Raw genomic sequence first — 144,179 nt, forward strand, 5'->3', positions numbered from 1 at the left:
TGAAATTGGAAATGTTGTGATCATATTAATAACCATGTGTATGTCATGGTTCGGGAATCAAAGCCCGTGAAAAATACGCATAGAATGTCCCATGGAGGTCAATTGATTAAATGAGGCTTATTCGACCAACTTGAATTGGCCCAATTTGTGGAACATGTGAAGAAGCCCATCTACTTGAAGCCTTGATGGCCTAGTGAAGCACTTAAGAGAAATTAGGGTTATTTTGGTAAATATGGAAGCTAATCTTATAATATTTGATTTTTTATTCTTAGAGGATTGTGTAAATCCCTTAAGAATCTCAATTGTAGATTGGCTTCGATCTCGACCGTTGGTGTAAATTATATTGTATCATTGGATCTTAGGGAGCTCAACTATAAATGGAGGCATTTCCCCTCATTTGTAATCACCTTATTCTATAGTAATTGAATAATATTGAGAGCATTTACTCAAACATCTTGTGAGCATTGTTTTCTTGTGGTTTTTTTATGTCCACTCATTGCTTTTTTGTCTTTGAGTTGTTTCCGCTTTATTTTTGGTATCTTAGAGAAATTCTATCAAGAATTCTCACTTTGCAAGAGAAGGTTAACTTAGGTGGATTTTAAACATAAAAATCATCTGAGGTCGCATGGATTGCGAGACTAAAGTTCTAGCCCCGTGACAAATGAATGTGTTTAAATATGCTTGAATAATGTTTAGAACAAGTTTTTAATGCCCCATGATGTTTAGAAATGAAATGGTAATGTTTCAAGCCAAACTAGGTGACTTTAGGGGTTATTTTTTGGTCTCGACAAATTGTTTCAATATAAGGGGTCAAATATATTGATACAAGTAAGTTAGTAGCCAAAAATGAACGATACTAGCCAAATGTATAGATACAATCGACATTAAGTATCCACTTGGTCCTTACCACCCCTGAACACTCAGAACTCCTTTTAAAATGTTTCTAAATTGTTTTAAATGACATAAAATTCTCTTAATCAATGTGAAGGTGTTAATATGAATTGTTAATGCTTGGTTGTTCTTAATGAAATTAAATTGGAAGTTAGTTCAAGTTGCTCTGGCAACGAATGTAGTGTCTCATTCTCAGACTCGATGATCGGATCATGTATGGGGTGTCATAATGCGACACATGTAGAATCTATTAAAGAATCCACTCTTAAGTTGTTCCCAATTGTGAATTACCTTAATCTCAAAATTGATTTACCAATCAAAGTAATGCTTTTTTAGTGATCGAATAAAACTAATTTACCATGGATCTGAATTTGTACAAATAATGTTATAGGTTCCTATGAATTACACAAACATGCTGATTTAGATTTCCCTTCACATCGAATTGTTATAATTTTGGGTTGTTAATTTTCAAATATCTTTAAACAATCAATCCTTTAAAAGTATGAGTTGACATATATAAAAGAATTAATTTTTGATAACTTTCTTGATAAGCTCCTTAAATTGGTCATAATAAACTTTACGTAAGAAGAAAGTTACAATATCCTTGTAACTCTCCAGCGTAATCATTCGTTTATCATTTCAACCAATATTTTTTATAGGGATTACAAACTCTATCAAGTTAGTTTTTAAAATTAGGTCAAAATATGTTATAAGTCATTATACTATTCAAAAATTTAGAATTCAACTGCTATACTTTTATTTTTAAGAATCTAGTTTTTAGGAAAACCTTACAGATTCATTTATCAAAACTTTGGTGGCTAGGAGTTTTTAGAAACATGTAGAGGGTATAGGTGTACAAAATATGACTCATATACTTCACTAGAAAAATAAGAGGTCGTTGAGATCTAGTGCCTTTAATGTAGTTTTCTATCATACATGTAAATTTTCAAACAATTTGGTTTAATAAAATTCCATCATACACATTAATATCATTTGCATTTTTCCTCAACGATTTTTGCACGTAAAGCAAAATGAACAAGAAAATATTGGCTTACTAATTACCTACTTTTTAACTAATATTGGCTCATCTATGATTTTTGCACGTAATACGAGAAGACAACTTATATTAGTAGGTAATTTAAATGGTCCATAATTTAATTGGAATTGGGAAAATCAGTTAAAGGACTAATATGTCGTTGATCAAGTTTAATTAAGGAGATACCTTGTCTTGGGTATTGGAGCAGGTGACTCTCAAAAGATAAAGACAGATTTGATTGTATGGACTGATAATATATCGAAAATGACCCAAGTAGAATAAATCATAGATCTGTTTATGGATTTATTCGCTTGACGTTCATAGTGTGACTTACTTTGATCCTAATTAAGTGAAAGACTACGTGTGCATGACTCGTACACTTTGATGTATTGAAAGTCAGAGCTCAATTGGTAATAAAGTTGGAAGTTGGGTATACAACTTCTGCATGACATAGTTTTACTTATAATAATGGAATTCATAGCCCTATAAAGGGTAAATGATATCCTCTCTTTGGTATTACATGATAGATGGAAAAGTAACGTAGCCATGAGCTATTTGCATGGGACAAATAATTTAATTACTATGTATTAGTAATCGCCATTTTCATGAAGAAAGATGTAATAGTTTCCATGAGATAAAATAGGGTCATGTTGGGTGAACTGATTTAACCCAAAAAGATTCATAATATCCTATGAGGGTAACACCTTTATGGTAATGTCATTGGACGAACACTTGATAAATAGCTTTCTTAATGGTATATAATAGGGAGAGTTTAATTATGGTACTTTAGTGAAATGATTCCATGACTAAATAATGTTGTAATTAATAGACGAAACGTCGGATCTTAATTAAAAATTATTTGAAATCTAATTATATATGTTTAATCGGTTTCTCTGCTAGCTTAATACAACCTTGATGGTTTGCATTTGAATCGATGAAGTAAATACATGAAAACAATGAATTAGAGAAATAGATCGCATGCATCATTATTCGCAATGAAAACGTTTTCTAGTTATGAGAAAGAGATGACTTAGAGATTAAATTAATTTCTTTGGGTTATTATTTAATTGATTGTAATTAAATAATTGAATTTTGAATTAGAAATTAAATTAATTATTCATTTTGTAGTTTTATTGAACAAGATAATTTTTTCGAACAATTTGGTTAATAAAAGTATTCATGAATTACATTAATATCATTTGTATAATGTCCTCATGAGGTTTTTGCATGTAAAGCAAAGTAGAAGCAAATATTAGCTCACTAGTTGTCTAATGTTTAACTAATACTAAGCGGTATTACGGCGGATCGTAATATGAAAAGACAACTTATATTAGTAGACAAACCTAAACATGTCCTTAGTCTAATTAGAAATGAACAAATTGATTGAAAGATTAATACACCGTCTATGAAGTCCAATTGGGGAGATGTTTTGCCTTGGGCATCGGAACGAATGACTTCCAGAAGATAAAGACATAAATGTGACTGATTAGACTAACAGTACATCGACTAGACCTAAGCAAAATAAATCCTGAATCCGTTTATGAATTTATTCACTTGTGACATTTATAGTGTCATATACCTTAATCCAGAGTGGATGGTGAACTATATGTGTGTGACTTATATACTTTGATGTAAGTAAAAGCCTCAATTCAAATAGATAAGGAACCAAAAGTTAGTACGTTGAGTATACGACTTCTGCAGTATCTAACACCGTTCAAAATATTGTAATTCATAGCTCAAGACATGGATAAATGATATCCTCTCACTAGCATTACATGATAGAGGGGGAGAATTTGTAACATCTCAAAAATCAGGTTAGGAGAATCAAGTTATCAAGCTAATAGTTTGAGTCAAATTTAGAAGTTAAGGTCGTAAATAATTAATTAAATTATTAAAATAATAATGGTTTGGATTTTTTAAATATAAATTAAGTAGGGAAATTAAAATTTAAGGTTTGGTTTTTAATTAATTTAAAACGAAATTTAAATACGAGGTGAAATTTGAAAATAATGGGTTTTAAATTGAATTAAGGTTGATTTGGAAAAAGGAAGAAATAAGAATGGGTCAAAGGGACAATAGCCCAATTTTTAAAATGTGGTTGGCTATTTAAACCCCTAATAGTCCCCTTCCCTCTCATCCTAACTTCACATTCAAAAACTTCCCAAACCCAAATATGATAAATACTCTCAAAATTAACTCATCCTTCTACATCTATTAACCTCTTAAACACCAAAATAAACTCCAATTTCAAAGAAAGAATATGATTTCTTTATCAAATTCGTCAAATACCTTCTCACGTTCATCTTTGAACTGGCTTCAAAACTTGTTGTTTTCTTCAAATTGAGGTAATATCTTAACTTATTATGGCTAGAGTAAGGTTGTTGTTTTTCTAATTCAAAAGTTAATCGAGTGTGTTGAAAGCTTTTAAGCTTTTTAATCAAATTTTGGTTCCAATGTTGAAATCTGAAATAATGAGTAATCTATTATTTTTATTGGTTTCCAACCTATTTTGAACCAAATAGAAGGTATTTGAACCCAATTTGATAGATCGCTATCCAATTTTAATGAATTTTGAGTTTCCCATTTTTTGTCTTCATACAAGCTTAATTTTTCAAAAATTTTAAATTCGTGAGATTAGGTAAAATTAAAGGCTTATATTTGTAATAATAGGTTAAATAGGATGTTTAGAAACTTAATTAAGGTTTAGGAGCAAAAATCGAGTGTGAAAACCTTATCTTTTGGCAAAACGAGTTGATTTTTAGTATGAGAAAAGTGAGCTTAGAGTGGTGATTTTGTTGATGTTTGTCTGACTTTAAAGCTGTTAATAAATGTTACATTTTATTTAATGTGTATGCAAAGTTCCAGACTCGTCGGGAGCTTCTACGAGCAAAACAAAAAGGAAAAAAAGGCTCATTTGAAATCGTTGTACGAAATGCATCGACTAGGTGAATGGTTGGAATTGTAGCTCTTAAGCATGATTCCTAAGGTTGAATGGGGATTAGGTTGGTCTAAACACCTAACCTAAGTCTGAGAGTAAGTAATTATAACTATATCCTATTACATATGATGCTTGTATGTGAGGTTGTGAAAAATCATGTGAAATGTTTAAGTGAGTGATATGTGAATATAACAGTGTTTTTTAAGTGAACTACTAAATCTATGCACATTATGTTTTAGAGTGATTATGGCTCTTTTAAACAAGCGTGTTAGCACTTGAGAGTGCATATAATGAGTTGTAAAAGTGTTTTTAACAAGTGAATATTTGCATAAAACAATATGTAAATGTGTGTTTAAGTGGATATGTTGGCATTGTGAATGGTTGGAATCATTGAATATCATTGGAATACCATAGGATAGTGAGTACTCAACTTTATTGTTTATGATGGGGCGTTTTGGATCGAAGATAGCGATGGAGGGATAAGGGAATGTAAAGCATAACTCCATTCATTGAAAATAGCGTGGAGTGTTTGGAAAGTGTTATCATTCATGCTACACTTATATGAAGATAGCGCAGGACTCTTTGAGTCATTTGAAGTGTTTGAAGATCCGCTTATCCAATGCATTGTTGATTATGTTTATGTTTCCATGTCACATTATACCAATAAATCATTGTGTTTGCCTTGTGATATGTTTGATGTTATGCCATGGTTGCATGATTTAGTATGTTTTCTTTCAACTATGAATTTTATGTTTAATTGTGGCAATTCCTTGTGCACCTACTGAGCTTGAAAAAGCTAACACTCTTTTATGTTTATTTTGGAAAAAAATAGCTTGTAAAGAGGGGAATGTGTGCAAGTGGTGATCCAATGCAAAGCAATCTTTTGAGTAGGTGACTTGGTTTGATTTTGCAAACAATAGAGGCAATGTGGGACTCATCCATAGAGGGAATTAGACTTTGTTTTGTTTGAATTGTAATTGGACATTATGGATTGTTTAATTAGTTTTTGGGACTTTGGGTTGTTTTAGAATGTCGCTTAAAATGCTTGAACGGGTATGCACGTTAGTGGATGGTATGCTAGGTAAAATGGTTGTGGACTTGTAAATGCATGCTAGTATAGATAATTGAATGAAGTGTTGAATCGTGTTGTTGTATATTTTAATGATTGTAAGCATGTTTTGTGTGTTATATGTATTTTATATAATATGTTGGATTAAGGAAATTTGGCATGATTTATGGTCATGCCGACTTAATCCTGACTTTTATACTATGTAATTAAAGCCTTAAAAATCATAAAATGTTTTGAAAATTTGCATGGCCAAGTTTTATAAGGTTAATTTCATAATTTTACTGTCAATTTTATAAAAAGATATTTTTCAGATATTTTTCTAAAATTATGATTTAGTCCTTAACCTTCTTTTTTAAAATTAAATGAGTTTTACTTATCGGTTCTAGTATTTTCTTCCAATTAATGTTTTAAATAGTATGTCATAGCATGTATGCATGTTTAAATTTATCTTTTTAATGTTTCGAGTATCGTATGTAAAATGACATTTTTACCCTTGAATGTTATTTTGATGATTTTGCTAGAAGAGCATGATTCTAGGGCTTGATTGTTTAATTTCAATTGTTGGTTGATGATTAAGCATGCACCTATATGGCATGAATTGTGGATTTTGTGCTGTGTTTTGATGGTCGGTAAGTGGCTAATGTGACGTTTTAGATTCGGGTCGGACCATCTTAGTCAGGTTTGGGAGCACCACATTTGGGTTACATTCGAAAATGAATGTTATTTTTCTCACTAAGTATAAAAATGACTTGAGAATTAATTTATGGTTTTTTAAATTATTAATTAATTAATTAATTGAAGTTTGAAAATTAATTTAAATTAATTGGTCATTTTGAATCATTAAATGTAGAAAAATTAAATATATTTTCTCATAAATTCTTTTACGGTAAAGGTTTCATGATTTTAATAGAACTAGAATTGGGCTGAGAAAATTATTTAATTGCAAAAATAATATTTATTTAAGGAAATAGAAAAGCCATGTACTCGGGTTGGATTAAATTATAAAGTGTTGGGTTAAAAGTTCAATAAACACATATAATTGGACCTAGTAAGGGAGAGGCTCAATTCCCTCTTGATGAAAATAAGGGGATGACAAACCCTAGTATTTTTACCTAGAGTTGCTGCCCCTCTCTCCTAAATATTAGGGAGTTAGAGTTTTTTCTATTAAATAAATATTATTTGGGTTCTACGAGTTTAATTAGGATTCTCCCAACAACTCTCACTATAAATAGATGACACAGATAGATTTCAAAACACATCTCAAAAAAGAGAGAACACAATTCTACCTGTTTCTATTTTAAAGAAAGTTTTACTTTCCCACTAAAAGTAAAATAATAATAATAATAATAATAATTTATGATTTTGTGTTTGATTTGAAAGTGTTCGAGTCCACGCTTGAAACAATTCGTGGTACGAGAATAGAGGAGAAGGTAGTTCAGTTGAAAGTCGGGAATGTCTAGGATTTGTCTAGCCCAAAATGCAAGTGCGATTTCAGGAATAAAATTATTACTATAAATATCACAAACCAACTCGATTTTTAAAATTTTAATTTTTCGCTATATAAGAAAACCATTTTCAAATTAGTTTTTTTTCTCCAACAATTGGTATCGGAGTCAAGTTGTGTTATGTTTTATAGTATAGCTGTACCCAATACATGAGACAGACTTGAGAATCCCTGGCAACTATAGCTCGTAGATAAAGGGTGTCGTTGCCCATACATATTTCCAATAGGGAATTATGTGTATTTTTTCTATAAAAATATTATTTTTGACTTTTTCTTGTTCAATCAAGATTCTTGTGATTTTTTCTATAAATAGAGACCATAGGCTAGGTCAAATACAGACAACACTGAGCGTTGACACTATGTCAAAATTTGGTGAAATTTATTCTTCAAATAAATTCTAACTTTTGAAAGATTTCTTTTCGGTTTCTAGCAAAGAAAGATATTAATTTTCCCCAATGGAATATCAATCAAGTTTTCATTGATTTCTAAATTAGAACTCACACTCTAAGCGAGCTGAGGTTCAAGAATAGCAAAGAAGATCATGTTGGTAAAAAGTCAAGAAATGAGTTAGACTGCCCATTCCAAAACACAGGTACAAATTTTGTAAAAAGTTTATTCTTATAAATATCACAATCATTTGTTTGTTTGTTTTAATGTTTTGACTTTCCATTATGCAACAAAACTATTTTCTAAACTAAAATTTTCCAACACATGTCCCAATAAAGAACAAAGGCCTTCCTTACGAGTTATCTTTTAAGGAACAAATGACTAAATGTGGTGGACGTGTAACGCCCCGAATCCGAGACCGTCGCCAGATTCGAGCACGAGGTGTTAACGGACTTAATTCATTAATTAAACAGCTCAAACAATTTATTTTAGAACTTCCAGACAAGCTGGCTAACTGTGTCATAGTCGCTTAAAAATTCATATCTCGAGTTACAAAACTCGAAATCCAATTCTATAAATTTTCCCTGAAACTAGACTCATATATCTATCAACTAAATTTTTTTATAGAATTTTTGGTCAGGCCAACTAGTACATTTTATTAGTTAAAGTCTCCCCTGTTTCAGGGTTCGACTACTCTGACCCCTGTGTATTACGAATTAAATATCTCCCTGTACAGAGTTTCAATTATTATGCCGTTTATTTATCATAAAACTAGACTCAATAAGGAATCTTTACATGTAAAGCCTGACTTCTAATTATCTTTGTACAATTTTTGGTGAATTTCCAAAGTCAGAACAGGGGATCCAGAAATCGCTCTGGCCCTATTTCACAAAAATTTAAATATCTCATAAAATATAACTCATATACCTGTTTTGTTCCATCCATATGAAAATAGACTCATCAAGATTTAATTCTATATCTTATTCACTATATAAATCCATTTCTACTATTTTTAGTGATTTTCCAAATTCACGTCATTATTGCCATCCTATACTGTTTTAAAGCTAATTTCACCTTTTTCATGATTTCCATGGAATAACTAGCATTTAGGCATACATAACACCAAATATGTCCTTGATTAGCCATTCCAACAGCTAATCATTATCAAGCATTTACATACCATTCATCAGCCATATCATAAGATCATACACACAAAATGGCTACGATGCTATACATGCCATACTCAAAATGAAACGTCTAGCTATACCAAAATAATCCTTGTGATAGTGTGCCCGGACCTCCGACGTACTTTACGATCCCCGAGTTAGCTTGACAAAACTATAAAAAGAAGGAAAATAAAGGGGGTAAGCATTAAGCTTAGTAAGTTTGCATGCAAATAAATAACAACATTCATAAGAATTATCTTACTACTTGGCATGATACTACTTAATGCAACTTCATTAATTATCATAACATATTTTAAACTTCTTCACTTACTCACTTACTTAAATACTTACTTAATCAAATTTATTAATACATTTTACTTACCTTTTTCCTTATCAAGCATACATGAACATTATGTACTTACCTTTGCTCTTCTAGCATGAACTTGTCTTACCTTTTTAGTATAACTCGTCTTACCTTACCTTACCTTGATATTCTCTTTAAATTTTTCCGTTGAACCACTTGGAATACTAAGGATACACGGGTACCTTACCATTGCCATGACTTGTCATGGTCTTACGTGGTATCCTTTTGAAACTTACCATTGCCATGTCTTGACATGGTCTTACATGGTATCCTTACCTTATGAACTCACCAATTCCATGCCTTGGCATGGTCTTACATGGGACCTTTGCCTTATAGTAACTTATCAATGCCATGTCTTGACATGGTCTTACATGATTTCCTTGCCTTAGAAACCTTACCAATTGCCATGCCTTGGCATGGTCTTACATGGTATCTTTAAACCCTAATGTCATGACATTTGTATCCTACACATGCCTAAGGTTCAATCGGGACTTTCTGAAATTACTTCTCCGTCAATTCATGCTTGAGTCTTCTTTGAATAATTTCATAAAATAAATATAAACATGCTGTAAATTAACAAAATTAACATAAAATAATAGAATATTGCATTTATTTACCGCAAACTTACCTCGAAACAAAATACGATCAACTATATCGATTTAGTCTACTATCTTTTTGTTTCCCCGGTCTAACTCCGGATTTTGTTCTTCTTGATCTATAATAAAAAAAAATTAACTTATTTAATACTCACATTTATTAAAACAGTCATTGACCCAAACTTTGGCAAAATTACATTTTTGCCCCTAAACTTTTACATATTTACACTTTTTCCCCAAGGCTCGGAAATTAAAATTCATCCTATTTTCTTGTGTTTTATGACATGCTGATCATTTTTCCCTTCTATGACAACATCAAATTCTCACTCTAACATGTACTTATGACTATTAGGTATTTTTACCGATTAAGCCCTTTTACTCGTTTTCACTTAAAACCGAGTAGCACAAGTTGTCTAACATAATTTAAAATCTCATATTCTATCATAAAACACCAAAATACACAAATTTCACCTATGGGTATTTTTCCAAATATAAACCCTAGGTTGAATTATTGCTAGAATAAGCTTAATCAAGTTACCGGGACTCCAAAAACGTAAATAACATTAAAAACGGGGCTTGGAATCACTTACTATGGATCTTGGAAGCTTGGAACAAACCCTAGCTATGGAGAAACCTTGAAATTTCGGCCTAATGAAGAAGATGGACAAAAATTGGCTTTTAATTTTGTTTTTAATTCATTTTAATAATTAAATGACCAAAATTCCCTTAATTAAAAACTATGGTGTTTTATTTTCCTTTAGGTATTTTTGTCCAAAGTAGTATAATGGTCTAATTACTATCCAAGGACCTTCACTTTAAAAACCCATTACTCACAAGTACTTAATACCTTTGTGAACTAGAACACACATTTTACAACTTTTTCAATATAGTCCTAAATATCAAATTGGACCCTCTATCGATAAAATTTCTAAATGAAATTTTCACACAATCATGCAATCATGCCATAGACCTTAAAATGATAATAAAATAAATTTTTCTATCTCGGATTTATGGTTTCGCAATCACTGTTCCGGTTAGGCCCTATTTCGGGATGTTACAGGACATGTACCTATTTTGTTCTAACTCCTAGAAAAAGATATTCAACATTTTTTTTTAGGAATGCTAATTCATGAAACATTTCTAGGGTAGTATGCACTTCATATCTTAGTGTATGTTATTGGGCTTTTATTAGTTAGGAAGAGTAGGTTTTCTCAAATCTCTCTTATAAACTTCAATCTAATAGTCCCAAACTACCTTGGTGTGTTTTTTTTATTTTACTTTATGAGAGACATGACTATGTCAAAACTCATTGATATTTGGTAAGGTTCGGCTAAAGGAGAAGTTTGTAAAAAGAGTTCTCTCAGCTACAAGAGAACTTGTTACTCTTTCCCCTTTGTAAAAGGGAGAACTCTTATTTCATTTGTCCCTGTAGCATGGAAACCAACCATGAGAGATTGGTTTAAGCTCAATATGGATGGATAGTCTATGGGTAATTCAAGGAAAGTGAGAGTAGGAGCTTTCATCCAAGGTCATATTGGAATTGGATAGTTGGAGCCTTCTAACACATTACGAGAGCAACTAGTATGGAAATTGAGGTATGGGCTCCTAGGGACAAATTTTTGGTGGCTAGAGATTTAAACATAGAGAACCTTGAGATTGAAGTACTTGGTGCTACCATTTTTATCCATGTTATGTTTAATGTTAATACTTCTAATTGATAGCAAAAATAAAGGTTTAAACGTTAATGTGCAATGAAAAAGATCAAACATAAATACCTTCGGTCATTGCCTAAACCAAATGTCAAAATCTTGACACTGTAACACCATTGACCGAGCATGTCGAAGAACTGATGAGGATGTCGTGTTTAGCTATACAAAAACACGAAAAACAAAAAACAAAAAAATCACCAAGTCTTCTAAGCACTCGAAAATCTCATTAGATCGAATTGTTTTCAGAATTTATTTTTGATGCTTAATTAAAGATCTTATACTTGGGGATATTTACAATGGTGGTTCCCCATGAAAAAAATCACCAATTCATGCACCACTATCACACAAACAACATGGAAGTGGTTGGCAACAAAAATATGAAACGTGAGAACAACCCTATGAACCATGCACGTCCAGCACTAATCACATTTTATCTCCTTTGATTGACAAGCGCATAAGTTTTTAGATCGTTGCAGCATATTTTTTAGGAAGGAAACAAATAGGCTGATGCTTTAGCATGATTAGGAGCAATTTTTAATCTCTTCCTCCCTCGGATGTTAGTAATTTTTAAGACTTATTTTTATATTTGTGCTACATCTTTCTAGTTGTTTAAAACCCCATGTTGTTGGATGATGCCTAGGAGAAATTTATGTATCGAACCATGCTTCAATTTCCTTTAAAGAAGTTAGTTCTCTTTTCGAGAAAAAAAAAAACTTCATTTGCAATGGTAATTTTTGTGTTAGACATTCAATCACACTATTTATTTCGTATTATTTTGATAAATAATTCTTAAGAACTAATTTATTTATAATTTAAATAAAAACCCATATAAATATTTATATAAAATAGAATTTTGATTTTTTTTCCTTAAATAATAAAATTTGAATTCATTCAAATCTTAAAACTAGCCGGATCCAATAGGTTCAACTCATGCGTAATCTCTAAAATGAAAGAGGAGGAAAAAAAAAAAAAAAGCTTCACGTGAGGCCTTAGATTAGCCAACCAACCCAAGAGCGAGAGGTGAGAACCAACCTAGCCTACGCCGCCAATGGCAATTTGTCTAAACCCAAAACCCACTTCCCCTTTCCGTCTTCCGCTTCGCTGTATCAATAACACCACCGCTTCCTTTACTTCTATTGCTGTCAACCACTTCTTAGATTGAAAGACACAGAGAGATTGAGAGAGAGAGAGAGGATTGGTAGTCTTGCGGTACAACAATCACCTTATGTATCCTCGATGACCCTTTGCATAAAAAGAGCTTCAAAATCTTTGGCCACTATCGCCCCTCTCTCTCTCACTTGCAAGGTACGCTTCCTCTTTCCTTTCTCTTTCTCTCTTCTCCACAGTTTACCTTCCCCTTCCTCTCCCCCTGAACCCGACTCTTCTTCTTCCTCCTCCTCCTCCTCCTCCGAAACCCATTACAAACAACTCATCTTTAACACCATTGATGAAAAGCCCTGGGCCTTTTGTAACACCAAGTGGGTTTCCAATAAATTCCATGCTATCATTGTTGATCCTCATTTGTTTATCAAAGTTCTTAATTTGATGAGAGAAAGACCCAGAATTGCTTTGAGGTTTTTTAGGTGGGTTGAGATGCAACCTGGTGTTAAAAGATCCGAGCTTGTGTTTTCCGTTATGCTCGATATTTTGGTTGAGAACAATTTGCTGAGATCAGCTTATTGGGTCATGGAAAGGGTCATTACGTTTCATATGCATGGTATTGTCGATGTGTTGATTTGTGGCTACCTGAAATTTGAGGTTTCAGTTAAGTTACTTGATCTTTTATTGTTGGTTTGTTCTAAGAAATTGATGGTTGATCATTGTTTGTGGATATTTGATAAAATGATCCGGACGGGGTTGTTGCCGGATGTGAAGAACTGTAATAGGATTCTTACTATGCTTAGGGATAAATCTCTTGTAGCTAAAGCAAGCCAAGTGTATAGGATGATGAAGGAATTTGGGATTAAGCCAACTATTGTTACCTATAATACCATGTTGGATTCCTTTTGCAAGGAAGGGGAAGTACAACAAGCTATTGAACTCTTATCGGAAATGCGCTGTTTTCCAAATGACGTGACCTATAATGTTTTAATTAATGGTTTAACAAAGAATTGCAAATTAGATCAAGCCGAGGGACTTATTAGGGAGATGTTGAAATTGGGGATTAAAGTTTCTGCATACACATATAATCCTTTGATTTGTGGGTATTTCAAGAAAGGGTTGCTTGTTGAGGCCTTAAACCTTGGGGAACAGATGGTAAATAATGGAGTTGTTCATACGGTGGCAACATATAATACATTCATGTATGGCCTTTGCAGGTGGGGGAGATTGGATGATGCCAGACAGCAGTTTAATGATATGCTGAAGAGGAATATGATACCAGATGTTGTTTCGTATAATACTCTAATATATTGGTATTGTAGGATAGGGAACATTTGGGAGGCTTTTCTCTTGTTTGATGAGTTAAGATGTCGACGCCTTGTTCCTACTGTTGTCACGTATAATACTCTCATTGATGGTCTATGCAGAGTGGGGGACCTGGACCTTGCTCGGTATCTTAAGGATACCATGATCACTCAGGGTATTTTCCCTGATGTTTATACCTATACGATTTTGGTAAATGGATCCTACAAGCTGGGCAATCTATCTGCAGCAAGGGATCTTTTCAATGAGATGTTGCATAATGGTTTGGAGCCTGATCGTTTTGCATATACAACTCAAGTAGTAGGTGAATTGAAGCATGGTGATCCTGCAAGAGCATTTAGTATGGAAGAACAAATGGTAGCAAAGGAATTACCTCCTGATTTGATCATCTATAATGTTTTTGTTCATTGGCATTCTAAATTGCGTGATTTCAAAGAAGCATGTAATTTGTTGCACAAGATGATTAGCATTGGTCTTATTCCAGATCATGTAACGTACACCACCATCATTCATGCTTACCTGGAAAATGGACATCTGAGGAAAGCTAGAGAAATGTTCCACGAGATGCTGAGCAAAGGCTTATCCCCATCAGTGGTAACTTACACTATATTAATTCATGGACATGCAGCTAAGGGGTTTCTATCATTGGCATTTATGTATTTCTCAGAGATGCAGGAGAAAGGTGTTCAGCCAAATGTTATTACCTACAATGCTATGATAAATGGTCTTTGCAAAGTGAGGAGAATATGTCAAGCTTACAAGTTTTTTGCTGAGATGGAAGCAAAAGGAATACTACCTAATAAGTATAGCTACACCATTTTAATAAATGAGAACAGCGACGTGGGGAATTGGGAAGAGTCCTTGAGATTGTACCAAGAAATGCTAGATAGAGAAATTCTGCCTGATTCTTGTACACACAATGCACTCTTGAAGCAACTTAACAAGGACTGTAATTTGAATGCAGTTCGTCAGCTAGAGACTTTAATTCTAGAATGTAAAGAATCTTGCGGTGCTGAGACTTGATATAGCCTTCAAGGGAGTTTTGGATTTCCCATGTAGATAGTGAGATTGACACATACTTGGTTTTGGAGAATCGTCACATTCAAATTAAAAGCGACTCCGATGATCATAATCTAAATACCATTGGACAGTAAGCTTCATTTGCTTCTCTCTCATTATTATAATTGTTGTGATTTTTTTGTTTGTTTGTTGTGGGGTTTGGTTGTCAGCATATGATATGCCATGGACATTTGCTGAGTTATTATTAATTTTACAATTTTACTTATGTTTATAGGTGGATTATGGAGCAGAGCTACGTCTTGTCAGTCAGCTGAGTATACAGATCTCCTTGCTATCCTCTTCTTGCGAATGCTTGGACCAGTCTTTGGATCTAATATTACACAGAGTCAACAACAGGTATACAGATGAAATTCGGTACTGTATCAAGTTGTTTCAAATAAAATCTCTGACTAAATGTATTTATTCATTCTTTCAACATTTTTGAGATAGGAGAAAAGTGTGATTGGAAATTTGGGGTGGGGGGCTCTTTTTTCTGTAATATTGTGATGGTTATTATATATGTTCGGGTCAAATTTTAGTTGTCACTTTTTTGCCCCAAATTTTCTACGGTTATGAATCATTAATAAGAAGTTTCTACATAGCTTTTATATTATACAACTTCCATTGTTTGATAGGTAAAAGCGGGATGAACAGGGTCGGGTTGAGGAACAGATACTAAAAATAATCAAAATTGTTGTAAAATAAATAACAAGAAAGTAATGATGACAGCAATATTTATGCAAACCTGTTTCCACTTTCCACCTGTGTAACCATCCATGTAGTGTGTCTCGCTTCTGTTTGCATTGATTGATTACCGAGAGTCCCTAGTGGAGCCCTTTTCATGTTCAATCTGGAGCATCTCCGCTGAGGCCACCAAGGTATACCATGTTCTGAATTCTGGCATCCAGTCATGATATGCTGAGTCTGACTAGCATTGCATTCCAATTTAAATGGAATGACAATTTACAATAGTATTCTAGGAAACCCTTACGAGTTTCTGTTAATAGGTTGCATGGAAATAAATTGGTTTGACTTTCATCTTTGTTAATTTAATGTGTTTTTATTCAACAGGAATCTTCGATACTAACTGTTAGTTTGTGTTGTTTTGTTTCAAATTTAGTTTATATTTCCTACCATATTTCTAGCCATCTATCACAAGATCCAGACCTAGAAGGGTAACGTATTAATTAGAAGTATTGTCAATGCATGTGCCTAGTGCAAGACATCAAAAGCGCTTCAGTTTTTTTCTTTCTTTCTTTGGGCTGAGTTGTATTTGATTAGGCACAGCTTTGGGTGCGTAAGTGTGTTATCCTTAAGGTGAAAGCTGCAAAACAAGGTTGTTTGATTGAAATTCAAGGAAAAGGTTTGCATGTTTAAATTGGATCGATCTTTAAGTTTATTATCATAGTTACATATCTTAAGCTTTCTTTTTCTTTTCTTTTCTTTTTTTTTTTTTATGTATAGACAGGCAAGATAAGGGTATACACGTTGCATCTTACTTTAGCATATAAGTGCACCTTCCGTCATTAACAGCATTAATAGTTAGAGCTGAAAGACTTAATCATGTTGATCTACAGTCTGATTCATCATACGAAACTCAGATTTATGGAATGGTGGAAGCTGGTCTCTCATTGTTAGGCCAATATCATATGTAAAAATAAATAAAGACATCCCTAGCTCTGATATCATAAAATTGATCATATGAGAAGCCTTGTAATGGAAACCTCCTAGCATTACAGTCAAACCATATTTTTAGAAGATGTTCTCAGCTCATATGCTTCGGTGGTGGCTCTAAAAGCAGCATTTTATTCGTTGACCTCGCCATTTCCTAATCTTTACAAGAGCAGAGCACAGTTACAGTAGCTTCAATTGTATGTATCTAATATACTAGCATTGTCAATAATGGGACCACCTTCTGAATGGTGACTGCAGCAGAAAATCTGTCCCCATTCACCAATGTTATGATAGTTTTGATATTTGGATTTGACGCAGATTCCATTCTTGCAGTAGAATGGACTGCCAAATCCATCTACTAGATTCATGCAGCGTTGAAGTTTGAGATTATGAAAGATATACATCTATACTAGGCTTTGTGGTGATGTTTATGCTGGTGAAGGGAGGAGTCATGGATATAGGATCCATATACAGATTAACTGGAAAAATGGCAGGATAGTTGCTAAGTTTCCCCCTTTATGCAGTTCTGTAAAAGCTGTTGCTATATGTGATTAGAGAAATTATTAATTCCAGAAAAAAGTCTACCTTTCTTTCTTTAAAGAACAACGTGGAGTCTTGGCATTGCCCTTTGCTTTTACAAGTTGCTTGTAGTGGAACTTAGAAGATCTACTAACCATCCCTTCTCTCCTCCCCTTCTTTTTAACTGAATCATTTTAGAACCTAGTTATCATTTTCCCTTATCAGCAAGTGGAGGCAGCAAAGCTAGGTCGCTGTCATCAGTTTCCGAGTTAGTGTAGGAGCACAAGCATTCATTGTCACCGTTGTTTATACAGGAAGCCAATCCATATCTGCTATCCCCTTTCACCCGCACCGTACAATTTGTGGATTGTTGCTGCCTTCAGTTCCAGTTTATCCTCTTTGAAGGACCGTAGCAAAGGGATTTGCCACTCCGTTAGAACAAACTTTTTTTCGTTGGAGCCACATGCACCATAAATTGCTTGCAAGGTTGCTCACGTTTCGCTCTTCCTCACCCAAGTGTATCATTGAGGGAGATCAGTAACTCTCAACGAAGCCTTTGTACAATGTAAATTGAATGTGTTTTGGATTTTCAATTTATCCTCGCTCAATTGTTCTATTTTTCCCCCATTAACCGGCCTTAGCTGTTATAAGAAAATCTTAAAGGATAAAAATATTTGGATTGATTGCCCAAAGTTCAGTTGTTTTCTTATGAGTAAATTAAGATATTTTTCTTAATTTTTTATAATTCAAATAAAGTATAATTATTTATCAAATTAGATATTCAAATGTCTAATATAAGTGAATATATATCATAATGTATAATTTTAATAATCTTATTTAAATATTAATTAAGTTTGATGTTACAAGTGAACAGGGATCAATCAGTTGAAAAGAGACTCAAAGAAGTTACATTTTAGAAAGAAAATTGAAAATAATTCTTTAAATAAAACTACCTATACCTTAACCACTTACCTTGTTAACCACTAGCTATAGCTTTTTCCTTTTCTAAGTGTTTTTAATAAATATATATATTTTTATTTTCACCTACTTATGGTATCAGTATTCCATTTCTAGTTATATATGGTGTAATTGAATTACTGATTGAAAAATATAATTAGGAATATTGAGGAATTCAATTAAATTTGTTATTTTAAACTGTATAACCAAATCAATGGATAATCAAAATATTCTCCGATTATATTCCTAGAATTGATAGAAATAATTTTGGAATACCCACCTATTAATGAAAGCCAAATAGTTATACCAATAAGTAACAAGTCCCTCACAAGTTGCATAGAAAATGTCAAACATTTGGTGCTGTTGATAATTGCTGAGAACGAGTATCATTGGTCTCATAGTCGAAAGTTCCCCTCATTTGTTGTTTATTGTCTACTTAGCAATAATGGCATCAGAGTGTTGCTTGGCATTATTTGCTCCCTCGTCACAAACCAGAACCACAATACTTGGCGTACTCGAAAACACCGGTACAGCCTCTTTTTTTTTTAATTAGTAGCATAAGAGCATAGAATGGCATGCCAAGTATAGTGTGTATCACTCCAAAAAACAACTCCAACATTTTCTCCTATCGAGCCATTCTAGGATGCATTGGTTATATAATTTTGTTGTACCTAAACCGCCCCATGTGATCAACAGAGAGAGACAAAGGTTGGTTTGTAATGAAAGTCACTATAACAAAGCTTCCTCGATATTGTCCACTGCAAGGAATTAACTGTCTTGGACAGGTCCGCCATGAAATCGCTATAAAAAATACCAATGATACTTACTCTGTTCCAAAATTTCCAGACCCACACTAGACTAGACTAGACTAGACTAGACTAGACTAGACTAGACTAGACCAGACTAGAGAGAGCAATGGCAGCTGCTTTCTCCTGTCCAGTCTTTTTTCCCTCTACATTTTCTTATAATGGAAATCGATATCATGGCAGAATCAAGATCAAAATCAATGCCACTAGTTCTACTAAGGTAAAGACGTTGAATGAAATTGCTGGAGCTGGAAAAGGTTCCTCTTCACTTGCTACTTCCACTGAAATCAACCACTTAAGCCAAGAGCAGATTCGTCAGAGGATCCCCACGAAAAAGCAGCTAGTTGATCCTTACCGTCAAGGTCTCATCATCGAAAGGGGAGTTGGCTATAGACAGACGGTTGTGGTCCGCTCCTATGAAGTTGGCCCTTATAAAACAGCAACCCTGGAAAGCCTCCTTAATCTTTTCCAGGTTATAAAGCTTAGCCTCTTTCAGTGTAATTCTTGGGAATAATTAGTTTGTCATATATATGCAGATAAGTTTGTAATGTTGAACTACTCATGACTATGTAGGAAACAGCATTAAATCATGTATGGATGTCAGGACTTTTAAGCAATGGATTTGGAGCCACACATGGAATGGTGAGGAACAATCTCATATGGGTCGTCTCAAGAATGCAAGTCCAAGTGGATCACTACCCCATATGGTCAGTCTCGATCTCTTCAAATATAAAGCCTATTAGTTTATCATCAGACAATTTTAACAATCAAATAGCCATCCGCTTCAACGTTTTTTCAATTGCATAGTATCTCTAAGCATCTTAATGATCTGATAAACATATTGGAGAATCCAAGTGTCATTACGTCTTAGGCCCTTAGCCTACACTCCTCAGTCTACAGTCTACACATACATGACATGAGTTGCAGCTGATTGCAGGGGCGAGGTACTGGAAATCGACACATGGGTTGGAGCATCAGGGAAGAATGGGATGAGACGAGACTGGCTAATCCGGAGCCAAGCCACAGGCATCACTTACGCGCGTGCAACTAGGTATGGTATTATGAATACCATCCCTTCTGTTTAAGCTTGTATCATATATTTCTCAGTTAATGAATCATGCATGAAACAGCACTTGGGTAATGATGAATGAAAAAACAAGGCGACTGTCAAAGATGCCGGAGGAAGTGAGAGATGAGATTTCTCCTTGGTTTATAGACAAACGAGCAATCAATGAAGATGTTCCCGAAAAGATCGTCAAGTTGGACGATAACGCAAGATATGTCAACTCTGACTTGAAGGTACTATTTTATAACAGCTAGATAATGGAATTAATGGCTGAAACAGCACAGACTAACTAATCTCCGATTTACCTTGTAGCCAAAGAGGAGTGATTTGGATATGAACCACCATGTGAACAATGTCAAGTATGTAAGATGGATGCTCGAGGTGATAGACAAAGCTCTGCCATCAATCTATATTAACTCTCTCAAATTCCATATCAACCTTAAAATCATCACCACTTCTTTTTTCCTGCAGACAATCCCTGACAAATTTTTGGAGTCTCATCAGCTATCTGGTATTGTACTAGAATATAGAAGGGAATGTGGGAGTTCAGATAGAGTTCAATCGCTTTGCCAACCAGATGAAGATGAAACTTTAACAAATGGAGTGGAACAAAGTCTACTTAAAAATATGGTTTTGACTCCTAGAATCATGGAAGGAAATGGATACCTAGGCCCCCTGGATGTGAAGTCATACGGATATACTCATCTCCTCCAAATCAAAGGGGATAGTAAAAATGAAGAGATAGTTCGAGGAAGGACCAGATGGAGGAAAACGCTTTCTACATTGCCATATTCCTCTTAGTAACATGTATTTGACAAGCACAACGGATTGAACAAGCAGATCCTCTTTGAACATAAGTGAAAACAACCAGAAAATAATACCTGCACATGCTGCCATTAAGGAAAATAATCAAGTAAAAAGGCATAACACTTGGATTTGCTATCCTATATCCTAGATGTTTGATTTTTGTGGCAATGTGATCATGGGATTTGGGAATTTGAACGTTTAACATGTCAGGAGCACTGACATGGTATATATTGAATACATGCAAAACTGAGAGACGACTGGAAGGCATCAAGCCCTGGGGAAGGTGTTGTATACAGTACCAGAGAATTTTTATAAGGGTTTTGAATGATATAGTTTGTATACAGTACAAAGGTTCGAAATCATATAGTTTGCATTTGTATTGAAAATGAAGTTGTGCGATGACAAATAAGCCTTGTGAAATCATAAACTGTATTTTATTACAATTTTGCCTAAAAGATCATAACACTTGAGGAAAGAATTTAAATCTATTGTAGGATAATTGTATTCACAAAAGCTCTTATTTGCTATTAAGCTCTTATTTTACAACAGCATGTACGCTTTTGAAAGTAGGCTAATATATAGTGGATTGTACTGTGTTCTCTCACTTCAGTGGCTTAAGTTCAGATCCTAAACATATAATAGATTAATAGTACCAAAAAAAAAAAAAAAAAAGGAAAAAGAAGAAGTGGTAATGTAGCAAGATAAAAAGACTCATTACTAGAGATGAGCATAACCTGCCTAAGGAAGCCATTGACCTTGAAAGAGTTGCATTACTGTCTTCCCCATGATCCATTCTACCTCAGAAGATGACAAAGATGCCTGACTGGCAATAAGACATGCGGCTTCTTTTGCTCCTTTATAACCGCTTTCGGGAACAACATATGGGAAATCGCTGCAATCATACATTCAAAATCTCCATTATCTATACCCCACTCCAATCAACAAACCATCCTCTGCCACTCTTTTAACCATTCTTGCAGAGTTACAAAACTCCACTTCTAGTGAGAATGTGTCAAAGATGAACCCTTTGAATGTTTAAATTTTAGGCTGAAACTTGGAAGTATGAAATAAAAACAGTGATAGATTGACAGTTACCTTCCCCACATGACACGATTTGCTCCAAAGTTTGAGACAACTTCAGCTAGAAGTGGAACTAAATCCAGGTACGGGGATGACATTCTTGAAACCCTGAACAATGCACTGAATTTGACATATACCTGTACATTTAAAATTACATCTGAATAAATCATAGTAAATCATACTTTAAATTGGGGTGGCTAACAACCTTGTGATCTATTGAAGAATGTAGGGCTTTTAGTTGTAGTGACCATTGTTCAATTCCTAGAAATCTCAAATACCAAAAGGAACAATCATCCACCATACAAGTGCAGATGATTAAAAAAACTTTTGAAACAAGGGTAAAGGAGCTGAAAAACAGCAAGGTCATATTTTTGGAAATTGAGGAAATCTGATGCTCTCTCCACCATTGTTTAGACTCAAAAATCTTTGCAATAGCCATTGCATCTTCATGATGCCAGAATTGCTAAAAAGGAAAAGGAATATCATTATGAATTGAGTAAAGATTGATGGTTATGTTATGCATAGCTCTTTATACCTGAGGGAATCTGGAAAGCTTTAAGAGCTCAGAGAAGGCAAGCTTTTCCTCATCATTTCTGCAAGTTAAATTGAAAATAATATTAAATAATAAACATGGTATTACCCAGCTAATGATTGAAATATTTCTCCCTAGAGAAGCTAGTCACAAAGGCTACAATGGTGGTTTGCAGAAAGCCAAATGATCAAGCAAAACTGCTGTTGAAGGAAATTCTGTGCATAGTTCCGTAATCTCTGAAATATGAAGATTGAGACCCTGAAAAAGTCCAATTTCATGAAGATGATGTCATCCTTATCAACCAAATATAGACTCAAAGACTTCAGAATAGCACTTCGCCACTGGAACAAAATAGATTATGGAAATTATCTAGTATAATTTTCAGTTCCAGAGAAGAACAATCCTTCCTTTAGAAAGAAAGACCATATACCCCTATTCAGATAAAATAAAAACTAAAAGAGCTTCTTCATTTCTGTTTGAGAGCCTAGGGGAACTGCAATACCTTCATGCACATGAAACCCACTGGTACTCCAAGCTCTCCTGCCCTAGAAAACATTGCCTTTCCAACTTCATTTGTCATCTGGGTATCATTAAGAATAATAGAAGTGTCAACATAAGAAGGGTAAATATTAGGAATATTTGATTCACATCAAAGAAAAAATGAAGTAAAAACCCACCGCTTTATAGGAATATATGATTCATGTCTGAAGTTTACATGTCTATTTATGATAAGATATTTAGTTCATATGGACAGTCCACCTAAGATAATTCCCCTTGAAGTGTCGCTACCATTTATGAACAAATACTTAAAGAATAATTAACGAGGCAAAAGAAGAGAGAGAATGAAATTCTATATATCATTCATCATCAAAGAATACATATATATATATATATACAAGTATGAGTCTACTCTCTAAGGAAAGTAAATAAAATCAAATCCCTAATAATCAACTATATTATTCTATTTACATATCTTAACAAACCTTTCCTAACATTTTCAATAAATACTTTAAGAAAGGTTTGATGTAAAGAATTTTCTCAGCTAATTCGGTGAAAGCTCTATTTCTTCAATCATTTGTTTACCTGGCTTTATTTTACGGACAGAACAGTTACTCCAATTTAAACCACATATATGGATTGAATTTGTAATGAACACAGCTTAGATTTTAATAATTCAAATAGAAGAGACATCATGTGGCCTAATAGCTGAAAAAGATTTTGAGATTGATACCTGTTGGCCAGAAGGCCATAGATAAGGATTAAAGCGAACAGCTCGATAACCATCCTAGCATGAAAAATCATATCGTAAGCATGGTTCTCACAATAAATAGAACAAAAATAGAGTTATCTAATAAAAGAAAATAAATCAAAAACCTTCAAAATGAGATCTTCAAGCTGCTTAACTCCAGTTCCATTTTCTGCAGGATTTGCAAGACAGCAACCAACAAATTTGGTGGGGTGTTTCTTTAGGACACTATCAATCATTCAAAACATTAGTATTCAGCATGCAATGCTTTCCTGATTTGTTCAAGAAATTAGGTAGTACAGAAACATTGCAAGTACATGAACCATCGATAGCAATTGGATCATCCATTCATTTCTACCATGATATGAGGGCCAGTTCTTAGAAGGAACTCAGCTAAAAAGTGTAATTAAATGCTAAAATTTCTCAATCATCGGCTTCAACCCTCTATCTGAGAGAATTTATAGTTTTATGTATATATAACCAAAATGGTAACTTCTTAACCATAATACTAGTCAACTCCCTGAATGATTTATCCATTTCACACCAATACTTTCATATGGCTTTATAGCTTAATTCACAAAATGATAGTTAAAGAAATGATAAGAAATTGGCAAATGTTTGTAATTTATCCTCAAACTCGAAGCAGACCTGGTCACCAATGAGTGATCAAACTTGTGATTGATGGGCTGGACAATGAGTGCACCTTCTACACTTGCTTCTTCCATACACTGCGGGGAGAAAAAAAAAATCAAGAATAGTTTATCAGAGAATAAATAAGCAAAAGCATAGTCTCTCTCCATCTCTCTCTGAGGCTACATCTTACCTGGAGCAAGAAATCCAAGTGTCCAGGCAAAGTAGGTTCTTGGCCAGGAAAGTAAGGATATTTATCAGCAGCCTGTACACCCAAACACAAAAAGGAAAAGGCGTGATTTGTGTTACCGTTTGTCCAATCCCATCCTCTAAACTTGGTTTTGCAAGAAACATTGGTGCAAGGAAGAGGGGATTTTACCTCTTGCGGGGATGCCCATATGTGCAAATGTGAATCGATAGTCTTGGGTCTGCCTTGGGCATTAGCTGACGCCATTTTTGTTGCAGTAGCTTTGTATTGTGTTCTCCTGTATAGGACAGAGGGGGCAGCGAAGGAGTATAGTCGAGCGTGGCAGCAATCACCTAAGAAGATGGAACCTGATATTACTGACCTCACTGGCAATGCCATCACTAAATTAAAAGATAATGGGTTGACTCCTCTAAATAACCAGAATAAAGCCCACCAAAAAATATGTGATATTTACTTGTAATCTTGGAATTTAATTTTTATATTTTATTTTTAGAAAGTTAGTTTTTATTTTTAAAATTTAAAATTTAGGTGTAATTATTAATATTATTCTTTTCTGAAATTTTGAAATAAAAGAAAATTTTACTTGTAGCTAAAAATAATGTTGTAATAAATCTAAATTTAATAATATATCTTTACATTGATAACAGTTAAATTTAAATATGAAAAGTAGACAAATTAAATTTTTAAAAATAAAAGTAGAATCACTAAATTTTAAATATATGAAAATTACAGCCCTTATGGCAGGTTTTAACTTTTTTAATTTTATATAAAATAAAAATAATTTAAAATTAAATTCCTTTAAATTCTAACTTTTATTATTTTGAGGTGTAATAATATTTATACTAATACTAAGATAGTCTCTTATAATAAAAAATTAAGATAATTATTTTTGTTAACTATAAAAATTAAATTTACAATAATTCTTTTCAATATAAATTACTTGCTACAAATGCATTTTAAATGTTATTTATATACATGCTTTAAAATATTTACATTTTATTGTGCTATAAAAATTTTAAAATTAAAAATAAAAGGTATCAAAATAGAATTGTGATTCATAATTTTTTCTCTTGTGTGATGGACTTTATCAGAGGATTATTGAATTTCAAGTCTGATGAGTGAAAAGGATATATATACTAACAATTACAGAATGGTACATATTATATAAAGTTATGAAGGTTAATTTATAATTTGTTATTTCCAAAAATAATTATAGTAAATACTATACCAAAATATACACCTATTGACATGATTTGATCTTTATTTTTCTAAAATAATTCTTAATAAAAATTGTAATCAAATTAAATTTGGAGACACTCATAATATAGGGCATTTTGTTAATTTATAATCAAAACTAAAATAAAATGTATAAAACGAAACATTCTTATTCTTATTTCACATTCTACCTAAAAGGAGAAGACAAGAAATAGGTAACTATAAACATAAAGCTATTTTGAACTTCAAAAGTAATTATTTAGTAAACCTATGGCTTAACTCGAATGCTTCTCACAGCTCTTCACACCCAAAATCCATCTCTTGATTACATTTGATTTCCATACAAACAGCAATGCTAATTCAGCCACCCTATTTGATACAATAAATATGCCTCGTAAAGATCCAAAATTGGTCAGCACTCTTGCATGGAAATAGCAACGTTAGAGTTGTAAAACCCTTACTGCTCTATATCAAGGTCACCCCACCGAACATTGTATCTCGCTGCAAGATAATGAGCACCGACAGGGCCACGGCTTCCATAAGGGTAGCTTTCGGGTATTATTTTTTTCTCTTCCAGCTCCTTCAATACTGGAGTGAAGAGTGCCCACGCCGCATCCAGCTCGTCACTTCGGATAAACAGTCTCCTCTCACCCTCGATCGCATCCAGCAGTAGCCTCTCATATGCATCTGGGATCTCTTTTGAATATCTACAACCAACATCCCATTAAGTTCAGTTTGGAACTAAATCTATTCATCACTAAATTTATTGATGTAAGGACAGTCTGGTTTTGCTAAAATTGTGTTGTCAAATTAAATAATAAGAAATGTACAAACATCTTTAAACAGTAAAGAGCAACTTCAGAAACAGTGAAAACATGGTTAATTTTAAAGTTTACCTAGCGGCATAATGAAGGTTTAGATTGCTGCGGTCCAACCTCATACCCAATCCAGGAACCTTGTTATTGATCTTCAAAAAAATAGCTTCATCTGGCTGCACTCGAATGACAAGCTCATTTGTAGCACGATCAAGATCAGTCCCAAAATTTCGGTTATATAAATTGCCAGGCACGTGCCTGAACTGCACCCTTATCTCTGCCCTGGAAAAGTGAAAGAGATTATAGCCAACGCTATATAAATCTGCTATATGAATTCAAATTTCTTTATGGATTTCATTTACCCCTTATTATGTAATGCTTTTCCTGCTTTCATTAGAAAAGGCACCCCATCCCATCTTGCATTGTCTATGAACAAAGCAGCAGCTGCAAAAGTTGGGGTCAAGCTATCTTTGGGCACAGTCTTGTCATCAGTGTAGGAGGGGTAAGTAACCCCTCCTTTACTGTGGCTCTTGTACTGTCCTATAACTACATCTTCAAGTCGCAATGGCCTCATTGACCGCAATACTTTAACCTGGCACACAGAAAGCAGTTTAATCTATACAAGCACATATACAAGATCATACTAAATCATCCTAAAATAGCCAACATCAGTTTACCACTTTACCTTCTCATTTCTTATATCCTCGGCATCCAAACTTACAGGTGTTTCCATAGCAAAGAGAGCAAGTATTTGAAGTAGATGATTCTGCATTATATCTCTAATTATTCCATAATTGTCAAAATACCTAGATAATCAAAAAACAGAAGCAAAAAGTTGTAAGTGTTTCACAGAGTTTTAGCTAAATAGTACAAACCATAAAAGAAGGAATATTACCCTCCACGTCCTTCAGTTCCAAAATCTTCAGAGAATATTATCTGTACATTTCTAATATACCGTCTTGACCACAAGGGTTCAAAAATAAGATTGGCAAACCGAAGAACAGAAAGATTTTCCACAAGTTCCTTTCCTAGATAGTGATCTATCCTGTAGAAAGAATATCATCTAATCAGATTGCAGTTCACAAACACAAGTACCAACATAAGCGGCAAAACTCCACCTGAATATTTGATCCTCAGTTAGGTACTGCTTCAGAGATTTTGTCAGCACAGCCGAAGATTCTGAATCTCGACCAAAAGGTTTCTCAACAATGACCCTGGTCCAGCCATTACCAGATGAAGCTGATGAGCTGGCACATTTGACAGCCTCAATAAAAATATTTGGAGGGATAGACAGATAAAAGAGGCGATTAGAAACCCTCCCACCCTGCATGAGCAATTTCATATCATCAAACACAAGTGAATTCTCAATTTATGAGAAAAGTTAAGGGAATTCTATCCACCATCAAACACAAATGAATTCTCAATTTATGAGAACAGTTAAGGGAATTCTATCCACCAAAAGTAAAAATACACTAAGGTACAAGAAGATCCTTCCACACTACAAGATCTTAAAGAAGACAAAAATAAATAAATGAAACATGTAAAAGGGTTTAAGTGACTCCATGCTTGGAGTGCGTTAACTAAATAGTCTCGGTGATAATCTCACAATGACACCATTTTCACAAGCCTAGATAAGATAATGATTCTCCGGTTATTGATTCCCAGATAAAGATTAGTGATAGGTCATGAATAGTTATTAATCAAATATGGATACCGACTTATGTAAACATACAATTCTTAAATCATTCAATTCACAAAATAAACTTAAATTTGAGAAAGTGTTGATTGCTTTGCCACAAATCCAACTCGTCTGTATAAATATGGAGAAATAGGTGAAGATTGTGTCCAATCTCCAATGCATAAAAAATTTTGGTCAAAACTTGCAATATCTCAGCAACACATTCAGCTGAGCAAAGATCATAAACAAGCAGCCACAAATCACTAACCAGCCCCACCCTAGCCACCCCAAAAAATGGTAGGAAATTCTAATACAATGGATCACAAATCACAAACTCATTACCTCATGCTTCTTAAGCTTCTTGTCTAGCTGAGCAAAATTTTCCTCGGAATCATACTGGCCAGAGTGGTAGAAACATCTTTTAAGAAATTGGTCCATTTTTTCACTGCAGTTCTCCCTGGATTTACATATCACACACCCTTAAGTTGAAGCAATTAAAAGCCACAATCCAATCCACTTGTGGTTGCATGCAAGCTTCAAATGACAAACAGAAGATAAAAAAAATAGTTCACCTTTTATCAATTCTGCAGGTAAGGGTCTTGCTTACCATATTCCTTAGTTCTGCATCAGTCATCTTACTCCTCGCATAACCATAGATAGAAAAGTGCTAAAACAAATATAAACGCACACTCAGACATTAATGATTAACCAAATTAGGGTTGCAAGCAGTTTAGAAGGCAATGGTAAAGTGAAACTTTCAAAGAAAAATCTAAACCTTAGGAAGACAATCTTCATAATAAAGTGCAAAAAGTGCAGGAAATATCTTCTTTTTGGCAAGGTCCCCAGAAGCTCCGACCACTGTGATACTGACAGTTGACTCATTTTCGCTGCTATCAAAGCCTGCTTTCTCATCCCATTCGTTTGTAGATGTAACTGATAACAACTCATCTTTCAATTTCTCGTTAGGTGTTTCTTTTTCCACAGGGGTCACTTTTGTGGCCACTACACCTATGCATCAAAAACCATTCATAAATTATAAATATGTTTATATATCAACTATGTATTTGTATTAAGCAAATTGATAGTCAAGGATTTTTCCCAATTCCAAACAGAATAAAGATTTCCCAGACTGAAAAATCTTTTCTCCAATATCTTTGCTTGTATTCCCTTGCAACAAGAAAAAAACAACAAACTGAAAATGTACTGAAACTAAAAGAACTGAGAAATTAGAAATAATAAATAAACAAATAAAAACTAACCATCTTGCATGAGAACAACAGTTTGATGGGAATTTCTTATAGCTTTAGCTGGAACAGACAATCTCGAAAAAGAAGAGAAAGAAAAGCGTTGATTTTGTCCTCCATTTATCGATGAAGAATGAGAGTATGAATATGAACGGCAATGCGTTGCGGAAAAGGCTGCCATCTCTCTATTAAAAAGTTAAAAGCTCTTTCCTCTGTTGAATCAAGGAAAACCAAAACGACAGCGAAAGAATGAGAATTTATGTAAAAGGAGAAAGGGGAGGAGTAGGGTGCTTGAGGAAGAAAAGAAACAGAGACGTTAAGACAGCTTCGGAAACATCGAAGGGTCAGACCCTTGAGATCTCCGAAAGGGTACTTTCCATCTTGCCTAATACTTCTCCCCTGAGTGAATCTCACACCAAGACAAGTGAAGACAATTTCCCCGCTGTGACTAAATTTTGATTAAAATAATATTTAAATAAATAAATTTTTAAAAATATACTAAAAAGTAACAAATTAATCATCTGAATAAATTTTTGCTTATTAGGGTGCCACATTGGATATGATCGAATGTCCATATCATATCATTCTATCAATTTATAAAGATTATTGGCTAAATAGAAGAGCCCTAAAAAAAGAAAGAAGAAAAAAAGATAAAAAAATGGAGATACCCATTGTAATATCCTGATTTTGGGCCTAGTCAGAATAACGGTTTCGTGACCACAAAATTCGAGATAGAAATAATTATTTTATGATTATTTTGAGGTCTATGATATGATTGCATGATTGTGTGAAAATTTCATGAAGAAATTTTATGCATAAAGTGCTTAAATTGAAATTAGGGACTAAATCGAATAATTTGTAAAACTTGCATTCTAGAAGTTTCTAGTATGAAATTGTTTTGAAATATTAATTAGGAGGTCTTAAATAGCAATTTTACCAATTTCTAAGTCTAATAGACAAAAATTGAACATGGATGGAATTTTTGGAAAGTTTAGTAGTAAGGGCATTTTGGTCATTTAGGGGTAAAATGAATTAAAATACAAAATTAAAAGCCAATTTTGCTCATCTTCAACCCCATGGCCGAATATAGCAAGGAGAAACCATGGCTAGGGTTTTTTAAACTTCCAAGCTCGATTGTAAGTCCGTTCTAGCCTCGTTTTTAATGATTTTTACGTTTTTGGAGTCCCGGTAGCTCGATTAAGCTTATGCTAGCAATAATTTAACCTAGGGTTTATACTTGGAAAAATACCCATAGGTGAAATTTGTGTATTTTGGTGTTTTATGATAAAATATGAGGTTTTAAATTATGTTAGACAACTTGTGCTACTCGGTTTTAAGTGAAAACGAGCAAAAGGGCTTAATCGGTAAAAATACCTAATAGTCATAAGTACATGTTAGAGTGAGAATTTGATGTTGCCATAGAAGGGAAAAATGATCAGCATGTCATAAAACATAAGAAAATAGGCTGAAGTTTAATTTACGAGCTTTGGGGCAAAAGTGTAAATATGCAAAAGTTTAGGGGCAAAATTGTAATTTTTCCAAAATATGATTTTGGGTCAATTTGAATAATGTGAGTCCTAATTAGACTATATTTTAAATGATAGAGCAAGAAAAACTGAAATTGGGCTAAAATGGGGAAAATACCAAGTTGTGGACGAAATGGTAAAATAGCCATTTTCAGCATCGAGGTAAGTTCATATGTAAATGTTGGTAACATAGTTATTATTTTAAATGTTTTAATGTTATTTAAATGATATGATAATTATTATGAAATATTATACTTGTGATAATTGTTTGATAATATGTCAAATTATGTGATATACTTGGAAAATGTGAAATACTACAGAGTATCGGTATCGGCATTCCGTAGAAGATGGTTGAGACACATGATTGGGAAAAAGGTCCCGTTGAACCTTAGGAATGGATTAGGATACAAGTGACATGTCACTGGGATATTTGGGCATCCGAACTCGTTGAGTTGAGTCTGAGTTCACTTATGGATGCGAATGTCCGAACTCGTTGAGTTGAGTCCGAGTTCGTGAGATGTAACTAGGCATCCGAGCTCGTTGAGTTGAGTCCGAGTTCACTTATGGATGCGAACGCCCGAGCTCTTTGAGTTGAGTCCAAGTTCACTTATGGGCGGGTTACATGGTAGCTTGGCTACATATGTGGCACTTATGTGCAAACTTTCCATGTATCCGAATTATATTCCGATGTGTTCAACGGGTAAAGTTCTACTGAAATGGAGGAATACTCAAGATGAAAGGGACGTATTGGTAAGTGTTGTGAAATGGGTACTTTGAACAGGTATGTACTTAACCCTCGGGCTGAAAAATCGATATAACAACAATATAGTAAGATGATAAATGAAAATGTGATATGAATGTCTTGGTGATGATTATGCAAATGATGTTTTATGTTTGCTTATATGGTTATGTTACTTGCTATTTGCATGTGAACTTATTAAGCATTTATGCTTACTCCTCCTTTTCATTCCTTGTAGTTTTGACAAGCCAGCTCGGAAATCGGGAGCGGTTCGGAGGCTCGCTCACACTATCTCAGATACCATCTTGGCATAATGGCTTGTATATTTTGAGTATGGCATGTATAGCATTATAATAATTTTGTATATATGGTCTTATGATATGGTTATTGAGTGGTATGGAAATGCTTGGTAATGATTAGCCATTGGAATGGCTAATCATGATCATATTTGGTGTTATGTATGTCAAATTGCTAGCTAATCCATGGAAACCATGAAATAGGTAAAATTTACCATAAAATAGATTCAGACAGCAGTAGTGACGTGAATTTGAAAAATCACTAAAAATAGTATAAATGGAATTAAATAATGAATAAGTTATGGAATCGAAGCTTGATGAGTCTATTTTCATATGGAAGAAGAGAAATAGGTATATGAGCTATATTTTATGAGATGTTTAAATTTTTGTGAAACAGGGCCAGAGCGATTTCTGGATCCCCTGTTCTGACTTTGGAAATTCACCATAAATTTTACAAATATAATTAGAAGTCATGCTTTATATTTACAGATTCCTTATTGAGTCTAGTTTTATTAGAGACAAACAGCATAGTCATTGAAGCTATGTACAGGAAGATATCTGATTCGTAACACACAGAGGTCAGAGTAGTCGAACCCTGAAATAGGGGAGACTTTAACTAAAAAACTGTACTAATTGGCCCAACCAAAAAATTCTAGAAAAAAATTAGTAAATAGATATATGAGTCTAGTTTTAGGAAAAATTTACGGAATTGGATTTTGCATTTCAGAACTCGAGATATGAATTTTTAAGCGACTGTGACGCAGATTGCTAGCTTGACTGGAAATTTTAAAATGAATTGTATGAGCTGTTTAAGTAATGAATTAAGTCCGTTAACACCTCGTGTTCGAATCCGGCAACGGTCTCGGGTACGGGGCGTTACACCTATTGTGATTTCTTTGTGCTACTTTGGAACTCAGCTAATTTAAGGATTTTTTGGTCCAATGATAATCCAGTTAGGTGGTTTTTTAGTCTAAGAAGTTTGGGATTAGGTTTCAAAATGCATATTATATTTTCACCTGATTTGATCCACCATTGATGTTGTTGTGTCCAATGACAATCCCATTCACGAATAGTGCTGTTGGGTGCTTTGAAAGAAGTAAGGACAATGGAGGATCCAAGAAAGAGGGAGAGAAAAATATAGTTGATAGTACTGTTATTTGTAATTTTGTGGTGGTTGTTGAAATGAAAAACCAACTTATGGTTTTTTTTTTTTAATCAATGGTATGAGGGACATTGGTGGAGGCAATGTTAAATGTAAAAAGGGTTTAATTATGATATGAGTTAAAAGTATGTTATCTATAATTTGTTTTATGTAATAGATGTTAGAAAGTTTAATTTATGGAATCTTTAATTTTACTTTGTGGGATGGATTAAAAATAGCAAAGATACTTTATAAAGATGAAATATAAGCATAAAACACTGTAATTCATTTATTAATTAAGGTCAAACTGTTTACAAAAAACACTATCATCCTATATGACTTGTAGTATACGCTAAGAAGGTCAAGTTGTTTCCAAATATAAGCATAATCCAACTTGTTTTCCTCTCTTGAGTTTCTTCTCATGTTTTAATTGTGTTTTTTTTAGTACATTAAGTTATCTTTTTTTAGATCACACGGTCGAAATTGATTATCCATTAAACGGACGTTCGGTCATGTTGAATATGACACCCTAACAAGCCATGTCAGCTATCCGATAGGTCTGTTATAGAAAATGGGCTCGGATGACTGATTTATTACTTTTCATAAACGTTAGTGATCAATTTATCACTTTTCGTAAATTTAATAACTGAAATGTCATTTTAATCAAAATTTAGTAATTACTGGTGTAATTTTCCCTTTGCGCTTTAATTTATTATTTTTCTTTTAATTTCATTTAACTTTGATTGGGTAAAGCATTATTTTGATTACATAAACATTTTAATAACTTAGAGTGGATTATTTTTATATTTTAAAAAATCAATTTATTGCTAATGATATATAACCATATGATGTAATATCAATGAACTTAATAGAATTTGTTATTGTTTTAAACTAATTTGATAAATAATGTAAATCCAAAGATCAAAATATGTGAAAATTAAATGAAGGGATTGTTTTATTTTAGTTGGCCTAGGGGCAAATTTGACCATGAGTTGGACTGAGTCAGTGTAAAGTTTTAGGCCTGTTTTCCAAGTCCAGACTCATTTCGATCCTAAAATGGGCATAAAATTCTGCCCCAAGCTTAGCTCAGATTAAAAATACTAAATTCGGGCTTGAACCAACCTACTCACATTATTTTTTAGATTTTTTATATAAAAATTAATTTAAAAATATAATACCTCAAATACACTAAAAATTAAAATAAATGTTTCTCAATAAATTGAAAATAAATTAAAAAGTCTTTATACTTAAATAAAACTAAGATAATTATAACTTAGCAAGCAAATGTTTCTAAAATAGAAGCAAAATTAACAATAAAACAAGAGCTATATGATATCTAAATAATAATAACAAAATAATAATAATTTAATAGCAAAATGACAGCAAAACAACAGTAAAACAATTTATTCGGGCCAAGCTAGACCCTAGCAAAAAATCTATCGAGGCTCGGCCCATTTAGAAAAATGATCTATATTTTTATCCAAACTCTCTCACTTTTCAAATACACCTTTAAACTTAAACAAATAACTCAATTCATAATTAAGTTGATTTGAACTAGAAATAAACATAACCTACTTGTAATTACAAAGTAACTTATGAGAAGCCTAATGTGAACTTTCCCTAAAATTTTCCAACCAGTATATATCAATTTAACATGTAGTCGGGGATATATCGGTGCCAACAAGCATGATGCAAACGTATCACTAATATTTCCTTACCCACTAAAGTAACTCTTAGAAGTCAAATTCGACCAAAAATTTATTAGTAGCCAAAAACTCTGACCATATTTTGGTCTTTACAAATACAAAAGAGAATGACTACCGAGAAAGCTGGGTTTGCCCATGGCAGTACAAGTGGCTTAAATAATAAATAGTATAATCAATTTTGGAACTCCCACTACTCCACTCCCACGTACCTTCCTGGACTCACTTTTTATGAAACGGACGAGGCGTCTCCCCCTTGCCTTGGCCCCTTTTACGTTGAATTTTTTAGCACGCGGCTTATTGAGTTATGACCTATATAATCATAGGCTTTCGTCCATTACCATTTTATCTTTAAAATACAAGCTCAATTCGTCTTATCTTATCCACACAATTCTCTCGTACTAGAACAAGATATGAGAATAGAAGCTTCAGCAGCTTTCACAAGTTCAAGACCTCTGTTTCCACTATTCATCTTCCTCTTCTTTATTCCAGGTTTCCACTCAAGAAATCTGCAACAATGCTCTTCTTCATGCGGAGATTTGACAAATATCAGCTCCCCTTTTCGTCTCCAGGGAGATCCCGCTGGTTGTGGTGATGTTGATTTTCAACTATCTTGCCAGAACAACACCGCCATCCTGAATTTTCGAGGAGGAAAGTACTACGTTAAAGGAATCTCTTACGATAAGCATACCGTCCGTGTTGTTGATGTTAACTTAGCCCATGGAACCTGCGGTCTTCCTTACAAGTCTCTTTCAATGAGTGAAGCCACCGAAGATGGTCGATTCCCTTCATTAATTACATTCTGGCAAGCCAATTTTGTGAACTGTTCCAACACAATTCCTGAGCTGAGAGATAGCAAAGTACCTTGTTTGAGTGGAGATACTTCTCATGTTTATGTCAATTTCAGTAACAGGAACTTGTTTGGTTATGAGATTCCAAGGAGTTGCAAGGTCATTTCAAGGATTCCTACAAGCTGGGAAAACGAGTTGAATTACCCTTACAATGAAACCACCTTGAAGTTGCTTGCAACAGGGTTTGATCTTAGATGGTCAGTTGAGTGTAGGAATTGCCATACATCTGGTCTTTTCTGTGTCTACAAGTCTAACAACGATCCAAGAATCTTTCAGTGCGAAACGGTTTTTGAAGAAGGTTTGTAATTGTAATTGTATGCCTATCTCTCAATTGGCTTATTTATCTTTCGGATCCTAATATTGCCTTAAGTACTTTTTGCAGATTACAAAACCCTACTACCGGCTTTCATTGCATATCTTGTTTCACGCTCTCTGATTGGTATAAATTCCACTCGTTCCTTGCTGAAATCTCAATTGTTTTGGCATATGGTCTAAAATTCTGTTCAATATTCTGGCTTTGCAGATATGGCATTGCTCGTCAGACTCATCTTAGCTCCCTTGGTTGTGTTTGTTTTCCTTCTCCACAAATGCTTAACTACGCGAAAGACGGTTGGTAATGCAGAACATGTTGGTGACATACAAATGCTTCCTGAGCCTGTTCCATGTTCTCCACAAGGTCATACAAGTAACCTTCCATCGGATTCTCCAAAACAAGTGCTAATAGCTGCGTCAATAGAAAGAAGCGCGTAAGAATTCTTCCTTAGTTTAAGGAGTTTGATAGCCCTCATGCAAGACATTAGAATGTATTTATTTTGATACAATGTCAGTGAAAACATATATGGTATTAAAAGCGATTGCTCGTAAGACCGACTGGATAACGGCAGTCTTGGTTGGAATCGGAAGATGCCCTGTCTCTAAAAAACTTAAAATGTAAGAATTATGAGCGCAACCAAAGCTGAAAGCTCCATTGGTTTTTGCTGTATGTATAAACATGAAAACTTCCAATTTCAAACTGAAGGCAGTCAAATCAGTCATTACATTGATTCTTTGTCTCATCAGTCTCTATCTGTACAGTAGGAAATTCTAAGAATGACAAAAACCATTAGCTGTTTCGATTGCTCAGTTGGTCTTCCTATCCATAGCTATAATCCAAGCAAAAAAACCTTCAAAGCTCCAGCCTCCAAAGCTACGTTTTAACTACACAGTTTTCCATAGGACAATGAATCTTGCTTCTCTCAAATGGTTCAGCATTTTTGTGTGCATATGGTGATCTAGGTTGGGCAGGATGACCAATAACACTTAAATCTACAATTTGCTATATTATTTTTCTTGGTGATTCACCCATTTCTGGGCAATGCAAGAACCAAACTTTACATTCTCATTCTTTTGGTGGAGCTGAATACCGAGCCATGGCAACTACTGCTAGTGAGATCATATGGCACCTAAGGCTCTTACATGATCTTAAAGTAAGATGCACTTCTTTGGTTCCCTTCTTTTGTGACAATCAGATAGCCATTCAGATTGTGGCACATTGAAATAGATTATCATTTTATTTGGCAACACATTCAACTTATTACTTGCTCCATTTCCTCACAAAACCAATATGCAATCTTGGCATGATTGGTTTCATGAATTGTTAAAAAAGTTGGGCATTTCAGTGCGTCATACTCCCACTTGAACGGGGGTATAAGAGGATTCTTTTTGTATATACTTACGAGGATATTCTACTTAGTCCCAAGATCTGGTTTCAATTACACAAGATTTGTAAAATCAAATATTTAAATAGTTTTAAGAATTTTTAATTTTTTGTTTATTTATTAAATAGAGTTAGATTATAGATTAAATTGTTAATGTCACATTTTATATCATTTTATTAAGAATTTATATATATATTTTAAAAACATTATTATATAACAACCTATATAAAGGAAGCTTGACTAGTCATATTTTATAGGTTGAATAAAGTTGAAGTGTTATTTTCGCTTTGCGTGAAGTAAGTTTAATTTGAGGTGTTGAGTGATTCCTCTCTTATTTATTTTTAGAGTTTGTTACTTGTAAGTCTTTCAAGGAATTATAAGTCTTCAAGTTTAAAGCCCCATCATTGATGTTTTTAGAAATACTTCTAAGAGTTTCGAAAGGAGCTCATTCAAATGTTGATGTTTTTAATCACAAATTGATTAAGGATTCAATAAGACAAATCTATTTTTGTATGGGTTAAGGAAAATGTTAAGTTTGATAATCACTAAGAGGGGGTGAATCGGTATTTAAAAAACTTTTAAAAAAATATGGCAAGCAAAGGAGACTCAAGAGTTTATAATGGTTTGACCCTGATTGCTACCTTCACTACGTTAACTTAGCGTAACTAAGGATTTCCCAAATTCACTATATTTGAAACCTTTTAAGGACAATGTTTAACCTTTACAAAACGCTATCCTTCTAGGCGAGATAGAGTCACTTCCCTTAAGACTTTCTACCAAAAAACCTTAACCAATCCCTTACGAAAATGAGAAATAATAATAAGAATTAAAGACTCTTCTCAAAGGAAGATATTACAATGATTAAGCTCACTCAAGTGTGTGTATGAAGAACAAGGAGAACATCATTAAAAGGATTGGATTTTTGTGCAATTGACTTTACAAGCTTGTTTCTTAACTTCATATGAAGCTATTGACTTGTATTTATGCCTTCTAACAACCTTGGGTGTAACACCCCTAAGCCGTATCCGTCGCCGGAACAGGGTTACGGAGCATTACCAGAATAAACAAATCAAAAATAGACATTTCAAATTATTTAACATCCATGTTAGATATTATTTATAAAGTCCCTTATTTGAGCCCTCGAGACCCAAAACATACATTAGAAACAAGTCGGGACTAAATCGAGTACTCAGAGAATTTGTAGCGAAATATCAAAATTTTTCCTAGGTACAGGATACACACGCCCATGTGGTCAAGCCGTGTGGCTCACACGACCAAGAGACATGCCCATGTCTTAGGCCGTGTGGGCATTTGAAATGGGGCACACAACTGTGTCCTAGCCCGCGTTTGTACTCGTGTAACTCTCTGACTTGGGTTACACAGCCAAGTCACACGCCCGTGTGCTAGGCTGTCTGTAGGTGTAGGGGTCACACGTCCAAGCCACTCACCCGTATGCCAGGCCGTGTGAAAAATCCTGAGCATTCTATTTTAAATTTTAAAGATACAGTGGACACACGGCCAAACCACATGCCTATGTGCTAGGCCGTGTGTCACACACCGCTGAGACACACACCCGTGTCTCTGCCCGTGTGGACGAAAATAGACCATTTTCAAGGCCACTTTTCTCACCCAATTAGTTTTCCACCTACATAAACACTTTAACACATACACAAGCCAATCTAAGACATTTAAACCAAGCCAAAAAAAAAAATCTTTTAAACCAAGCCAAAAAAAAATCAAGTCTTAAGTATGACATATTACTTCATAAATCCATATATCCAAACTTACCTATTTGACCAAAAATACATTTAGACATACTTATGAAATTTACTATCAATTGTCCATATTTAACACTCATATCAAGCATGACATTATCTCATATATATATATATATATAGATCAAAACACATTCATTATAGGCCATAACAATGGCCAATTACAACTAAAACATTTATATGCCAACATTGGCTATTTAATCCTATGCATGCCATTGTAACCAAAAATTAATTTACTATTTATTCTGAAATGAGTCGATGGATAGTGTGATATGTCTCCGACCAGCTTCCAACCTTAATGAGCTTTCGAGCTACTATAAAACAGAGAAAATAAAACAAAATAAGCATTTAATGCTTAGTAAGTTCGTATAATAGGAAATAAACTTACCATTCATTTACATTTAAGGTAAACATACAAAATACATTCAAGCAATTTGGATAATAGCCTAAACACAAACTTCATCAACATGTTAGTCATGTATTTCATGTGAATATCAAGAATCAAGGATAAGCTCATCAAATATCAAATTTTCATGTGATTTTAGGTGTATACAGGTAATATCTCATTCAAAATTTACCTTAACTTATTTCAGAACTTTGTTCGTTAAACTATTTAAAATATCAATGAATACACAGTAATACACAAGAAGTGTATAAATCTATAATCCATCAATTCATATTCGAGAGTGCTCATTAAAACACATAATCAGGAAGCCCTCTCTCGAGCCATATAACAAGAAGCTCATGTGAGCCATATAACGGGAAGCTTATCCAGGCTATATAACAAGAAGCTCATACGAGTCATAATTGGGAAGCTCATACGAGCCAGTAACGGGTAGCTTCGAAGAGTCATTAAACATGAAGCTCCAGATAGCCATGTATCGGGAAGTTCAAGCGAGCCATATCGGGAAGCTCTGGAGAGCCATTAATCAAGAAGCTCACAAAAAGCCTTTAATCGAGAAGCTCACGAATAGTCTTTAATCGGGAAGCTCACGAAGAGCCATATAACGGGACGCTCATAATAGCTGCAACATGTCCATAACACATGCAGGATCACAACTGATCGGGATGCTCCGAAAAGTTATTAACGAGAAGCTCGTAAGAACCATATAACGGGAAGCTTAAGAGGGCTAATAATGGGACACTCTTTGGAGCTGTGGTGTGTTCACAACATATGTAGGACCACAACCAATACGAGAAATCTTGTATCCATCGAATTTCATTTATTTAATCAAGACTTGATATTTGTTAAGCATTTTGGGATATAATATTAATTTCATATTCATAGCAACAACACAATTACATACACAACATTGAATTCAAGCATATAAATATACACAATTTAGTTACACGAACTTACTTCAACAATGTTCGTAAACTTGTATCAAACTAATCCGCTATTTTTTATTTACCTCGATTTAGCTCCGCATTTGGTCTATCCGGATCTATACAAGTAAATTTAGCTCAATTTAATAAAATTCATATTCAATTCAATCCAATTCACATCTTAGGCAAAATCACTATTTTTCCTATATTTTTGATTAATTACAATTTCATCCTTAGGCTCGGAAAATAAAATTCATGCAATTTAATCATTATTCCAAGTCTAGCTGAATTTCATATGTCACAATAACAGGCCGTGTTTTTCATAAAATTTAGAATTTTTTCATGAATTTTGCATCTTTACAATTTAATCCCTAAATTATAATTTCATTAAAAGTCACTTTACAAAAGTTGTTTATCTATCAACAACCTTTCATTTTCTACCATCAAACTTCATAACTCATGCATACTCATCCATGGAAAAACCCTAGTACTTTGATAACTTTACAAATTAATCCCTGAGATAGCTAGATTAAGTTATTACGACATCGGAAACATAAAAATTACTAAAAAACGGGACTTGAATACTCACCTAATTGAGCCAAATAAGCTTGCTACCTTCAAGCTCTTCTGATTAGGGTTTCCATGTAAAAATATTTGATCCTCCTTTATTTAATCATTTATCATTTATTATTATTTTTACTTTCCAATTTAGTTATTTTCTTTATTTAATTTTCCATGGATGATTAAGCATACTTATCTACTAACTCCTCTTAATGGTCTATTTGCTATATAAAGGCCTCCAATTTTGACTTCCATGGCTATTTGATACTTATAGCTACTAGAACTCAACTTTTGCATTTCATGCAATTTGGTCCTTTTATCAAATTAGACATGTAATCGGTAAAATTATCTAAACAAAATTTTTATACAATATTCCTAACATAATGCAGACCATGCAATAATATTAAATTAATTTCCCTTACGAACTCGGATTTGTGGTCCTGAAACCACTATTCCGATTTCACTAAAAATGGGTTGTTACATTGGGGACGTTTGGAGACGTTGAGAGTCAATTAGAGCTATTGTTACAATTAATTCGAGCATTAATTACAGACTGTAGACCACTTGTATTGATACAAGTGGACTTGTATCGGTAGTAATCTTCAAAATTATGACTGTTGGAGCTTGATGTATCAGTAAAAGTCTGAGGGCTTCAACCGTTCAGACTTGCATCAATAGTTGTATTGGTAGAAGGTGTTAGGAAATCTAAAAATTGCTTACTGACTTATTTGTATCAGTAAAAGTCCTCCTAAGTATCAGTAGAAATCTAAGACTTTGCTTGGAATGCTCTATAACTTACTTCTACCGATAGAACTCCTCCCAAGTATCGATACAACTAGGGATTTATCAATAGAAGAGCTCCCAAGTATCGATAGAAGTCTAAATGATTTCTTGATGTGCTCTCTGTCTTGGTTCTACTGATACTTCTATACACTTCTATTGGTAGAAGTGTCCCAAAGTTGTAAATTTTGACTTGAATTAGTATTTTTCAAAAACATCTTATAAAATTTATCATTTGATGAATTTGTAAAAACTTAAAAATAATTTTACAAAAGCTTATTACAATTGATTGCAAATTTGATTAAGGAGAATTTATCATAACTTTATTATATCAAAACTTTTGAAAAACTACGGCTAACAATCCTCCATTTTTAAATATAACAAAATCATTGAAAAAATTTGCTAACTCCTCCTTACTCAAACATTATTTTCAAGTTAAGCTTCCTCAAAATATTTGATGAAGACATTTTACAAAAGTTATGAATTGATTTTTAACTCTAATAGTGAAAGCATTTTTAGAATTAGTTGAAAAACTATTATTTTATGTTTTAATCCATATAGCTTGTATAAAGATATTTTCACTTGTAAATTTTACTTTTTCTTCTCCCCATTTTGTAATACAAAAAAGAATTATACATTTGAAAAAGTAAGGGAGATTTAAAAGAGTAGATAGACCATGAGAAAAGGATATAAAATATAATAAAATAATACAAATAAGCACATGGAAATGAGAAAGAAATGAAGTAAAAACACATGATACAACCAAAGCATATTAGCAAATAAGAGGCACCCAAAAGATCATGCGTCAAACAATAAAAACATAGAAAATATCATCCAAAGTAGAAATAAAAGAAGACAAAAGCAAGTTAAGTAGCAAATATCCCAATCAAACAACTAGGAAAGTTTTAAGCCAATAAAATAAATTAGGCGTCCGGAGGCAAAGGGAATCAAGAGGCAAGATCGAGATGCGCTCATCCAAAATATTGTACCAATTACTAACATAGGTTGTTAATGCATCAAAATAAGCATTAACACACAATGACAACTCATGTACCGCATCAAGAAGAACGAGGATATGAGGGGATGAAAGAGGTGCCAAAGCAAGAATATTCATTTGTTGAGGAGCATCTTCTTCTTACATGTCTTTCCCCTGATGACCAGCGACTACTTGTTGAGCTTGATGAGTCCACTCAGGATTGCAAATTCATTCGTCATCACATTTGATCCAACCACAACTATGAGCTACTAACATATCGAGATAGGAAGAAATGGCTCGACTGAGGTTAACATTAATGTTTAACTTAAGGGCTCGAAAATATGAGAGAGGAGAGTTTTGTTGCTAAACACCGGAAGACAGACAATCTCGACAATGTTAAGAAAAATGATTGAGACAAAGTTAAGGTGATGGTTTGTACGAAATCAATGCCACATCCAATCATCTGAATTACGAAATCTGAAGTGCTTGTTGGTAGGAGACACTATCCAAGTAAAAATAAGGTGGAGGATCCTATCGTGCAAGTTGAGGTCACCTACATAGTTGTGAGGGGTAATAAGGTCGTGAGGGAATAAATCAAGATTGTTTTCATCGCCCTTGTTTGGGATGGGGAGATGTCTTCTAAGGGAAAAGATAAAGATCTCAACCTCTTCACCCATGACATAAGAAGTGACAAAAATGACAGTTCAACCATCGCCTCCATATGATAAAGTATAAGAATAGTCATCCAATTATTTAATTCATTCTATTTTGGTCACTCAATTATTATTATTATTATTATTATTTTGTTTTAGTCACGCAACTTTTCAAATTTAAATATTTTAGTCATTCTTCCATTAGTTATCTAACATAATTCCAACGTGAGCTTTGTTTTATTAGCCTAATAATAAATTTTTCCTCTAATATTTTCATATACAATCAATTTAATCTTAAATCTAAAAATTCAACAAATTTAGCTCTTAATGTTTACAAGATTTGTCACTTTATTCCTAATTATAAAATTATAAAAATTTAAAGAATCTTAAAATTTTTTAAAAAATAAATGTAATTTTAAAATTTTAAAAAGTAAATCTAAAAATATTTTTAAGATTTGTACCCAAAATGACTTTCCAGATTATCTTTCACTTTGTTCTTTCTTTCATTTAATTGAAGAAGTTTGAAATATCAAATGCTATAACCTTGACTTGCAATCTCTCTCCAATGTTTGAGCTAGAAATGATAAAGGCACGAGAGCACTAAAGTCTTAAACCGGTACTATATCTGTAGCAAAGAATAAGGCCATTAGTGTTGATGTCGTCAACCTAACCATTTTTTTGGGTTTATAAATTTGTTAATCTTAAGCATCTTTTTGGGTTTTAATTAGACATTTGAGACAAATAATACAACAAAGTAAAAAGGGGAGTAAATCAAAAGAGATTAAATAAAAAATAACTTTAATTTTAGGTTTTTCATATGTTTGGTTGATGAGAAAATAAGCATTGTTTATGAGAAAAGTAAATATAAGTTATAAAAAAAAGCAAATATAAATTTTAAAATTTTTAAAAGCAAATATAAAATTATTTTAATATATTTTATAAAATTTTGTAAGCATTGAAAGTTAAATTTGTTTGATTTTTAGATTTGGGATCAAATTGATAAATTGTGTAAATATTGAACAACTAAATTAACAATAAGAGTGACTAAAATATTAAATTTCAAAAATTAAGTAATTAAATAAAAAAATTATAGTTGAAGGTTCAAAATAGAACGAACCACTTAGGTAATGACTATTCTTGTACTTTATCCTTTAAAAAATGAAAAACACATTTGTTAAATATAAATAAAAAAGTTTTAAATAAACTAAATATCAAATTTAATATTTGAAAACAGTTTGAAAATTTTATTTTGCACTTATAAAAGTCTGATATAGTATCAATGTATTTAAAATACAAAACCAAGTAATTTAGTGAAAACAAATTTTCACATTTCTAAAATTTTCACATATTCTCATATTTCAAAAATTATTTTAAAATTTTCAACCAAATACATTTCTTTCGATATTTTTCATTTTGTAAAAAAATGAAAATGACTTTTATTTCTTAAAACCAAACGAAACTTAATTTTTCAAAATAAAATATTAATCTAACAACTTTTTTATAACCAAATATATTCTCATTCATTTTACATTTTGAAATCAATTTTATTTGAATAGAAGAAGATATTCAAATAAAACACTCTTAACAATAATCAGACTGCATTTCAATTATTTTCCTTTAAATTTTTTCAATCTCACAATAGTATCATTTAGAGCTGTTTGGATAGGCCCCTTCAGATAGGTGTTTACCTTTAGTGCGGTACGTTTAGTTTTTTTATTTTACATTACAGTATCACTAAAATATCTAATCTCACCGCCCGTTATTTTTACACTAACTGTAGATAGACGCTCATCCATCTAAAAATGCCCTAAAATTTGAATTTAATCTTATATTCATGGAAAAAAATCCGCTTCCATTTTCTACCGCAATTTGTTAAAGTTAATTTTACAACAGTTCTAATTTAGTGGTGAGCAAAATTCAATTTGATTAGAAAAAATAAAAAAAAATTTAAATTTTGAGTCAATCGAATATAGTTATTCGAATTATTCAAGTCAACTCGAATAAGAAATTTTAGATTTCAAGTTCGAGTCGAGTTGAATTTTTAGAAGTCGCATAACTCGAATAATTCAAATAACAAATTAATATAAATACCATTTTGGTCCCTACTAATTTTGAAAATGAGTAAATTGGTCTCTTTCTTAACAAAATTTAAAAAAAATTAAAGTAATTTTCAAATTTTAAAAATAAATTTTAAAATTCAAAATATTTATAAAAATTCTAAAATTTGTATTTAAAAAATCTAAAAATATATAAAATTTTATAAAATAATAATTTTAAAATTTAAATAAGTGATTAATGATTTAAGTTTATCATACTAAAATATCTTATTTTTTATTATTTCGCTTTAAATTTTTTTCAAATATATATTGTTTCAAATTTATATGTTCTAACATGGAAATAATTATATTGTACAAGATTTTAATTTAACATTATTAATTTATCTAATTTAACTCGAACAGTTTCACTCAAATCGATCGAACACTCACTCCTAATTCAAGTTATCCGAAAACCTAAATAAGAAAATGTAAAACTACATCGTTTTAATAAATGTTTACCTTTTTTAAAGTTAAAAGACAAAACTACGTTATTTTAATAAATATTTACACATTAGTCTTACTTTTTTTTTCAAATTGCCCCACTCTCATTTTTTCCTTTTCTCAAATTTAATTTAAAAACTTGTATTTTGTCTACTAATAAAATAATCGGTCCATGTAAACAGAACATTAAATATAAATAATAAAATTCGTTAATTTGACTCGACTCAACTCAAAATTTTTTGACTTTAATTCGAAAAATTTTAAATTAGTTCAATTACTAAAATAAAATTTATTAAACTCAACTAACTCAAAATTTTTTAACTCGATTCGAGTTTTAAAAACTCATCCTCAATACTAATTTATGTCCATTGATATTATTTAACTAACAAGCATCCTAGTTCTATGATCTATCCTATCGTCAAAGATATCACATACGGCATATCGCATATGGCATCAGTAGCTCTTTTTATTTATTTATGGAAAGCATCTATAGCGGTCGATTTCTTTGAGAACACAGTGACAAAATAATAAACACCCAATATTACATACCTTGCGATTGATGGAGACATCTCTGTCCAAGAATTAATACACCTCAAATAAATTACATATAAAAAAAGAGCAAAAATAAAAAGCTTTCAGCAAATAATATGGTTTATTTTTTGGGTAAATTTAACCCTTATTTTTTTAAAAAAATTTAACCATTAACCTTATAAAAGAATTAAATTATTATTTTATTTAATAAAAATATTAACTAAAATATTAAATTTCTAAACATGCATCTTAAATGACAATCCAACATGTAATTATTCTTGCTAATTTTTTGAATTTTTATAAACTCTTTTTTTATAATTTATAATTTATTATATTTTTAAGATTATTTGTTAATGTGTTATGTCAATATAAAAATATACATGAATTATTATGTAGTATCGTTATAAAAATTAATTAAATTAATTTTTAGTCAACAGTTTTATAAGAAAAACAATTTTTTTTGAAAATATTTTGGACAAATTTAGCTTAAAAGATAAAAATATATATATCAAAATAACTAAAGATGTAAATATTGAGAGTAAAAGGAAAAGCAAACCTGAAAAAGGGTAGGGAAGGGGAGCAACGGTTGGAAATGAAGGGTATGGGAGGTGTTGGGAAGAATTGTGCCTTGAAAAAACACAAACCTGCCCATACCCCCCATACCTATTACTCCCAACACCACTGTCTCCCTTTCCCTCTTCCTGCTTTTTATTCACTCAACCCCAAGTATTTATTGGATGAGAGACACAAGGGACAGAGAGAAGCAGCGCAAATGTTTGGAATGGGCGGAGCTGGCAAAATCAACTTCATTGCATATATTATTACAAATACAATATATGGGAAAGAGGAAGGGAGCGTTTTGCCAACCCACCCATCTCCAAAAACTTCCATCACACGTCTCTACCCCTCTCTCTCACATCGGATTGGTGAGCAAGGGCTTTGGCACTGAATATATAAAGGGAGAGACGAAAACGAGCGAGAAGAGGAGAAAAGCAAAGACATTGGTTGTCTTTCTTTTTGCGTAGAAACCGCGTTGGGTTGAAGTCACGTGGAAAAAGCAAATGAAAGTGAAAAAGAAGGGTACTGCAGGGTTGTTTGCAGCTTAAGTTTTGAATGCGAGAAAAGCTTTCAACGTAAAAGACCATTAACTCACCCACCACCCCACTTTGCTTTTCTTTTTCGCCTTTATTTAACAATATTAAATTAGAGTGAATCATTATCATTTAATTTTCACAGTTTTTTTTTATTTTTGACATTGAAAGTAACAAAAATTGCAAAAAGGGCACCACCGTTATAAATCATTTTCATTTTGGTTTTTCGTAGTTAATTTGGGGTTAGATAATACTATTATACACTTATTTTACTCACTCAATTTTAATAAATTTTAATTTTTTATTATTCATTTTATCTCTTTAATTTCCTTTAATAACCTCGCTTTTATAAAGAAAAACTTGAGTTTTATATAAAAAATTCATTTTATCTGTTTATTTTCCTTTCTTTTCTTTTTAAGAATTAATTTTAAGTTTTTAATTTTGGGGTTTAAAAGAAAATTGTCTGAGTTTTATACGAAAAACTTTTGATCCTTTAAAAAAACATTTTATCTTTTAATTTCCTATATTTTTCCAAAATAATTTAGTTTTTCAGTAAAAAACTTGTATTTTTATATGAGAAATTGATGTTTGTACAAGAAATTAAATTATATGGAAAAATTTGGATTTTATCTCTGCAATTGAATAACTCAATTTCATATAAAAGTTATGAAAACTTACTAAAATTGAGTGATTAAAATGAATATACAATAATACTGTTTAACCCCAAATTAATTGTAGGCGATCAAAATGAAAATGATTTATAATGGAAATGTTCTTTTACAATTTTTAAAATTTTGTGTCCAAATAAAATTTATGAAAATTGGATAATCAATTCTATAGTTTACCCAACAAATTAATGGCGTAAATGTTTTTAGAATAAAGATATTAATAAGATACGTAAATTACACAACTCCCGAGGTTTTAGAACAGACAAACTGGTCCGCCTTGCAATTAAAGTGATTCCTTTTCTCGTATTTCTAAATCGTTTGAAGGCAAACAAATAACAAAATTAAAAAAAAAAAAAGTAATCTTAAAAATAAAATATAATTATATAATCATTTTGTTTAAATCACAAATTATCTAATACTATAGATAAAAGAGAATATATATAGGTGAGTTTTAATTTTTGAGATGATATTATTAGAAACCACAATTATGAATTTAGAACATGGATTATAAAATGAACTTAATTATAAATTATTTGTGTCTTAATTATATATGTTCGGTTGGTCCCTTCACTAGCTCGTTGAAATCATAAATGAATTGCGTGAAGAATCAAATGAATGAAAATAATGAAGTTAGAGAAATAAGTCGTATTTAATAAAAGACTATGTTTTCTTCGTATTCAATAAAAGACTATGTTTTCTTACTTGGTGAAAATGACTTGAGAATTAATTTAAGATTTTTAAATTATTATTTAATTAATTATAATCACATAATTGGAATTCGAAAATTAAATTAAATTAATCAATCATTATGAATTCATTGAATATAAAAATCAAATATAATTTAGGAAGCATATATAATTGAATTTAATAAAAGAGAGGCCCAAATCCCCTCCAATTACATGCGAAGAGTGGCAACCCTAATGTTACTATCTAGAGTGTGCCACTCCCTCTCCTTAGTTGAACTAGGGTAGTGTTTTCTATTAAATGAATATTATTTGTGTTATTCTTATTTAACCAAGATTCTCTTATCTTTATCTCTAAATAGATACATTTGGTAAAGGAAAATATACTTCATTCATATATTGTTATTCTGTCGAAAAATATGAAGAATTTATTCCTAAACATAAATTCTACTTTTCAGAATAATAAACTTTTTCGTTTTATAGAGAAGTTGTTTTCTCACTTCTTGTTTTATGTTTGATTCATGTTGCTCAAGCCCAAAGTTGATCCAATTCAAGGTACGAGGACAATGGAAAAAGCTCTTTGATTGAAATCCAAGAACAATTCAAATCCATCTCTCATAAAGCACAAATACTTTTTAATAAAAATTTATTACTTTAAATATCACAAACCAACTCGATTTAAAAAAAAAAATAATAAACATTTTTTAACAAACACTTTGGAGATAGAAAATCATCATCATGGTTTTGCCTTTAAAAAACCACTTCTTTATGTCTCGAATTGACCCAACTCGCTAGGCCACATTAAAAAGACATATCCAATGGATGAGTTCCTCTTGATAACTACAAGTATTCTACTGGTCAAACCCATAGAAAAATGTATGCAAATGATTTCATCTATTTACTCAAATTACTAATTAACTAAGTTATTAATATAAATAAAAAGACAATAAAATAATAAAGATATCAACGCAAGTAAATATCCAAATAACAATTGAACAAAATACACCAAATCACTATGGTAGTGGTAAGGATGTCCTTTAATTTATGACCAACATAATCTTGGATTAATGACTCTGAATACATCTCTAGATTTAATAGTTCCAGTGACATTGTTATTACTTTCCCCAACGCCCTAAGTAGTTTAATAGTTTGTCCAACTTTTACTTAGTGCAATGTGATTCTTATTTGGTTGTTTTTCTCAAGACTAACTACATCATTAACGTAAAATTAGATTTCTCTTTTAAATAAGTTGTCATTTAAAATTAATTTATGAGCACGAATAAAATAAAGTAAACAGTAAATGATGAAATATTGAATAGAAGTAATGCTTGCATGCTTGCTCCAACACTTGGCTTTAGACATGGCTCATCTCAATCATCAAAATTCCATGATGGAAACTTGATAATCTCATTGTCTTGCTTGGCAGAGATGTGAGACCGATTTATGCTTATGCTCCTGGGGTTTCTTTTCTCTCAACCTTTCAGATATGTTTCTTCCATCTTGGTTTTTCAAGTTTTGAAAGGTTTTAAATCGATTGTTTGGTTTACTATATTATGTTTAAATTTAAAACTTAATCTCTAAATTTTAATTTTAACGTAATTTAATATTTTAAATTTTATGTAGGACCTTAAATATTTCATTCTGATTAAAATATTGACACACATTTAAATATATAGTTTTTACTCTCTTTTTATGAGATTATATACTAATGATCAATTTTCAATTTTAATCACTATATTGAAATTTATTCTCCATACTTTAAATTTGTCATAAACTAACATGATTAGTTAATTCATTATTCTATTCTAATAAAAGGTTGACATAAATTTTAAAATTACCAATATTAGTAAAATTCTTGTTAAATTCAAGTATTGACTTGTTATAAAGACTTTTAATGCACAATATTGAAATTAAATTTAAAATAAATTAAGAGTATAAAATATTTTAATATTTAATTTGAATAAAGATTTAGTCTACTACTTTCTCATTTATTAATATAAAGTATGTGTAGAATTCATTTTGAACTCATTTATTAGGGCCCAGTTTGGCAATATGTTTGGTAGTGGAAAAGTGATTTTTGAGGTTAAAAGTGCTAAAAAAAAAAACATTTCAACTAAACGCAAAAGTTAAGAGTTTAACACCTTTTCATTCAATGGTAAATTATTCTTTTATTTAATTAAATATAATACTTATTCAATAGAATTATCATTATTTCTCAATTATTTATCTTCTCATAATAGTTATTCTTTGATATCATTAAAGAATGACTATTTCATGTAACATTGAATAATAAAATAAAATTAATTTTCAAATTAATCCTATAAAACTTAGACTCAGAATATATAAAAATAAAATATATGAAATATTTTAATATAATCATTTTATATTAAATTATATTAAAATATGTTTAATAATAATTCTATTAAAATTTAATAACAATAATCATCTACTTTAAAAATATTTTATTAAGGGTACTTTGGTCATTTCAATTTTTTTCCTTATGCTATTACAACATCTATTCCATTCAACTAAATACAAGAATAATCTTTAATACTTCTATATCATTCCATTTAACCAAATAATTAAATTACTAATTATAATTCTATTTCATTACTATTCAATTCCAATGAACCAAAAGTGCCGTAAATATTTTTAGTTTTTGGGTTTGGAGTACAAATTATCAAAATATCTTTATTTGTATTAACTATTTAAATTATATTTAAAATTTTAGATTAAATTATATCTCATGTAATATTATATTAAATTATTTAAATATTATTTATTATTGTATTTAAATTTTAAAATATTTCATGTGCAATTAAACTTACAAGTTACTTATTAATTATTAAAAAAGTATTTAAAAATATATTTTACATATAATTATATTAGAATAATTAATTATTCTCTAAATTTATTTTAAAATCAACATTTTAACTTTTGACAGCTTTCTCAGTTTTTTGAACCCATCGGCAATAAGCATTCTCAACCCCGTCAGCAGTCTCAAGTAGCCCTAAATTGAAAAAAATATTGGAGTGGAGTAAAGAAACGAAGGTAGTGAAATATTTACACTACTAGAAACTGTGTTTTTCCCGATCAAAATTTAAAAAAAAAAAATCCATTGATTTAGAAGTAACCATCATCCATCTTATCCTAGTGCATCCAGTGACCCAATCAACAGCAACACTCGTTTTATCAGTGGACAAAAGAAGCATCAACACATAAAACAAAAGATAACCCTTTTAGCAGAGGTCGCCCAGAACAGAAAATCCTTGGCTAAGGCTTCAGCCACTACAATAGATTCAATTCTTACTAGTAACTTTCGTTATCAAGAACTATGGTTGCAACTCCTGCCATTTCTCGTTTGGGAACAAGGGAAAGCTGTTAATTTTGATTATAGCTTGTGGTATAGTTATATAAGAGCACACTCTGTCAAATAGTGAAACAAAGGAATACTGTGTAGCAACGACAGATCCAAAGCTTCCACCGTTCCCAGACAAATTTGTTACTATAATTAGCTTAAAATTTCAGATATCAAAAAGATTCTTAAACCATACTCAACTATCTTGACAAAATTTCGTCTTCTAACAAAAATCATGAATTAATCGATCTTCAAAAGGGGAGAGTGAATCTGAAATCAAGGATAAAATACATCTGCATATCATCTCCGTGTCACAATAACGATTTCTCAACTGTACTCACAGGAAATCCATGGAAGATGACTTATATTTACATTAAAGATCAGAGAAAGGAAAAAAAAACAAAATATAACAAGTGTGTGCTGAAAGAGCAACAAACAGATCTGTTTACATATAGAAACGAAGAACGAGAAGAATAGATAAGATTTTCCAATTGAACTTACCAAGCGAAGGTGCAGGCATGAAATGAAAGAAAGAAGAAAGAAAATGGAGAAGAAGAACTAGAAATCAGTGGAATGGGGGGCATAGGAAAGATCTGGTTTGATCTCTTTGTGTGTGTGTGTGTGTGTACATATAAAAAAGAGAAGAGAAATGATCTTTCCTCGCACCCCACTTCCAAAAATTTCCAGAAACTCTCTCTCCGTTTCCACCTTCACCGGCCTAAGCCTTTGTTTTCCCTTTCTTCAGGGAGCCTCCTAGGCATTTTAAGCTACCTTATAAATAGGTGCTCATACCAATCGCCTATGCTTTTCCTTTGTACGCTGACGAAAGCCCTAGTTCTTATGTATAACCCTCAAAACATAAAACTATCGAGTGCGGGACCGGCTGTAATTGGTAACAGATGAGCGTGGCAAAATTAGTGAAAAATGCTACTTTTTTAAAAACTTTAAAGATTTAGGAATCTTTTACATTATTTAAGAAAATAAACTGTTTTTAGAGTTAGAAGCTCACGTGATAAAAACCGTACATAAAAAATTTTAGGTTCGAATCTCCTCCCATATTTTTTTCTAATGACAATTTTTTAAAAATTTAATTAATGTTTTTAATTATTAAGCATGCTATTCTCAAATTATTAATTAATAAACATGTCTTTAATTTTTAAAACATAAAATATATTTAATATAATGTTATATAATTTATTTTCATTATTTACTTACGCATTTATTATTTTGTCTATATAAATAAAGAAGTTTTTAATTAAAACTTAAAAACATGTTTTTAATTAAAATTTAAAATAACATATTTATAAATTAAAACATTGATTAACATTAAGAACAAAAGCTTGAATCATTTATTTTAAAAAAAAAGAAGAAGAAAAAAACAAACATGGGAGGAGATTCAAACTTAGAACCCAAGAGTAAAAAGTGCAAGCATTTAACCAACAAATAAAAAAAGCTAAATTGTTAAAAACACCTTCACGAAACACACTTTTTGCCAAGTCAGCTTCTGACACTCAAAATCAATTCAATAATAAAAAAAAAGGGTCATGAGTTTTGTTTTTAAGTAATTTGGCTAAAGTTACAATCACGACTTGCTAACCACTTTCAATATTTTTAAATTTTAAAATTTGTAGTATTTGTTAGGGTTAAATTTCAAAATTATTTATGAATTTTGATTTAGTGTGTATTGTTATACATTAAATTTAATTTTGTATAATTTTTAAATGATATTTTAATTTTATTTAATTTTCATAAACTATTTATATCTTTTTGATATAATACTATTTTGTATTTACATATTACATATATAAATAATTGATATATTCATTTATTTAAACACGTATAATTGAATTAAAATCATAATTTAATTAAAATTTATATATTAAATTACATATTAGATCAAAATTTATGTATAATTTTAATATTTATTCCTATTTATTATTATATGTTTTGAGATAAATTATTTTTGTTTTTGGGTTAAAAGTTCTTCATTTCATCGAAAAAACAGAAACATTACATCCCTAGGCAAAATGTAAAACCAATCACATGGGCATAATCCCACATCTTTGTTTTTCTTGCAACCCAGTCGACTGTCCATTTACAAGCTCGCAGAACATATGAAAAAGACACCCAAAAATTCTCATTAAAAAAACGAAAGGGACTCTTTAGAAACAATAGCAAACTCCCCTCCTGCAATTTCCTTTCCCAGGAAACAATTGATAATGGTAGAGTACTTAACATATTCAGTGATAATGTCACTCCAACCTTGTTGCCAATCAAACTACCATTGCCTTTAAAGAGATAAAACGATAATTGCAAGAACAAGGGAGCAATGATATAAGCAGTGGCACAGCTAGTGAACGTCGAGAGTGTAACTACGATAAATAAAAATGAAATAGCTGACCCAATTTAAATTTTTTTATGCCTGTAAGGTCTTTCTTAAAGAGGTAGTTCATCTACTAAATTCATACAATAAGTAATTTATATCTTAACACACCTCGTTTTAGTAATTTTACCTTTATACTTAAAGATCTATAAGTTTTTCTCTTGAAAACTTAAGGCTAAAAAATAAGGATTACACTTGTTTTCACTCGTAATTAGTAGTTCTTTAATAAACAGATAAGTGTCGAAACTTATACAAATCTCTTCAAGATATAATGATTTCATCTTGCTAACATACTAGGTAAATTATAATTAATCTCCCCTATAAAAATGCAATTAAAATAACATATAAAATATAATAATAGAGTCCGGGATAATGTGGAGATGTAAGAGATAAGTGTTCAAAATATCTCGGTCCAATCTTCTTATTTACGGAGATTAGATTTCTTAATCTGATATGATCTAATCTTCAAAATATAGTGTTTTAAATGGAATGATGTTGAAAAATGAATTATCAAGATATCAACAGCCATTACAGCTCAACAATTTTGTTCCAAAAAAATTGCCAACCTGCAATGATTATTGTAGTGGCCATTGCTCATACCACCCTCAACAGCGCCTCCTCTAAAACTGGTGAGGCAACTTTCATTGCAGTCATGAGCCATAGCTACAAATCTTGCTATTTGGCTTTGTTTGTCACAAGCTGCATCCATATTTATCTTGATTGATCCAAGGAGTGGAGGATTCCATTTGGGGCCATTTCAAGTCAAATTCCCTGAAGTATCCATTGTTTTGCAGATTTCCAGAAACTTCGAATATATAATCGTTCCAAGCATCATTCTCTACCTAGATTGGAGAGACTTTTATTCCCCATATATTTTCCATAAAAAAATAGCGTATCCATGCTGCCAAATTAGAAGATGCAAAAGAGCGAACCTGGGAAAGGTGTTAATCTTGAGCCACCAAAAAAAAAAAAAAAAACTAGAAAGAACCAGCCATCGACGGGTTGTAGTTGAGGGATGGAAACTCTCCACAGAACTTTAGAAAAAGTACAATGGTTTAATTCATTTTAAATTATTTTACTATGGTTTGATTGATTTTTTAAATTATTTTAATAGTGCTTAATTAGTTTTGAGATATTATAAAAATTCTAAAAGAATTCTAAAAAAGGATAAAAAATACTAAAATGAATAATCATTTTAATAACTTATATAACTTTTATAATATTTTAATAATTTTAATAATTTTAAAAATTAATAAAAATATTATTCATTTTTGTTTCTCTCTCACACTACTTTGCATCATATCTCAATTCATCATTATCAACTTTTCTTGTACCATCTCTCGCTAATCAAAACCATTACTCATTAAACATTAAATTTATTGTCTATCAACCTCTTACTTAACACCCATACAAGTATAATCACATCATTATATTTCAACCACTCGTCAAAACCAAATCCAAGCATTTCAAATAACAAAATTTTTCTATATATTTCTTATATATATATATTTATAATTTATATAACTTTTAAGTACTTTTAATAAGTTTTATAACTTTTCATAAGAATTTTATAAATTTATATATATTTCTATAATTTTTTACATTTTAAATTGTTTTCTATAATTTCTAAATTTATATATTATTATATTTTTCATAACATATTAATAATATTCTATATTTTTATAATATTTATAATTTTCCTATTATTTTATTTTTCCAAAATTTATAATATTTTGATATTTTGAATTAAATAATTAAAAATCAATTAAGTCCGTATAAATAATAAAAGATCAATTAAGCTTTTCATATCAACATTTTTTTCACGTCAAATGTCATGTCAATCACCACATTATCATTTTTCTATATCAACCATCATGCCACATTAGAACTTAACAATTCGACGGGACTTCGTCAAAAAACCACAATCCAAGGGCTCAATTGAATTTTTGTTAAATTATCTTTGAAGGGGTTTTTAGTAATTAAAACTTTTTTTAAAACAAAATTAAATTAGATTTTAAATTAATGGTGTGTTTGGTTGGCCGAATATAGCACAACACGTAATCTCACATTGTGGAATAAGATTACATTGTTTGAATTCTTCATATTTTGATCACCTTATAACTTCACATTCTCAAATAATATCAAGATTTTGAAATATTTGGTTCAATCTCAATACACTCATTCCTTAGATTATCTTAACTTATGCGCGTAATATTAAATTTTGAATTAATTCACCATTTATTTTTATAATTTTAATCAATTTCGTCTTTTTTTTCCTAATAAAATTTAAGTCCAAGTGAAAACAAAATATCTCTTTTTCTTAACAGTGAAATAGTAGATGTCAACTTTAAAATTATAATTATCATATTCACTCTAAGTATTTATTTATTAATTATCATTATAATTAGAATTTATAAATTATAATTGTTCGTACATGTATAAAATTATTTATTAATATATAAAGTTTAATAAAACAATAGTTATCATGATTAAATAATATTAAAAAACAATCAAATAGGTTATACTTTTACATAATTTTATATTCTATTAATCAAATAATAAAATCTTATATCATCAAATGTAATCTTATATTCATGTATGCCTTTCTATATATTGGAGATGAGGCGGCAAACATTTGCTCTCATTCAGTGTGGGATTTAGAAGGAGCCAACAGCTAACAGTCTGCTGTAAAATTTTATAAGAGCAGAATTAGATTCCCTCGTACCATATTAACTAGTTTCATTAATTATACGTATAAATGTGAACCCATAACTTTTAGTTTCTTCAATCGTAATCAGTTTTGTTCCATAGATATACTTAAAATTTGCTATATGTTCAGAATCTTCAGATGTAAAACCTAAAATCTTTAATATTTCCTTGTTAAAGAGTATAGTGTTAAAACATAGGAACCTGTTTCTATCTTCATATAGCTAGCAGTCAGCATTTACCAAAATAAGATGAGGTTTTTAATTCAAAATTTTCATTACTCCGTACTTATAATAATACTAATAAGATACAACTTAAAAACGACAATGAGTATGCCATAAGTTTAAGTATACAACAAAAAGCTCATCCAGGAGGAGTTTCAAATGGCTAATGACATCAATATTGACTTCACGGAAGTTGCTTACCTTGCCAGAATCTAAGAACATAATTACCATTAATGGTTATGTTTTTTAGTTGTTGTCGGATTGTTGCTTGGCTTAAGCGCACCAAACATTCCCGTAAGTACTCATGCTACTTGACGAAACAAACATATTAAAGAGAAGTAAAAAGAAAAAAGTGCATATCTGATATCACCTCAACAAATCTCCCACCATCGGGGAACACAAAGCCTCTACTAATCTCCATCTTTAGTAACTTTTTCTTTGATTTTATGATTCCAATTTCGAAATTTAATACATGTTCATCATACCTATAAACTGACTGGATTAAGCACATTATTTATATAAAAAAAAAAAACTGGGGTTCAGAATTATATGAACATCTCTACAGCTACCAACCAATATGATAATCGCCTGAACGAATAGGTTTACCTGGTTTGGGGCTTTAGGTGGCCAACGGACTTCTCCTGTTCAGTAAGTGCGTGACGAAAGTGGCATCGATGGCCATAGGAACAGACATCACCAGTAAGGACCATCCTGCAGACCTCAGTCTTGTATCGAGGGTGGCGTATTACAGGGCGGAGCTCTTCGACACTGTGAGCAAACTGGCAGTGGTCACCATATGGACAGGCACCAGTCTCTTGCCATTTGTTGCAGAGCTCAGTCTTTAACATGCCCTGGTTGTATACTTCCAGTTCAAGTAGCTCTTCCTCCTCCTTCCCTCCTTGCACGTACACCTTCTGCTTTACATTCGCCTAAAGACATTATTCACCCTATCTATTATAAAATTTAATTAAGAACAAGAAACAAATGAATAATCTATTACTAATATTCTCATTTCAATAAAATTTAATTAAGAACAAGAAACAAATGAATAATCTATTACTAATATTCTCATTTCACATTCTTTTGGTGGTAACAAGGCAGTTCACCATACAAACAAAACCTTACACGTCTAAGCAAACCTCTGGTTGTTAACAATCTTACTAACGCCATCGTTTTAACTTTCAAAAGTCTTAACTCTAAACTAACAAATTTTCATGTTATACAGATAAAACACAAGGATGATTTCAGAGTCCCTTGAACTGGCTCCTCACTTCTCCCCCAAAAGGCTAAAAAGGCACTAACAAGAATAAATTTGAACTAAATATATATCATCATCTCAGTCGCGTCTAAAATAATTAAGTTTATTGTATTGCTTCATTACCAAGTCAGAGAAGGTATTCACTAAATAAAACCGTAATAAAAAATGTAATTAATGCTTAATGGTGCTCGTTCCGTCGTTTGGCTGCGAGAATATTGTTCTGATGCCAGCTTTGCCTGACATATAGCTTTAGAAATAAGCAAATAAATATAACTCTAAAAATGAAAATAAACTGGCGATATGTACATAATGTAGAACAATAGACTGGCAATTACGAATTTGCTATCCGAACAGAATAAGGGAAAGAATTAGAAGTAAGTCAAAATTATACTCACAGCTCTTCTGATCTGTTGAGAAGCATTAGAAGTCTGAGCTAGTCCCCGAGTTTTACCACGATGACTCGCTGCTCCAGCTTTACTCATCATCTTCTGATATTCGTTAGATCTAATCGATATGCTCTTAGGCAACTTAACCCTCTCGACATCCACTTCACCTTCCATATCAGAAACTTCTTCCTCTCCTACGCCGCCGCCGAAACAAAGTCCTTCCAACGCGTTCACCAAATCAAACGGCGCGGTGTTGTAATCAGAGGATGCAAAGTGATCCTGAACAGAGGCTTGGATCAGTGCGTTGAGTTGCTTGTTGAGGTCGCGGTTGACTGATCGTAGAGAAGTATTCTCTTGGCGGAGTGATTCGGCTTCTTTTGCAGCTTCGCGGAAGCGCGAGAGGCAGAGGCTGTGACGGTTGATCATATCTTGATGCTGTTGCATGAGAATGCGGGGATGGTGGAGAGCTAAGAGAGAGGCGGATGAGTTGGCGGCGGAGGAAGCGTAAACTCCGCCATTCTGGTGATGGTTCAGTTCTCCGGCTGCGAGGTCACCGTAGGCGGTTGAAACATTGTCGTTTTGCATACCGAAGCTTGAAAAAAGAATTTAGAGAAAGCAGAAAAAAGTAAAAAAAAAAAAAACACCGTAATATCGAATTGGAGGGAAAAAAGTGGCCTGGCAGTGAATTGTAGAGAGGAATTCTGGAATCAAAACCGTTAAATAAGCACATCATAGAATTACCCCTTGTTCACTTTAGAATTTTCAACTCTTTACCTACTTTTTCCCTTGGATTTCAATCATCTTAAATCATTGTTAGGGCATTTAAGTCATTTAATCTAAATTGTAAATTTCATTTTCTAGTTCACAAATAACAGTTGCAATACTTGTTTGCATGCACCAACAGTGGTACCAGCAGAAAACAGATAAGTGCGCTTGCATTGCATTTTGGCAATGCAGGATTCACACCATTAGAAAATGACGTAAATGTCCTCTTGATTTAATTATATTAGCAAGGATACCCTTCTACGCTTTCCTTCATCCTCAAGTTTTGACAACAGATAATGGGAGGGGGGAGGATGATGATCAAGCTCAATCATGTTTGTGTAAATCCAACGGTCACGATTATTTTATCAGGGTTGTCTAATTGATTTTCTGTAATTAGAAACAACTTATGGCACAGGAAATGCGAGGCCCGGATGCGGTTAGAGAGAGCTTTTGATGATATGAGTTGCTTGTAATTGAAGTTAATTTGATGGGGGGATAATTGTGTCTGCGAGGTTTTCTAAGTCATGAAGCGAGATTAAGACATATAAACCATTTAGCAATGTTATTTGATTTAGATCAGATTGATGGATCAGATCGATTAAATTGAGAGTCAATTAATATGTTAATTTGGAAGGTGTTTTTGGACCAATTAAATTGGAAGTCGATTGAATTGGTAGTCAAACCGATCAGATCGACAAACCAACAGTCTGATCAATTTGACTAATGATTTGATTTAAAAAGTATTTTTAGGAAGGAGGAAGCCATCATTTTCTTCAGGAGATTACTTCCTTATCACAACTATAACTATCTCCTAGTGTCACAAGGCTAGAACTTTAATTTTGCAAACTGCGCGACCTGCAATTTATTTGCTTCAAATCTGCCTAAATAAAAGTGAGAATTTTCGTAAAAGATCTCTAAGACACTGAAATATAGTGGAAACAAACTCGAACTAAAAGAACAATGTAGAGCAGAAAAGTCAATGAGAAAGTAATGCACACCAAGTGTTTGAGTAAATGCTCTCAAATATATTTACAACTACGAATGAAATTATTACAAATGAGGAGAAATACTTCTATTTAGTTGAGCTCCCCTAAAACTAACAGTACTGGTTGGGTTACATTGACGGTCAAGGTTGGAGTCTATCTACAATTGATAATACTAAGCGATTTAAACTCTATATAATCTTATTCCTTTAGGATTTACACTATTTACCTTGATAACTCTAATTTTACTGGAATGTTTAATTAGGTAACCAACACTTCAATTAGATAGACTTCTCCATGAGTTCCATGAGTCAAGTCAATTCAATTGAATTAAATGAGTCTCATTTCATCAATTGACCTCTATGGGACACTCTTTACGCAATTGTCGCGGGCTTTGATCCAGGTCCGTGACACTAGCAATATCATATCTAATTTGATGATTTTCTATATAGGATTACATGTTAAAAGAAACTCTTAAAAAAGGAAAAAAAATTAAGCCCCTGTATTAAATTTGTATTCAATTAAGCCTTTATCATTAATAAAAAAATCAATGAAATCCTCTATTAACGATTTTTCATTATTGATAATTTTAATCGTTAAAATAAATTGATTAACCAATCAATTTTAATATATTTTAATATTTTTAATATTTATAATTTTGTCCACTCCAACTACCAGTACAGTAGAGTGCAACCATCACCAGTAACAATCTTTCTTTTATTAAAGCATTTTTATTTGGTGTGCGCCTAAGTTGAAGAAACATGCTGAAACACAAGTAAAAATGAGACCAACTAAATGTTCTTATCAAGTTTTAATATAGCTGAGAAGAAATTGGTATTCAATTTAGGGATTAATCGATTAAAGACTAAAATAATAAATATAAACTAGGGAAATACGTAACAGGTTTGATAAAAATATAGAAATTAATTTTTTATTCTTTGTTTGATTGAGTAAAAGGAAAATTGGAAAGATGAAAACGTGAAAGGATAGAAAAATGAAAATTATATTTATTTTTTTTTCATAGGTATTCTTGATAGGAAGAATTAAAAAATGAAAAGAGAAGAAATTTTCTTTCCATCCATTGCTGGATAAGTAGAAAAATGAAGGGTGTGCTTGGTTGAGTAAAAAAGTAAAATGATGAAAGGAGAGAGTGAAAAAGTGGGGAGAAAATAAATTCCGGTTGTGCTAGGTTGAGAAGAAAAGTTAGAAGGAAAAAAAAGAAAAAAGAAAAATGATCATTTTCCATCTTAATGCACAAAACCAATACTTCTAAATTGGAATGATAACTATATTAGTTCAAAATGATACATTTTTCAAATGTTTTCCAACATTCCAACTTTTTTTCCACTCTATAAAAAGAAAACTTATGTTTTTTATCCATCTAGTTTTCTATCCCTTCAGTTTTTCATCCTTCTAATTTTCTTTTCACTTTACCAAGTAAAGCCAAAAGGAAAAAAAATAAAATATTTGAAAAATGCATCATTTTGTACTAACATGCACACCTCTCATTTTCTCTCTTCTCATAATTCCAATGTCAAAGGATTTTTATGCATTAGAATAGAAAATGATCATCCTTCCTATTTTCTTTCCTCTCACTTTTCTTCCCTGTTAAGCACACTCAAAATTTATTTTCTTTCCACTTTTCCACTCCCTTCTCTCATTCATCCACTTTTTAACCCAACCAAGCCCACCATTAAGGGCAAAAATAGATAAAAAGTTTTTAATGGAAAGACCATTTTTTTCTTTCTCTACTGCAATACAATGCTAGTGTGTATAATTGTATATGTATAGTTCATCCATTTTACATTAGAACGACTAGGGGCAAAGCAAGAGGGTTGGTAGGTGTAACACCCCAAACCCGACCTAGACGTTATGGCCGAGTCTAGCGAAGTCACATGGAATGGATTTTGAAATCGAACTTGTCAAGTTAAAAACCGTTCTAGTTAAGTAGCTTTTATTTAATTTGAAAAAACTTGCTCTAGGTGATTTGCCTCAAAACTTATCTTTTAAGTGGAAGCTTTTGTAACCAACTAATTTAGGAAAAACCATTTTTATTTACGAAAACCTTAGTTTTTAGAGAAAACCCGTGGTTTGTTGAGTTGCAGTTTAAATATCCATAAAAACAGTAATAAGTCCCAAATTTAAAACCAAACAGTCCAAAATTTACATCAAACCCCCAAATAAGTAATAAAATATGAAAATTTACGGAAAACAGTCTAAAATTTATGTGTGGCCATCGTCAAGTCCTCCGTCGTATTGATTCGTCAAGTCTAGGGATTACCTACACAGATTAAACAAAAAGAGAGAGTTTTCGCAAACTCAGTGTGTAATCCCCACAAAAAGTCATGCATACAGTTGTACATCAAAATACAGTTATTTACAGTCCGGGCCTGAACCCATTACAGAATCAATTTGGGCTTTAGCCCATTCAGATATGATTTCAGAATTATATTAGGGTCTTGGCTCATATCAGATACAGAATGTAGACACAGTAAATCAGAGTCCTACCCACCAGCCTCTACACACCATCTTCGTCCAACCCTACACACCATGTGGGGATTAAATCAACCCACCCATCCCTACAAACCATGATGTACCAAAATATGACACATAAACAGAATATTGCAGCTGAGTTGCCAGATAACAGGCTTAAGAGCCTTTTAGACACTTCCTCCAAATAACATCAACCCACCCCCATGCAATGCAACATACCATAAATGTCATGCAAATATGCTAATAATAGAACATACATGCCGTTCAGTACAAATATCATGCTCAGTTAGACACCATACAATCAGGTCACATAATTAGAGGTCTAAGTAAAGCTTACCAACCCTACAGTAGGTCCACATTCAACTAGGGTGACCCGTGCAAACCTTACGGAATATTTCAGAAAAATGGGCTTACACGCCCATATGGCCTGCCCGTGTGGGCCTACACGACCCAAATTGGCTTTGGTCGTGCGGATCACACGGCCTAGCCTGTAACATCCCTAACCTGTATCCGTCGCCGGATTAAGGTTATGAGGTATTACCGAACATATTACAATTCACACAGATATGCATAACATAATATAGTTCAAAATTTTAATCACATCAATTATTATAATTAATCAATTAACGAAACTCATAATATATGCCATTCATAGCATAATATAAATTACACATAACCCATCACTTATACATATACGAAACATATAACACATCAATAATTTCATTATTGAATACTAGACCTATTTTTATAAAAGTCCTGCACATGCATAAATTATAGACCATTTGAAATAAAATATACATTATCAACTTTTATATATATATATATATATATATATATATATATACACACGACACCAACATATTAATCTATATGAAACTTGTATAGTTTGTATATTAACACCAAATATAATGAGCTTTCATTTAAAAACAAACTCATTCTAATTTCTAGTCCATTCGGCTAACATAGATCATTGTCTTAGTATATAAGATAAAAGTACACCAAATGGTACCATGTATGTGTCTTAGTTTTTTTTTTTTACATAACATTCACATGGCCTAATTTAACTTATTTAACACTTAATATAAACATATAACAAAAATGCAAAACATTTTTACATGCATCATATACTCAGATACACTTCCAATGTAAGCTCAAATCAAGATTAAATATTTATATGTATTTATAAACATAAAACATAACCAATTTCTTCATGCCACATTCGAAATCAACAACCAATCCTCAAGACTTTCATATAACATAAATTATGTTCAACCATGATATACAACATGATAACCAAATAAAATTTAACTATAATCCAACCAATACCGAATTTAAAACTAATAATAAAGCCATTTTCAATGCATAAAATACTTACCAAAAACATCACTCATCCATAGTACTTAGCACTTTAACTAAAATGAATTTTTACCACATTCATGCATAGCTCATTAAACATAATAACTAAGCACACATAAAACCAAAACTAAGGATAAATACCAAGCCATTTTCACATGGCTTTATACAAAACCAAAGTTCATCGTTTCAAAACATGTTCCAGCCTATACATGCTATAAGTTTAAAATTTTAGTTTATAAAATACCGAAGGCGATCGACAATGTGTTAGACTTTGCTGATGATCCCCAAGCTTGTAACTTGAATTCAAAATCTATAAAACAGAGGTAAACATAAATACACAAATTAAGCTAATTTAGCTTAGTAAGTCATGAGCAAATTTAACCATTCAAAAGAATAATCAAAGCATTTAAAACAAGCCAAATTATAACATTATTGTTATACTTAATCTCAAACATATCATCTCATTTATTTATAACTTATACTTTTACACAAATAAGTTACCTTGGCCGAATGCTAATGTATCACATTTAGCATAATATCATTCAACTTTTCATTCCCAAAATAACATTATACCAAGTATGCTTACATTCAAATATCTATATACTCATGAATCAAAAAATCAATTTCATATATATATATGTATATGTATAGCCGAAACATACTTCTCATATCTACTCACATTCTTCACTTATATCTTACATATCTTATAATAGATATCAAGAAGCTTACTTAACTTGTTTCAATTAAGTAATAAGCTAAGCTCATACTTGGTCATTTTAGCTCATTTAATGTATTCAATTTCCACATCAACATAAAGTCTTTTAAGTATAAACTTATAATAATTCACCGGCGTAAAGCCTACTAGGCCTAAGCTTGTATCACACACCGGCACAAGGCCTGCTGGGCTCGAAGTCTGATTTTATACACTGGAAATAAGCCTGCTAAGCATAAAGCCTGATTTAATTCACCAGCACAAGGCTTGCTAGGCTCAAAGTCCGAATGTCAATAATATAAAGCTGTCTCATAAACAATTCTTATATCGAAAATTCCAGATATTCCATAAAGTTCATACTGACTTCCAAATGTTATAAATCAGTCGTAACAAATTCATTAACATAGCTCCCAAGCTTATTTACATTCGGCTTACGTAAATATATATTCAAATAATTCATTTCACCATATAGAACTCAAATTTATTTAAAAGTAACAATGTTTAGTTGCTTAAAGACTTACCTCGAACGATGAAAAACCGGTACAGATCGGTTAGTCGACAACATTATTTTTCCCCCGATCTAAATCTGATTTTCTCTTTTCTTGATCTAAATTAATATAAATTAAACTTATTAAATCAAATATTCAACCAAATTCATCCAAAAACACACAAATGGGAAAATTACACTTTTACCCCTGATATTTCACATTTTTTACAATTTAGTCCATATTGCATAAAACACAAAATATGCACAATCTCACAACAACATAGTTAGGCCGAATATTCCTTATATTCATACTAGTCCATATATTTCATTTATTTTATATTTTAGTCCTTCAATTTATTATTTTTGCAATTTAGCCCTAATTACTCAAATTCACCAAAAATTCCAATACGAAACATTTTAATCCAAAAGATATCTTTCATAATTTATCATCAAACATCACAAAACACAAATATTCATCAATGGCATAACTCAAAATATTCATCAAAATCAGAAATTCTAGCATGGGTCGGATAGTATTCGAAGCAACGATCTCAAAAACGTAAAAATTATAAAAAAACCAAGCTAATACTCACCTTAAATCAAGCTTGCTAATGGCTGAATGTGGTTTTCTTTTTCCTTTTTCTTTTCTTTTGGTATTTTCCGCTTTTGAAGAAAAAAATGAATGCATGCAACTTTATTTTATGTTTTTATAATTATAACATTATTAATATATTATAAAATTACCATTTTGAAATTAATATAATACCATGCTATTTAATACCACAATTGTCCATCCATTTTAATCATGGCCTAATTACAATATAAGTACCTCATGCAACAAAGACAACATCAATTCGGCCCTTTTTATATTTAACCACCAAATTTTCATTTTACGCAATTAAACATTTTTATTAAATCGGGCACTCAAATAACAAAATTAAATCACAAAAATTTCACAGATATAAATTCACACGGAATAAACACTAAAAATAATTTTTAAATATTTTTTTAACTCAGATTCGTGGTCCCGAAACCACCGTTCCGATTAGGGTCTAAATCGAGCTGTTACATAGCCCAGAATCTCATACGTTCATTTGGACTACCCATGTGGGCCCACACGACCCAAATTCAGTCTAGCCCATGCGTCACACACGGTCTGCCTGGCCATCACACTGTTGTGTCTGGTGCGTATGGCCTGACCTAGTCGATTACATAACCGTGTTATGGCACACGGCCTACCACACGGCCGTGTGGCATCAATAGAATGGTTTTCGGCTTTCATTGAACCCTTATTTTCTGCATTTTCGAGTACACACCTATTTCGATTTTGTAGCCAACGCAGATCCAACACCACCAGAACCTATATTTGGTCAACAACTCACCAATTTAGTCACTTATAGTCATACTCAAACGAAAATGCACAAGATAACCGAATGCTAAACTAACGACAACATTACCTCCTATCGCATAATAGGGATTCCGCACACTTAAACAGTCAATTAAAGATCTTTTGTCCTCCGATTGTCTTCTAGATACCAATCGAAACTCAATAAACAACAACTCATCATTCAAAAAATAATAATATATTAATCATACTTACCAAAAACGCGAAAAGATGATCAAAATAATGGAATGCAGGGACCTTTCAGAAAAAGAAACCGATATCAAGAAAAAAAAAGAAGGAAATTCGACAGCAAAAGGGAAGGGAAATTCGGCAGAGAAGACTTTTTGGGAAGGAGAGGATACCCAAATATTTTGATAACTATCCAATCCCCTAAATCACTCCACTAACCTACTACATCTAACTACTCAGATTTTCAGTCCAACTCAAACTCTTCGAGACGCACGAGCAAAAATAATGTACACGCAACAACTCGAACACAGGACCTCCAACAATCCAACACTCCACTTAACCACCAAACCAGCAAGCCCATTCTGGTATGGTTTATAAACAATTACACATAAGCCTACTGAACAAGGTTAAAGCTTTATTCAGAAAAAACTCAAAATTTGCCAAAGATAGGGCTTGAACTTGAAACTTCTCACACACACCCAGAACACTTAGCCACTGAAATAAACACACAGTTGTGTCTTAATTTCATAAAACCAAAATATAAAATTTTTGGGGCATGACAGTAGGGGTCTGAGTAACCCCTAAAATAAATTTTTTTCTTTTTATCCCCATTATAATTTACAAATATTAAATTAGTAATGGTAAAATTATACTTTGACCCCCTAACAACGCCCTAGCGGGCATACATAGGGGCTTAAAATATGCAATTAGATATAGAAATATGTGTGGTGTATATATGTAACACCTGATTATCTTTATTGGCCCAAAATTTAAGGAAAATTAGGATTAAATTGAATGGATTGGAAAAGTGTCGGGCTCCTGCGAGAAATTTAGAAATTTTAATGGCTGAATTATGATTAGTTGGATCTCAATTCTGGTTTGGTTAGAATGAAATCGGTTAGTTCCATAGCGGAAGACCAAATAATTAGCAGTGATTGGCTACAATAGTCTAGGAGACCGTGCAACCTTGGCTATATATATGAATAGGTAGAGAGGAGAGAATTCTCTAAAATTTAGCTGGTAATCTTTTTCTCGTCAGCAATTTCTTCTTCGGGTGCTTCAAAAAAGAAGATAAGGTTTAAGAAAACTCTACATGGGGTTCGAAGTCTAGGAAGTCAAGAATTCGATAAGCTGGTAAGCCCTAAGCCTCCCTGTACTCATGGATTAGAGGAAAGAGAAGTAAGAATTCTCAAAAAGTTTTTGTATAATTATAGATTCTGGGTTTTAAGGTTTGAATACCTTTGAGTTAACCAATAAATAGTTGTCATATTTAGCTGTCAGGACCATGAGGCTTCGACATTTGGACAAGCTAAGCTGCCAAGGATAAGGAAGCTATGTGAGTTTTTGTACTCTGTCTTAGGTGGTTGATGAGATTTTGTTGTTAAATGATTTGTGTTGTGACTCTTCTAGGTTGTTTGAGTCTATTATTTCGTGTACAAATGGTGAAAGAGCATACTATGAATGCATAATCTTATACAAGTATGTAAGTAATTGTAAGTATGATCATTGAATGTTAAATGGATATTACATGGTGGTGAAAATATAGTGTACTTTGTGTGATATATAACTTACCTTGATTGTATGAAATATATGACTATATTATATACGGAATACAAAGGTAATTTACCTTAACGGGGTGGAAAAAGTTAGGAAAAATTGGCAAAATTAGAGGAATGGGCAAATTGTTAAGGGAATACAAGGGAGTATAGCTGGGCTATGGAATACCATTGATTAACTCGCTAGAGTGACACCGTGATGACAGTCTATCGACTCTATGGAACGACACCGTGATGATGATTATCAACTGGCTCACTAGAGTGAAATAGTGATGAGGGTCCTTCGACTCTGTAGAGCGACACCATGACGACAGTAAGGTCCTTCGGACCAACATCGTGGAAATGATTATTAGGTTTTTAGGCGACACCTCAAAAGAAGTTATATTGTATAAGACCATAACTCGACTATGACAATAAAGGGAGTCTGTCAGGACGTTAAACATGGGTTCCTACTGTGTAAGACCATAGCTCGGCTATGGCAACAAAAGGGGTATACCAAGACATTAAACATGAGGTCATACTGTGTAAGACCTTAATGGGGCTATGGCGTTAGGTAAAATCCACCAAAACACTAAGCTAGGAAGTTGGGAAGACAAGGTAAGAGAGATATTTGTATGACTCACACAGAGAGTAGCGTGATCGGATGAATATGACACGTTTGAGAACACAAATAAACGAGTTAGTCCAAGGACCGACCAATTTATGAAAATGAGAAACGTGAGTAGAAATGTTTGTGAATGCAGTTAAGCCTGTTGATACGGGATTACGCCAAACTATTATGAAAAGGAAACCGTAATATATGATTCTTAACCATGCAGAAAGAAATAGGAGGGATCACTAAGGCAACCAAAGATGGATAAGTCCGTTGAGGTTTGCTTAGAGATAATGACCGCTCGAACAGTCTGACTGGTAGAGTCTATTAGGAATTTACAGAGAGGAAGAATGTTTGACTAAGATTAGGTAACGCCAGATAGACCACATGGGGATAAAAGAAGAAGAATTCTACCAAGGGCTACCTTGGGCAGATAATCCATCGAAAAGTGGCAGAGGGTAAGGATCATTAGGAACTATCTATTAAACCCAAATTTTTAGAAGATTGTGAACATGGTGAACTAGTAGCATAGGATTAGATTGTAAAGTACAGATCTACTAGGATGATGAGGCTTTCGCTCAATTAGCTTATCAACATGTTTATTATTATGAGTTTGGACTGGAGAAAGTGTTGAGGTGGAAAATCCTAAGTTTATTCTAGTATTGGATAAATGGACTAAGGCAAGGATCCCAATTTAAAAAGAACATAAGTGGAAGACAGCTAGTGGTTGATAAACTGTAATTTATACATATTTTTACTTCATGTTAAACGCATTTTATGGATGATTTCCCATTAGAATTAGTGAATTTGATGCTCCTAATGCTTTAATTTCATGTTTTATACTTAGGAGAGCGAAAGGAACGAGAAACGGGCTAAAAACGGAAAAATGGGCCAAAGTACGAAATCAACACGACCTGGACTTCCTTACACAGGTAGCCCACACGGTCGTGTCAATTTGGCAGAATTGAAGCACGACTCACACGGGTAGAACACGCCCGTGCCATTCTAACAGGCTCAAACACGGCCTGAAATAATCGCACATGGGAGTGTCACAAGAGCGTGTTCCTACTGAGCCCAAGTTGAGTCCAATTCGGAAAAGGCCACTTTTAAGGGCTCTTAGGCATTCTAAAGCCTATAAATACACCCTAGAGGAGGAAGAAAGAGGACACACAGAATAGGGAGTAAGGAATTACCCCAAGGAAGCCGATTGATCCATCTCAGAAGCCGGATTCATCATCAAGATTGAAGATCTCTCCTCAATTTCCCCTTTAGGAGTTTTGGGTTTTCTTTATGTTTTGTATTCTTTATTATTCTGAAATGTTTTTTTATCTAGTTATGAACTAAAACCCTTAAATACCTAAGGGGAATGAAACCTAAGACGAATCTTGTTATTATTTTCTGAATTGTATGATAAATATTTAACTTGTTCTTAATTATGTGTTCTTAATTCTTGTTTTGATATCCCAGGATACTAAGTCAAGATAAGCTCTTATTCAGATGAGGAATAGACCCTGTCTAAGAGTACATTTGTCATAAATAAGCGGAGTTGTTTGCACGCCTAAACATAGGGTGACAAGATTTTGCCGGATTAGGGAGAAACCTAATAAGGGGATCCATAAATCGAGTTAATGCAACCCTAGGGTGTTAATTAGAGAAAGGTCTCAATTATTCAATCTAAGGATTAGACGTTATTAGTCTTGAATAGGGATAATAACATAACTTAGGGATCTCTACGGAACAAGTTAAATGAATAAATCGTTCGATTCAGGGTCAGAATAACAACTGCAGTCTAGGTGGATTTTTCCTTAGGTATTGTCTTAATTCAATCGATTTTCCCAAAAGCAATTCGCCAATTCTATTCTCTATAAGTTCTTAGTTTAGATAATTAGTTAGTTAAAACAAAACCTCTTTATTCCTAGGCTAGATAACAAAAAGATAGTCATTACTAGTACTTTTAGTTCTTTTGGGTTCGACAATCCGGTCTTGCTAAAACTTTACTACTGTTTGATAGGTACGCTTGCCTACATCACGATAATAGTTAGTTTCAAGAACGATTAATTATAAATATTTAAAACCTACCATGAAACCACGCGATCAGTGGTAAACAACGAACATTATGTCCAAGTGTATGGATAATTATGGAAGTTAAGCTTGTTAAGGTTTAAAGAAAACTGGGATGAGGCACAATCAGGCTAATACCATAAAGAACCATTATTGTAAAGAACATACTTATGTCTAAGATAGAGATTAAGTCCGCCAACGGTGTGTTGCGGATCAAGGCATTGACCACGTTGGTGAAATTTGTGGAAGGCCAATGATAAACAGAGAGTTTGAAATCTCTACTTTAAATTTTACTTCTTGAAGACTTCAAAACAATGCTGTTACATTGTTTTATAAAATCTCACTAAGTTCATCTGAACTTATGATTATACTGCCTTAAATGCAAGATTAAAATTATCGTAGATGTTGTGGGAGAGGACTAAACTGGACATCGTCATTTTTGTGCGTAGGGCGTGGTAGTCGTATCATGCAAATAAAGGGGCACCCCTAAAGGCTACACCTCGGGGATTAAATTGGATTTGTCAGTGATCTAAACTTAAGTCAGAATTGTAAATATTGCATTTGCAAAAATTTTAAATTTCGAATGTTGTGATTTATAGCTGAAGCTAAATCTTGTAATTTGATAGAGTCAAAAATTTTAAACAAGTCAGTCTAGAAGTCTTGTTAAGTTACTCACGTTGATTGTAACATTTGATACCCGGACCCTTTGATTGGATTAGGTAAAAGATGTTACAATTTTAGTGTCTGTTTGTTTACATATAAAAGGTTTTACGAAAAATGTTTTCTGCATTTTCCTATGTTTGTTTCACAAAAAACAGCTTGGTCAACAGAAAATGATTTACAGGTCAATGTAAAATAAGTCCTTTTTTCCTATAAAATGACTTACCCTTTTGAAAAGCGTAAGTCATTTTCCGAAAAAGAGCTCCTAGGTAATTTTATTTTATATAAAATTAACTTAAATTAAGTTTAATATTATTATATTGATAATAATTTTTATTCTTATTTTTAAAAATATTTGAAATTATTAAAATATTAATATAAAATATTATATGTGTCAATATTATTAAACATACATATTTAATTATTTATATTTAGTCATATAATAAACTATTAATATAATTTATTAAAATAAACTCAATTAAATAATGAAAAGATAAGAAAATCTTAAACGATGTTTATTTAATTGAAAATGCTTTTATTAAATATTTTAAAAATTTGCCAAACAATATAAAATATTTTACATAGATTTATCCAAACACAAAAAATATTAACCTTTTGAAAAATAAATCCTTTTCCATAAATCATTTTCTGAAGCCATTTTAGTGAAATAAAAAGACTCTTAGAGGTATCAGAGCTTCAATTTAGCCGATCCTCTGGACATGAAAAATTAAGAAGAACCCCTATACGCATATCACGATAGATTTGGCTTAGTCTCTCATGCTATTATATAAGATTAATGTGTTTTATGGAAATGGATGCGGTTGTGCGAATTATTGAAGTCGGCATTGAGCGCACTATAACATAATATTTATCAATTTCTCCATAATTGATATAATTGCACTTTCTAATTGATATAATTACACATTTAGTCCTCACTATTTATGTATTTTATGAATTTAATTTTAATTATAATTAATTCAACAAATTTAACCCTTTATATTTACAAATTTCATCAATTTATAACATGAGAAGGCAAAAACTGGATAATTATTCGTCTTTAGATCTTAGAATTTAGACATATTTGGAGATGATTTAAAAGAAAAGCTTCTTTAGAACGACTATAACATAAAGAGCAAAATTTCTTTCAAAAAATTTGTAACACCCCTATCCCGTATCCGTCGCCGGAATAGGTAAAGGAGCATTACCGCACTTCAAACTCATATCAAAACAGTAAAAATTTTTTCATTTTCTTGAAGTAAAGATCATTCAATTGGATAATTGCTAGACACAACCAGGGATAAAATTTAAAAAACTTATAAAAGTAAACATTCGTAAGATGTCATATTCGCATAGCTTATATACATTAACCAAAATATCCTCCCACTACTAGTCTATTCTATACATGCCATAAGATAATCCAAAACATAGCAGTACCAAACAGTGGATAGTGATAGTGTGACTAGTTGTTGACGATCCCCGAGCCTGTAGCTTCCAAATGAGATCTATAAAATAGAGGAAACAAAGTAAACGGAGTAAGCATTACAGTGCTTAGTAAGTTTTAAGCAGTGTCAACAGATAACAATCAAATTATAACATAGTTGTTCGTATTTTTATTTCACTCTTCCTTCGGGCATACCATCCCTTTACCGAATATGCACATCTCATCATATATAATAGGCAGATAAATTCTCACTTGATAGTGATCTCTTATAAACATAGGTACATTACATATTTTCACCTAACTTTCCACATTGACCAAATGCACAATAATCATAGAACAGTCTTATTACTTTACTCACATGTACATCACATAACGACCTTGTGATTTAGTCCAAATCAAGCTTAAATATAATCTCAAAATACATACCTGACCAACTTAACGCATTGAACGTATTTATTACCAATTGTTACTGTGAAGTCGTATAATCTTATGCTTTACTCGAATCTTTAGCGAAACCTTTAGCTCGAATAGTCCCCACACGTAGTTATCGGGTCTTACCCGGACAAAATCTCCACACGTAGTCATCGGGTCTTACCCGGAATATATTTCCAAGTTTCATGTACATTTAATCACATGTTACAACATTCACATCGACTGTCATATTTGTAATTCATTTGCCTCATCAAATATCTAATAATACACACCTTTCACATTTGGTCATTCGGCCACAATATAGACACATCTCCTACATATTTCACATTAGCCATTCGGCTTTACCAAATATACATATCTCATATATATTTCACATTAGCCATTCGGCTTTACCACATATATATATCTCATATATATTTCACATTAGCCATTCGGCTTTACCACATATATATATCCCATACATATTTCATATTAGCCATTCGGCTTTACCACATATACATATCCCATACATATTTCACACTAGCCATTCGGCTTTACCACATATACATATCTCATACATATTTCACACTAGCCATTCGGCTTTACCACATATACATATCTCATATATATTTCACAGTAGCCATTCGGCTTTACCACATATATATATCTCATATATATTTCACATTAGCCATTCGGCTTTACCACATATATATATCCCATACATATTTCACACTAGCCATTCGGCTTTACCACATATACATATCTCATACATATTTCACACTAGCCATTCGGCTTTACCACACATATATATATTTGTCTTGTACATCAATTTCAGCAATAGCTTATAAGCAACTCAAATAGTTTCATCAATGTTTACAACAAAATCACATATTCACTACAAGCTGTTTTCCTGAGCAATAGTCACTAAATTATTTATAACTGGAGCTACAAAACTCAAAAACAATTGCCGTTAATTTTCCCTGAATATAGACTCATATATCTTCCATCCATAAAATTTTCAGAATTTTAGGTTTGGCCAATAAATACCAGATTTTTCTTAAAGTTTCCCCTGTTTCACTATTTGACTAATCTGACCAGTCTTCACTACAAATCAAATTTCTCATTGTACAGAATTCGTTTACTTTCTCTTTTCCCCTATCCGACTTTGATCCTCTTTGCTCTTAAGCTTAAGTAAAACAATAGATTTGCTTAAGTACTTAACTAATATTATTCACTTAACAATCACATTTGGCAATCACATATCATTTAATCTACATCTAAAACAATAGATTTCAATATGTATCATATTTAATAAAACATGCCATGATTCGATTTCATGCTTATTTAATTTATATCTAATTCACATTCACAAGTAAAGAGTCACTTAATTTATCATGCTTCCTTATACATGAATTTAATCATATTGCCGAATGTCCTTATGTGTACATGGTACATACATAAGGCATATATATATATACCTATATATGACCATTACAATTTAAACATTTAATCATAATCGGCAACCTTTATTTCAACTATTTAAAGTGCAAACATCAATTAACAAACAAACATTATCAACCCATTTTTATTACACGTTTTCCCCAACTTAACACCCCCAAATTATCAAACTTTAACAAGTTTAAAACTCATCTAATGACCATTTATAAACTAAGACATCAACCATTCAAATTCAACTCATCACAACATGGCCGAATACACATTTCTCCTACTTCCATTCTAAATAAAAGTTTATCAAGCTTCCATCTTCATTTAACTATGTACCATTTAGAACTATCAATACTTTACACCCTTTAACAAATTATAATCAATTACCAAATGCATCTTTGACAATTTAAACCACACAACTCAAATTCTTACAATTTAAGCTTAGAAATTTCTATTCATGTAAATTTTAGCAACATGGAGTCCATTAAACACTCCAAAATTCCATTTGAACAACAATTGTTCAACCTTCTAGTATAATTTCAATCTGACAGAAGCATTATTTAACATTCAGTTGTTTTATTAGACCATCCGAATAGCTTAATTAACACCAATTTATAGCCCTTGAACAATGAATTAAACGCATTCGATTAGCAACAAAAACTAATATTCAACAACCATTGTTTTTTTTATTTCAAACATGCAGCAGACCAATTCCTCCACATATTACAAGACATTCAAATCAGCATTTACATGCTGGAAAAATTTGTTTTCAAGTCGCAGCTTCTAGCATCATTTATGCATTTAATTGTCAAATTGTTACGTCACTACTAAAAACTGAAACTTAGTAAGAATAACATAATATTTTAGCTATTAAACTCAATTTATCAACCCCTAATCGGCATGAAAATAGAAGCATTAATTTGTTCAAATTTTGGACAAGATAACGAAGGCACAAAATTGGACAAGAGTAATTTTACAACTAATCAAAGAGCTTTTCTTTTCTACAACCCGCATTCATGCCTTCCAACCACAATCCATCATCATTTTCTTTACAACAAAGTTAAAGATAGAGGGAGCTTAGAAAACTTACCAACTTAGGATACAACTCTTAAACAAGCTAAATCCTTAGTTTCTTTCAACATGCAAACTGTCTCCATTTTTCTTTTTGTTGCATTCTCTTCTTCTTCTTCGATGGATTACTGAGTTACTTGAAATTTCAGCTACCTAACTAGCTAAAATCATAGTTTTTCCTCCTTCTAGCCATCTTCTAAGCCAAAAATTAAAGCAACCAAACTTTCTTCTTCCTCCTCAAGTCACGGCAATGGAGGAGCAAGGGTGAGACAACTTTGGTTTCTCCTCCCATTAACTAGTATTTTATTATTTCTCACACAACATTTTAACACAAAATGTTTATAATATGTTTTAACCCCTAGCATGGCCGGCCACTACCTAACATTTTGGGTAATTTGACATGCAAGTACAAGCATTTCTAACATGCATTAATAGATCCTTATAGATTAACCTATCACATTTCAAAAGTGTCACACATAAGTCCTATTTAATAAAATTCACTTTCAATTAACAAAATTCAAACATGAAATATTCACACATGCATATATACATATAATAAGCATCAAGTATGACGGTTAATTATTTTATGACTCGGTTTTGTGGTCCCAAACCACTTTCCGACTAGGGTCACATTAGGGGTGTCACAACTCTTCCCCCCTTTAGGGATTTTCGTCCTCGAAAATTTCTACCGATGCATAGTTTAGGATAACGTCCTCTTATTGAATTATATCCATATAAACATTAGCTCATCGATAGCAATTGTAATTCATTACTGATTTCGCATCAATCTATAAAATCATTTTCTTATCTTAAAACAAATACATAAACATTTCTACAAGTATGCACATATATCTCATTTTCTTGATTTCATAAGCAATAATCACTTAATTTAATTCACAAATGCATTTCAAACACATATTAAGCACATATTAACATGTATAATTCACATCATCAACCCACATATTTGTAACCCACATTTTCATTCATGTATAAGCTGTGACCTGACCGAAAGTACACATATACTCAAACATCCCAATAAATATCCTTTATAACTCCATCATATCTCACTATTCAACTTAACCTATTTCCAACAGAAAATCGACTTCCCATACCGAACATTGAATTCATTTAGCACATTCAACCATCATTAACGATACCAGTATACAATCGATTTGGCATAAAGCCTCATATAGTATACCGCATGGAATTTATTTTAGCACATAACCCATATATCCAAAATTATCAGCATTCATAAAAAAAAAATTTTTTTACAGACTTTCAAATGTTGAACTTAATCGAAATAATTTCTTGAACATGATTAACAAAAATAGGGGTCATTTAGCAATAGCACATATGACTTCATATACCAAGCATCCCAAAACTAAATCAGAACACATTTATAACATGAATTCATTTCTTAACAACATATCCACCATCTTAAATCAATGCCTTCGCTTCCATACGAGGTCTTACATGAATCTTGTTTTACTCACTTAATGTCTCATCGACCGATCTTGCACACATAGTGCTCGGTTGAAGAACTCGCACTCTCAGTGCCTCTAATCATTTGCACACATAGTGCCCCTATTCATTTGTTGTTACACATTGAAATGACTTAACCAAGTCTATAAACATCATGTATGTACACCTTTAAACATATCCTTTCATTTAAATTTGAATTGTATAGTAATGAACACTTAAACTTTGCTCAAATTACCAAGCACGAAGCCTACTAGGCACGGCGTCTTAATACACATCACCAAATAGATTGCTCTTCGGGACCTAGCCCGGATATAACACCAAAGACGAATGCTCTTCGGACTTAACCTCGTATAACTCTAGCACGAATGCTCTTGAGACTTAGCCCGGTATATCACTAGCACGAATGCTCTTCGGGACTTAGCCCAGATATATCACTAGCACGAATGCTCTTCGGGACTTAGCCCGGATATATCACTAGCACGAATGCTCTTCGGGACTTAGCCCGGATATATCACTAGCACGAATGCTCTTCGGGACTTAGCCCAGATATATCACTCTCAATTCTCATGTACATATACACATATAGCAATACACATTAGTATATTATTTACATTACTTGAATACAAACACAACATGCTTATCGCTCATTTAACTTCCAGTTCTATAGCCACATACAAAAATCACATTTATAGTCATAACACTCTTTCAAAATTGCATCACTTATACCCTTATAATTCAATCCAAATCGAAATTCAAATACGAGTACATGATAGTACCTGATCAACTTAATAATTTAGGCATATCTAAGTGAAGTTATATCGCAAATTCTCATAGTCAGAAGCTTGCTACAGCTCGATCGGGATCAAGATTCATTACAATACAACAAACACATTTTAATAGTCAAAAATCATCACACTATCATTTTATCACTTTATGGCATGTATAAATAGACTCACGCGTGCTACGTTAGTCCTAGAATCGACTAAACTATAGCTCTGATACCAATAAATTGTAACACCCCTATCCCGTATCCGTCGCCAGAATAGGTAAAGGGGCATTACCGCACTTCAAACTCATATCAAAACAGTAAAAAAATTTTCATTTTCTTGAAGTAAAGATCATTCAATTGGATAATTGCTAGACACAACCAGGGATAAAATTTAAAAAACATATAAAAGTAAACATTCATAAGATGTGATATTCGCATAGCTTATATACATTAACCAAAATATCCTCCCACTACTAGTCTATTCTATACATGCCATAAGATAATCCAAAACATAGCAGTACCAAACAGTGGATAGTGATAGTGTGACTAGTTGTTGACGATCCCCGAGCCTGTAGCTTCCAAATGAGATCTATAAAACAGAGGAAACAAAGTAAACGGAGTAAGCATTACAATGCTTAGTAAGTTTTAAGCAGTGTTAACAGATAACAATCAAATTATAACATAGTTGTTCGTATTTTTATTTCACTCTTCCTTCTGGCATACCATCCCTTTACCGAATATGCACATCTCATCATATATAATAGGCAGATAAATTCTCACTTGATAGTGATCTCTTATAAACATAGGTACATTACATATTTTCACCTAACTTTCCACATTGACCAAATGCACAATAATCATAGAACAGTCTTATTGCTTTACTCACATGTACATCACATAACGACCTTGTGATTTAGTCCAAATCAAGCTTAAATATAATCTCAAAATACATACCTGACCAACTTAACGCATTGAACGTATTTATTACCAATTGTTACTGTGAAGTCGTATAATCTTATACTTTACTCGAATCTTCAGCGAAACCTTTAGCTCGAATAGTCCCCACACGTAGTTATCGGGTCTTGCCCGGACAAAATCTCCACACGTAGTCATCGGGTCCTACCCGGAATATATTTCCAAGTTTCATGTACATTTAATCACATGTTACAACATTCACATCGACTGTCATATTAGTAATTCATTTGCCTCATCAAATATCTAATAATACACACCTTTCACATTTGGTCATTCGGCCGCAATATAGACACATCTCCTACATATTTCACATTAGCCATTTGGCTTTACCAAATATACATATCTTATATATATTTCACATTAGCCATTCGGCTTTACCACATATATATATCTCATATATATTTCACATTAGCCATTCGGCTTTACCACATATATATATCCCATGCATATTTCATATTAGCCATTCGGCTTTACCACATATACATATCTCATACATATTTCACACTAGCCATTCGGCTTTACCACATATACATATCTCATACATATTTCACACTAGCCATTCGGCTTTACCACATATATATATCTCATATATATTTCACATTAGCCATTCGGCTTTACCACATATATATATCCCATACATATTTCATATTAGCCATTCGGCTTTACCACATATACATATCTCATACATATTTCACACTAGCCATTCGGCTTTACCACATATACATATCTCATACATATTTCACACTAGCCATTCGGCTTTACCACACATATATATATTTGTCTTGTACATCAATTTCAGCACTAGCTTATAAGCAACTCAAATAGTTTCATCAATGTTTACAACAAAATCACATATTCACTACAAGTTGTTTTCCTGAGAAATAGTCACTAAATTATTTATAACTGGAGCTACAAAACTCAAATCAATTGCCATTAATTTTCCCTGAATATAGACTCATATATCTTCCATCCATAAAATTTTCAGAATTTTAGGTTTTGCCAATCAATACTAGATTTTTCTTAAAGTTTCCCCTATTTCACTGTTTGACTAATCTGACCAGTCTTCACTACGAATAAAATTTCTCATTGTACAGAATTCAAAATATGTTCTATTTGATTTCATTTGAAACTAGACTCATTAAGGAGTCTAAGCATATAAATTTTATCTTGTAACCATTTTTGTACAAATTATAGTGATTGTCTAAAAACAGAACAGGGATTTTGAGTCATTCGACAATCGCCTCACACAACTTTAAATATCTCTTTATAGGAAATTTCTTTGCTTACACGGTCCCTTTTATAAGAAACTAGACTAATTAATCTTTGATTACATATTTTATTCATCCTATAATTCCACACAAAAATTTATAGTGATTTTCTAAAATCACGTTACTCTTCTTGTCCTAAGCAAATTATTACAATTTGCTCTTAAATTTCCAAGTCCAAACACTTATGAACTTACCATTTGAGTTTAAGACATATCATGGCCACATCATATCTTATTAAATCAACTCATTATGTCCTATTATGAATGAATTTACTCAATGTTTAATCACTTAAAACTTACCTCGGAAGTGGTCGACGACTAGATATCCACGGTTACTTTCTCTTTTCCCCTATCCGACTTTGATCCTCTTTGCTCTTAAGCTTAAGTAAAACAATAGATTTGCTTAAGTACTTAACTAATATTATTCACTTAACAATCACATTTGGCAATCACATATCATTTAATCTACATCTAAAACAATAGATTTCAATATGTATCATATTTAATAAAACATGCCATGATTCGATTTCATGCTTATTTAATTTATATCTAATTCACATTCACAAGTAAAGAGTCACTTAATTTATCATGCTTCCTTATACATGAATTTAATCATATTGCCGAATGTCCTTATGTGTACATGGTACATACATAAGGCATATATATATACCTATATATGACCATTACAATTTAAACATTTAATCATAATCGGCAAGCTTTATTTCAACTATTTAAGGTGCAAACATCAATTAACAAACAAACATTATCAACCCATTTTTATTACACGTTTTCCCCAACTTAACACCCCCAAATTATCAAACTTTAACAAGTTTAAAACTCATCTAATGACCATTTATAAACTAAGACATCAACCATTCAAATTCAACTCATCACAACATGGCCGAATACACATTTCTCCTACTTCCATTCTAAATAAAAGTTTATCAAGCTTCCATCTTCATTTAACTATGTACCATTTAGAACTATCAATACTTTACACCCTTTAACAAATTATAATCAATTGCCAAATGCATCTTTGACAATTTAAACCACACAACTCAAATTCTTACAATTTAAGCTTAGAAATTTCTATTCATGTAAATTTTAGCAACATGGAGTCCATTAAACACTCCAAAATTCCATTTGAACAACAATTGTTCAACCTTCTAGCATAATTTCAATCTGACACTAGCATTATTTAACATTCAGTTGTTTTATTAGACCATCCGAATAGCTTAATTAACACCAATTTATAGCCCTTGAACAATGAATTAAACCCATTCGATTAACAACAAAACTAATATTCAACAACCATTGTTTTCTTTTATTTCAAACATGCAGTGAGACCAATTCCTCCACATATTACAAGACATTCAAATCAGCATTTACATGCTGAAATTTTTTTTCAAGTCGCAGCTTCAGCAGTCATTTATGCATTTAATTGTCAAATTGTTACGTCACTACTAACAACTAAAACTTAGTAAGAATAACATAATATTTTAGCTATTAGACTCAATTTATCAACCCCTAATCGGCATGAAAATAGAATCATTAATTTGTTCAAATTTTGGACAAAGATAACGAAGGCACAAAATTGACAAGAGTAATTTTACAACTAATCAAAGAGCTTTTCTTTTCTACAACCCGCATTCATGCCTTCCAACCACAATCCATCATCATTTTCTTTACAACAAAGTTAAAGATAGAGGGAGCTTAGAAAACTTACCAACTTAGGATACAACTCTTAAACAAGCTAAATCCTTAGTTTCCTTCAACATGCAAACTGCTCCATTTTTCTCTTTGTTGCGACCCTCTTCTTCTTCTTCGATGGATTACCGAGTTACTTGAAATTTCAGCTACCTAACTAGCTAAAATCATAGTTTTTCCTCCTTCTAGCCATATTCTAAGCCAAAAATTAAAGCAACCAAACTTTCTTCTTCCTCCCTCAAGTCACGGCAATGGAGGAGCAAGGGTGAGACAACTTTGGTTTCTCCTCCCATTAACTAGTATTTTATTATTTCTCACACAACATTTTAACACAAAATGTTTATAATATGTTTGAACCCCTAGCATGGCCGGCCACTACCTAACATTTTGGGTAATTTGACATGCAAGAACAAGCATTTCCTAACATGCATTAATAGATCCTTATAGATTAACCTATCACATTTCAAAAGTGTCACACATAAGTCCTATTTAATAAAATTCACTTTCAATTAACAAAATTCAAACATGAAATTTTCACACATGCATATATACATATAATAAGTATCAAGTATGACGGTTAATTATTTTTATGACTCGGTTTTGTGGTCCCGAAACCACTTTTCGACTAGGGTCACATTAGGGGTGTCACAAAATTTCTCAACAGACATTTATGATCACTACCTTAATTGCATTATTTAATTATTATAATTCATTATTTTAATTATTAATTTAGAAATTAAAATATATTTTTATAATAATAATTTGATAATTATTATACATAGAACATAAAGTTTTTTAACTCCACATCAGGGATTTAAATAGCAATCGGGTAGCAGAATAGCAGCCGCTATATAGCACTAGTGACGCTGTCCGAAACCGTTACTGCTGAAAATAGGGGTGTGAAGCGAAGTCACACCAATAGCGGTGGATCGCGGCCGTAATTTAATGGGTAACGGCCAATTGCAACAATAACTGGTCGTTATTCCCGTTATTTTTCCCTTACAGTAAAATTAAAAAAATTCAACTCCTCTAAAAAAATCAACAGAAATACAATGAGACGAAAATGAATATATTCCACACCTGCAAAAATCAGATAGTTTTTGTACCACCCCTCGCCCATATCCGACGCCGGGACATGGTTCGAGGTGTTACCTGACTTAACTCAACCAACTATACAAAACCGGGCCATAAAATTTTGATAAATTTTAAAACTTTTCTTTTCACAAGCAATATGTTCCTTAAATTGGCTTACAAGGCCCAAAACATCATTTGAGATGATTTAGGCTTAATTGAGAACTTAAGAAAAACTTGGAGAAATTCATGCCTTAGGGTTCCACACGCCCGTGTGACTCAGGACACGCCAACGTCCTCAGCCCGTGTGCAACATTGACTTTAGGGCACGGCCATGACACACGCCCGTGTGGCCTACCCGTGGGCAATACAAACTTAAAAACACCGCTATGCCACACGCCCATGTGGCTTAACCGTGGACAATACTGATTTAAAAGTTTAAGTGCAGGGAAACACACGACCATAACACACACCCATGAGGGTGAGCCGTGTGTCACACACGGTCTAAACACACGCCCGTGTGTCTTGCCCGTGGGGACAAACTAGGCTATCTTCTAAGCCATTTGTTACCCATTTTGCACAACCTACACAAGATCATTTCAATATGCTAATTCTATCCCAAAATACATCAATTCATACATCGATGAACATCGTATACATTTACTAAAATGAATAATAGCCATTATCTAGGCTTAATACAAAATGAAGGGCTTTTATCTTAAGCCAATATACATAAACAATTTCTCAATAATACGACTCCCTAGTCTAGCCCTATATATGCCATAATCAAAAATATAAATCCAACTATACCGAGTATTACTACTGATAGTGTGATCGATATCTCTGACTTCAAGGGATCCTCGAGCAAAATGGCAATACTGAAAGAAAAAGGAAGGGAAAGAGAGTAAGCATAAAGCTTAGTAAGATGCATATAAATATATATACAACAACAACTTTACCATTTATCAATTATGTTCATAGCTCAAAGGTAAATATAAACTGGGCTTACACATTACCATCAACTCAAATCATATTTTTAATCGAGCTCATTACTCATGCATACCAAAAAGGTACCTGTAACACTTACAACATTATCATACTTTCCTTATTAAATCTCTTTCTTAATTCTTAAAGTTGAACTTTTTAGAATACTACCGGATATTCTATAAGCCTCATACATGGGTTAAGTTGCCGCTTCCATGTCCCAGACATGGTCTTACGCTGGCTATCTCCATCGAGGCCGATGCCATGTCCCAGACATGGTCTTACACTAGCTCTCGTGTATACGTGCTGATGCATGTCCCAAACATGTCTTACACTAGCACGAAACTTGGCCGATGCATGTCCTAGACACGTCTTGCACTGGCTAACATCATCGAGGCCGATGCATGTCCCAGACATGTCTTACACTGGTACTCACCTCTACGCCGATGCCATATCCCAGACGTGGTCTTACACGGGCTATCATGATGCGACCGATGTATGTCCCAGACACGTCTTACACTAGCCCTCGTCTCAATGCCGATACCATGTCCTAGACATGGTCTAATACTGGCTCTCACATAACCCAATGTCATGGCATGAATATCCGGTTTGTTTCCTAAGGGTTCTTACTGGATCTTTCGACTTTCTCAATCATAAATACATATACTTAGTTCCAATTCTAGAAATTTATGCTATATCAAATCAATAACAAACGAATACATGCAATAATAATATAGTTGTATTATTTACATACAACTTACCTCGATTTGCAAAAAGTACTTGACTAATCGGCTTAATCGGATTGCTTGGCTTTGCCCCAATCTAGGCTCGGTTTTGGCAAATCTTGATCTATAATAACAAAATGCACTCATTCAATCATTAAACACAATTAAGCTATCTAAAATTTATATCTTTGGTAAAATGACTATTTTGCCCCTAAACTTTAGCAAAATGACCATTTTACCCCTATACTCAAAATTCGATTTTTATCAACTTTCTTCATATTTCAAACCTAGATAAACTATTTTTACTACTAGAGCAACCCCAAATTCTCACTATTTCACACACTTATTACTTAATTTGCAACTTATGAAAAATAGTCCCTTTAGGTGTTTTCATGCTAACACTCTTCATAAAAGTTGTTTATAACACAACTAGGACTTATATTCCTCCATAAAAACTCAGCATATACCACAAATACATCCATGGAAAAATCTTAAACTCTTGACCATTTTGTAAGATATCACCCTCATTTGAAAGCTCATATTTCAAGGGTCTCAAAAATGTAAAAATCTTAAAGAAAACTAATTAAAATCACTTACTTATGAGTGATTTAGTTGTTGTAGATTTTTGAGCTTTCAAACCTCAATATTTGATGATATTTTCAGTCAACAAGGAAGAAGGAGTGAGGGAAAAATAAAAACTAGGCTTTTAGGCATTAAATTATTATATATGAGGTCATCAAAATACCTAACATGTTGACCACCAATTTTCTTGTCTTATGGCAGGCCAACCTATTCCAATAGGGTCTAAATTCCCTTTAAATACTCCTAATTTTAATTTTCTAGCTACTTGGCACCTTTGAGTACTAAAATGTAACTTTTACCTTTTATGCGATTTAGTCCTTTTTCGCAATCGGGCTTGAAAATTTTAAAATTAACTCACCAAATTTTTCATGGACTAATATAATCGTATTATAACCTCATAAAATTAATAAAAATAATTTTTATATATTCGAATTTGTGGTCCCGAGACCACTATTCTGACAGGCCCTAAATCGGGTTGTTACAGTTTTCAATCAAAAAAGTAAAAGAAGTCCAAATACAATAAAAAAAGCAATCAAAAGCAATAAAAAAAAATTCTCATATTTCACTGTCTAAACTCCAAACCAAACAAAATCACAACACAAACAAAAAAAATCTCTAAAACAAAATCTTACTTTCACATTCGGAGATTTATAATTTTCAACTTTCAAGTATTTGAATTTTTTTGTCTTGATTATTGCTTCTTTTTGTTGTAAAATGCTAGAAATTGTGAACATATATCATTTAATGGATAGATAACAAACAAGTTTTGAATTTGCAAATATATTTTTAGGTTAGGGATGACTGATGAGAAATAGTTAGGGAGAAGGGGAAGGGTTTAGAAGGATGCTTTGAATGGGTTTTGAAAAATTTTGGGGGGTTTCCAATGTTTTTTTTTTTGCATGTATTGTTGAAGGTTAAGACTTGAGAATTGATTGCCTAATGCTTTATTTTTTCCTACCATCCATTTGTTTTTTATATTATCAAATTTTAATTTTTTTTTTTGGGCTTGTGGATTTATATTTGATTTTTTTTGGATTTGGTGTCTATTTTAATTTTTGTTTGGTCTCTAGATCCAACAAGCAACTTCTAAAAGCCCCTCAAATCATCCTACAATTAAAAATATCAATTTAAAATTAAGTTATATATTTTTATTAGAGTTGAAATGTGATTTTGTATTGGTTTGTATCTTGATAGTTCTCAAAAGGATTAAATTGAAATTTTGACATTTTCTAGGAAGAAATTATAACTTTACCATATATTAACTTAAGATTTTATAAATCTTGGGAGACTAAAGTAGTAATTTTTCATTTTTTTTGGAGGTTAGGGCACTAGTTGGCTCTCTCTTTTCACATTCTATCGTTCTAATTGCTCAAATTTGATTCCAACCATGTGAGTTGTCTTCATATTTATTTTGGCTTAAATCTTACTATATGTGAGTTCTCTTTTTTAAGTTTTGAAAATTTAAGCGAACAATGCCCTTTTGCACCTTTAAACTCTCACTTGAATTGAACTTCAAATATATATTTTTGATAATATAAATTTGAATTTCATTTATTATATAAATTGTAAAACGAAATGGATACTTATAGGTAAATTAGTTGAGTTTGAAATTAAAAATTTCTTAAAAATTCAAATAATCATAAATATAATATTAGCATAGTATTTTAAAATCTAAATTTAATCTCATTCTCAAAGCCTGAAATTTATGTTGTCAATCAGCTATGAATTATGGCTCCTACATGCTATTTAAGGATACTTTTTATGGCACCTAAAATAGGAAATAATTATTGAACTAGAGATGATGCGTAGTTCGAATTTTTTTCTATATTATCTGAAATAATCATTATTTTAATCACATTTTTATTGGGTGATCGGGTAATAATGGGTTATGGTGTGTTGTTTTAAAAAATAAATAAATTATCGACTATGCAATAAATTTAATTTTTCCATGTTAATGATGTTTACTTTTTTGTATTATATTGTTGATAATATAAGTAATAAGTTGCTTATATTTCTAAATATAATTTTATGTTTATTATATATAAATAAAAATAAAGCATGCCACCATATGAAGAGTTCCTGACTAAAGGATTTGAGGGTGCACCAAGTAATGATATAGGTTGGCACTTTGGAACTCCAGTGCCAAATACGGAAGGAAATGTCATATGTAAACTTTGTGGTAAATTTGTGCAAGGTGGAATAACATGATTAAAGAGCACATTGCTCATAAAACCGGCAATATTGCACCATGCCCTAATTGTAACACCCCCTAACCCTAAACCGTCGCCAGAACAGGGTTTCGAGGAATTACCAGACAATTTACGATTAATATTCAAATAATTATCAAACATATTATAATATAATCATAAGTTCATATAAAACTTTTGCTATTTGATTTTTTTAAGGAAAAATTCAATATAACCCTTTTATAAATATTTAACCTTCCCTGCAATTTCAAATTGCAACCAATTCAAAACCAATATCACAATCCATACAATTTCATGTTTAGATACACCTACACATAACTTAACATCAACTTAGTAATTTACTAAGTAAATATTCGCAGATATTGTTTAATTAAATAAACTTCATTCATTCTATTTCAACTTGTTACCAACTATACCAAATATGTTATGATAATTCTATTTCCATTTCATTAAACCAAGTATCAAAAGATCATGTTAGTATTAATTATACCAAATATATCATATAAATTTTCATACCATTTCATTGTTTAAACACCAAAATATCAAATATCATTCTTTACAACAAAAATCTTATAGCATTTTAAAGTATTAAAATAACACCTATGTACATGCCACTTTTACTAAAACAAGAATACATCACCGAGTTTGCGTTAGAGTCGGGATCACCTGGATGTTGAACCGAGACTCTGAATACCTATTAACCTGCACACGGAAACAACCGTACACTGAGTATTTTATACTCAGTGGTATAACCATAATTCAAATTATAAACATAATAATCATATAAATTAATTCCTATAACTTTAATATTTACTAAACCAATTTAAACATAAATTTGTGATTCTCAATATATTCATACAATTTAATTTAGCTATTCGTCAAATAAAATCATATACATTCATGTTGAGCCATTATCTAATTCATGAACCATTGGTTCATGCTTTCCATTCTCATACTCACATTCAAATCACATTTTCAATTCATGTTCCATTTTCACATTTCTTTCAATGGCTCAACCAATTCCTTTTATTCGACTTAACTTTTATTTTAATTACCCCGATTAATAGACTCAGACTTTGGCGGATACACAGATCCAACCAAACACACCAGTTTGGCACCCAGTGCCTCATCGGATAGTTCGAAGTAAAGTTCACTGTAATGCCCCAAATTTCTATGGTTTCGACATTTGTGCTTGTTGGTCGTAAAAATATTGGAACTTTTGCTAGGTGTTATTTTTGGCTTAAAAAAAGTATATTGGTTTAAGTGATTAAGTGCTCTAGGGTGTGTTTGTGAGGTCCCAAGTTCAAGTTTTAACTTGGGCTAAATTTTGGTTTTTATTTTAGTAAGCCTAACTCTAGGTCAGCGGGCTTTTAAGGAATTGATGGTAAAAACCTAACAGAATGGGCTTGTTGGTCTAATGGTTAAGATGTGTGTTGGTGTGTCGAAGGTCTGGAGTTCGATTCCCTGCAGTAGTGTTGGGATTAATTTTGCTGTAAGTTTTGGCTAAGAGATGGGCTTTATCAGAAATCTGAGCTGGGGTTTAGGAAAAATTAGGGCTTGTTCCCTTCTTTTTAACAAAAATTTTCTTTTCCGTTTCTTTTTCCCAATTTCCCCTTGCTGTCGAAATTCTTTTTCTCTTTTTTTACCTCCTTCCCTTCGTTTTTCTTCTTTTTTTCGATAAGCTTAGGCGTAATGCTAGCGGTTCTGTTGTTTCGGTAAGTATCAATTTAATTAAGTTTCGTAATTTCCTTTAGAGATTGTTTAAGAGGGATTTTGATTGCTGTTTAGGGAATATCCAAGGCTCTGTAGATCAGTAATCGAGTTCTAAATAATAAGGAAATACTGTTATTCATTGAAGGTAACTAGATCTCTTTTTCGGGATTTGGCAGTACTTAAGGATGTCAATTTAAATGACTGATTTTGGGCTCGGTATTATCAATGTTAGGCTTTGGAGTGTTCATGGTTGGATTAGCAGCGAAAACGAACCAGTTGTGTACTCTTATTACATAGAAAATGATTTTCGGAGAAAGCCGAAAAGTGGCCTGTCGATGCCACACAGTCGTGTGGTCTGCCCATGTGGTAGCCTGCGTCGTGAGACACAGGCATGTCACTGGCGAGCCAGGCTGTGCGCACACCACACGGGTGCGACAGACACAGGCGCATGATGGCTTGTAGGCCGTGTGCGAGGCACGAGCTTAGGAAAATGGGTCGTGTAGGCCACACGGGCATGTGGGCCCACACAGGTGAATCACACGGGTGTGTAAAAATCTGGGCTAGGCCGTGTGATCCACACGGGCAAGGCCAACTTGGGCCGTGTGACCACACGGGTGTGTGAGCCCACATAGGTGTGTGAGCCCAATTTTGCTAATTTGTTCTGTAAGGTTGCACGGGTCACCTAAGTCGATTGTGACCTGACTGTAGGGGCGGTAAGCGTTACTTAGTCCCCATACTCTGATTGGTTACTAAAAAGTATGTTATTATAAGCATATGTATCTGTCTGATTCTGTAAATCTACTTTAACATGATGTTGATATGATCTGTTATCTGCATAATAGCATGCCATGATATTTATGATGCATTGCATAGGGTTGGGATTGTTGTGAAGAGAAGGAAGTCTGAGAGGTGATTAGCCTGTTATTTGACAGCTAAGCTGCATACTTATGATATGTGCTGCGATGTGATACTTTATGGTGTGTAGGGTTGGATGGATCGATTATATCCCCATATACAATGTGCAGGGATGGGTGGGTCGATTTTATCCCCACATGGTGTGTTGGGTTGGACGGAGATGGTGTGCAGGGTTGGTGGGCATGTTTTCTGATATCTGATCTGTTATGCTTGCGATATCTGTATGGCTAAGGCCGAATAACTGTACTCTATTATCTGTTTGTATGCATGCTGTTTGTGGGGTTGTACACACTGAGTTTGCGAAAACTCACCCCTTTGTTTATTTTGTTTGTCAGGTAACCCCCAGCAGTAGATGGATCGGTGCGACGGAGGGCTCGATGGTGACCACTAGTAGACATTTAATGGTTTTATGAGTAACATTTATTTTCCTATTTTACCTTAAAAATTATTTTTGGGGATTGGATATGTATTCGGACTCGAACTGTTTTTGGGTATATTTTGGGATTTTAAATTGATAGATTATTGGTTTAAGAATTAATGACGTTTTAGCTTCCACGTTTATGAAATGTTTCCACTTGATATTTGGAGTAGGGACTTCACGACCTAAGTAAAGATAAAAAACTGGACAAATTTTCAACTCACTAAGGTTTTCTAAAAAGCACTCACATGTGACGCTGCCAGATTCAGCCATAACGTCTAGGACGGGTTTGGGGGTGTTACATTGACACCCAGTGTCTCATCGGCCTAGCCGAAGTAAAGTGGTACCCAGTACCTCATCGAATCTATCCAAAGTAAAACAGTGACACCCAGTGTCTCATCGACTCGAGGTCAAAGTATCCCTGAACACTTCCAATCCTATAGCATGCCAACTATATCCAACTCAGCCCGACTAGTTAATAGGGTTTCTGGATCACATATAAATCTCAATTCAGTTACAATTTCTCACATTTTCAATTTAATCATTTTTCACTTTTCAATCAAATTTTCAATTCACATATTCATAGTTCAATACACTTTCTCAATTCAATATGCATTTCAATTATTCACATATAATCACAATTCAATTTAATTTCATAAAATTCATTATTAATACTTACCAAGCATATTAACTTAAAATTCAACAATTAATAATAATTAAATTGAATTATAGTAATACTAACGCGTATTTCTCATTCAATTCAATTTTATAAATTCAATTCAATAAAATTACTTGCCTTAATATTTACTTACGATAAAATAAATAAATTTAAAATTAATACTTAATAATAAATAACTTGAATTATAGTAATACAAACCCTAATTTCACGATTGCTCCTCGATAACTGTCTCCTTTCCTTTTTGTGCCAATGCCTCGGGTTCTTTGTTAGCTACGAAAATAATAATTTACACTATTAATTACAACATTAATTAATGATAATAACTGAATTTCTATCCAATTTATACCCTAATTCCAATTTAATCCTAATTAACTCATTTACTTTTCTAACTCAATTCATACTTTATTTCTATTCAATTTCCTTCCATATTCTACTTAACTATCTAATGTTCATAATAAAATCCTAATTTAAAACTTCTTTCAATTTATTCCCTACAACACAAAACTTATAGCCTAATTTACAATTTAATCCTCTAATCAATTCTAACTTAAATTTCATTCAATTAAATCCCTAATTCATTATTTTGTTCAACATGAACTATGTTCAAAAACCTAAGAACTTTCAAAACTTCAACTTAATTTCAACAAAACTTTGTTCTAAAGCTTCTAAAACATCAAAATTAAGAGAAAAAAGACTTAATCGACTTACCTTTTAAAGTTTTAAACCTTTAAACCCTAGTTTTTCCTTTTTCTTTCTTTCCTTCCCCTGTTCGAATGTTCGAATGTTTTCTGTTTTCTTTTCTGTTTCTTTTGCTTTGTTTCTTTTTATTTTACTTTGTTTTATTATTTTATTATATTAACTTAATAAATCTTATTATTTCTTAAATAATAAGTAAATAAATAAATATATTACAATTTTATGTATATGATTTATTACACTTATATTTACTATCACCTTACATTTGTCAATTTATTAATTTATTTATTAATATAATATCAATTAATTAAATAATAATAAATATAATAATTATCTATTTAATACACAAATACATATATTACAAATGTACACTTATAAATATTTTTACATTTGTATATTATCATGACCATCCATTTGTCTTTCTTTTATTTATTTATCATACAAAATATTATAATATAATTAATATAAATTATAATTTATTTTAATATCAAGTATAAATACTACAATTGTACACATATATTTTTGTACATTTGTACAATATCAATACTATACAATTGTCATACTTTCAATTTATTTACTAATAAAAATCTCCTAATATAATTATTTAATTAGTAATTATCTTTTACTTAATTTTCAAATAAATAAATAAATATAATACAAATATATATATATTCACATTATTACAAATGTCACTATCTAATTTGTTCATTACACAAAAATCTCACAATTTAATTATTTTATCTAATAAATATATTTTACTAATTAAATAAAATATCACAAATATATATATTTCTATTAATACACTTGTATTAAATCACTACCATACATTTTTCTTTATTTAACTTATTTCATAATATAATAATAGTAATAATAATTTAATATTAAACCTTAATAATTTTAATTAAATATCATGTAATATCTTCAATTCAATCAACTTATGCCACCTCATATTTGAGAATTGGCTTAATTTCCATTTTGGCCCTTTATACTTTCCTTTAATCTATAATTCAATTTTTCACCTTATTCTATTTAGTCCTTTTTCCTAATTTCTCTTAATTAAACTAAATTCATCTAGTTAAAACTTAATTAGACACATTACTAGACTCATAATTACTCCTAATAATTATTTACGGACTCGGTTTACTAAGACGGAGGTCCTATAGCTCACTTTTTCGGTGCCTGTGAATTTTGGGTCATTACGCTAATGTTACTGGTATGTGATACTTTATTATTATTTTTAAATGTTATTGTAAATTTATGAATAAATATTATATATAATTGATAATAATATAAAGTGTGAATTATTTTTATTTTATTAACAGGTGTCCTTAGAGAAAGTATGATGAATATACTGAAAGAAAGCAACATAAAGAAAATAGACAAAAAGAATAGAACAGATGAATTCTTATCTCAATTAAGAGGAGAGGAGGATGAACACGAGGAATTCATTGATGAGGTTTCTGCTATAAGGCAAGCAACTCGAGAAAGTATCCAATCACAACACGAGTGACATAGAAGGGAAGAATTCAGACGAAGTACTGGTGGTTGGAATAACATTTATGAAGAAGGAGATCTTCTCATGGATCAACTAGAGAATATCATGGAGAAAGAATAAGTAAATCCATCCCAAGTGAGTCTGAGTTTACCTTAAGGGGAGCTATACCTGAATTGGCTAGAAGCAAAAGTTCAAAGCAACCAAAGATCAGTGACACTTTTTTAAAGACTTTACGAAGGAAGATAGGCGAAGCAATATCTAAAATTTTAATATATGAATGACTTCCTTTTCAATTAGCAAACTCTCCATGGTTGTATAACTTAATTCAAGTGTCAATAGAAGTTGGACAAGGTGTAAAGTTCCCAACACCTTATGAGGTTTCAGATGTGTATTTGGAGTAAGAGTGTCAACGAGTTCATGATTGGGTAAATGGACTAAAGACTCATTGAAACGAACTGGGTGCAACTCTAATGTGTGATGGTTGGACCAACAAATTGAATCAAATACACATCATTAATTTCCTTGTTTATTGTAGTTAAGGAACCATTTTTTTGAAATCGGCAGATGTCTTAAGTGTTCGTAGTAGAGATGTTGAATTCTACTACAGTTTGTTAGATTCAGTTGTAGAAGAAATTGGAGAAAATTACATTGTCCAAATAGTGACTAATAATGAGGCAGCAATGGAAGCTGCTGGCAAAAAATCAATGTTGAAAAGAAAACATCTATATTGGACCTCATGTGCAGCTCACTGTTTAGATTAATGCCTTGAAGATATTAGAAAAAAGCCTAGTGTAGCAAAAGTGTTAGATAAGGCAGAGAAAATAATTTGCTTTATATACAGTCACATTTGGACTGTTGATTTGATGAAGAAGTATACACAAGTGAAGCAAATACTTTGACTCGCTCTTACTCGATTTGCAACTCATTTCATTCAACTTGAAGAGATAACAAGACAAAAGCAAGGTCTGAGAGAAATGTTTAATTCAAAGGTCAGTATTTATAATTAGTTAATATAATTACTTAAATATAGCAACCTCTAATAATTTTATTAGTTCCAAATAATTTAAATTATATTAATTTAAAATTTTTCTTATGAATATATAGGAATTTAAAGAATCAAAATGGAGACAGCAAAAGTCAAGGCGTGTATATGAAGCCAAAAAAATTGTTTTGGGAAAAGATTTTTGAAAAAAGCCAATGACCTCATAAAAGTTTACGAGCCCCAGTAAAAGTATTGAGACTTGTGGATGGCGATGAAAAACCAACAATGAGCTTTATTTATAAGGCTATTGATAGAGCTAAAGAGCAATTCAACAAGATTGTCGATATTTCACGGAGTACGAAAAGATTATTGAAAATAGATGGAATTTTATGCATTCTGACTTGCATTTAGCTAGTAACACTACAACAAAATAGGTTTTTAGCGGCGTTTTTTTAGGCCTATAGCGGGACTTATAAGCGACGCAAAAAATACCGCCAAATTTTGTAGCGTTTATGTGGAAAAACACCGCTATAGAGCAAGACCTTTAGCGGCGCTTTCCCCACAAACGCTGCTAAAGAAAAGTCATGTTCTTTAACGACACTTCCCCAAAAACACCAATAATAGTCATGAAAAATAAAAAAATTTAAAATATTATAAAAAGCCACAAATCCATTCCTATCCCTCTACTCGCTTAAGCAAATCCTTTAGAAATGTTGTTATCAGTACATACATCATTCTATTCTTTGGTTAGAGAATGCAACAGAAGTGGGATTCCACTAGTAGAGTATTGAAAAGAGCAAACTTACCCCAATATGTCATGCATAGCATGCTCTAATTCATTTCAAAGAAAGGAAGTATATTTTATAAAGTTCCAAAACTCTTCATCTTAGGAATAATGAAATTTTACTTGGTGGAAGCATCCAAAATTAATTATCAAAATATTGAGAAGAAGAAGAAGAAGAAGAATATTCATGATATAAATATATATCCCATCAAACAGAAAGTTGATCAATAACAGTCAAACAAAATATTGCACTTATCATACTACACCTCAAATCTAACAAAATATAAACAAAACAAAATAATGATAGAATGCACACTTTAAGATCAGCAGTTAGCTCAAACAAGTCGTCACTATGCATGAATTCAGCTAATCCTGGACCATACATCTAATAAAACTCAAACTTGCAACAATGGTGTTTGAGACGAACTGGACTCTGGCCTCTAAGGTGGAGCAAAAGTTGTTGGGGCTTGGCTGTTTGAAGTAGGATATCCACCACTAACACCAGGAACCTGAGACACCTGAGGCAGTTGAGTGGACGTACTAGCAACAAACAAATTTACTATTCCAGGGGCACAACTAACTTCCGTTTGATTGTAATAACCAGCCCATTACTTGTAATGTTGTTAATCATGCAAAGAATATGCACCTATATTACCAGCAGCATAAACCCCACTTGAATCTTGAGTGTAGTTTGAATACTGCTGAGTAGTATAGTTTGCATAATTGCTTCCATTTCATGTGGTAGTCTGATGAGTGTAACTGCAAATTGGGTAACCTCTAGTTGTTTGATAATAACCAGTGTAGTAAGTGCTTGAATAACTTGTAGGCCCAGCATAAGAAGGCAAATGAATGACATACTGGTTCTGAGAAAAAAGAAACAAAAGTTAATGAATGACATATGAAGGCAAGAACCAACCAAACTAATAGAATCAGATTCCAGTTATTATGAAAGTAGATAACTTATTTAAGATAAGGTTCTTTTAAATTCAGAACCCTAAATCAGATTAATAATAAAATATGCAATTAACAAGTCAATATTAACACCACATATAACATCAAATTGCACAGCTTAATATACTCAATACATTAGCATAAATAACATCACATTGAACAATGAATTTAACACATTCGAATAGATCAATTTGAAGCTCACTAACGGTTAATTTAGCATGTGAACAATATATACATGTTTTGTATTTACAGCATGATTTAATCAATTTCGAGCAGGAAATTCATTTACAGTATGGTTTAAACAACATATACATGTTTTGCATTTAACACCTAAATTTTCAGCTTACTAACATCATAAATTCATATCCATTTGGACATCATTAGTTAACATTTAACAATTTAGTTTCACATTATTCAGACCATTTTAATTTCCTGATCACTTGGATGATCTTTAATTATTATTTGGACAACAATAAACAACCATTGATCAGACCACCTAAATTGGTAAGAAATTAGACAGCATGCATGCAAATTGCATGCTTCAGTAGCTCCCTCGACAGCTAGAAATTTTACTAAAATTTCACTTAATTCCATCACTCATATCAGCATAAAGATGCAACAAAACAACCAAGGAAGAAAAGGTAAAGAACTCAGTATCATTTATTTAATTAATTAAATAACATATGCAATTGTTGTATTTTTTGCAAGTTTAAAACGTCTTTAAACAGAGAAATTAAATGCCCAGCATTTGGACAGAGGCTAAAGTTGGCATTTAACCTCTCATAATTCCCTATTATTTCAATCAGTAGAAGCCCATCTCCTCAACAAATTTAAGTATATTCAGTTCAACAATTTCATACTTAAAATTGAGCATTCTTAACAACAGTCATCAACAATTAACTCAACATTTAATCTCTTCAGTTTTTCTTTTATCCTGAATAGCACATACATTAATTTCAAACGAAAGGAAAGGTATAAGAATTTAGGAGAATACCAAGCTCCAAACGAGCTGTTGATTAAGTCTGTCAAGCTAAATTCATTTATCCAAAAAAAACAATATTTAGTTATCCAAATACCAGCTTCAGACATGATAATTTGCAGCATTAAAATGCCTAAAGTTTTAGTAGTCAACATATAATACTCTAAGTTTCTAGCTTTCAAACTTAATAAATTTCAGCTTTTGAACATCATCTATTTACCATTCAAACATCATATTCCAAACATAAAAAATTCCAGAATTTATTCAATAGCATATGCAAACTTTAAAAATTTCAACTGACCGTTTTCACACATCATAAACTTCATTCATTTGCTCCAAGTTAATTACCGATAAATTAACTCAATACTGCAATATTTAATCATTAATGTAATAGCCACAAACATCTTTTTTTTTTCTTTTTTTCTTTTTTTTTTGCATTTATCTTAAACATACACAATTTTTGCATTCCAAATAAAATGTTTTAATATAAGCTAAAAGCTCCCTCACATGCCAAGCAAATATAGGGGAAAATTACATTTCTCAGACTTCAACGGATGATAGAAACCATAAAATCTAAATATATAAATGATTTATGACCATGTTACCTGTAACTAGGGGTGAGCAAAATTCGATTTGATTCGAAAAAATCGAAAAAAAAATTGAATTTCGAATTATTCAAATTGAGTTAATCGAGTTAATCGAATTAATCGAATCAACTCGAATTTTTTTTCGAATTTTGAATTCAAGTCGAGTTAAATTCTCAAATTCGAATAACTCGAATAATTCGAATAAACCGAATATAAACTATATTTTTAATTTTTTTTAAATTTTAAGCTTTTACTAATTATCAAACCCAATTACCCCTAAGCCCAAATATTTTATTTTATCCTATTTTTCCCCACCCCAACCCCAAGCCCGTTTGCCCAAAAATTTATTTTCCTAAAACCCAAACCCAATTCCTCCCCCAAATCAATTCAAACCCCTAAGCCCCATACGATGCTCCAGCAGCCAAATCCAATTAATTTTCTTATTCTCTCCAGACTTTGTTTTTCACAAAACCATAAAATTAAACACTGTTATTCAAACCCCCCATTCCCACGAAACCCTTACCCCCCATTTCCACGAAACCTTACTCTGTTTTGCTAAAAAAAACCCTAAAATTAAAATCCTTCTTCTTCTTTTAGTTCATTTCAACCTTCAAATTAAAATTTTTACCTCCAAATCAAGTTGCTGACTTGCTGTTCCTTCTGAGTTCTGACCGAGGCACTTTGTTCTCTTCCATTTTAAGCTCAAGTTTTTGCATCTTTAAGGTTTGTCTTGACTCTTGAAACATTTTTAAATTATTGAAGACTTTGTTTTGATTCAATGGTTAAATTATTGAATACTTTGTTCCATCTGACTGTTATAAATTTAATTGGCACTTAATGTACATCTATTTTCATTAGTATCCACTAGCAATGATTGCCAAAGCAAAATTTCTATGATATCACGAGTTTATTTGTCTTAAGTGTCCACTAGCATGGCTGTAACTTGTATGAATACTTTAAAGTAAACATGCTTTAAATAAGCCATGGCTTTTGGCATGTTTTGTTTATTTGCAAGAATACCAGTAAACATGCTTAGGATCAGTTAATACCAAGGCAATGGAATTTTTATTCTGTGGATTATGGGCTAATGGCATTGGAATTGTATAATTTAAGAATTTAGTTCATCTGCATCATAATTAAGCTGCAAGATAGGGATCAGATTCGTATTCATGTATATCATCATTGGTTCATATATAAGGTCGGATTCAACATAAACAACCCACAAGAATATTACAGTATGGACTAGTATGAAATGGTATACCTTGGAAATTTAATGGGCTGACCTGCATCATTGGCAGATTATAACAACTTCTTCACTAACATAGCAAAACCTAAAAGTGCCCGAAAATTGTTTATGTATTTTGATTTTGAACTTAGATCTCTTAGTCTAGAAATGAATTCCCTATTTAATCTCTAATTTAAGCCTAATTTACTCAAAATTTGTTGTAATCTTATTCTCGTACACTTAATATGAATTTACTCAAAAACCGTAAACACTAAACCCAAAATCTGTAAGAAATTTTATAATGACTATGCTAAAACAATCAAAATCAAATTGTTAGAACAGATATATAAGGTAGCTCAAAATCTATGTTCGGTAGATATAGAATTATAGATTATAGATATTTGGTAAGAAATTAGGCTACCTAACTAGAGGTGACCTATTGATAGGGTTTACTTTTCTAAAAGTAACAAGACACACTTTTAACTAAAATTTCCATCTTATTCTTTTTTTTTTGTTTAATTTATGCTATTTTACTATTATATTAATTAATTTTTAATTTAACCGATTTATTAGGTTTGATTTTAAATCAATTATTGGCCATGGTTAGTGATTGCAATAAATGTTTACTTGCAGATGAGTGATCCAAAGCGAGATGGTTCAACTCAAAGTTCACAAAGTTCTTCCCCAAGTAAAGATGATCAAACAGCCAATGAAAATGTTCGAATAAAGATTACTCCAAGAGCATCTTGTTGGAACCATTTCGCCAAATTTATGACTAAAGAGGGGGAGAAGAGAGCAATGTGCAATACATGTGATGTTACTTACACCATGGAATCAACTTCGGGTTCTACAACGAATTTGAATAACCATTTGAAAACATGCCTAAAAAGACCTCGAGGTAATACTTCTAATCCGAAGCAATCGGAATTAGCATTTGTGAAGGTTAGCCAAGAAACAACGGATTTATCAACTTGGGTGTTTGATAAAGATGCTGTTAGAAAAGCATTAGTTCATATGATAATTGTGGATGAACTACCTTTTAAAGTTTTAAAGGGAGACGGTTTCAAATACTTTCTTTCTATAGCCTGCCCACGGTTTAGTCTTTCATCTCATTGGACCATTAAAAGGGATTGTCTTGATTTATTTAACTCCATGAAGAGTGTGATGAAGAACTGTTTTGAAAAAGATATAAGTAGAGTTTGTTTGACTACAGACACTGGACTTCATTGCAGAGGATATCTTATATGGTTTTAACAGCACATTGGATGGATGATGAGTGGAGGTTGCAAAAAAGGATTATAAATTTTTGCCCAATATCCGTTTATAGAGGTGAAGGCATAGGTCAAGCCATTGAAAAATGTCTTCGAGATTGGGGGATTGAGAGGGTCTTCACTATTACGGTTGATAATGCATCCGCCAATAGTGTTGCCATTGAATATTGAGAAAGAAATTCAATCATCGAAATGCTTCTGTTGCAAATGGAAAATTTATTCATATGAGATGTGTTGTACACATTCTTAATCTCATTGTGCAATACGATATTAAGGATACTTCTATGTCTGTGGATCGAGTTAGAGGTGCTGTAAGGTATATAAGAGCATTACCATCGAGGTTTACAAAATTCAACCAACGGGTAAAAGAAGAAACGATAGATAGTAAGGCCCAATTGTGTTTAGATGTGCCTACTAGATGGAACTCAACATATAAGATGTTAAAGGTGGCTGAAAAATATGAGCGTGCATTTGAATCATATGTACGTGATGACCATAATTTTTTTCTTGATCTTACTGCTGGAGATGGAGTTCCTACATTTGATGGGTGGCAAGATTGTGGAGATCTAGACATAATTTCTATGACTTCCAAAATGAGAGAGAAATATAATAAATATTGGGGTGAAGGAAACAAGATCAACATGCTAGTTTACTTGGCGGTCATCTTTGATTCGCGATGTAAAATGAGTTTTTTGGACTTTGGGGTCAACTTGCTTTTTCCTAATGTCGTTAATGACATTATGAAAATGATTGATAAAGAATTTCATTGCTTGTTCAATGAGTATTCTACTAATGCCGGGAGAATTGAATTGTTTGAAGGTAGATCTAGTTCTTCGACTAATCTTTACAGTTCAATGGAAATAGATCAGTCAGAAATGAAAACGGGCTTGGCCAAACAAAAATACCTTAAGAAGAAGAAACAAGTTGGATTAGAAAGCAAATCTGAGTTGGATAGATATTTGGGTGAAGATGAAGAAGTAAACAATTCAAGTTCATTTGATTTACTATTGTGGTGGAAAATGAACAGTCCTAGATTCCCTATTCTTGCACAAATGGCTCGAGATATTCTTGTTATTCCTATCTCAACAGTTGCCTCGAAAAGTGCATTTAGCATGGGTGGACGTGTTCTCGTCGAGGCTTTAGTTTGCACACAAGATTGGCTTCGAAAATCTAGTGATGCCATCAATCTTGAAGATTATGTTGATGAACTTCAAACCATGGAAGACGGTAATATAAAAATTTTAATTTATAAAATAAGCTTTTGTATTATTTATATTACTAAGCATTCCCATAATTTAACTAACACTTTTGTTTTTAAATTTGTTAGATTTATTCAAAATACCGAAGATCAATAAGGTAATATACTTAACATTAGTTTATAAAGTTAAATGTTTATTTAATTTATTTTTGCAAACATTTTTTTATCATTTAACTAACTCAATCAATACTTTTACTAGGTGTTTCACGATTATCAACGGTGATTGAAGCACGAGAAGAAAGTTAAACCATTCTATAATGGTTTTTGAACTGATGTTAGTTTCGTTTGGTTTGGTTTGTTATTGTTGTTGGATAATTGAGCTTTTGTTGTGTTCTTTTTTTTTTGGACTAGTGTAGGTTTTTATTGTATTTTAGACTTTTGCTTATGTTTTTTTATTACAATGTTGTTGTATTGTTTTTGTTTTTGTTTTTTATTTGGACTCATGAAGAAACTTAAACTATTCTATAATGGTTTTTGAACTGATGTGTTATTGTTATTAGTTTGGTTTGGTTTGTTATTGTTGTTGGTTAATTGAACTTTTGTTGTATTCTTTTTTTTTTATTTGTTTGGAGTGGTGTAGGTTTCTATTGTATTTTGAACTTTTGCTCATGTTTTTTTTTTATTATAATGTTGTTGTTTACTTCAACTCATGTTGTTTACTTTGACTTTTACTTATGTTTTTTTATTATAATCTTGTTGTATTTTTTGTTGTTTTTTGGACTAATGTTGTTTATTTGGGTTGATGTTGTGTTGCTTGTATTTATTCACTTATTTACTTTAATTTTTTGTTGTATGTTTATGTTTAAAAACTTTAAAGAAAATTATTTTTTGAAAAATTGTATAAAAATGAATAATGCTAGAGTCATTTTTTTAAACTTAACTCGAACAAATATATTCGATTCGATTCAATTCGAATTACATCTCACTCGACTCGATTCGAGAAAATTTCAAATAAAATTAGGATGATAAAATAAGATTCGAAAACTCGATTAACTCGAAAATTTTTGATTCGATTCGATTCGATTCGATCGAATGCTCACCCCTACCTGTAACAATCCGATTTTGACCCTAATTAGAATAGTGGTTTCGGGAGCACAAATCCGAGTCTAAAAAATATTTTAATATTATTTTTAGTGTCTATGATATGAGAATTTGCATCTGTGAAATTTCTGTAATTTAATTTGTCTGTTTCTGTGCTTAATTATGAAAAAGGATTAAATCGCGTAAAGTGTAAAAGTTGAGTGCTAGATGTTAAAGCACTTATTTGGATTGGCTTTTAAAATAAAGGTCCTTTCATGTCAATTGGACCATTTTACTAACGCATGGACAAATATGGACATGAGTGGTAGGAATTAATGTTATGTCATTAAGGGTAAAATTGGAAAATGGCTTATAATGTATAATTAAATAAAAAATAAACATGAAAATGAAGCCATTTCATGCTTATATTGCCGAAAATAAAAAGAAATAGAAAGAAGAAGACTATATTAGGGTTCGGCCATTGATTTGGTTGATTAAGGTATGTACTTCGGTCCATTTTTTATAATTTCTACGTTTTTGTGATCGTTGCTTCGTGTTCTTCAAAGCCCATGTCTGAATTTATATTTCTGTTAAAGATTTCATGAAATTCCATTGTTGATATCATGAGTTTTGTGATATTTTTGGATGAATTATGAAGGCTTGTTAGATGGGTTATATGTTTTGTTCTTGAATTTTTTATGAAATAAGCTATTTGGGCTAATTTGTGAAAATGAGGTTTTGAAGGACTAATTTGTGAATTTAACATGTTGTATGGGTTTATATAGAAGCCATGAAAATTTGGCTAGCCTTGTTGCAAAGAAATTTTACATATTGGTGATTTTGTGAAAAATGGACTAAATTGTGAAAGTGTGAAAATGTAAGGGCTAAAATGTAAAGTTCCCTAAATATGTGTATATGGATTAAATTGAATGAAATGAATGATTAAATGGTTGAATTTGTATTGTATTAGATTAAGAACAAAGAAAATCGAACTTAGATCGAGAGAAGTCCAAAGTAGTCAAATAGTCGACTCATTTTCGTCTGAAATCCGTACGAGGTAAGTCAAAATACACTTATGTGTTAAGTTGATTAATTTCTGTGTATATAAACTATTATTTGCATTGGACGGCCTTGAGAGCTTGATGAATGAATTCTGATACTATGCTGGTGTATAAGAAGTTCTGTATGTTTCTGAAGAAATGTCGAAATTGATCTGAGATATCGTGTAAGACTGTGTTTGGGACACAGGCCTCGATTTGAGATTTCGTGTAAGACCTTGTCTGGGACAGAGGCTTCGATATCGAATTACATGTAAGACCACGTCTGGGACGTCGGCATTGTACTTGTCTCTGAATATCTATTCTGTTTCTGGATTGTCCGATGATAAAGTATGAGATATGAAATGTATAATTCCTACAGGTACGTTCGTATCGTACTTAATTTCTAAATATGAAAGACTCTGTTTCTGCGAAATAGGTTCAGAATCATGGAAATGAATATGATATGCTTACAAGTAAATGAGCATGGTTAAGTTTATGAACAACTCTGAGAAATGGCTATGAATTCTTATTGTTGTTTTGAACTATATATATATGCTTTATGTAATTAAACCAATTGTGTTTGGCTTACTAAGCTCTTCGTAGCTTACTCTGTGTGCTTACTATCTGTTTTACAGTTATCATAGCAACTGAAAGCTCGGGAATAGTCGAGGATTGTCATCACACCATCAAACTCTTTTTGGTACTTTCAGAAATGTACATAATTAAGTATGGCATGTATAGGCTAAAATGGATTAGTTGATATGTATGTGCAAGTTATGCCATTTGAATTGGCTAGCAAATGATATATTTGTGTATTGTTTTGGTGTATGACTTAATGTACTATGTTCTAATGTGTTTTGGTTATATTTGAGCATTGAATTGGTTGGAAATGTTGGTATAATTGGTGCATATTAATGCTTGTAGGATTGAAACCATATGGGGTGGCAATTTGGCTTAAACCAAGCCTGTATTGTGCCACATGGCCAGAGAACACGGGCATGCCTTGTGGCCGTGTGAGAAAGTCAGTAGTTAGCTAAATTTTACACGGTCATGGCACACGGCCGTGTCTGTTGACCGTGTTAAAAAGTTAGTATAGGACCTCTTTTTGGCACGATTGGACCACATGGGCGTGTCTTGTGCCTGTGTGAGTCACATGACCTAGTCACACGGGCGTGTGACTTGGTCAGTTTTGAAAATATTGATTAAGTTCTGAAATTTTTGAATGGGTTCGGTTTAGTTCTGACCTTCCTTAAATGTACGTTTTAGGTCTCATAGACCATCTTAATGGATGAATTGTGGATGGATGCAACTGTATTAATGTTATATGATATCTGTAAATCTGTGTTACTCTGAAATGCTCTGTCTGTCTGGTGACTCCCCTTTCCTATTCCGGCGACGGTTACGGGATAGGGGTGTTACATTACCTACTCATGTGCATATTTAAAATCATCCATTTTCAGAGAACGAATGTCAACACTGCTATACAAAAAAGGCAAAGGTCTACTCTCAGCCACAGCCAACGCTCTCTCTTGAAATTGTATGTTATATCAGTATGTACTCGTGCAAGTGACCTTTCATGCCTTCTTTTCTTCTTTCTTTTGTCTCTTGAAGATTTTTTTTCCCCTTCCTTCGAACTTCATAATTGTTAGCACCAGAAGAGCATATTTGCCCGTTTTCAACTTATTTTTCCACTTGTCTGCAGATAAGATTAAAAATTGAAAAGTAAAATTACAAAGGAATAATGGCCAAGCCTCATGCAGCATCATACATGTGTAACTTTGGCAGGTCTACCATAAATTAGATCATGATACTCCATCTTAAGAAATATACCTTCCAATCAGAGATGACTATGACATATACCTTTAATAACTTCACCACAATTAATAATTTTCACTGTCACAGTTGGTATTCCTTCAATTTTCATGAACAAAGAGTAGTTATAAACAACAATAGCATAAATAGTACAATGTTTAAATCATTTCCAAAAAATGATTGAATTTTAAAATATTAAAAGAAAGAAGAATCTTGCATCCATTCTTCATTAGTTTAAGACAACCTAAACTATGTCTATCACTGTAACATTGGAAGGATGGGAAGAGATCACTCACCTGGAAACTTCCTATCATATATGCTTTTCCCACTAGTTTCTAAAAAAAGTACAATTAAAATATCAATGTGCTTTTCAAGAGAAACTTCAACCAGCCGTCACATAGATGGCAACCCTTAAATAGATCTTATCTAAAGTAAAAACAATTAACAGCTGTAAAAAATTAAAATAAAAGTCCTCTCTATAAAAAATACATACCATCTCTTCTTACAAAATCACTACCCTGCACAACAAACATAAGATGTTAGTCTACAAGAAAAAAGACATTTATGTGCAAAAAAACTGGGTTGGACACAATGAAATTTAGTAAAATTTTGATGATTCACAACATGGTAAATACAACCTTAAAAACTACATCACAAGAAAAGTAGTCGTGACCATCAACCCTGTTTCCTACGGCATAAACAATAGTGACTGACCAAACGACATTCCACTTCTAAGCCATGTTCTACAAGAAGCAGCTAGTGGAAAATCCGAATAGTAGCTTGATTCATCATTTCATCATCATCCCTATATTTCACCAAAAATAAAAGAATATTAGCATCGTAAAAAAAGAATTACTAATTGTACCGAATCAAGAATGGAGTAACCTAGAATAAGTTAAAACTTTTGCATTGAAATGATATTGGAAAATTTGGGGGAACCCACAAAACCCTAATTAAATCTAAAGGAATCAGACCAACTTCTTACCTTAAAAAACCCTCAAAATCGATGTGAGAGGACGTATTTAACAGCAAATAACAAAGTTTTGAGATCAAAAGACAAAACCTAGAAAGGAAAAAACAACAAAAAAAGGAAATTTTAATATGCCAAAGAATTGAATATAAGATTTCATCAAGTAAAAAGAATAAAACAACATAGAGTAGAGAATATAGAGAAAATTTGAATTAAAAAAAAAGGCAAGAAAACCCATGAGCAAGAAGAAAAGACAGACAAAAGAGAAAGAGAATTGAAGGAAATTTATATCTGGGAAGCGAAAAAATTAATAAGAAATAAATAAGAAAAAGGGATTTAATAAGAGGGTTACTGTTTATAGATTTTTATATGCCAAAACGGCGCCTTTTTAATAAAAGTAAAAAAATATTTATGGCTATTGCTTTACGTTTTACGACATTTATGAGAAAAACGTCGTTATTGCTTTACTTTTTGCTGCATTTATGCAAAAACGCCGCTAATGCTTTACCTTTGCTGCGTTTTTTATCCAAACGCCACTAAAAACGCCGATAAAAACCTGTTTTACTGTAGTGTAAGATAAAATGTTTCATATAATTAAAAACTATTTTTATATTTTATTATTTTAAGCTTTAGATTATTATTTGATGATATTCTTATAAATTATGCTTAGGTTATTTTCTCAATTCTCAATTTTAATTCGGGGTGGAGCATTTTGAGAATGTACTAATAGAAACATTAGAAGGTACACGATCAGTAATTGAAAGATTAGAACCTTCTCTTGATGCTTAAGTCAGAATGGTTAATCAGGTTAGATTCAAGTATTATTATTTGTAATTTAGTTACATAATTTGAAATAGAATTATTTTTTTTTTAATTTTTACTCTATCTTTTATTTATGCAATCGTTACTATTTAGAGATAAACATGAGACATTCGGTACTCCACAAGCACAAAGAGCTTGGAAGCCAATGAATCTAGGTAAACAGTTAATTAAATTATTTAATTTAATTTATATTATTTAATTATATTGTACATTTTGAAGTTATTTTGAAATTTAAATAATATTATGCAGCTGAGTGGTGGATAATATACGGCACATATGTTCCCGAATTACAAAAATTAGCAATTAAAGTGCTTAGTCAAACAACTTCTGCATCAAATTGCGAACGAAATTGGGGCACATTTAGTTATATTCACACCAAGGCAAGAAATAGGTAAAAGTATAAAAAACTTGAGAAACTAATGTTTACCTATTATAATATGAGGTTTCAGATAAGGCATCAAAAAAGAATGAGCATTGATGATATAAATGCTAGTTTTAATCCTATCAGCCTTGATCATATCTTTGAAGATGTTGATCCACTATCAAAATGGCTTCATGAGAAAGAGAATCCATTATTAGATGGTGAAAATACCGGTGTGTTTCCTGTGGATACCTCTGATGATGAAATGGATGTTGATCAATCTCAACAACAAAATTTGTCTCATTCAACTTCTAGTTCAATGCCAAGTCAGAGTGGCGATGGACCCGATGGTGGTGGTTTAATTCCAATTGATGAGGATGATGGACATAGTGGTGATAGAGGTGAAACTAGGTCTTCTAGTCGGTATAGAGGAGAATATGAGGTTGGTACCACTAGTGGACATTTCCGTGATAGATTAGAGTTTGATAGATATATGTTTCCTGAACTTAAGAGAGATAAAAGTGAACCTAGAGCTCCATCAAAAACAAAAGGCAAGAAGCATACTTTTGTAGACTTTTCATCTGGTAAGGGATCGAGCTCTAGTAACCTCGAGTATAATGATTCATCTACTAGCACTCAAGGTTTTTATTTACCAGAACAACCTTCATATTTTCAACCTTCACATGGTTATCCATAACCATATGGTTATTATCCACCATTTCCTAATTATGGTATGCCAAACCAGCCTCAAATGCATCCTCTACCACCAATGTATCACCCACCTCCGCCTCTCATGTATCCTCCTCTCCAAATATATCCTCCATATCAATTATATGAAAACCAAGGTGAAAATGTTACTTTTTTTGGATATATTTTTGGATAAAGGCCAAGAGAATCAAGTCAAGAACACTTTCAAAGTGAATGTGAAAGATTTGATACTCCGCGTCATTCCACTAATTGGTGAAAACTAAATCGTACCGCTACCATTATTTGTAAGGTATGTTTTTTTTAAAGAAAACTTTTGTTAATGTTCTTAATTTTGATTATATTAAAACATTTAAAATATATCTTTAGATAAATGAATGAAGTATATTTTATGAAAAGATAATTAAGAATTGAAGCATGTTAAACTATATATAAAAGTAGAATGATAGTGAGAATAAGTGGTAGGAAATAGAAATAATTAATGAGAATCTATATATTTATCTATTCCTTTTTCCTTTTGCAAGATAGAATGTTTATATCTTCACCATCTTCAAAGTCACAAGAAATATTGAAGACATCTCTCAAGTATGAATTTTAAATTATTTTATCTATAAAACTTTCAAACTTATTAAATATGATAAATGTTTAATATTTCCTTTTTTACTTTGTTATTAGTTAATATAACATTCTTAGAAAATTCGTAAGTATATATAAGAATAATTAATGATTGTAAAAATTGTGTTCTCATATCATATTAATAAAAGTTCATGTGTTAAAAACACTCTAAAAGTCATTAAAAGTGACTTTTTATAATTATAATTATAATTATTATGTTTTACAATAAGTTGTACGAATTTTAAAAAAATTCACAACCGTGATACCATGATGACCGCAATAGCATCCGTTATGTCTGCAACCGTGATAAATGCAATGAGACAAAAAAACGCGGCCACAACCGCAATTTAAATCCCTGCTCCACGTATAAAACTAAGGAATTGATAACGTTATTAATTAATATTTAGAAAATTAGTTTTCTTTTCCACGACGTTTATTATTTTAAAATAAAAATAACATATTTCATGTAAATACTATTTAAAATAAATAATATTTTATAAATCGAAGAAGGAGAATGAATGATCGTATTTATGGTAGAGAAAGTGATTGTGACGCAGAGTAGGTGGAGGGCAGCAGAAGAGGCGACTGTAGCAGTTGCACCATTGAAAAAGGATAACAATGGCAATAGCGAGAACACGAATAAAAAATAGCTGGTGCAGGGATCAATGATAAGTTAGTTGTCGCAGCGACAGAGAAAGTGACAATTAGGGAGGAGGAGAACAGGATCAAATTAATAGTAATTGTAAATATAGAGGTTAAATTTGTTGAATTATTTAAAATTGGGATTAAATTGATAGCATGTGTAAACCTTACAATCTTAATGTGTAATTATACCAATTTAAAAGGACATGCAATAGAGACGAAAATGAAATTTTGTATAGTTGGATGATGAAAACAGAAATACACAACTAATTAGACGATTTAGAAGGGGACTCGTTGTGTATCGTCAAGAAGTTGTCGCCGTGTTTCTCACTAGTTAGACCCATTGTTGAAGATACTGGATTGTTGTTTCGGCATATCCTTTTTTGTGAGGCTCGATTCACGCCCAGGGATGGTAACAAAGCAACACATATTCTTGCGGCAACAGGCATGAAGAAGGGGAGTTAAAGGTACTGGATAGAGGAGGTGCCGAGTTTCATGTTACAGCAGATACAAGAGGATAAGCGACAAGGGCTACAAGGGCTGTTTCTGAGTTTCGAGGATGCTTCTAATCGTTTTTTCATCAGTGTTTTTTCTGGGTGTTGAAACTCGCTGTGTTTCACATGCCTGGAATGGTAAAGCTTTGTTTTGTGTGCCAGCTGGTTTACTCCTTTCTATGCTCTTTATGTTTTCTTTGGACAGTTGGTATGAGCAGCTAGCCTAGTTTGTCTTTATTTGTTTTTGTGTGGACATTTAGGTTGGGTGTAAGGGCCGGACCTATTGGCTTCACTTTCAAATAGAGGTTTTTTCATATCTAACTCAAATCCTACTGTTTTTCTTAATGGCCTACCTAGGCTTTCAAATAAGCTCCTCAGGGTCATCATGATTTGATGAAATTGGATTTAAAGCTCGTCTGCAATTGAACCTTTTAGATGAGCTCTATCACTTGTTCAGGACTTTAATTTACAAAGAAAGAAAGAAAGAAAATATTCCATCTAACTCATTCAAAACATACATCCATCTGTTGTACATTGCTCTTGCAATTTTTGTAGGAAATTTAATTAATACATTTAACCATATTTACATCAATATTAAAATTTTAAATTTTAAAATTATAAGAATTATAAATAATCAAATTGAAAAACATGTATTAGATATACAGTTTTACGTGTAATACATTAATAATAAATTTTAATTAAGTGTTTAATATTAAAATTTTAAAATTCAAATAATATTAAAATTAAAACTACCGATTTAAAAATAACGAGTTAACGGTAAAAGTTGGCGTAAAATTCACATGAAACATGACCAACATCCACCTGCCTACCAAATTCTTCAAACAGTTAATAGCCACCCATCTCATGATGCTCCAGGAGCAAATCATGAGAAGGCCAGTAGATAGACTCTAAAACACATGTTAAAAAATTAAACTTAATAATATTTTTTTTCAAGGTATTTATGAAAATAAATTTAATAATTAATTTTTCGCATTCTGTAAACTTATTAAAGAATAGATATTGATCACGAATTTTAAAATTATTTTATAACCAGAGCGAAGATCACACCCTTGACAACGGGATCCATACTCAAAAGAGTTGTTTTCCACTCTCTTTTTTAACAAATCTTACCCAGTTACATCACCAATTTCAAAACATAGGATTCCACCATTCCAATGTCATAAAATTAAGAAAATGTTATTAATAGTGAAAATAAATAAAATGAGCAAAATTTAGGGGATATCCTGATCTGGTTGTTGGAGCATTAAATTTGGTTTTGGTAATCTACAAGAATGAAGATACCCCGGATCTCTCATTTTCCCCTACTAATCATTTAATCAAACTTGACATATTTAACAACATAATAATAGAAAAAGTAATAATAATATATATTTTTTATTTGACATCAGACAGAAATTCTTTGTCGTGTATGTTTTTCAGAATCTACATTACTCAAATAAAGTAAAGAGTGGGATGTTGGAGGAGTAGGGGCGGGTGGACTGGATTTAGGTTTAGACCGATGGGATGGTATACATTCCGACAACAAAGATAGGGTTAAAAGTCATGAAAACAGACAGACTGAGTGCCCAGCTATGGCAAAACACAGCTATCACACTCTTCATTTCTCTTTGTCCCAAGACTTTTGTTTTTTCTTTTACTCCCTTCATTCGCGCCGGGGAGATGACATGATTGCTCTCATATATTAACCTGCTGACTGCACTCCTGTCCTATTTCACCACACACTTCTAAATTCTAACCTTCTTATTTTTTCTTAAACAAATTTCAGTGACACTGGCATTTTTTATTAAACCATGCTTCAAATTTTAAGATTTTTTTTACTTGTATTTTAATGGGTTCCATTTTTCTTTTAAAGGTTATGTTAAAATCTTCCATTTGGCTATATATGATAAAGGTGATTTACTTTCAAATGGATTGGATGTTTTATGAATGGGAAGAGGAACAATGGGTAACAAAAAAAAAAAAAAGCTAGTAAAATCTAAAAAATTATTTAGATGTCAAATCTCATCATTACGTGTGAAAAATAAAAAGGTAAAGTATATTTATGGTCACTTTTGTTTAACTTATGTTACATTTTAGTCACTTATGTTATAGTGTTGTAACATTTTAGTCACTGAGCCGTTAACGGTGTAATGGTAAGCTGACGTGACACGTTAAATCTTTATTTCAAATAAAAATTTTAGGTTAAATTATGCAATAGCTCCCTATATATATTTTTGTTTTGAGTAATTTAATTTTTTTCTTTTATGTTCTTTAAACTTTACTCTCTTTTTTTTTTTTGTTTCTTCCTCTATTTTCTTACATTCTCTATTTCCTTTAACATATCAAGAAGTCAAATTGACAGTGATGAAAGAAGCAAGAAGTCAGAAGCCATTATTGCCTATAATCAAAACCCATAAACCCATATCATGCTTCTTTATTCATTGCCAATTCGACTTTCTGATGTGTTAAAAGAAATGGAGAAAGTAGGAAAATAGAGGGAGAAGTAGAAGAAAATGGAAAAAAAAAGTTAAAAAAACATAAAAGAAAAAAATTAAATTGCTCAAAACGAAAAAATATGGAGATCAATTGTTAATTTAACCTAAAATTTTTATTTGAAATAATGATTTAACATGTCATGTTAACTTATCATTACACCGTTAAAGACAATTAACGGTTCAATGACTAAAATGTTACGACACGATAACGTAAATAACTAAAACGTAACATTTCAAATATAAGTGATTAAAACGTAAATTAAATAAGTAAAAGTGACCATGGCTGAGTTTACCCAAAATAAATTTGGTACTAACTATTAATTATAATAAATAATTATTGATGGATTTAATATTTAATAAAATAATTAAAAAGTATAGAGGATAAATTTTTTTTTTTATGAAAAAGCCATAAGCGGCTATCAACCATATAATGACTACTAACTAGAAGGACGCATTAATTTGAGAATGGTTACGTATTCTAAACTTTCATACTGACAGGTGCTTTATCCCACATCAGCAAGTTGCCATTCATTGCCTACTTGAATCACCTCATCATCAGTCAAAGCATCCACATTGTAATTATATTTAGCGGGGCCTAATGTGTGAAAAGTATATGCGATGGTCAACTCTCGACTACGCCTTTGGATGTGAATTAGAGCCGGGTGTAAAAGAAAAGCAACCTCCATCACATTCTATTCCTTCTAACCAAACTCTGCATTTAATCCCATCATATGGCTGTTTGCAACTTGCATTTCACCCCTTTGCTCCAAATCAAGGAAAACTATTCTTTACGAATTACACCCAAAGATCCCCCATTTTCTCTTCTCCATTTTATTTATTATTATTATTTAATACCAAGGCCACTCCACTCACCATATATATATATATCCGCATGTAGAAAATGGAATAGTATATTCTATGCTGACTTGGAGACCCCAACGTGTTGCGCCTTGGGGAATTCATGCATAATATATAAATATCATGTAGCTCAAGATCATATGTCTGGACAAGCTAAAATTGAAAAGAAAACAATTAAGATAATCAACTTTCACTGACCAAGAAAAAAACAAGGGACAAAAAGGTCTGCTACAAGAGCAAGAAAAAAAAAAAAACACCCACCACATACACTGTATTACTATAACAGACGGTCAATTCATGCACAAGCACAAAGCAGTTAAAAAAAACTCACGGTAGCTTTTGTAGCAGACCTACCATCACCTAGCCCTTGCCATAAACAAGGGCATCATCCTACATAAAATAGAGACATTAACATTCCTTTGTTGCTATCCACTGCCACAATTTGTTATACACCTACAAAGTTTCAGTTCAAGTGGAACTCAACTAACCAGATCCTTGGTTTTAGTTGGTGTTTTGATCAGTTGATAAGACCAACCTGTCCAAAGCATCCAAGACATGCCTCATGGTTGGTCTCCTTTCGGGGCTGCTATGCACACAAGCCATTGTAATCTTGAGAACTGCAATTATCTCTTCCTCTTTATCTGCATCGGGAGCTAAGTAAGGATCTAAAACATCTGAAAGTGGTTTCTTCTCTTCAATGCATAGCTGGATCCAATTAACAAGATCCATTTCTGAGGTACCTACATGAACCACAGGTGACCTTCCCGTGATCATCTCTAGCAAGATTACACCATATGAGTAGACATCCCACTTCTGTGATGGTTTCACCACTTTCAGGGCTTCAGGAGCTTGGTAATAAGACCCCAAGTTCGAGTAGAGTGGAGCAGCTTCGGCGGAAGCACTCTTTTGTAGTCTCTCTAGCGGTTTATCTGAAGGTATTCGGTTAGATTGTGTGGTTGGGGACCCCCCAGCAATATTGGCAAGCCGTCCAAGTCCAAAATCAGAAATGTGGGCTTCCATGTTCTGGTCAAGTAATATATTACTCGGCTTCAAATCTCCATGAACATATTTTTTGGGGCTGAACTCGTGCAGATAAACCAAGCCTTTGGCCACACCCTTGATGATTTTAAGTCTAACAGACCACGATAATGGTGTGAATGATGCCATCCCCGCCTTCCCTGGTAGTGATAAGAAAATGGGGACAATCAATACAAAAGATGAACGATAGTAATGGAATGAAAATTATAGTACTTAAAGAAAGCCAGGTGAAACATACCATGCAATGCAGTGGCAAGACTTCCATTAGGCATGTAATCGTAGATGAGAAGCTTCTCATCAACTGACCAATAATATGCTCTTAGAGTAACAATATTAGGATGCCTCAGCTTTCCAATAGCTTCTACCTCTGTCTGAAATTCCTTAAACCTCTGCGAGCCTCCTTCACCCAATCTTCTCACAGCTAAGGAAAGTCCATCTTCAAGCACAACCTTGTACACGATACCGATGCCGCTCTTCCCCAAAACAAAAGCAGAAGCTTTAAGCAGCTCATCCAAATCGAATGCCACCTGTGTATCCAGTGGTACAAGATCATATTGCTCTACGTTTTCTGATAAAGTCTCGGATTCATCTTTTCTGAAGCAAAAACACTCCTTTCCCTTCCTTCCCTTCTCAAAACCATAGCCATGGTCATCTTTATCCTTACTACATGGGCAGATCCTTGAATAACAAAAGGAAAATAGCAATCCAACAAGGCATATTCCAATTATATCACTCACTATTATAGCAATAACAGCTCCTTTACTGAGTCCTCTCCCTCTCTCGTATTTACCTTCATTGTCATCTGACCTTCCGGGTGGGTAATTACTAGGTAAAAACGGATATGAAGAAGGTGAATTTGCACCTGGAGTATCTGGAGAACAGGGGTTCCTCAAAGGAGGGCCACAAAGCCCAGGGTTCCCTAGAAATGCAGTAGGTCCTCTGTTCATTAGAGCACCATTTTGGGGTATTGGCCCACTCAAATTGTTAAATGTAAGATCAATGTAAACCTTCTCAGGAAGATTTCCAAGGCTAGCCGGAATGTGACCGGCGAAAAGATTGTGTGACAGATCAACAGTTCCTTGCAAACTAGACAGATTTCCCAAGTCGCTAGGAATTGAACCAATGAACTTATTGAAAGAGAGATCAAGTTTCTCAAGAGAGACCAAGCCAGTCCCAAACCCGTCTGGCAGAGAACCAGTGAAATTGTTCCGGCTGAGATCAAGGGTCTTTAGTCTCTTGCATTGAACAATTGATGAGGGTAAGGACCCATTAAAGAAATTATCAGACAAAGCTAACGTTTGAAGATATTTAAGCTTCCCTATGTCTTTAGGCAAAGACCCAGTTAAGGAATTCCCATAAAGAACCAAACTCTGTAACCCTTGAGCTTCAAGGAGCTCAAAAGGCAAAGTCCCAAAGAATTTATTGTTCCTCAAATTTACATGGCGAAGATCAGATAAAGAGCCTAAAGAAGAAGGAAGAAACCCATAGAGTTTCTTCTTTGGAATGCTAACAGAAACAACCCTTTGTTCCTTGCATGTAACCCCATTCCATGAACAAGGGTTGTCATCAGAAGAGTTCCAGTTACTTAGAGACCCTTCAGGGTCCTCGTAGATGGACTGCTTAAACGATATGAGAGCATACCCTTCATTGTTCAAACAAGTCACATCATCATGAAAGTTCAAGACAACAAGAACCACCAAAACCCAAGAAAGCATATCCACAGAACAAAAGGAGAAATTAAGAATATATGACCGTTGGAAAGAAAATGTTGAAAATGCAAAATCTTTGGGTTCAAAGGCCTTACCTTTCTGTCTACCTGGGGAAAAGAGCAAGTAATGAAGGAGAAAGCTTGGAAAGAGATAACAATGGAGACTCAAAAGAAAGGGAGAAGAAGAAGGGGGAGGAGAGAGACAGAGTGTGGTGAGGTAGGACTGGTAAGAAAAAAGAGAAAAGAGTGTATATTATATGTTGAAGAATGGAAAAGGTTTCAGCTTAGCTTGCAAGACCTTGGGAAAATAGATGAGAAAAACTTTTACTTAGCTAAAGTTATAAAATAAAACAGGGAAAAGAAAAGGTGAAAGCTGGTGAGAATTGATGAATACTACTGATATACATTCTTCTTTTTATTGCAATATATCTCCAATCTATTTTATCATGATATTTTCCAAAGGAACTGTTGTTAACTTGTGATTAAATTTTGGTATTACTTTTTATTTTTCATTTTATTTTTAGATTATAGGTAAATTTATTTTTCTTTTATTAAGTATTGAATTTTTCATTCAACTTTAATTTTGAATAATTTAAAATAAAATTTAACAAAATTGTAATATTTTTCAAAACAAAATATATTATTTAATAAATTAAACTAATAAATTAATGAAAAATACAAAAATGAAAAAATACAATTTTATTTTATAAATAAAGCTAGACCTTTTTCCAAGACTTTTTCATAAAATAAAATTTCTATGTTAATTTCTGCAATTTTAATATTTATATAAATCAATTTATTATCACTTATTAAAATAAAATGTTTGAAAGACCCTTTTTTTTTAATTTATCGTGAAATCATAAAAAAAGTAATGTTGAGTATAAAATTTAATTTAAAAATTAAAATCGGGTAATAAAATACAAATAAAATTAAATTTTAGTTTTAAATTAAATTTGTTAATAACTTTATATAAGAGAAACAATAGAAAAAATCCAAGTGGAAACAGTGGCATACAAAGAAAAAGTCAATAGTTGCTTTAAACTTTTGGATTTTTGGTCATCAATCTCATTTATATATAAATAGTTAATTAACTGTTCAATAAAATCAAAATGTATGTATAAATATTAAGTAATGGTATATAATTTGAATTCAAATTACTCTAATCAAACTTCATCCTATTATTATAATTCATCCAACATAAAAAAAAAAAATCAAAATGTTTGTAAGATTTGGTATTTAATGCAAAACACATGAATAAATTCAATTTCAAGTGTGGGAACAGACAGGGTTTTGTAAAATACAAGTGGGGGAAGCAGTCAGTATTCATCATTACCTCCACATTTCTCATTATCGGTTAAGGGAACATGTTTTATGATTATGCTCACTTTCTGCTTTCATCTTCCACAATACTAACACACCAAAATAAATGTTTTCATAAATTAATGAAGTCTAAATACCTCTACTAATAGTTGGGGTCGAGTTGGATTTTTGGATTTAGATTTCATTCGATTTAAAATTTTATTTTAAATTTTAATCTAAATTAAATATGTTAAATTCGAACTTTATTAGGCTTACTTAATTATTTTAAATTATTTTTATATAAAAATAAATTTAAAAAATATGGTACATTATATATATTTAAATAATATTAAGATAGTTACAATTTAGGAAGTAAATACATCTACAATAATAACAAAATTAACAATAAAATAAAAGTTATATAATATCCAAATAATAATAATAATATAATAGCAATATAATAACGAAACGTCTAAAACAACAACAAAGCAACAATAAAATAGCTGATTCGGATCAGGTCAAGTCAAGTAAAAACTCCTATTCGAGACCCAACTCGTTTAGAAACAGACATTACTTTTTGTCCAATACCATTTTTTCAAGTCTATATTTTTACCTAAATTTTCTCACTTTTCAAAAAACCTTCATACTTAAACATATAACCCAACCGGTATAAATATACATAATTAGTGGTTTTATTAATTTTGTTGATGATTTTTTAAAGAAAATTCTATTGAAAGTACATTAGATAAGGTATATTGTTACAAAATTACAACAATATTTTTAAAATTTTCATATTATTATTTTAATAATTATATTTCATATTTTATTTATATAAATTATGTGTCAAGTTTAGATAAATTAAAAATTTTAACTGCTTATTTTATATAAAAATTGACCATTAAATATATATCATATAAATAATATTCTAAATTAATATGATAGTGAAATTATTAATATAAAAATATAATAGTATTTCAATTTTATATTAGGATAATATTATAGAAAATAAATTATTTGCTAATTTTTGTTATTATTTTTAAGGCTTTAGAAAAGCAGCCTCTTATGATAATTTATAAAAATATTAAAGGAAAAAAAGGAAAACTGAAAATCGAAATACAAGTTTGATTGTCAAGCCAGGATTGGACATGCCATCTAATTACCCATTAAGTAAGAAACGGTCGTGATGTATTGTAAGCAGTGGGGGCCAGTACGTACACCTCTCGAATGTTCTCCACGTGTACAATAGATTGGTTTCCTCCATGCCTCTCAGCGTCTTTCATTTTCACTTTCAATTTATCGTGAGATTTTAGGAAAAGGATGATAAATTGGCATGTGAACTTAGAGTGGTAGCTAGCCGTTTGTCAGTGTGGGGGCTATCAACTCTGAAGGCTGAACCCCACTTCCATGTTTTTTCGGTTCATCCTCATACCCCCCAAACCCTTGTCATAGGCTACGTTGGAAACTACCTTCACAAATTTTGTAATTAATCCGATCGTATTATCGATTTTCAATTTAATAAAATAATACATAAACTATTTTTAAAAAATTATATAAAAATTCATAATAAGTTGAATTGGTTCAACTATTTTATTTATTTCGATATTCAATTTATTACCAATTGATAATGGTTCGTGTTATTTCTTATTATATATCATCGATTCGACGATCAATATTAAATTCAACCGATCAGGTCAATCCAATTTGGACAACATTGACTAAAAGAGAAAACGAAGGTAAAGTTATGATATTGATCTTTATATAGAGAGAGAGAGAAACTATGCCATACAAAACTTGTGAAATCTTCTAGACTCCATAAATAAGTTTAAAATATGACATATATCTCATGAGTATATTAAAAATAAATAAAAAATTTAATATATAAACAAATGTTTTATCCATTAATTAGATTGTATTGTTTTAAAAAAATATACAAAAAGGAGATTCAAAGAGTTCATGCAAAAGCATAGGCGAACAAAACAAAAATAATAAGAATTCTTCAAAAAGGTCTTAAACCTTTGAGATTAGTTAGAAATGGTACTAAGTGACCTTGTCATCAGGAACAAAGTCCAATTTGAAAGCTAAAGCCTTAGTTAGGTGCCAACCACCATTATTTGCCTTTATTGTGTTGGCAGTGACAATGATATTATTCTTAGTGCGAAAAAAGGAATCGATGATATCAATTCACAATAACAATACCATGTTAAATCACACAGTTGCTAATTAATAATGTTTGACTAGAAGTACTTGATTGTAGTGATCACTTTGGTTGCCATTGTGATGAACAAATAAAATAGAGTAAACAAACGACACTAAGGATTGTTTAAACAATTCGACTTCCTTACGTCTATGGAGTTTAGCTCAATGAGTAACTTCACTATCTTTAATCCTTAATGCAACAAGTGAATCAAGTCCTATCACTCTCCGAGTATAGTAACCTCACTTTTGTATCTTAAAGACCTAAGTCACTCACTTCTAAGTTCTCCCTGTAAGAACTTAGGTTCTAAACACAGATAGTTTACTCTCAAATGCATCACAAACATGTTTCTTAATGAAAAATAAAGTGCTCTCAATACTCAGTACATAAACCTATAGAGGTCTTTCAATAAATAAGAGTTCTCAAGACTTGTTAACATACTAGAGATCAATTACAATTCAATCTTTTAATAATAGTACCTATAATATAACAAAATACGATATACTAATAAAGACCAATGTAAAGTGGACTATTTGAATATATACCTTCAATGCTCCCTAATTCGATCTTTACAATCCAAAGGATTCGATATACATGATCCAATTTAATCCAATCTTCAAGGTAAATTTCTTCAAATGAATTGATCTTAAAAGTCGGGCTTTTATACATCCACAATATCAACACCATTCAAAGCACAAATATTTTGTTTCAATAAATTGCTAACTCCAAATATGACAAGTAATAGACAAATTGTCACAGTGATAGTAGAAGTAACGTATTCAAGTGGCACTTAGCTAGTCACTCAAAAAACTTACCTCAACATACTACATAAACACAAAGATGAAACCCTTACACCGACGAAACGACATAAAACCTCAAACTCAATAAGCAAAAGTAAATATAATGTCATTTTCCTTTGACTAAACATCTATTCATATACCATTCATCTAAGGTCAATTGGAACTAGTACTAGGTGACTCTGTCATCAGGAACAAAGTCCAGGTCGAAAGTAAAGCATTAACTAGGTGCCAATCACCGTTATCAACCTTTGGTGCCTTGGTAGTGACACTGATATCATTTTTGGAGCAAAAAAGGGATAAACAATATCAATTCACAATAATAATACCACATTAACACAAAGATGAAATTGTAACGACCTAAAAGTCAGTAGTGTTGAAAAATATAATTTTGAAACCCCATTTCTGTGAACCGAGCCTGTAAATATTTTTATTAAATATTTACAAAGTTATTATATTAGTGAATTGAATTTTGAATAGGTAATTTTATCGAATTAATGATTAATTAATGTTTAGGGACTAAATCATAAAGTTCAATCGTTATAGATTTTTAATTAGAAAATCTATTAAAGACCTAAATTGAAATTAACTAAAGGTCTAAAATTTGCAAATAGACCATGTTGGAATTCATAATGGTGGACAGCAAGGATTATGTATGTATATAAATAATTAAAATTAAATTTTAATTAATAAGTTAAAGTTAATTAACTTAATATAATAAACATAAAAATAGAGATAATGGATGAAAACAACGTTTTCATCATGTAGCACCCCAAACCCGGACTAGACATTATGGTCGAATCTGGAGATGCCACATGATAGCGTTTGTAACTAAGTTGTTACGTTAAAATAATTTTTCGTTTGTTTACACTTATTAACCTCAAAATCATGACTTATCTAGTCATTCGTTTTTACACATTTAGTTACAGAAGCTTTTAAAAATTGTTTGGAGTAAATTGCGTTTTTAAAGAAAACTTTACCTTTTTGAAAAAACTGAGTTTTGAAACGTCTTAGCAGTTATAAATCCATAAAAATAAATAATAACCCAAATTAAGTAAAAGTCTCAGAAAATTCGCAATTTATATCAAAAATTACCCCAGAGTATAATTAAAAATTAAATACCCAAAGTTGAAGTAAAAGTTTAGGTTTGTGTGGCCACCTCCAAGTCCTCCGCTGCACCGATTAGTCAAATTTAGGGATTACCTGCACAGAATAAGCAGAAGGGGTGAGTTTACGTAAACTCGGTGTGTAATTCCCCGTGCAAACAAACAGACAAGATAGAAATAAACTCAGTCTAGGCTAAGCCCTTTTCAGTATCAATGACAGCATCATTTAGGGCTTTAGCCCATCTCGATATAAAGCGATCATGCATTTGGGCCTGCCCATTACAAGATATCGAATCAAGACACTAGCATTATGCGATAAACAAGTCCTACCCAGCCAGCCTCTACATACCATCTCCGTCCAACCCTATACTCCAGGTGGGAATATAATCAACCCACCTATCCCTACACTCTAAAATAGTAACAGAAGTGACACTAGACAGTAATTTGCAGCCGAGCTGCCAGTATATTAGGCTTAAAGCCTTTCAGTACACTTCCTCCACATATATTATCCCATCCCTATGCAATGTAACATACAGTCGTGGCATATTATCATATAATCAGTACAGTGTCCTAATCATGCTCAGTAAACAGTCATACATATATTACTCAGTCAATTAGGGATTAAAGCATTGCTTACAATCCCACAGTAGGTTCACAGTCGAATCGGGCGACCCGTGCAACCTTATCAAACAAATCAGTAAATTGGGCTCACAAGCCTATGTGATCTGCCAGTGTGGGCCCACGCACTCATGTGGCCCACACAGTCTAACTTGGTCGAGCCCGTATGTCACACACGGCCCATCTGGCTATCACACGGCCATGTCATAGGCGCACGGTCTGGCTCATCGACCACACGCCCATGTTCCGTCATACAGCCTACCACATTAGCAACCACACGCTCGTGTGGCGTCGACAAAATACTTTTTTGGCTTTTTGTCGATCCTCATTTTTAGTGTTTCGGGTACACACCTGGTATCGTTTTATTGCGAAAACACTCCTGATCCCTCTAGAACCTATAATTGAACAGTAGGTACCTAATTAAACACTTAACAGTTGAATAATTATCGAATCCAAAACTGAAACTTAGGCGTTGAACGATTCGATCTTACCCATAACACCTCAAAAATTTGACTAAAACTCCACGAAATACGAGTCCCTTATTCTAGAATTCGCTACTGCCCAAAGAGACAATATAACCCCAGATTAGTGCTTTAGAATACGCAACGTACAGGTATACCAAAATTCCACTTATCGGTGTTGCACAGATAAATGACAGAGAGGAAAAGGGGAAGATACGATTCCGTTAATAAGGAAGTAGAATCAAAAGAGAAAAGATGGGTAAAATTCGGCAGTTAAGGGGGAAAGAAAATTTGGCAGAGGAGGATACTAAAGTTAAAACGTCAGAAAAATTGGAAATCAAATTTTTGGGAAACAAAAATTGAACCCGATTCAAATAACTCCCCTACCCAACTTTCCTTAATTATCTCCATCAACCTCTTCACTAAATCCACTACTCAGAATCCTATTCTACTCAAACTCTCACACGGCCTAAGCAGCAAAATAATTCCTTGGTCGCACAAGGGTTCGAACACAAAACCTTCAGCAATCTGACACTTAACTTAACCACTAGACCAGCAGGCCTATTTTGATGCAAACTTACTAACATTCAAATTTAAACCTACTAAACAAGAGCAAGGCTTACTTTAAATAAAAACAAAAATTTGTCCAAACTAAGGTTTGAACTTAGGACCTCACACACACACCCAAAACACTTAACCACTAAAGCAGATACACAATTGTGTCACAAACTTACAAAAATAAATATATGGGATTTTGGGGCATACAACTTTACGCCTTAAAAGAAAATTTCAGCCTCGAAATTTTACCTGATCAGAACGGATGAGGATACTGCTAACGCATCGCATCCTCAGACTCCCATGTGGCCTCCTAAGAGCTATGATTACGCTAAATAACCTTAAGCAGTGGGATGGACTTTCTTCTTAGAACCTTAACATTCGCTCCAATATCTGAACTGGCTTATCCTCAAAGTTCAAATCTGGCCTAACCTCAATCTCCTCAACAGGAATAATATGTGTGGGATTAGAGTAGTAGCGCCTTAACATCGAAATGTGAAAGAGATCTTGAATCCGATCCAGCTCTAGAGGTAGCTCTAACTGGTAAGCAACTGGTCCCACTCGTTTCAGAATGCGGTAAGGCCCAATAAATCTAAGGCTCAACTTGCCCTTTCGACCAAACCTCAGAACCTTCTTCTAAGACGAGACCTTCAGAAATACGAAGTCTCCCATAGAATACTCAATCTCTTGTTTCTTTAGATCAGCATAAGACTTTTTCCTGTTAGAAGCTACCTTCAGGCGGTCCCTGATCAGCCAAACCTTATCCTCAGTCTCGAAAACCGATTCAGGACCTAACGTTCAACGTTCACCCAGTTCAGTCCAACACAAAGGAGTACAGCACTTACGACCATACAGTCTCATAAGGTGCCATTTGTATACTAGACTGATAACTATTGTTATATGCAAACTCTGCTAGTTGTAAGTACCCCTCCCAACTGCCACGGAAATCAATTACACAGCTCCTCAACATATCCTCCAGTATTTGAATCACCCTCTCCGATTGACCATCTGTCTGAGGATGAAAGACAGTACTGAAGTCCAACATAGTACCCAGAGCTTCATATAGCTTCTTCTAGAACCTAGACGTAAAGCGAGGATTCCTATCAGAGATGATCGAAACTGGTACCCCATGCAGTTTCACTATCTCAGACACATACAATTTAGCCAGCTTTTGTAGAGGGTAATTAGCATGAACAGGTATAAAATGGACGGACTTCGTCAATCGATCTACAATAACCCATACTAAATCCTTCTTAGTTGGCATTAGGGGCAACCCACTAATGAAGTCCATAGTCACTCGCTCCCACTTCTAGAGTGTAATCTTAACTGGTTGAAGCAATCCTGAAGGTAACTGATGCTCAGCCTTAATCTATTGACATGTCAGACATTTACCCACCAAGTCCGTAACCTCACGCTTAAGACCTGGCCACCAATATAACTCACGAAGGTCTTAGTACATCTTATTTTTGCCAGGATGCATAGCATAAAGGGCTACTATGCGCCTCTCGTAGTATAGACTGTCTCAACTCGGTATCTTTTGGAACACAGATTCTCCCACGAAAATAGAGTACTCCTTCGTTATTCAGTCCAAAATCCACAGTATCCCCACTCTCAACTTGCCAGAAGTGAAGACCTAACGACTCGTCCTTCATCTGTTTACCCTTAATCTTATCCATCCACATCGGTTTAACTTGAAGTTAAGCCAATAAACTATCATCATCAAACAAACTGAGACGACAAATATCACCCTCAGATCAGTCATGGCTCTACGGCTCAGTACATCGGCCACCACATTGGCCTTACCCGGATGGTATTCGATCGTACAATCATAGTCATTAAGTAGCTCAATCCATCTATGCTGTCTAAGGTTTAACTCCTTTTGAGTGAAGAGATACTTGAGGCTCTTGTGATCCGTGTAAATGATACACTTTTCACCATATAGGTAATGCCTCTAGATTTTTAGTGCGAACACCACTGCAGCCAACTCCAAGTCATGAGTCGGATAATTCACCTCATGAGTCTTAAGCTGACGAAACGCATATGCTACCACCTTACCCTCTTGCATCAATACACATCCTAAATCGGCATGTGATGCATCGCTATAAACAGTAAACTCTTTTTTAGACTCTGGTTGTATTAACCCAGGAGCCACAGTCAGTACGGTCTTGAGCTTCTCAAAGCTCTCTTACTGCGCATCAGTCCAGTTAAACAGTACACCCTTACGTAACAGCTTAGTCAAAGGTCCTGCAATCAGTGAAAAACCCTCTACAAATCGGTGATAATACCCTACCAGTCCTAGAAAAATGCGGATCTCAGATACAGTCTTAGGCTACTTCTAATCTAAGACAGCCTCAATCTTACGAGGATCGGCTCTAATCCCCTCAGTAGAAACCACATGTCCTAGAAACGTTACTTCATGTAACTAGAACTCACATTTACCAAACTTGGCGTACAATTATTTCTCTCACAGAATCTGTAGAACCACTCTGAGATGTTCGACGTGCTCATCTTTAATCTTCGAATACACCAGTATATCATCAATAAATACCACTACGAACCGATCTAGATAGAGCTGGAACACCCGGTTCATTAGATCCATAAAAGCTACCGGTGCATTCGTCAGTCCAAATGGCATTACTAGGAACTCGTAGTGTCCATAACGAGTCCTAAACACTTTCTTATACACATTAGCCTTATTCACTCTCAACTAGTGATACCCTGATCAAATATCAATCTTAAAAAAAATTGAAGCACCTCGAAACTGGTCAAATAGATCGTCTATCCTCGATAGAGGGTACTTACTCTTGATAGTCAACTTATTCAGTTGCCGGTAGTCGATATACATACGTATGGATCCATCCTTTTTTTTTCACAAACAGCACTAGTGCTCCCCACGGAGACACACTAAGACGAATGAATCCGCGATCCAGTAACTCTTGAATCTGAGACTTAAGCTCCGCAAGCTCTTTCAGTGCCATTCTATAGGGAGCGATGGATACCGGAGCTGTGCCAGGAAGAAGCTCAATCTCAAACTCCACTTCTTTACTCAGAGGTAACCCTAGTAAATCTTTAGGAAACACGTCTGGAAAGTCTTAAACTATTCTGATATCCTTAACCGCCGAATCCTCAAAATTGGAAACACTAATGTAGGTCAAAAATCATATTCGATAGATAATTTTGACGCTCCCCAATTACTACTACCTTGCTGTCCTCTGCAGTTCTCAGTACAACCCTTTTTGTAGCATAATCTAGGCTCACTCGGTGCTTGACCAACCAGTCCATTCCCAATATCAGATTAAACTCTCCAAAAGGCAGTTTCATCAAATCAGCCAGAAAGATAGCCCCTTGACCCTCTAAAGGAACGTCTCTAAACAACTTATTTACCTTTACTAATTGTTCCAGTAGACTCAGTACTATCACCTCACTTGCAGTGCTCTTGACCAAGATACCCAAATTCTCAGACACAGTACAAGCTATATAGGAATGAGTAGACCCTATATCTATCAGTGCTGTATAAGGTACATTATAAATAAAGTACATACCCGTGATGACGTCTGGAGCATCTCTATCCTCTCGGTAACGTGCAGCATAAATTAAACCCGGCTCCCTCGCCTTAGTATGACTAACGCCTTTGCCCGGTGCTCTCTGACACAGTACAAGCTATATAGAAATGATCAAATCCTATAACTATTAGTGCAGTATAAAGTATATTTTAAATAAAGAACGTACCCGTGATGACGTTCGGAGCATCTCCGTCCTCTCGGCGACGTACATCATAAACTAGAGCTGGCTATCCCGCCTCAGTATGACCAGTGTCTCTGCCTGGTGCTCTCTAACCACGGCCCAACCTATTACCAACTCTGGCCTGACCACGGCATCTCGGTGGCTGTTGAACTACTCTCATTAGTGGTGCAGTACTAGTACTCGGAGCTTGCATCTGATCGGCCCTTCGCGGACACTCTCTAATATGATGCTCTAATGAATCACACCTCAAACAAACCCAGTTATTTTCCAACACTCGCCCTAATAGCGTTTACCACAGTCAGTACACGGCGACTGTCCAGTAGCAGTAATAGGAGCCCCAACTCTGATCGGTCCATCAACCCTAGCATTTTTCTTAGGCCTCTGAACAGAATTCGAGGGCTCTGAATCCCTCTTGCTCCTACCTCTCTCTATTTTAGCACTCAACGTGCTTCATTTCCTCAGCGATCTTCGCCTTATCAACCAAATTAGAAAAGTCTCGCTCCATCTGTGGAGTTATCAGAACCATCAGATTATCTTTGAGGCCATCCTCGAAGCGAACACATCGCTCATACTCAGTGGCCACCATACCTCGCGCATAGCAGCTCAGTCGTAGAAATTCGGCCTTACTCGGCCGCTGATTTATCACCCTAGGTCAAACTCAAGAACTCTCTCCTACGGGCATCCACATAACTGGCACGCACATATTTCCCCTAGAAGGCAGTCTTGAACAACTCTTAGGACAGTCGATTGGGCTGAGTGCCCTCCTTAATCGTAAGCCACTACTGGTAAGCCTCATATCTAAACAGTAACACTGAACCCTTTAGTTTCTGTTTGGGGGTGCAGTCCAGATCGTCCATGATCCTCTCTCTGGCCTTAATCCAGTACTCAGCCACATTAGGGGCTACTCCAGTAATGCCCTTGAAAATCTCGGCTCTATTAGACCAGAGTCATTCCGTAATCGACCCTCGGCCTCCACCTCCAATATTGGGCCCAACGATGCTTTCTAAAATCCTCGACATAGCTTGGGACAATACGTCGTCCCCAACCGTACGATCATGAGACTCAGATCCGGTCTCAGTCACCGGTGAAACAAATGTCTCACTAGTATCCAGATTAGACAGGTTACCAGAAGATGAGGAGCCAACTCAACCATCTCCACGGCCTCTTGTACCTCATTCTCGAGTACGTAACAGCCCAATTTCAGTGAAATCAGATTAGTGGTTTCGCCAGCAAAATTTGAGTCCAAAAAAAATATTTAAATTTCATAAAATGATAGGTATTATGATAGGAATATTGCATAAAAATTTTTATCGAAAAATTTTATCAATTATGTGTCTAAATGCAAAAAGGACTAAATTGAATAAAATGTCAAAGTTGAATTCTAATAGTTATAAGGATTAAATAGCTATAGAAATAAAAATAAGAAGTCCTTATATACAATTAGACCGTTGATAAAAAACATTTAGATATTTTTAATGAGTCATCCATGGAAAAATTGAAAAATTTAAGGACTAAATTGAAAATTAAATTAAATAAAGTATGATAAATGTTTAAATATAATTAAATCCATTTTATATTATCTTCTTCTTCATAAAATACATGGAAACCCTAGGAGAGAGAAAATAAATTTCTCAAGCTTGATTTGGTAAGTTCTATGTCCCGTTTTTAGTGATTTTTATATTTTTGAGATCGAGAAAACTTAATTTCTTTATTTGAGTGATTAAATTGAAAGAAAATAAAAGTTTAGAAAATTACCCATGGATGAATATGCTGTAAATTGAAAGTTTTTGATAGAATATGAAAGATTATTGATAGATAAATCACTTTTACAATGTGATTTTTAATGAAAATAAGTGTAGGGACTAAATTGCAAAGTAGTGAAATTTTTGGAAAAATTCTAAAAATTATGAAATACATGTGCTGTAAAAGTTATATTGAAATTTTGAATAAGCTTGGAATAAGGAGTAAATTGCATGAATTTTAATTTCCGAGACTAGGGATAAAATTGGAATTAATCAAAAGTTTAAGGGCAAAATGGTACTTTTTCCTAAAATGTGAAATGGGCTTAATTGAATGTAAAAATCATAGAATTGATGATTAAATTTATTTACATAGATTCAGAAGTGTCGAACAAAGAAAAAGATCGAGGGAAAGAAAAAGTTTCGGATTAGTAGATACGACCAATTGTCGAGATAAGTTCGTATAACTAAATTAAGCATGTAAATGTGTTGAATTGATTTTTGAATATTGATCTTGATTTGTGATTTACATGTAAATGATGAAATATTACATGAATCCGTTTGAATATTGATTTCCAATTGGACAGGTGATTACCGTGTATATGAGATCCTGCATATATTGCAGTAAAGGTTGTTCCGAAAGGGATAATCTTTTGATCTCATTATGAAAAGGAATGTAACCCAAAATGGTGATACTTGAAAAGGATTTATGTACCCAAATGGTATAACTTGAAAAGGTTATGTACGCTTTGTGTGTACACTTGAAAAGGAAAGGTATACTTTGTGTATACTTTGTGTATACCATATGAAAAGGAAAGGTATACTTTGTGTATACCACTTGAAAAGGAAAAGTATACTATGTATGTACACTTGAAAAGGTTATGTGCACTTTGTGTGTACAAATTGAAAAGGGTATGTACACTTCGTGTGTACCACTTGAAAAGGGAATGTGCTCCTCGAGTGTACAATTAGAAAAGGAAAAGTCCATCGGAAATTCAAAAATTCAACGGAAATGTATTAACAAGTGAAATAAGAAGAAATGACATGATGAGCTCATATATGCATAATAATGTTTTTGTACTAACCAATTTGGTTGAATGGTTGTGTATAGGTCATATTTGTTAGTTTGCTAAATTAATGGATAATTTGCCTTATGTGTGATTTGCTTGTTATATGAATGGTAAGTGTAGTTTGGTTATATGAACTTACTAAGCATATAATGCTTACTAGGTTTACTTTTCCCTGTTTTATAGTGCTCGAAGCTCGTGAAGGTTGGATCGGGTCAGAGTATCATCACACTATCAACTCCTTAATATTGGTATAAATGATAAACTCATTTTGATATAATGGCATGTATAGGCTAATGAGGCCAAATGATGATGTAATATGTTTGTTTATAACTTAGGCATTGGAATGGCTAGTAATATGTATTTTGTGGTAATGTGGTATGTTCATGTTCAACAAGATACAAATCACCTATTATAAAACTTATTTACAAACCAATGTAAAGGTAAGCTTTAAAGTATGTTTAAAAGTTGGAAATATTGATTGAATGATGGAAATTGGTTGAAATGGATGATATATATTTATAAGTTTTAATGCAAGAAAATAGTTAAGCTTGGGTGAGAAATAGGGCTAGGAAATGGCCTTATTTCATCCACACGGGTAAGATACACGGGCGTGTATCTAGACCGTGTGTGACACACAGACAGCCCATGGGCGGGTGAAATGACCGTATGTCCCCTGCATCTTTAAATATGAAGTCAGGATAGTATACTGGTAAAAGACACGGCCATGTGTCTTGGTCTTATGAAGGACACGGGTTTCAAGAATGGTTGTGTGTCAAAACTGTGAAAAAATAACTTAAAAATGGTGAAAAATCAGTGTACCACACGACCTAGTCACATGGGCGTGTGCCTAGGCCATTTGCCCCTTTGATACTTAAGAAATTGCAAGTCAAAATTCCACACGGGCTGGCCACACGGGCGTGTGCCCTTATTTTCAAAGAAAAAATTTCAAAGTTGTCGGTTTAGTCCCGAACCATTTCGAAAGCATGTATTGGGCCCTGTAGGCCCATATTAGGGACTTTAAGTTGAATATTTGAAAAGAATTGATTTGAAATGCATATTTATAACTCAGTTTTGTATAAATATTAGTGTATAAATCCGATAATGGCTTGTAACCCTATTTCGGTGATGGATACGGGTTAGGGGTGTTACAAAGTACCTCTAGTGCTTATTGTCTAATTGCGTTTTATCTATATTAACAGTTTTATGCATCAGTTTACAGTTTCAATAATTATTAACAAAGTTTTATACAGAACAATATCAGTAATTTGGAGTTTGTTTTTGTACAACTCAGTGTCTATTATTTTAACTACAACCTCAGTGTACACTATTTTGAGTATTTTGAGTATAGTTTATCTATAGTGAATTCAATATATACTACTTATAGTAGTTTCAGTCAAAAGCATATAACAGTTATAGGGAACTTACAGAATCGGCGTCGGAGACTCGATGTACCACACGTTTAGGAAAAACATTCCAGTATTCAAAAATTGGTTAAAATAACTTTTTTTCCTTTTTTAAAACCGAAATCCACAGCCAATTTTTGCAACTTGACTTTGATACCACTGAATGTAGCACCCCAAACCCAGCCTAGATGTTATGGCCGAATCTGGCAATGTCACATGATAGCGTTTATAAGTAAGTTGTTACACTAAAATAATTTTTCGTTTGTTTACACTTGTTAACCCCAAAATTGTGACTTATCTAGTCATTCATTTTTACACATTTCATTACGAAAGCTTTTAAAAGTTGTTTTGAGTAAATCGCGTTTTTAGAGAAAACTTTACCTTTTTGAAAAAAACCGAGTTTTGAAACGTCTTAGAAGTTATAAATCCATAAAAGTAAATAATAACCCAAATTAAGTAAAAGTCCCAGAAAGTCCGCAATATACATAAAAAGTAACCCAAAGTATAATTAAAAATTAAATACCCAAAGTTAAAGTAAAAGTTTAGGTTTGTATAGCCACTGCCAAGTCTTCCGCTGCACCGATTCGTCAAGTCTGGGGATTACCTGCATAGATTAAGCAAAAGGGGTGAGTTTATGTAAACTTAGTGTGTAAGTCCCTGTGCAAACAAACAAACAGTATACAAATAAACTCCATAAAAATAAATAATAACCCAAATTAATTAAAAGTCCCAGAAAGTCCGTAATTTACATAAAAAGTAACCCAGAGTATACTTAAAAATTAAATACCCAAAGTTGAAGTAAAAGTTTAGGTTTGTATGGCCTACGCCAAGTCCTTCGCTGCACCGATTCATCAAGTCTGGGGATTACCTGCACAGATTAAGCAAAAGGGGTGAGTTTATGTAAACTCAGTGTGTAAATCCCCGTACAAACAAACAAACAGTATACAAATAAACTCAATCTGGGCCTACACCCTTTTTAGTATTAGTGACAGTATCATTTAAGGCTTTAGCTCATCTCAGTACAGAAGCAGTCATGTATTTGGGCCCTAGCCCATTACAGTATCAGTAATCAGTATAGTAACAAATTATGCAGTAAACAAGTCCTACCCAGCCAGCCTTTACATACCATCTTCGTCCAACCCTAAACTTTATGTAGGGATATAATCAACCCACCATCCCTACACTCTAAAATAGTATTAGAAGTGGCACTAGGCAGTAGTTTGCAGTCGAGCTGCCAGTATATTAGGCTTAAAGCCTTTTAGTACACTTCCTCCACATATATCATCCCATCCCCATGCAATACAACATACAGTCATGGCATGCTATCACATAATGTCATGCATATAATCAATACAGTGTTTTAATCATGCTTAGTAAACAGTCATATATATATTATTCAGTCAATTAGGGATCAAAGCATTGTTTACCGACCCCACAGTAGGTTCAAAGTCGACTCGGGCGACTCGTGCAACCTTAGCAAACAAATCAGTAAATTGGGCTCATAAGCCCATATGATCTACCCGTGTGGGCCCACACATCCGTGGGCCCTACACGACCCAAATTAGCCTTGGCCGTTTGGATCACACGACCTGACCTAGAATCCCACACGCCCGTGTCGTGCACCGTATGGGCCCACACACTCGTGTTTCCCACACGGTCTAACTTGGTCGAGCCCATGTGTCACATACGACCCACCTGGCCATCACACGACCGTGTCATGCATGCACGGTCTGGCTCATCGATCATACGCCCGTGTTCCGTCACACGATCTACCACACGCCCGTGTAGTGTCGACAAAATACTTTTTTGACTTTTCGCTGATCCCCGTTTTTGGTGTTTTAGGTATACACTTGGTATCATTTTATTGAAAAAACATTCTTGAGCCCTCCAGAACCTATAATTGAATAGTAGGTACCTAATTAAACACTTAACAGTCGACTAATTATCAAATCTGAAACTGAAACTTAGGCGTTGAACGATTCGATCTTACCCACAACACCTCAAAAAATTTGACTAAAACTCCATGAAAGACGAGTCCCTTATTCCAGAATTCGCTGCTGCCCAAAAAGACAATATAACCCAGGTTAGTGCTTTAGAATATGCAACGTACAGATATACCAAAATTCCACTTACCAGTGTTACACAGATAAATGATAGAGAGGAAAAGGGGAAGATACAATTCCATTAATAAGGAAGTAGTATCAAAAGAGAAAAGATAGGTAAAATTTGGCAGTCAAGGGGGAAATAAAATTCGGCAGAAGAGGATACTAAATTTAGAACGCTAGAAAAATTGGAAACCGAAATTTTTTGGAAACAAAAATTGAACCCGATTCAGATAACTCCCCTACCCAACTTTCCTTAATTATCTCCATCAACCTCTTCACTAAATCCACTACTCAGAATCCCATTCTACTCAAACTCTCACATGGCCGAAGCAGCAAAATAAATCCCTTAGTCACGCAGGGGTTAGAACACAAGACCTTCAACAATCTGACACTTAACTTAACCACCAGACCAACAAGCCCATTCTGATACAAACTTCTAACATTCAAATTTAAACCTACTAAACAAGTGCAAGGCTTACTTTAAATAAAAACAAAAGTTTTTCTAAACTAAGGCTTGAACTTGGGACCTCTCACATACACCCAGAACACTTAACCACTAAAGCAGATACACAGTTGTGTCACAAACTTACAAAAATAAATATCTGGGATTTTGAGGCGTTACACATCATCTCTTTTTATCTTGTACCCGAAGCTAAACAAAGAAAAACCTAAGGAGAGCTTCATAGTATTCGACCCTATTTTGGTATGTGTAATTTAGTCTTTTTTTTTATAATTTTTATGTTTCTGAGGTCTTGGGATCTTGACTTAGTTAGCCCATGTATTAATTTCTGAAACCGTTAAAGTCTTAGGAAGTTACCATAAGTTTTAGGTGTTACATTGATTGATTTTAAGTTTAGAGGTGACAATGGACTAAATTGTGAAGTTAATTGATAGTTTCGTACATTAGGGAATAAACCGAATAAATTGAAAAATTGACTACAAAAATGAGAAATTAGAGCTTCCTAATGGTTAATAGTGAAAAATGATTTCAATTTGAAGCTTTAGATTGAAAGTTATGTTAGTTCCAGTTTTAGGGACTAAATTGAATAAATTAAAAAGTTTGTATAAAATGAAAATTAATTATGAATTTAGCTATTTATTGAAAATTCTATGTGTTTATGTTAATTTGTAACTAACATCGATTTGGATTCCTCGAAAAGGAAGAAAAATACAAAACTATTAACGAATTGCTCGTAATTTACAGTATGTATTTCTATGACTTAAAACCTATTTAGGTTTTGCGTTTTTATGTTATTTTACCATGTACATAGTTGAAGTAAGTCATTATGAATAGCTTGAAATGATTTGGCGTATTTACAATTATTTGCCAAGGCAGAGATTAATTTGATTGATATTAGACAATTGGTATGAAATTAAATTGAGAAATATTGTGACATATGATAATTGATTTGCCATGAGGGCTAGAATGCTATATAGACCATTGTTGTCAGGCAATTCGGAGTGGTAAGTCATCGTTGTCAGGCAACCCAAGATGACATATTTGAGTTGAGAAAATCATTATTGCCGGATAATCCTGGGTGGTAAAACATCATTGCTGGGCAATCCAGGGTGATAGGTCATTATTGCCTGGCAACTTGGGATGTAATAGCTCATTTTCTAGTGGTGTCCAAAACAATGGTTTTGGAACCACAATTCCAATGTGTCAGTCTGTAAATATTAATTACATGGTCCTTAGTGTTGTATTAAATTTTGGTTAAGAAATTTTAACGTTTAGATATTTAATTAAGTAATGGACTAAGTCGTAAAAACTACAAAAGTTGATTTCTATTAGTTAAAGGTACTAAATGACAAATGAAATGTAAAATAATGGAGTTAAATGGTAAATATACCATGTGTTTATTAAGTGGACGGTTGTAGCATTGATTTTAATGAATCTTTAAGTTTAATAAAAAGGGTAATATAGTAATTAAATAATTAAGTAAAATCACTGATTCTAAAGAAGTGAAAACACCATTTTTTCTAGCTTAAGTCACGACAAAGCTTGGATTAGTGCATGCAAGTGATTTTTACTCCTATTTTTAGTAATTTTTATATTTTTATAATCGTTTTAGCTTAATCTAGTTAACCCGGGAGTTAATTTTTTAAATTGTTAAATTTTTTAGAAGATGCCATTGATGAATATGATATGTTTTTGAAGTTTAATGGTAGATTACTATGCTTGGATGTTAAAAGAAATATTTCTTAAGGGATTTCGTAAGATTTTTAAGTTTAGAGATTTAATTGTAAATAAATTAAAATAGGCATGGTTTCTTGAAAAAAAATTCAGCATGTGTGGATTGTATTTGGGTGTAATTGAATTTGGTTTATTGGGTATAAGGATTGATTGTGAAAATAATCATGTTTTGGTCTTAAGGATCAAACTGAATAAAATGTAAAAGTTTGGGGCAAATGTGAAAAATTGTAAATAGAAAGTCATATGCATTAAGTTGAATATTATATGAAATTGAGGTTAATAAATTGAAACAAACTATTTTATAGATCAAGAACAACTAGATAACCGAGGAAAAGGGAAAGTCGCTAAGTAGCCCCTGAACTTTCGTTGTCTCTGCATTTTAGCACTGATAAGTTTGTATGGTTTAGTTTTGTACAAATTAAATTTTATATTAAGTACGATTTGATATTGTTGGATATACTGACATAATTGAATTGAAATAAATTGATGTAAGTCGACAAAGTAATTTAATTGGACATTGTTATTAGATGTTATATTGAGCTTGATGAATGTAGGATAGGATAAAATTGGCATGCCAATAGGTTTTAATGCGCATGATATGGGTTTGACTTGTGATGAGATGATGATTATTTGATTCGTTACTGTTCATTAAATATACCGAAGTCCAACAATTATTGTGGATTATCGTGTTATATTTACAGTGATTTTGGTGTGTTACCAGATGTGGATGTAAAGCCTTCGGGCATAACAGTTAGTGCCCAGGTGTGTTTCGAAGGGATGTTAGCCTATGGGCTAGGCGCTTAGTACCCAGGTGTGTTCTCGGTTGGTTAAGCTCATTTGAGTGATTTGGTGTGTTCTAGATGGTTAACCGCATATTCGTATCTGTTATATCATTCATTAGGCAGAGTTTCAATTGTTACATGATTTGTAATTCATCTTGTAAATGGCTATATGAATTTCTGATCGCGTGGTTTCGTGATAGGTTTTAAATATTTATAATTACTTGTTCTTGAACTAACTATTATCGCGATGTAAGCAAGTGTACCTATCGAACAGTAGTATAGTTTTAGCAAGACCGGATTGTCGAACCCAAAGGAACTAAAAGTACTAGTAATGACTGTCTTTTTATTATCTAGCCTAAGAATAAAGAGGTTTTGTTTTAATTAACTAATTATCTAAATTAAGAACGCACAGAGAAAAGAATTGGGGAATTACTTTTGGGAAAAATCAATTGACTTAAGACAATACCGAAAGAAAAATCCACCTAGACTTTACTTGTTATTCTGGCTCCGAATCGGACGATTTATTCATTCAACTTGTTCCGTAGAGATCCCTAAGTTATGTTATTATCCCTATTCAAGACTAATAACGTCTAATCCCTAGATTGAATAACCGAGACTTTTCTTTAATTAACACTCTAGGGTTGCATTAACTCGATCTATGGATCCCCTTATTAAGTTTCACCCTAATCCAGCAAAATCTTGTCACCCTATGTCTAGGCGCGCAATCAACTCCGCTTAATTATGACAAATGTACTCTTAGACAGGGTCTATTCCTCCTCTGAATAAGAGCATGTCTTGAATCAGTATCTTGGGATATCAAAACAAGAATTAAGAACATATAATTAAGAACAAGTTAAATATTTATCATACGATTCATAAAAAAATAACAAGATTCGTCTTAGGTTTTATTCCCCTTAGATATTTAGGGGTTTTAGTTCATAACTAAATAAGAAAACATCTTAGAAGATTAAAAAGTACAAAACATAAAGAAAACCCAAAACTCCTGAAGGGAAATTGAGGAGAGATCTTCAGTCTTGATGATGAATCTGGCTTCTGAGATGGATCAATCGGCTTCCTTGGAGTAATTCCTTACCCCTATTCTCCGTCTCTCTTTTCCTCCTCCTCTAGGGTGTATTTATAGGCTTTGGAATGCCTAAAAAACCCTCAAAATTAGCCTTTTCCGAATTGGACTCAACTTGGGCTCGGCAGGGACACGCCCGTGTGTGATTACTTCAGGCCATATTCGAGCCTGTTAGAATGGCACGGGCGTGTGCTATACCTGTGTGAGTCGTGATTCGATTCTGCCAGATTGACACGGCCGTGTGGTCTGCCCGTGTGAGGAAGTCCAGGCCGTGTTAAATTCGTACTTTGGCCCATTTTCTCTATTTTTGGCCCGTTTCTCGTTCCTTTTGCTCTCTTATGCTCTCCTAAGTATAAAACATGAAATTAAAGCATTAGGAGCATCGAATTCACCAATTCTAGTGAAAAATCATCCATAAAATACGTTAAACATGAGGTAAAAATATGTATAAATTAGGGTTTATCATTTTCTGATTGATTAATATGAGTTGACATTAAATGATTTAGTATAATTGAATAGACTATTTATAATATGTATTGATATAAAGACTCACATGTTGAATGGTTGTAATTGACATAATTATAGTTTATTAACTATTACTTTGTGATTTATATGTTTTTACGGTAAGTTTATCGTTTTAACTGTTGAACTTACTAAGCTCTAGTATAGCTTACTCGTATAGTTTCTTCTATTTCTTTGTAGATTATGTTTTGTGAAATCGAGCGATATGATCAACTCAAAGAATCACACTATCTGAATATTTTTTTGGTAGTTTTTGATATGTTTATCTTATATGGCATGTAATAGATAATTGTAAATGTTTTGGTTACTTGTCACTTGTGGTATTTTTTTATACTTGAATGATGTTGTCCTAGTTAGATTTTGGTTCATATGTTTATATATATGCCTTGGCTTTTGGCTTGTAAAAGTCTATATGTATGTGTTTTGGTCATTTTGTTCAATGCTACTTGTGAATAACTAGACTATGGTAGAAGTAGACTTGAATGGATTGAATTGGAATGGTGAAATTGGCATGAGTTATTATAGGTATTTGAAAACTTTGATTGCAAACCAGTTTGGTATGAAATGTGAATTTGATTTGGCAATTGAATTGTGATGTCAATGAGGGCACATTGGTTATGCATTTAAGTTGTATGTTTTGGTGTGTTTTAAGCTTATTTGAATGTGTATTTGAGGTATGGAAATAGTTGATTTTGAGTTAGCTTGGTACTTAAGGTTTGGATGAAAGTTTGCCTTGTTTTGGAAGCTTTTTAAGGTGCACACGGGCTGTCACACGGTCGTGTGTCTTCTTGATTTTAAGTACAGGATTTTTCACACGATCTTAGAGAGTTACACGGCCTGACGACATGAATGTGTGGCCTCATTTTGAATACACATATGATCTGGCACACGGTCTTCAACACGGTCGTACGACTTTATTTCGAATACTGACATGGATGGGCACACGGCCTGAGACACGGCTGTGTGACCCATATTTCGAATTGTACACGATTTGGCCACATGACCATATTTCTGAGCCCCACGGCTTGGCCATACGGCCGTGTGACCTCTGTTTCCAAAATTTTCAAGTTTTTCCATATTTTTCTATTTTGATTCAAATTAGTTTTTAGGGCCCCGCAAGCTAGTTTTAAGGCCCGTAAATGTGATTATGCTATGAATGCATGTAGATTCGAATGTTGTTATTTAAGTTAATAAATGAATGGTTTAATGATGTAAATTGTTTTGATATGTGCCATAATACTCTATAACTCTAATCTAGTGACAGAGACGGACAAGGGGTGTTATACAGAATAACAGACTTGAATTGAGAAAACCATTGTTACCAGGCAACCTGAGATGGTAGGAATTGTACAGAAAGTCATCGTTATCAGGAAACTTAGGATGACATATTAAGTTGAAGTGATAATGAGCTAAACGTCACCTGGAATATGAATGAGCTTATAAGCTCGGGATTTTGTTGAGAAGGTAACACAAACTTGGGCTTTATGTGTAAGAAATGTATGTATTTTATTTTACCACATGTATTTTATGTTACCATATATTATAATATAATATAATATAATAACATAATATCATTTACTTAAATAATAAGTAAATAATTAATTAATATATGTATTTTATTTTACCACATGTATTTTACTATTACCACACACTTGTCACTTATAGCTTAATTGCTAATTTAATCCCTTGACTTTTCTTTATTCTATAATTAAGTTTTCACCCTTTATTCAATTTAGTCCTTACACCTAATTAATCTTAATTCAAGCTAATTCACCTAACCAAAATCTAATTAATCACACAACTAACTTCATAAATATTTTTAATAAATATTTACGAATTCATTTTACGACAACGGTGGCCCGAAAATGTATTTTTTTGATACTTGTAAATTTTGAGTCGTTACAAGTAAGGGTTAGTATTATATTGAAATTAGTGTGATAGTTTGGGATGAATTTGGTTGCATTAGGGAATTGTTTAATTTGGATGGAATATTTGTAAGTTGAGAAGTAGAGTGCTACTTATGCCTTGAAATTATAATATAATATGTATATGGTGGTTAGATTATGATCCTTGTGCTATAAAGATGTAATATGGACTTGTAGTTACTGTACATATTGTCAAAATCATCATAGGAATAAGGCTAGGCTTGGTTTGTATGGAAAATTGTTGGTTTGTGAATAAGTATTGTAGGTTCAGTATGTGACGTCATAATGTCATACGTATGTCGTCGCGATGAGTTACGGGCCTAGGTCACAGCCCGATAAGAATTTTGTTGCTGTGATGAGAAAGCCATTTGGCCAAATTAGTATATCACGTCGTGATGAGGAACCCTCTCACATCATGATATCGGTCTTGAATTTTGAAAATTTTCATTTTAGTCCCAATTCGACTTCGGGTTATCTATAGAGCTTCCGTAAGCTCGTATAAAGCCCGAGAGTGATTGTATTTCATTTTGAATGCATATTTGTTTGATCTGATCAATAAATTGTATATTTTAAATGTGAATTGATCGTAATTGCTTCGGCAGCGAATGTGACATATTGTAGCTCGAACCCTACGATAGTGTTGGGTATAAGGTGTTACAGAAATCCTTATGCCAATGAATGTATATAGAACCTCTGGCTCAAAAACAATAGTCAAGGTAATTTCGTTTTCCTTTGATTGAACATCTATTCATATACCATCATTAATAAAATTAGAAGGACCAGATTTAGCTCCTTATGACTTCCATCATTAATTTGGTAGGGGCAGCTTCAATTAACTCAAAATGATAACGATCCTCCTCCTCCTCTTCCTTACTTCTATTGGTGTAGATGTGCAACATGTTCTAATACTTCCTTTCTCTTGTAACCATTTCAACTTCTATTTGAGCTTTAAACATGATAACCCTCTTAATTTGAAGAAGACCTGTTGTTTTTTCTTGCTTTTTCTTTGATGAATATTTCAAATTCTTCCAGGATATTTTACTCACCCTGAATATTTAAGTTATAAAACATTGAATTTACAAGTTTTTCATTGCCTTGTGCAATGTCGCTGGGAAAATTGCAAACTCTCGATCTAACTCACTAAGGTTTCCTTTAACGTGAGCCATAAAATTCAATATGGATTTCCTATTGCCATCCATTATAGTATCTAGACTCAAGTAATTCCAAAACCCTCTATTTAACTTTACTTTTGAGCTCATCAGAGGCATTTTCTTTACATTCATTGGTCTTGTCCTCCAAGTCCTTGATAATGATCTCAGTCTACTTAAGCTTGTAGTAAGACCAATCAGTTCTCATCAATGCTCTTGAATTGGTCTCAAGATTATCTGCAAGCGTCAATTCTTTTCCCTTACTTTTAGTTAGTGTTGGAGATTGTTTTGTACTATCAATCAATCTCTCCTCCTATATTGTGCTCTTCAGCACACGCGTGGGGCTTTCAGCAACTTGACCTTCAAATTTCCCTAGGCTTTTGCTTTGGATTTAATGGCAATTCAATTTCTTATAGCTTATGTATTTTCTTATTAATTGGAGTCACCTATATCTAGTCACTATAAATGACTTTTACTTATGCTATTCAAGTTACACAGTAAGGAGCATATGAATGTTTGATTTCTGGCTTGAAATGTAGAATTTCGAAATGTCATTTTTAAAATGATTTAAATGCTCAAGAACAATAAAGAAGTAGGCTATCTACTCTTGTTTGCCAAAAAAGTGAGTTATTGTCATTAATCATATTTATAGGAGGCATATTTTCTATCACCTTACAATTTTGGCTATTCAAAGAGGTGGGTTCAACGTTTTTATGGAATTAGTACGTATTGATATCTGTCTATTTTGATATAATATATTTGATAAATATATATAAAATATTTATAAATGTAAGTATATAATATTAAATAAATTTTAAATTTACAATATTTATAAGTTATATAAATACTCATGAATAAACTTTACACATAAAAATACATTATTCAATAAATTCAAAATTAACAAGAAAAAAAATTGAAGGGTGAGTGGAGATTTTTCTTTGATAAGAGGGAGTTTTTATATAATATTTTAGTTTTTATATTTTAAATGTAAAAGTACGTTTGAAGAAAAGCTTTAAAGTTTAAAAGTAATTTTTATTGATTCATACATTCAATTAAATCTTTAACAAAATAATAAATAATTAAAATTATATATATTTAATATTATTCATGTGGTGCCTAGTGCACCATGTTTCGGATGATGTGACTTAAATTAACTAGAAGGAGCTAATGGAATTGATTTCAATGCAAAAAAGAATAATATTTGTTTCGATTTTTAGCACTGCACACCGTCCAATATGATTGAAACTAGTGTGGAAACTACCACCATGATTGAAATGACATTTGATCACCACAATCTTGAAATAGCAACACCTAGAATGAGCCAAACTCTGAATGCTGATACGGTGAGCATTTGCCTACTTTCATCCAAACCCCCCGCCCGCCAGAAAACAAGAAAGAAGAAACGAAAAGCCCTCATTTTGTGCAATGACAAATAAAACATGACCGTAGTGACAAGGACAAGAAGCCCCAACAGTCTTCTACCATGCAAATAGGCTTTTATTTTTATTGTTTAGAATGTGTTTGCGAAGGCCCAATCCGAAACCAATCATCCCTCGTTTGGTTTTAATTAATAGGCTTTTCCAGATGGTAATGATAATGTTCGTTGAATTGAATCCGCGAAAGTGAGGATTGGAGATACGACTGACGGAGACGAAATAAAAATTATGACGGACGCTTGCATAAGAGCCGTTGTGGAATCTATCCACTCTTCTCCCACGCAGGCCGTCCTCTATCTCTCCGGCGGCGCCTCTCTCGTATCTCTCTTTCTATCTCCAAAATTAGTTCTTTCTTTTAAATAAGGATTTTGATCTGAATGATTATCACTATTTATTCACTATTTTAAGCAGGCCTTGGGGTTGTTGATGTCAGTTCCTGGAGCTTCAAATACGGTGCTGGAAGCTGTTGTGCCATACTCCAGAATGTCCATGATCCAATTACTCACTAAGGTTCTTTTCTTTCTTTCTTTTTTTCAATCTGAAAATGGATTTCCATTTTTAAAATTTTTCTCTTTCATAAAATAATATTTAGTAAATCAGATTTTTCGGTACAGATTCCTGC

The 144,179-nt window shown here is 32.7% G+C and overlaps 8 protein-coding genes and 2 long non-coding RNA genes across 18 annotated transcripts in view; 4 read left to right on the forward strand and 6 right to left on the reverse strand.

The window, feature by feature from the left end:
- Nucleotides 1-12,566: 12,566 nt before the first annotated feature.
- LOC108454293 (pentatricopeptide repeat-containing protein At1g22960, mitochondrial) lies at nt 12,567-15,761 on the forward strand. Its single transcript, XM_017752708.2, has 2 exons — nt 12,567-15,234; nt 15,379-15,761. Exon 1 carries the CDS (start codon nt 12,897-12,899, stop codon nt 15,105-15,107), a length of 2,211 nt encoding a protein of 736 aa, XP_017608197.1. The 5' UTR covers nt 12,567-12,896; the 3' UTR covers nt 15,108-15,234; nt 15,379-15,761.
- Nucleotides 15,762-18,966: 3,205 nt separating this feature from the next.
- On the forward strand, nt 18,967-20,966 carry LOC108455125 (palmitoyl-acyl carrier protein thioesterase, chloroplastic-like). The gene is made up of 6 exons (XM_017753732.2): nt 18,967-19,571; nt 19,673-19,806; nt 20,037-20,150; nt 20,230-20,398; nt 20,478-20,546; nt 20,637-20,966. Exons 1-6 carry the CDS (start codon nt 19,209-19,211, stop codon nt 20,964-20,966), a joined length of 1,179 nt encoding a protein of 392 aa, XP_017609221.1. The 5' UTR covers nt 18,967-19,208.
- A 418-nt stretch (nt 20,967-21,384) lies between these two features.
- On the reverse strand, nt 21,385-25,084 carry LOC108454419 (uncharacterized). 2 transcript variants are annotated; one of them, XM_017752873.2, is made up of 11 exons: nt 24,840-25,084; nt 24,654-24,725; nt 24,479-24,558; nt 23,959-24,058; nt 23,816-23,869; nt 23,087-23,164; nt 22,745-22,842; nt 22,588-22,645; nt 22,068-22,189; nt 21,707-21,864; nt 21,385-21,599 (listed from the first exon to the last, which is right to left on the reverse strand). In XM_017752873.2, exons 1-10 carry the CDS (start codon nt 25,044-25,046, stop codon nt 21,711-21,713), a joined length of 1,023 nt encoding a protein of 340 aa, XP_017608362.2. In that variant the 5' UTR covers nt 25,047-25,084; the 3' UTR covers nt 21,385-21,599; nt 21,707-21,710. The 2 variants fall into 2 exon arrangements, with proteins under 2 accessions (XP_017608362.2, XP_017608361.2); XM_017752872.2 differs by having other exon boundaries at nt 21,385-21,864; nt 24,840-25,083.
- A 909-nt stretch (nt 25,085-25,993) lies between these two features.
- LOC108457256 (glucose-6-phosphate 1-dehydrogenase, chloroplastic-like) lies at nt 25,994-30,094 on the reverse strand. The gene is made up of 10 exons (XM_017756221.2): nt 29,636-30,094; nt 29,152-29,384; nt 28,949-29,043; nt 28,719-28,833; nt 27,817-28,022; nt 27,594-27,743; nt 27,384-27,504; nt 27,061-27,290; nt 26,780-26,980; nt 25,994-26,590 (listed from the first exon to the last, which is right to left on the reverse strand). The coding sequence occupies exons 1-10, from the start codon at nt 29,799-29,801 to the stop codon at nt 26,341-26,343; spliced, it is 1,767 nt and encodes a 588-aa protein (XP_017611710.1). The 5' UTR covers nt 29,802-30,094; the 3' UTR covers nt 25,994-26,340.
- A 5,344-nt stretch (nt 30,095-35,438) lies between these two features.
- Nucleotides 35,439-36,626, forward strand: LOC108456142 (uncharacterized). Its single transcript, XM_017754739.2, has 3 exons — nt 35,439-36,174; nt 36,259-36,315; nt 36,400-36,626. The coding sequence occupies exons 1-3, from the start codon at nt 35,439-35,441 to the stop codon at nt 36,624-36,626; spliced, it is 1,020 nt and encodes a 339-aa protein (XP_017610228.1).
- Nucleotides 36,627-39,391: 2,765 nt separating this feature from the next.
- On the reverse strand, nt 39,392-47,869 carry LOC128290259 (uncharacterized). 3 transcript variants are annotated; one of them, XR_008279941.1, is made up of 3 exons: nt 47,269-47,737; nt 46,731-46,752; nt 39,392-39,662 (listed from the first exon to the last, which is right to left on the reverse strand). It is a non-coding gene; the product is annotated as an uncharacterized LOC128290259 (long non-coding RNA). The 3 variants fall into 3 exon arrangements; XR_008279940.1 differs by lacking the exon at nt 46,731-46,752 and having other exon boundaries at nt 47,269-47,869; XR_008279942.1 differs by lacking the exon at nt 39,392-39,662 and having other exon boundaries at nt 46,348-46,752; nt 47,269-47,869.
- Nucleotides 47,870-52,052: 4,183 nt separating this feature from the next.
- LOC128290260 (uncharacterized) lies at nt 52,053-53,414 on the reverse strand. 2 transcript variants are annotated; one of them, XR_008279943.1, is made up of 2 exons: nt 53,014-53,414; nt 52,053-52,164 (listed from the first exon to the last, which is right to left on the reverse strand). It is a non-coding gene; the product is annotated as an uncharacterized LOC128290260 (long non-coding RNA). The 2 variants fall into 2 exon arrangements; XR_008279944.1 differs by lacking the exon at nt 52,053-52,164 and adding an exon at nt 52,238-52,501.
- A 4,444-nt stretch (nt 53,415-57,858) lies between these two features.
- On the reverse strand, nt 57,859-60,251 carry LOC108456062 (zinc finger CCCH domain-containing protein 15). Of its 2 annotated transcripts, none has more exons than XM_017754654.2 (2): nt 59,479-60,251; nt 57,859-58,739 (listed from the first exon to the last, which is right to left on the reverse strand). In XM_017754654.2, the coding sequence occupies exons 1-2, from the start codon at nt 60,052-60,054 to the stop codon at nt 58,428-58,430; spliced, it is 888 nt and encodes a 295-aa protein (XP_017610143.1). In that variant the 5' UTR covers nt 60,055-60,251; the 3' UTR covers nt 57,859-58,427. The 2 variants fall into 2 exon arrangements, with proteins under 2 accessions (XP_017610143.1, XP_017610142.1); XM_017754653.2 differs by having other exon boundaries at nt 57,859-58,754.
- A 54,540-nt stretch (nt 60,252-114,791) lies between these two features.
- On the reverse strand, nt 114,792-117,758 carry LOC108457167 (receptor protein kinase-like protein ZAR1). Its single transcript, XM_017756063.2, has 2 exons — nt 115,909-117,758; nt 114,792-115,810 (listed from the first exon to the last, which is right to left on the reverse strand). Exons 1-2 carry the CDS (start codon nt 117,383-117,385, stop codon nt 115,134-115,136), a joined length of 2,154 nt encoding a protein of 717 aa, XP_017611552.1. The 5' UTR covers nt 117,386-117,758; the 3' UTR covers nt 114,792-115,133.
- Nucleotides 117,759-143,361: 25,603 nt separating this feature from the next.
- LOC108454279 (uncharacterized) overlaps nt 143,362-144,179 on the forward strand; it is a 6,344-nt gene continuing 5,526 nt past the window's right edge. Inside the window, exons 1-3 of one of the 4 annotated variants that reach the window (XM_053025506.1) lie at nt 143,362-143,708; nt 143,969-144,067; nt 144,172-144,179. The exon at nt 144,172-144,179 is cut by the window's right edge and continues 77 nt beyond it. In XM_053025506.1, coding sequence (XP_052881466.1) covers nt 143,637-143,708; nt 143,969-144,067; nt 144,172-144,179 — 179 coding nt within the window. In that variant the 5' untranslated portion in view covers nt 143,362-143,636. Of the gene's footprint in view, nt 143,876-143,965; nt 144,068-144,171 lie in introns of all 4 variants that reach the window. The other 3 variants (XM_053025507.1, XM_017752692.2, XM_017752693.2) reach the window with 3 other exon arrangements.

The sequence above is a fragment of the Gossypium arboreum genome, chromosome 3 (assembly GCF_025698485.1).
Source record: "Gossypium arboreum isolate Shixiya-1 chromosome 3, ASM2569848v2, whole genome shotgun sequence".
NCBI lineage: Eukaryota > Viridiplantae > Streptophyta > Magnoliopsida > Malvales > Malvaceae > Gossypium > Gossypium arboreum.

Excerpts from the sequence above, each read along its gene's own strand:
- LOC108454293 (XM_017752708.2), top strand. The coding sequence starts at position 12,897 with ATGACCCTTTGCATAAAAAGAGCTTCAAAATCTTTGGCCACTATCGCC.
- LOC108455125 (XM_017753732.2), top strand. The coding sequence starts at position 19,209 with ATGGCAGCTGCTTTCTCCTGTCCAGTCTTTTTTCCCTCTACATTTTCT. Across the intron at positions 19,572-19,672 it reads GCCTCCTTAATCTTTTCCAG|GAAACAGCATTAAATCATGT; the intron begins GTTATAAAGCTT and ends ATGACTATGTAG. Across the intron at positions 20,151-20,229 it reads ACTTACGCGCGTGCAACTAG|CACTTGGGTAATGATGAATG; the intron begins GTATGGTATTAT and ends TGCATGAAACAG.
- LOC108454419 (XM_017752873.2), bottom strand. The coding sequence starts at position 25,046 with ATGGCATTGCCAGTGAGGTCAGTAATATCAGGTTCCATCTTCTTAGGT. Across the intron at positions 23,165-23,815 it reads TATGGCCTTCTGGCCAACAG|ATGACAAATGAAGTTGGAAA; the intron begins GTATCAATCTCA and ends AATGATACCCAG. Across the intron at positions 22,843-23,086 it reads TGGGTTTCATGTGCATGAAG|GGTCTCAATCTTCATATTTC; the intron begins GTATTGCAGTTC and ends GGACTTTTTCAG.
- LOC108457256 (XM_017756221.2), bottom strand. The coding sequence starts at position 29,801 with ATGGCAGCCTTTTCCGCAACGCATTGCCGTTCATATTCATACTCTCAT. Across the intron at positions 29,044-29,151 it reads ATGAAGATTGTCTTCCTAAG|CACTTTTCTATCTATGGTTA; the intron begins GTTTAGATTTTT and ends TATTTGTTTTAG. Across the intron at positions 27,291-27,383 it reads AGGATATAAGAAATGAGAAG|GTTAAAGTATTGCGGTCAAT; the intron begins GTAAAGTGGTAA and ends TCTGTGTGCCAG.
- LOC108456142 (XM_017754739.2), top strand. The coding sequence starts at position 35,439 with ATGAGAATAGAAGCTTCAGCAGCTTTCACAAGTTCAAGACCTCTGTTT. Across the intron at positions 36,175-36,258 it reads CGAAACGGTTTTTGAAGAAG|ATTACAAAACCCTACTACCG; the intron begins GTTTGTAATTGT and ends TACTTTTTGCAG. Across the intron at positions 36,316-36,399 it reads TGTTTCACGCTCTCTGATTG|ATATGGCATTGCTCGTCAGA; the intron begins GTATAAATTCCA and ends CTGGCTTTGCAG.
- LOC108456062 (XM_017754653.2), bottom strand. The coding sequence starts at position 60,054 with ATGCAAAACGACAATGTTTCAACCGCCTACGGTGACCTCGCAGCCGGA. Across the intron at positions 58,755-59,478 it reads CTCAACAGATCAGAAGAGCT|GCGAATGTAAAGCAGAAGGT; the intron begins GTGAGTATAATT and ends TAATGTCTTTAG.
- LOC108457167 (XM_017756063.2), bottom strand. The coding sequence starts at position 117,385 with ATGCTTTCTTGGGTTTTGGTGGTTCTTGTTGTCTTGAACTTTCATGAT. Across the intron at positions 115,811-115,908 it reads TCTTGCCACTGCATTGCATG|GGAAGGCGGGGATGGCATCA; the intron begins GTATGTTTCACC and ends TATCACTACCAG.